A 144,179-nucleotide genomic window follows, 5' to 3' on the forward strand; every position below is an offset into this window, starting at 1 on the left:
GCCCCAGGAGTTTTGTTTATTTTGTTTTACTAGATTATTTGAAAGCAAATCCCAGTCATCATATTGTTCACCTGTAACTACTCCAACATTTATCTCTAACACCTGAGGACTTTTTTGTAGAGGTAAAATAAAAATAACATAAAATTTGCTATTTCAACCATTTTTAAGCGTACGGTTCAGTGGCATTAAGTACATTCACATTGTCGTGCAACCATCACCACTATCCATCTCTAGAATCTTTTCATCTTCCCCAATTGCAACTCTGTACCCATTAAACAATAACTCCCTATTCCCCCTTTCCCTAGTCCATGGCCACAACAGGTCTGCTTTCTGTCTCTATGGATTCACTACTCTAGGTGCCTAGTATAAGTAGAATCATACAACATTTGTCCCATTGTGTGTCTGGCTTATTTCACTCAGCATAACGTCTTCACGATTGATCCATGTTGTAGCATGAAACACCTGAGGACTTCTCTTCTGTGGCAAAACCCAATATCATTTTCATCCTTAAAAAAATTAATATGATATTATTATGATAAGTTTTCTTCCATTTAACAGTGCCTTCTCACCCAAAACCTCACATTTTTGTGTCATTCATTTGTTAGAGAAACGGAGTCATTTGTCCTGTAGAATTGCCCACATTAGATTTGGCTGGCTGTATTCTCGCTCCTGGGAAACATTCAACATACTCCTCCCCCCATTATTTCCTGAAAATTGTTGGGTAGATCTAGAGGCTTGACCACGCTATTGTGCAATTTTTTGGCAAGAAGACTTCATGGGGAGTGTGACATACACCATATTGTGCCATTCAGAGGCCAGTAACGTCTGACTGTCCTACTTTCAGTGATGTTCAGATTGCTCAGGTGATGTCACCCCGATCTCTCCATCCACCTCCTGCGTGATAGAATTTCAACACTGAGAGAAGCCAGACTGAGTTTACGACCCCTTGCCCAGCTGCTCTCATCTGTTCAAAGGAAGAAACAGGACCAAAGAAGTTTAATGATGTGTTCAACATTATTTGTGTGTCAACCAGTATTTATCAAGCTTCCACTCCTGGGAGAACCCAAGGCTCTTTCCACATAAAGTTTCACTGCTCTTCCCTTGCTTCCACGTGGTTAAGTTCTTAAAGAACTTGGTAGGCTATGAAAACTGCCTAAAGTAGACTATAAGACCCAGAAGGGAAGAGATATTATCTACTTATTTTCCACTGACCCCCCTGCACAGAGCATAGTTCCCGGCACAAAGCAGGGGGCTAATAACTACTTGTTATATAAAAGAAAGAAAGAATGGGTGAATGAAATGAATGACTAATTAACTTCACTAAAAGATGCATGAACTTTTGGGGCACTTTTCCAAACATGTGTCTCCTCATCTCCTTTACATACATACATTTTCGTAAAAGAAAGCCCAAATAGTTCTTCTTAGATTCTGTCCATGATTCCACCTCACTGTGAATTTTAGACATTTGTAAAGAGCAGTGTAATCCTTTGCCAAGCGCCTTTTCTGGGAGATCTCATGAGGAGTCAAGGACTGGCTTTGATTTTCCCCAAGGGCTTTGAAGTTTCTTACCTGGACGCTCTGTTGCCTCTCTACAATTTCCAGAGAGCAGCCAGGGTGAAATTTTTCAAGTGGAATTCTGATCATGTCATTCAGCCACTGAAAACTCTCCAGTGTCCTTGCATTGTGCTTACAATAAAGCCCACACTCCTAGCTGGGATCCCCAAGTTCTTGCCCATCTTAGCTCGCGTCCAGCTCTCTAGCCTCATCTCCTAGCATCTCTTCTCCTACACCGGCCTCCTTTCATTTCCCTGACCCCCAGAACCTGCATTCCATTCCCACCAAGGTCCCTGCATCTGCTTTTTGCTCTGCCTGGTCTGTTTTTCAGCATCTCTTCCTAAGGGTGGTTTGTCTTCATCCTTCAGGCCTCTGATCAACTGCCCTGGGACAACGCTATTCAAAAGGGGCCTCCTCTATCCCATCACCCTGTCAACATATGTAATTATTTATTTGTTCCTCTGTTTATTATCCGTTTTCTCCATCAGAATAGAAGATCCGTGAAGACATATTATTTATCTTATTCACTGCTCTATTTTCAACAACTAGCACAGTGCCTGGTACAGAAAATGAGCTCAGTAACTATTCACTGGGTGAATGAATTAAGGAAAACCTGTAAAAGCTTGTGAATGCAGAATTCCTAAATACTTGCATCAACCTGCTCCCCTACCCTGGTCCTCGCGCCAGTACACAGCCAAACCTTTTGACACACCATAGTTCACTCAGCTTGGTCCCAGACTCTAGGAAAGGTTGAAAGAACCCTAATTTACTGAAATCACACATCCAATTTCTTTCACGTTAGGCCTCCTCCCACCTTGGGCCCCAGGGTCTAACTCCCAAGGTTGTGGCTTGTTCCTGGACCTAAATATCTACATTATTTCTCTGGTCATACGTAGACTGCTTTGTTCTCCCTCTGCCTTATTCTTGTCCACTCTCCTCTCACCCTATGAGTTTAAGTCCTGGTCCTTATCCAAGTCCCTGTGCTGGGGCCATGCTGCTGCTGACTTGGTAGATCTACCCCCATAGCTCCGATCAAAGCCTTTTCCATTTCCCTTCTCCTGACCTGTCCCAAAGCAGCCAATACCCGCATGTTAGGTGCTGTTACACCAAGAGCAAACAAACTTGGCTCGCCCCTCCTCTGTGGAAGGCAGAAGGGTGTCCCCAAGATCTTGAAAAGAAAGAGGAAGTGGATCTGTTTCTCTCATAAACACTTAGAGTAAAAAGAAATGTCAGCATTTTAGATTTGAACTATTAAGTTGAACCACATGAAATTCCCAGTATGCCACCTACCAAAAATAGAAGGTTCATACCACTCAACCTAAACATTTCCCGGCCTGCCTCTCCCACTCGGGCATGGCACGCAAAGTGATTGTCAGCTGTTTTGGACTAATTTGCAGTGAAGACAATATGTACCATAATTAAAGGATGAAGTCTGGGACCAAACAACTCTATGGAGGAGGAAGCCTTCCCAACACCTCGGCCACTGCTTAGGACACTTCAGCCCAAGGATTAGAAGGGACTATTGGTCCTTCATTCACTCCCTCAGTACACATGCATTCAAGTCCTACTGCATGCTTGGCATTATGCCTATAATCTAATATTTATCTTTACACTTGATGTTTAATCCCAGGCTTGTTCTTCTTTTCTAGGAAGGCCTTTGTGTTAGAAACAGCTCTGGTTTAGAGTCAGAAAAACCATGGTTCAGCTCCCAGGTCTGTTCTTAATTAGCTGTATGACCATGAAGGAAGTTGCAGACTCTGAGTCTCAGTCTCTTCATTGATAAAATGGATATAAAAAGTAACCACACTTTCATACTTTCAGGATGTAATAAGTTGATCCATATGGCAAGTGCATTCACCATGGGCATGTTCCCTTCACTTCTCCTTTTTTCATAAAACCTTTATCTATTCTCAAGTTTATTCATAATAGCTATGGCCTCTTTTGTTCAAGTTGGAGCGGACACTTAAATTAAGCAGGAGAAAAGTCTAGGGTAAGGTTCATAGACACCAGGTTAAGAATCCCCGATGTATGATTAGATACTTCAATACCCAGTGGATGACTTTGACCCCAAATGATCAATGTTGCTGTTAGCTTTCCTGTTCTATTTTTGGATGTTTTATAAACATACCTGTATCAAAGAGCAATATCAGAGTTTGGCTATCACACTGAACTTTGCTGCTGCCCAAAGCCCTCAGCCAATGTGACCATTGGTCATGACTAATTTTTGGCAAGGCTACAAGGAGGAGTCAACCCTGTATAACTTGAGAAGACTTTTTGGAAGACAATTTGACTGTCCATATTAAAAACCCAGAAATGTATATAACTTGTACTCTAGAAATTCACCATTAAGAATATCTGGTGAGAAAGTCATTTGTTAGATGTTTGTTTATAAAAACTGTGGGGGGGAATCCCTCAATATCCAACCAGAAGTTTAATTAAATCAAGTATGGCTACTCATAAAATGGAATACAACTAAGCCGTTAGAAATCTCATGATGAAATGAGAAATGTAATCTTTATTCACTTAGCAATCTAAGTGAATAAACTTGACTATAAAACAGTACAGTACTATGCTTATCTTATTTTCCTAAATACACCAAAAGTTTAACAGGGGTTACATCTGCATGGAGGGATTATTGGTGATTTTTATCATCCTCTATGCTTTTCTATATTTTCCAAATTTTCTGCAATCTATATAAAGTATTTATAATGCTTTCAAAATTAGAAGGTGGGGCTAAGGATGCATCTTTTTGTTTCTAAGTAGTTAATTTAAAAACAACTCTTTAAACAGTACTCCACTACAGGGGAACAAAGCAGAGAACAGGGACAAATGGCCACTGTTACATCATGGTTATGAAATAGTTAAAGTTCAACCTTGTTGCTGTTTCCCTGTTCTGTGTTGGTACATGTTTAAAGGATGTGGTTGTGAGTTTTCCAGGCTACATATAAAAAATTGCCTTGGCCAGTTGCATTCAACTCAGTGAATAACACAATGGAATGTCAGCACAGCAAGAAATCTTAGAAATCAATTCGTTTTACTCCCTTTCTTAGAGGAGGCATCCAAGCTCAGAGGAGCCAAGTGACTCGTCTTAGGCTGCAGAGCTAGTCATGTCCTTATATATATGGCACTATGTAGCAAGTACACTGGGGTTCATATGATGAATGGGGAAAGATTATCACAGATTAGGAGGACCCTTCACAAAACTATCCTTTTGGAACAAGGTGGGGTATAAAAAACAGTAACAAGACAAGACGAAAACTGTGTTCGCCAGCATTCCACTTGAGGAGAGCTCAGTGTTTGTTTCAAGGAATGTTGTGATAAGCTTGCTTGGACCAGAAGCTGAGGCTTTGGGGCCATGAAATGGTTGGTGCCAAGGCTTCGGGGGGCGGGGGGGGGGGCATTGGGGGGGACAGAACTTCTCTGCGTAAGAGGAGAGCATTGTATTTGTTCCTTAAAAAGGGAAAGATGGGGAAAAAGGAGAAAGGAGAAATATTGGTCATGAAATGTTGGTGAGCAGATGGTTTTTTGTGAGGTCCATGAGATAGCTGAGTTCTGTATCCAAGTTCTGGCAACCAGTAGGCTGACTTACCCCAACTCATGCCAGGTTTCCTGGGACATTCCCAGCTTTAGCAGTGACAGTCCCATGTCCCAGAAACCCCTCGGTCCTGGGCAAACCAGGGTAGTTAATCACCCTAGGGCAACATGTGCAGTTATGGGAGTGGGAGACCTCATCTGACATCTAGGTTACAAAACAATTTTTAAAAGTCCAAGAGACTGTCAAATTTTGCAAAACGTTGTCAAATTTTGCAACAGGTTAAATGAGCAAAATGGGAAGAAAACATCTCTTCCCACATCCAAAGAATCTATAATTTTTCAAAAGCCACTTTCTAGGCTACAACAATGCTTTAAATTATTTATGAATGGGAGAAGCTTAGTTAGAAAGCTTCTCTCTTGCCATTTTTGTGCCCAAAGACCAGGAATTAAATTCCTGCTGTGCCAATTGTGCAACTTACCAGACCTCTGTGATATATGTAGAAATTGTCTCTGCTGTAAATAAAATGAAACTTTCATGCATTAAATGGAGCTATAATTGTCGTATTACTTCAAAGTACCAAGGATTAAATGAGCTCATGTGTGTAACAATGACTTTGAAATCATTAGTTTCTCTGGCTTTTTCTGGTTAGGGCTGTAGTTTGCATTGCTATCCCATGTTTAGATCCTCTGCAAATACACTACCATTGAAGGCAGAAGAAAGATGGATACAAAAGTTCAACATCACAGTGCTTGGCCAGGAGCTGTTCCTAAGACCATAGAAGCTGCCACATTTTCCTTTCCTAGGCTTTCCCACTTTTTCTTTCTTAGTCTCTCTAAATCTCTGTGACTCCTGAGTGAGGATTTGGGGAGCCACACCCATGCTTCTCCTGCTTTGGAGGAGAACCTGTACCTTGGAGGAAGAGTCAGGCCAGGTGGAAACAGATGTCCCTTCCTCCTGGTCATTCCATAAAGGCCCTCAGAGCTCAGCACAGTTCTCATAATAGCCTTTCTTATGGTATCTTTGTGGTCATGATGGTAAGATGGACTAAGGAGGAGGTGATGGAAAGATGTGAGCTGAACAATAATACTGTCCATTGAACTACTAAGTAGGAGTTAAGAGGACCTGGTTCTAGTGGGTAGAGAATGATGGTTCTTAACCCAGGATGAGCTTCAGAATCACTTTGGAAATTTGTTAAAAACAGAGATGCCAGGGTATCCATTACAGATTTCATCAATCTGTAGGTCAGCTATGGTCTGAACGTTTGTGTGCCCCTCAAATTTATATGTTGAAATCCCAACCCCTCAGGTAATGGTATTAGGAAGTGGGGCCTTTCAGAGGTGATTAGGTTATGAGGGTGGTGCTCTCATGAATGGGACTAATGCCCCCACCTTGGCCAGCCCAGTGGCATAGTGGTTAAGTTCGCACTCTCCACTATGGTGGTCCAGGGTGCAAAGGTTCAGATCCCTGTCACAGACCTACACACTGCTCATCAAGCTGTGCTGTGGTGGCATCCCACATACAAAATAGAGAAAGATTGGCACAGATGTTAGCTCAGGGCCAATCTTCCTCACTAAAACAAAAAAAATGCCCCAAAGAGAGCCATTGCCCTTTCTGCCATGTGAGGAGATAATGAGAAGTCTGCAGCCTGGAAGAGGTCCCTTACCCAACCGTGCTGGCACCCTGATCTTGGACTTCCAACCCCGAGACAGTGAGGAATAAATTTCTGCTGTTTATAAGCTACCTAGTCTGTGGTATTTTGTTATAGCAGCCCAAACAGACTAAGACAACGTTTATATTTTTAACAGGAACCTGTATATTTAATTTCCTCCTCAGGTAATTCCAACGTATAGCCTTGGTTGAGAACCTTGAGTATAGTGTATGTGTGGCACAATGGGTCTCAGACTGGGTGGTTTTGAGGCAAGTGGAATACAGACTGCACTTTGAGAAAGGCTGCTGCAATGATTAAGAGCACAGGGTCTAGAGTCAGGAAGACCTGGGCTGGGATTCTAGCTCTGCCCCTATGTGATCAGACAAATTACTTAATCTCAGTTCTCACTTTTCTTAAGCATAAACTAGGAATGAAAATAGGATCTTCTTGTTAGATGAAAGAAGAGAGTGTTAATGAAATGTTTAGAAGAACAGAACAAGGAACACAATAAATAGTAAAAAATGGTCATTACTCTACTTCTAATTAGTCAATTAATGCTCTATGACCCTCAAGATCCTCGTCCATAGAATAGAGTGCTCTCAAGATCATCTCCAAGGTGCCTCTCTTTTCCAACTCTCTGATTGCGTAGACTGTAAAACAGGCATTGGCAAACTTTTTCTCTAAAGGAACAAGTAGTGAATATTTTAGTCTTTGAAGGCCATAATGCCTCTGTTGTGACTACTAGACTCTGCCATTATAATATGAAAGCAGCCATAGTTAATACATAAATGAACAAGTGTGACTCTGTTTCAATAAAATTTTGTAATAAAAACAGATGATGGGCTAGATTTGGCCCCAGGCTGTAGTTTGTAGAACTGTGGTATAAAGGATAAAAGGAGAAGGTACGTTCTCTGCGCTCTGTGCTAGTCAGAAAACTGCAGGAGTGTGTCTTCTTGCAGGCACTACACTTTTAGAATACATCAAGGCACAGAGAGGTTACATGATATGCTTGTGGTAGCTTATATTTTTCAAACACAGCCATAACAATACCTCTCATTACACATGCTTTTTTGTACAATGAGACTTTGACAGTCTTCTCATCAAGAGGTAGGATCCATGTTTCCCATCTTTAACTCGGGACAAAATTATGACTATGGCACAAGTGGCACTATGTGACTTTGAGACAGGGTCATAAAAGGTGATCTGGTTACCACCTAGTTCTCTTGGGACACTTGCCTTTGTAACCTGGACATTATGCTGTGAAGAAGCCTAAGTAACCCCATAGAGAGGTTCACATTGAGAGCAACTGATAGTCAGCACCAAATTGCCAGTCATGTGAATAAGCCATTTGGAAGTGGATTGTCCAATGCTAGATGAGCCACCCCAACTGGGAGGAGCAGAGATGAAACATTCCTACAGAGCACTGCACAGCTTGAAGATTCATGGACCAAATAAATAATTGGTTTTACTCTAAGCCGTAAATTTGGAGTGTTATGTTACAGAGCAACAGATAAAGAAAGCTTGGTACTGAGAATGGGAAAAAAATGTAAAATACATGGCATTGGCTTTGGAATTGGACAGTTGAAAGAAATATAAAGGGTCTTGAAGAGAGTGTTAGTGAAAGCCTAAAGGGCCTCAAGGAGGTGTCAGAAAGAAAAATGAATAAAATATTGTTTTGAAGCTAAAGGAAAGAGTTTCCACATAATGCAGTGGCAGGAAATTTGACAAGTCAGCCCCCCGGGACAGCACAGCCAATAGGAAATGTACCTAATGAATATGATGATTTCACCAAAGAGATTTCCAAGAACACTGGGAGAACTGCTTTGCATTTTCTCACTACCTATGATAAAATGTGCGAAGAGAGAGATGAGCTAAAGAACAAATGTTACAAATGAGCTAGGACTTGTAGGGTTTGAAAATAAAACTGTGTCTCATTCCTAGCCTCTCCAAAATTTTCAAATCTGTAAATGGCTTCAAGGCAAATGTAATCAAATATGACTATAAATCCCTTTGTTAAGACTTCAGAAATATTTAATGTGGTGCCTCAGACACCCTTTCAGATAAAAGGATTTCTAAGGTTATGAGGGGCATATATCACAGATTCTCTTTGTGAAATAATAGGGCTTCCAAGAATCTTAAGGGTGATGTCCTTTAGGAGACTCACAGCGAGCCGAAGACTAACAGCCTGTCTCCAATAGGTTTGCGGGTATAACTTTTGTCTAATGGGTAAACTTCAATATGATCCATAGAAAATCCACAAAGTTTTTAAGATAATTTCTCTGGTGAAAACAATTTGAATTAAAAGGGACAGAGACTATACAAAATTTAAAAAGACTTTGGACTGAGATGCTGACTAAGAAAATTACTCAGCTACAAACATGGGCTACAGTTTATGGAAGACAAAGGACAATTTAGAAGATAGAACCAAGAGTCAGAGGGCAGAACCAAGAGCTATGGAGAACCATTCCCGGAGAATAAGATAAGCCCTAATGAAGGAACTAACAATATGTGTCTTGCTGGATTCCAGAGTTATTATGGCCCCAAACAGTTATGTGTTTCTTATTTTCTCTCCCTTTGAATGGAAATGTCTATGAAGTTATTCAATGCCCGTCCCAAATTATATGTTGGGTGTGAAGAGAGCAGATAACTTGCCTCTTTAGTCACAGGTCTTCAGAGTGGTACTCAAAAGGCTGTACCCAATGCCAAAATAGGATGAGACTTGAAGGTCTGGGAGAGAGGTATGAGTATATTTTGCATAAAGGATGAATGTGAATTATTGTGGCCAGAGGGTAGATTGTAGAAGATTGTACTTTCTAAAAATAGTCATAACAATAGATCCAATCTCACATGCTCTTCTTACAATGTAGCATTGACACCTCTCTATCAAAATATGATGCTCTGTGACTTCTGAGGCTTGGTCATAAAAGATGACACTGCTTCAGCCTAGTTATCTTGAAATGCTCATCCTTGGAATCCAGACAACATGCCATGAGAAAGCCCAAGCTTCCTTGTGGAGAAGTCCATGTTGAAATTGACAGTCATGCAAGTGAACCATCTTGAAAGTGAATTTTCCAAGCTTCGATGAGCCACCCCAGCTGATTGTCGTGTAGAGCAAAGACGAGCTATCCCCACTGAACCCTACCCAAATTGCAGATTTGTGCTATAAATCAATGATTATTGGTTTTTAAGCCATTAAGTTTGGGGGTGGTTTGCCACAAAGCAATAGATAACTGGAACATTTAGCGAACGGTGAAGCTCACAGTCAACACAGGCATTGTAACTCTGGAGTCCATGTTTGCAGTTGACACAGAGTCCTGCACTGCCCAGAACCCACTTCAGGACTGAAAGGCATATTCATTCAAAGCATGGGAGTATTGCCCAGCAACAGCTCTCAGGCCTCTACAGTAATTGCCCTTGGCTGAAAAGAGCCACCTTGCCCAAGATCCTGACTCTCTCCAGGGGCAGCCTGCATTTGAAATCTGGTTGATGCAGGGATATAAAAGCTCAGCCTCCTTACCCCAACTTGGGCCAACTCTGAAGGGCTACCCCAGCTTCATAACTCTCTGTGAGGTCAGCTAAGGCCTGGTTGTTGCTGCACCAGAGCCCAACTTCTCTGTTTTCCCAAACCACTTCTTTCACTTCCTCCACACGTGCTTGATCCTGAGAGACCTTCCCCAAAAGTTCCTGCACGCAAACCTCCTTTTCAGAATCTTCCTCTTGGGGAGCCCAAACTGCAACGCTATTCTTAACCATCATTAAAATAGTAAGCATAGAATGAGATGGCTACAAAGGTGGTAGGTTGGAGGTATTCAAGCAGAGGCACTTGATGGGAATAGGGTAGAGAGAAGTTAGTCTATGTAAACAACTTTTATTGAATGTCTACTGCATGGGAATATAAAGATAGGAGATTGTCTTTATCTGGAAAAGTCTATCACTAATAAAGGGTATAGATGAGGAAACATAAAATTACAATACAATATAATAAGTACTTGATGAGAAGGATTCTAGCAGGGCCATGGAAACCCAGAGGGTCAGGAAAGATGCCTCTGAGCTTTGAAATATAGGAGAACATAAGCAGCATATAGGTATCCACAGGCACTGCTGAAAATACACAAGGATGGGATACGGTAAGTGATGTAGCTAGAAAAGTTGGAATGGGCTGGACCAGGAAAGGCTTTGAGTACACTGGTTAGTGGAATAATTTTCCTTTATGGGAAAATAGAGTTCCACTGAACCGTTTCAAGAAATGGACCATCAGTTATATCCACATTCTAGAAAGATCGCTATGGCCGCATTTTGGAAGATGATTTAAAAAGTGGCAAGACTGGAGACAGGGAGAGCATTTAGGGTTTGCTGCTGTAATGATCCAGATCAGAAATTATGATCTTTTTAATTATTATTCAGTGGTGACGACTAAGAGAAATGAAAATTCTGTACCTCTCCCCCAACTGCCTGCCAAAGATTAAACCATCTAATCTGGGCAGTTTATGCTAAATGTGGCTGCCTGTACGGATTAAATTGAGCAATTAGCTGATTAATCCTCTCCTCCACAGAGAGGCTGAGAAAGCAGAAGAAACAGCAGCAGTTCACCAGTTTCATAAAGGCAAATTAGTTCCTCTAACCCCTGACACTCCAGAAAAAGCACCAATTCCTCAAAATGAAGATATATGTTAGACATTTCTGTGACACGCCACTGCCTGGCCAAACGTTGAGAAATTCTGGGTACCCCTAAGGCGTGGCTTCCCTTCTCAAGAATGTCATGACCACTCCAAGGACTTTTCTCAAGGATGAGAACATTTCTGCTGGCAATGTATTATCAGGAATATCTAGTCCAGCTTGAGCCAGAACTTTTTTGTCGTTTGCACTTGCCTTAAAAACATTCATCAGCCATCATTTTCTTGGTTCACAGGAAAGCAGAGACCTGTGAAAACTTCGACAATCTTGGAGGAGGTCACTTTCATGATTGGCTTGGGATGGAATAACCCACTAGGGCATCTAAGAGCTCCAGAAGATTGCTAGAATCCTTTGAAATTCAGTTCCCTTGAGATTAGAAGGTGGGAATGGAGGTAGGGAAAGTAGTTTCTATTTCGTTGTATTAACTACAATCTACACACACAACTACTCCAATTCACTTAAAATTTTAATTTCTTAAAATAGGTTTACATGAACATATTAAAAAATTAGACAGTACAACAGATTACAGTAAAAAAAAAAATTCCCTTTCACCGTGTCTGTCTTTTATGCCATTCCAAATTTCCATGCCAGAGTAATCATTGTTTTCCATTTCTTCTATATCCTCCCAGTGATAGTCTACGCATTTGTAAGTATATATACATTTATATTTACACATATAGTAGCATAATGTTCAAACCATTATGCATCTTACTTTTTTTTAACTTAATAATATATGCCGGAGATCTTTCTGTATCAGTACAGATAGAATCTTCTTATTTATTTAGCAGCCACATAGGATTCCAGTATATGGTTGTGCCATGATTTATTTAACCAGTCTCCTACTGATAGACAAGATTGTGTCCAAAATTTTGCTACTACAAATAATTCTGCAGTGACCATCCGTGTGTGTATTTGTGCATACGTGTGCATTTGTCAAGTGCATAAATTTATAGAAGTAGAATTACTGCATGGAAGAGTATATGCGTTTAAAATTTTGAAAGATACTGCCAAATCGCTCTTAGCTTTGCTGTTGATGCCCCACTGTATCCCTTCGTCGGTTGCTCATGGCTTCCGCCCATAAGCACCTGCTCCTCTCTGCCTGAGGCATTTCCCTGGCTGTAAGCATGTGCTTTGTTCACCCACAGGGTAGGCCAGAAATGCTGGGGAGTGAACATACTCAAGAGCAGTCCTCAGTCAATGACAAATAGGAGTCAATGTATAAACGCCCCACTTTCTTCCTTTGGCAGAAGACAACTCTACAGTCTGCCAGAGGTTCCCAGTGGAACTGAGCCTCAGCCCTCCACATGGTAACCCTTTCATTAATGTACCCTTTTATTGACTTCCTTCCATTTCCTTTCTCACTTCCCCACTTCCTTACCAGTACTACACAGGATCACCTCCCAAATACGCTGCTTGCCTTCAATCTTTGTCTCAGGGTTGACTTCTGAGGAAACTCAATTAAAAGGTACCTTCCCCAAAAGGTGTAATAATTTGCACTTCCACCAGCAATGTCTGTTCCCCATCCCCACCTCAATTCTATCCCCACCACAACTCACCATCAGTTTTATTGTCTTGTCATTCATTTATTCATTTGTTCATTCATTCAAGAGAGATTTGTGAGCATTTTCTGTGTGTCAGGCAGCTTGCTGGCCCCTGTATACTACACAGAGCACTGGAGATCAGACACACCGTCTCTATTTCTTGTGCTCTTCCTTTAAGTTGACACCTAAACTTCTTTTAAGAAAATTAAGTCCAATATCATTCCACAGTTGGAGCAAAAGCATTTAAAATGCATAATCTTGACTAAAGCAACACACAAGTAAGAGATTCCAACAATCTGTAATGAGCAGCAACAAGACTGGTTATCCCATCCTTGCCCAAGCTTGCTAAGTGATGGGGCTGAAGAGAATAGGAGATGTCAGACCCTTTAAGTAGGTCAAGGGGACCTGAGACAGAGGATCTTCTTCAGGGATTCACGTGTTGATCTAGACGAGGGTCTGATCCAGGACAGAAAGAAACTGTGCACCGAGCAACTTTGTCATGAGGCTGCAAATGCTCTGCTTTCATGATTTATGGACATGTTTTTGTTTTTCAGACTGCCTGTTTTCATAGTAAAGAGCTTTATTCCCGGAGCATTAATTAATGGAGATATTATTGTTCTTAAGAGAACAAGAAGGAAAGTCACCCCTATCCTGGATAAACGCCACAGTCTGCCTTCTCAGCTCCTAAGCCAGGCCTGCCAAGCTTTGACGGGAAGTAGTCCCTCCGTTCTATAATCACCAACTCCAACCATAGCTGGGCCCTTGATGCTCTGAATAAAACTTGTACTTGCCCGTAGTTGACTTTCTCCCATTCATTCCAGCAGCTATTTCAAACTTTCTCCTTCCTCTTTAAACCCCCTGCTCTTCTACTTTTTCCCTTGCTCTAAGCACGTGAACCTGTTTTCTATTTTAATAAAAAAAACTGGGCAATCCAAACACGGGCTCCTCCATCCACAAACCTCTCCACATCTGCCTCCATCCCCTACTCTCCATTACTGGCCTTTCTTCCTGAGGACCTCACCTACTTCCTCTGGTCCCCTCCACCTCATTACTCTACAGCTCACCTCACATACCCTCTGTATCTTCAGCATCTCAAGTCTTCATGAAAGCCCTTTGTCTTCAGCAAATACACATGCCCAAATTTCTCCCATCTTTAAAAAAAAATGCTTTCCTGTCACTCCCTCTAGCTGGCTCCCTCTCTCATTTCTTTGATAATTTAATGCCTTGAAAGAGTTGTCTATCCACACTGACTTCACTTCTCCTCCCAGTCATTCCTAACTCCCTGCATCTTCTTCCACCCAACACAACACAGATACTGTTCTCCCTTTCTACATTTTCAAGCCCAATAAACCCTTTTCAAATCTCACCTTACTCAAAATCTCTATAGCAGTGGTTCTCAAAGGCTGTCCCTATAACAGCAAAAAAAGAATCACCTGGGAATTTGTTAGAGACTTAAATTCGTGGGCCCTACCCAAGACTGACTGAATTAGAAATGCTAGGACGGAGCCCAGAAGTTTATATTCTTGCAAGGCCTCTAGATGACACACTCTGAGTCTGAGTTCTATACTGCTAACCTCTCCTCTTCCTTTTTGAAATTCTTTCTTCATTTGGTTTTTGTGAACTAGATATTGCAGGTTCTTCTTTTGCATTTTGAGCTTTTGAGTCTCCTTCCATTCACCCATAAACATGGTTATTCCTGGTGTTCTATTCTCACACTATCTTCTGTCCATGTGATGTCATCGATTCACAACACTTCGGTTACAACCTTTATTAGTCAGGACTCTTGGTTATAAATGGCAAAAAATGCAATTCAATTTAAGCAAAGTTAAACAAAAGATAGAATTTATTGGCTCATGTAACATGCTTGTCTTGATCCAGGATCTCAAATAATGTCATCGGGATTTGGTCTCATTCTCTTTGTCTTTCAGCTCTGATTCCATCTGAGCCGGCTTTGTTTCGAGTCCAGGTTCCCCTATGTGGTCCCTTGAAGCTCCAAAAGTACATGCTCACAGTTCCAGGGCCATACTGGTTTATGGGCCCTTCCTAAACCAATCATTGTCACCAAGAAAGTAGAATATGACGACTTTCTTTTATTTTTTGTTCAACTATTATATTTTTATTTTTTATTACAGTAACATTGGTTTATAACATTATATCAATTTCAGGTGTACATCACTATATTCTGATTCTTGTGTAGATTACATCATGTTCACTACCCAAATGATGACTTTCTTAAGCCTGAGTCCCCTCACCATCCCTGGAGGTAGGAATGAGGTCAATCTTAACGAAACTCACACTCATTTATTTAACATACATTAAGTACCTACTCTGTGCCAAGTACTGCTCTTGGTTCTGAGAATGAAACAGTAAAAAACAAAGTCCCTCGGCTCATGGAGCTTATATTCCAGAGGGAGATATGGGCTATAGACAAATAAACAGACTAATATAAACACAGGAGGATAAAGGGATAGAGAATAATGAGGCTGCTGAGTCGGGGGGACAGGGGTAATTTCCCAGAGAATATCAAGATGTTGTTAACATAAGGATTAATGAATTCTAGGTGGGTAAAAACAATAGATACAATTCCCAGGTATATCTCTTTAACAATCATATCCAATTGCCTATTGACTCTGTCACTTAAGGAAATTGAAATGTCCCAAACTGAAATTAGATTCCCTATTTTTAACTTCAATTTTCTTTGAATTGATTTTTCTTTTTAAGTGAATGGGTTTTTTTAAATAATAGGAGTATCTTCTCTCCACCTCCTCATATTAGAGATAATAAATAACAAAGGTAGTGAAATGGAAGCCAGAGAATAGGAATGGAAAGAAGCTATAAAGACTCTTTTTGAGAAGTCTGAGGTAGGGAGCTTGTTGAAGGATGGTCAGGGTGAAAAGAAATGACCTTCATAAGAAGTCCTTCATATCCTCCAATGAAGTACTCTGGACAAAATCTTAAATTTAGAAGTACTTCATTTGTCCATTGTCTCTAGCTTCTATCTGATGGTTCATGATACTAGCAAAGCTGATTATCTAATTGCACAAGACAAGTTTCACTCACCAAATCACATAAATTCTGCCTCCTAAATGTTTCTGGAAAGTATTCTCTGACCTATATCCCTGTGACCACTTCTCTAGTCCATGGACCATCATCTCTTTTCTGACTCTCTCATCTAAACTCTACCCAGTCTTCTTGCTTGTAGTCTTGTCCCTTCCCCCAATATTCTCCACATTATTTCTGGAAAGGTCTTGGATTTCCAGCTAGTGTTGAAGGTTGACTTGATGTTCGTGGTCAAAAATCTAAAGTGAGGCCACTCAGCCTGATTATGTGTTTTCTTCAGCCACATTCAGCTGCCCAGATGAAGACATGGAGTTGAGAAAGATTCATAGTTGGGATTTTGCCTGGCAGATACGATGGGAGGAAGGATGGACAAGGTATATATACACAAGGGGTTGGGTTAAAGTGATGAGTCATGGAATCTCAGTTGGGTAAAGAGGGAAGCAACGGCATGAGGGGATAATAGGCAGGGAAATATGGTAGAATCAAAGGATTGGAGATCCCAATGGGGGCAAAGAATGGTTCGAGAAAGAATACTAAAAGGAGTGAGCAGAAAAGACAGAAGATGCTGTGCAGGGAGTGGGATACTTGAAGATTTTGGGGGTAATTCTTTTTTTTTTCTTTTCTTTCCTGAGAACATGTTTATCCAGCATATTCTGAAATCAATGAAAATGAATTGAATTTGATTCATGCTTCAGCATTGGGATTTTTGTGTGATAATACATATTTCGTAACCTAAGTAAGGAAAAAAAGCCACAAATGAGAATAAGGACGTGAACCCTGGACTCTTGGATTAAAAAATCTGATGCTCTATCAGTTGAGCTATCTAGGCTATAGGCAACTCAGTTAACAACATCTAGGATGTGAGCATAGGGAGTGATAGCTGAGGTAGAATAGAGGAACAGATGATTGGATGAGAGGTGGTCAAGGAGTTCAAAGGCCAGGTTGTTAGTTGGACTGTCCATATGGATGCTGAAGTCCTCAAAAATGTTGACAAGAACAATGGTGGAAAGAAAGGCAATGATCGAAACAACAAATCTTCAATGAATGAAGGGAAATGAGCAGGAAGACAATGGGTAGCAACAAGATGGGAGAGACGGTGGCACATTCAGATCGCTTGTGCTCCAAAGGACCTGGAAGCAGAGAAGCTTAGGGAAGAAAGAGAAAACATCAGAAAGTAGTTATAGGGAATAAGGAGGACACCTATCCATCATCTTCAGACTTTACATGAAATATGACACGAAAAAAGAAAACAGTCCCAAGAGAAGCCTGGAAAAAGTTACTCTCCTTGAGAGGGAGATCGGTTTTGGCTTACAGCAAAAAGGGGAAGCAAAAGAAGATGGAGAAATGGGGGATTTTGCTGATGACATGTTATGAGTTCCAGAGGGCACAGTAGAGGAGTTTGTGGAAGGGATATAGAAGATTAAATCATATTAAGGGATGTGCAGAGCAGTATAGAGAGTTCCCATGATGAGATGTGACCTGGAATGTAAAGAGGGATCAAAAGCAGGATGGGGTTAATCCATGTGATCTTTTACAAGGAAGTTAGTAACCAGCTCTCACTGTGGCCTCTTTTCTGAGACTAGTCTCTGAAGCAGTTTTTAGTGATGAGGTGGGAAGTGTTAGAAAGCAACGTGATCTTGCTAAAAAACAGAAGCTCCGTTAGACTTTTATGGAACCCCAAAGCAATTTCTATTAAGCTCTGTGTAAACTGCAACCTTTCCAGGAACTCTCTATATTTTTAAAGGAGGCTATTTTCCTTAAGTAGATGGAGGAAAGGGATTTTGAGCCTCTGCATCTTGTCTCCTCTGACCCACCTTTCTATACGCTCCTACTGCACCTCAGCTAATAGCCTAGAGAATTACTATGGTAGAACAAAGATTACAGTTGCAACTCTCCCTTCATCAAATCACCAAAAGCAGATAAATGCTAATATTTGATATCATCTTTCTCTAAATTACAGTTGGTAAATATGACAGAAAGATCAACATGACTATTTGTGGTTTGAATGAAATTTCAGATTCTGAAATTCTCTTGGATAGCTGTTTAGGTTGAATATTTAGATTTGGCTTCCAATGTGGATTAATGACAGCGATGGTAAATTTTATAGTAGGCGATAATTTCTAAGGGCTTTGCACTCATTCACATTAGCTGGCCTACTTCTCAAGGCTTAAATAAATTTGGGAATACTCAAATCAGTTTGAAACAGGTCACCTTGCCCTTGACCTGACTTTTCCACCAAGGAGAGGCCATCAGGAAACTCTGTATGCAGATAACACAAAATAGATTCCAAATTGAAGAATTTTATAGCTTAGTGGTTTACTAAATATATACACACATCCTCATACTAATAACATCTACTCTATTAGCATTTTTTGTGTGCTCAATCTGTGAAGTAGGTATTGATAGCCCAATTTTATAGGTGAGTGGTTTGCCGGAGAATGAGTAACTTGTCAAGGTCATACAACTGTTCGGAGTACTTTTGGGATTTAAATCTATGTCTTGTCTTAACTTGTATGACACTTATTTGGGGGGAGAGTTATTTACTCTTCCCAACACAATGCTTCTGTCTCCCTAGCTGGACCATCCTGAAGCTTGGCTTATCTACCTGAAAATCTATTTATAAACCGTTTTTTCTCTTAGTGGTGCCTCTATTTTCTGAGGCACACAAACCTAGACAACATGCCCAACAAAGGGTCCAAGATGCCATCCCATTTATCACTTGCCTCTTCTACAAAGTGCCACCTGAGTGAACATATGTAGCAAAAATACACATTTTTTTCTCTCTTGTTCTCTTTCCAAGTTAGGATCACTGTACCTCATTATTCTGTACATTATCCATCATCAGATATCTCTTTCTCCATTTCAGTGAGATATCAAATGAACAGGCAGTTGGACCTGAGATGGCTTCTAAGGTCCCTTCCAATTCTAAAATTCCATGAGTCTATCAATACTGTGTTTCTGATTCTTGTCTTGAAACATGGTACATTAAGCACTAGCAGCAGATATATACTTTTATTGCCCCCCTTTATTTCCAAGCCAAAATATGAATAGTAATTACTTTAAACGTTGGGTTTGCATTTCTGTAGTGTCTTCTATGATATCAAGTAATAAGGTTTGATCAGGAAAAGGGAAGATGGTCATGGGTTTCTGTATATGCCATCCCAGTTTCTAAGTACTCAGTACTAAGATGAAAAGATGACGCTGAGTGGCTTGTCTTTGAGGCTGAGGATAGGTGTGTACTTATCAAGTGGTTCATGTTCTTCATCTAGATGTCTACAAATTGACTGTTTTAGAAACTGTCCTGGAAATTCACCAGTTGAGCTTTGTCTACTTTAGTTTCTGGTTTTCCATGATTTTTCTCAAATAGCTGTCCATTTACATCTAACACAATCTTGGTGAGGTTCTATTAGATAAATTAAACTATTCCCTGCCAATAGACTAAAATTATCATAGTTGTAATTCAGTTATATAAGCAGCAGTATATAATTCACCAGTGATTTGTCTTCTAAATGTTCATTGACTCCAAGAAATCAGAGCTGCATGAAGAAACTGAGGCCTTGGGACGTTAACCTACTTCCTAGGCTATTGGCTATGAACTCACACTACAATACATAAGTCCTTACATTTATCCCAATTTTCTTTTTACTGTACCGACTTTTCTTTTTCTTTTTGATGAGGAAGATTTGCCCTGAGCTAAAATCTGTACCAATCTTCCTCTAGTTTGTATGTGGGTCGCTCCCACAGCATGGCCACCAATGAGTGGTGTAGGCCCATGCCCAGGAACTGAACTCAGGCTGCCGAAGCAGAGTGCACCGAACTTAACCTCTAGTCCAAGGGGCTGGCCCTACGGTACCTACTTTGAAGAGGTGCTTTCTTTTTTTCCTAAAGAAAATACTTTATTTCTATCCAGTTGCAATCAGACCTTTAGAAATCCTTGGCACTGATAAATTGCGATTTCTTCTGCTTCCCATAGCAATAATTTTTTAAATCAAGTGGAAAAAAGTTCAACAAAATAATGTTTGTGGTAAAAGGAAGGAGAGAAATGAGGTGGCAGCTAGATGGGGAAGGAGAATCAAGATGGGAGAAGGGCCAGCATATTTATGTGCGGATGAGAATGATGCAGGAGAGAGAACTGAGAACACAGGAGAGGGGAAAAATTTCTGAAGTGAGGTCCCTGAAGAGGCAAAGGGGATGCAAGTGGCAGTTGGCCTCAACTAGGAGCATGGACTTTTATGGCTACTAATAGGAAACAAAACAATATACATGGTGACAAAAAATGGGTGGGTAAGTGAATACTATGGGAGGAGCTTGCAGAAAGTCTAACTACGTCTACTTCTTTGATGAAACAAGAAGTAAAGTCTTCAACTAAGAGTGAAGATGATGGTGGAAGTGGTAGAGAATTTGGGAGAGAAGAGATCTGAAACAGCCATCTACAAGGGCAGGTGAGTGAAGAGCCAAGGGAAATGGAGTGTGATTGCCAGGCAAGGTTAAGGGCCCATTCTTCCCTCTCTGCCCACCATAGCAATAAAGACATAACAATAATCACATAATTTAGCAATTGATCACATGTTCAATTTAACACTCCATGGTTATATCATCTTTAATTCTTTTATGCTTAGCATCTCTTAAACAAGATAGCAAGCTCCTCAAGGTCATAGATCATGTCTTGTATTTCTTTATGTCCCTACAGTGCCTTCCAAAGGAGCTGGGTGCATAGCAGAGGTTCCATGAATACTCACTGCATTCAATCAGAACCATAACTGCTACCTCTCTAGAATCCAACGCTGTCCTGGTGGGGCAGAGCTCACAAGCCTGATGCCAACACAAGAAGAGAATGTGGTTCAGGATGGCTGATTTTGAGCTCCTGGGACTTTTTGGCTTGGAGATTTTGGCTTGGGGGTCATGGTCAGGAGGGCACCAACTGAGATGCAAATATCCACACAGGAGAGTCATCTGTTCCATGTAGACATCAGACTTCAGAGGTTGCTTTGGAAGACTTACTTGCGTTCGTTATAATGTCGCCAGGCAGGCATGACAAAATGTTATCTGGCCCATGGCAAATACAGCAAAACCTTTATCTCTACCTTTTAGACGGGTTAACTGAGATTTATTCTTAGTCCATTTGCTTTCTCATTTTTCGAGAACATTTGGATATTTGTTTCCTACCTCTGTGCTTTCAATTCATAGAAACTACAATTTCGAATAAGAACATTTGATTCAGCTTGTAGTACTAAGCTCATTCTGTCAGCTAAGTGGTTTGAGGCAACTTGAGATTTTAGTTTTTATTATTACTTCTTTAAACCATGATTACTATAACAGGTATTTTTACATGTTCAATTTTTTATAAGATCTACCTCTAGATTCTTATGTTTCTAATCTTATTTCAACTTTAAATTATCTACCGTCTCTTGAGTCCAGCCTATTTTCTACCTAAATTTAAAAAAAATTACTCTGGGTTCATGTTGTTTAGTGAAAGCCCATAGTTAGTGCCCACAGCAGAGTTTCCCCTTGTGTTTCTAGGAGGCCTCTTTTCAAAGTGGGTCAGTGCCGTAATTAATTAATCCACGTACTGGGTAGAAAAACATAGACAAAATAATATAGGTTGTATTTCTACTTCTTAGCATGTTGCCATTATGCTTAATACCTATTTCATGAATGAATGAATAAATATATGAATGAACATCTACATGCATACATAAATGCATACAAGAGGAGAAGACAAAGGGACATGGAGTTCACAGGGATGAGTCATCACTTCTAGGTGGTGCAGGGGTGGGGGTAAGGCAGAGATGGCAGGCACATTGAAGGAGGACAAGTGGAAAATGTGCTGGAATTTTCAGCCAAAAGGGCTAGGGTTGAGGTGGGGGTGAAGATACTCCAGCAGGAGCTAAAGGTACAAGCAGGACAAAGCATGTCTGGAGTGTAGTAAGTCATCCAATACGGCCAGAGAGACAGAAGGAGTTGTGTAATATGAGGTACGCTTATTTGCAAAGATCAGTTCAGGTGGAATTGCAAAGGGCTTGGGAGTTGCGTTGATTCCATAAGAACTTCGACAAAAAAGCCGGTGTGATTCAATACATTACCCTCCAGCATATGAACATGTGAAACAGACATCTATAGTGAAAAAGTCTAAACAGATTTTAAGAGGACTCATGAGAAGTTGCTTAGAACTAATTCCTTTTGGAGGAGATTTTGAAATGTAAGCAATGCAACAAATAAAAGCTTCTTTTTCTGATCATGCAGGACACTGAACGGTCTGATTTTTCAAAGGTCAGTTACTCGGTGATGCAGTTGAGCTGATCTACATCTGCATTCACTTTCCATGCCCCTAGACCTTTCCAGCGAAGGCTGTTGGACAGTAGAAATAAGCATGGCGCTGTGAGGCAGAACTGGGACAGAAAGCTCTCAGATGAAAAAGTCCCATTGTATTGCCTTCACTTGTTCTTTCTTTCCTTTTTCTCTTTCTTTCTTCCCACTGCTTTTCACTTGTTTGTTTTGCTTTGCACACACACACTTACTTAACTGGGACTATGGGATTTAGCATTATAATTCCAAACATATCAGATTTCAAGTGTGTCTCTGTCTCAATTACTAAAATCAGACTTCCTGAGCAAAGAGAAAGCCTCCACTTTGCTCCCAGCGAATGATTGGGCTGTAATGAACATCTGGAATGTATACTCGGCTTCTTTACATGATTACTGATAGACCCAATCCCGTTGCGTTCTTTCAAGACTATAAAAACGTGTTAACATGGTTACATCACACACTTCAGCTGGTTTGTATAAGGCATGATTTTGCCACATGACATTTATGTAAGAAAGTAAATAATAGTCCCATTCAAAGTGATGCTGTAGCTCAGAGCACTCATGTCAGCCTAGCCCTGGCATTTCCTGCCCATTTTCTGGACTTAACCAAATTGCTTGACACTGAGCTGTGTAAACTTACTCTCCAGGCAGCATAGTCTAGTAGTTTGAAGAGAATGAAGTTTTCTATAATTTGAGGTGACCCCCAGCTTCAGTGTGGGTGGTTGGACTGCCCCAACTGATGAGTTGCGTCTTCCAGACATGTGTTTCAGGCTTTCCCTTCACAAAGAAAATCCCTCTTATGTAGGATAACACAGCCCTGGGTTTGGCATGCTAGGGACATGGTTGCCACTGAAATTTTTCAAAAGGGCTCGATGAAGATCCTGTGGAATTGTTATTTATAAACCGCAAAAGTGTAAATTTATCACCACTGGTGCTAAACGCTGATAATCGCAATTGTCTGGTTATTCCTGGCTACACTTAATGTCTGTTCCTGGTTCTTCTCTCCCACTGAAAAGATTCCCTTCATTCCCCACGAGCACTGGGTTTTACGTTTTGTCTGTTTTGTGTTTGGGTCCTAAGAGTTGATCAGGTTTGGGTCACAAGAGTCCCTTGCCCCACTGAGGCTGTCCATGGGAGCAACACTTGGCAAATTGTCTGTGGTTTGAAAACATTTGCTTTATCTGCAAAATCCACAAAAGTGAGTGGGTCGGAAAAGTCCAGATGTTGGAAGATTTGACCTAGATAACCTCTTGGGAAAAACAGAGCCTTCACTTAGCAGCCCCATCTTCTCTCCAAACTTTGCAAATGCTACAATTGCCTCTGGATGTCTCCTGATTTCCAAAGGCACAGAGTAAACTCAACATTGTTGGCAACTTGCAGAGAAGCCAGCCATCCAGGATGTGGGACTGCCACCTTGATGGGAACCCAAGCTGGGAAGGAGCCTGCCATTGATCGGTGGTACTCTAGCCCTGGTAAGATCCAGATCTGAAGTTACCATCTTCCTTGGAAAGAATCAAAGATGTAAATCTAGAGAACAGTTGATTAAAGGGAAGTAGTTCAGTTAGTATTCATTAGCCAGGGAAAGAAGGGGGATAAAAAAGATCATAAAGAATAGCTGGGAGCAAAAGGCCAAAGTACCGATCAGTGAGTATACAACCTGGACAAACCATTCTGCCTTGAAATGCAGGAAAGTTAGCAAGACTTTAGGAAATGTCCCTAAACCATCACAAACTCCATTTGGGACTTGCCAGACAGGAAAAGCAACAGCTTTCTGGGAACCCCCAAGCTGCACAGATTCTAAGGCAGATTGAGAGGGATTTGCTATGTTATCTATCCCATGACAACTTGTGGATGCTTCCCGAACTCTAGGAAGTATAGACACCAGAGATTGAGTTTGCCTTAGCTTCTAGGACTCTAAGAAGTACAGCATAAACTGTCATTAAGTGGGTAATGTTAAGGCCTTTATGTTTCATCAGAACAAAGTTAATCTAAATCAGAGTGGGATTTGGTAGATGGATGTTCGGCAGTGTGAGTTGCTTTATTGCAGTTCCCACATCTAAAGTTCAAGTAAGACTATGCCCCAGAAAACCTACCCTCTGTTCCCGCAGCTGATAGAGTATAGGTATAAGTGGTTTCCCATCAGGGGCAGCCTTTGCCTGTTCTTCCGGCTTGGACTCTTGTACCTCTTGCTTCTAGAGAATAATTGTCTATCTCTGCTTGCTTGAATTAATTCTATTTCTGGTTGGTTGTTTTGTTTTATTAGAGGTGACAGAATGCAGTGCGAAATCTGTAGGGACTTGTTTTCTCCTCTCTGTATTCTGAGGCAGTAGCTCAGACTGGAAGTGGTGCAAATGAAGACCAGTAAACATAATCTTTCATTGTTAGTTTCTCCTAAAATGCTCCAAATATGGCTGTAACCAGACTCCATCCTAAGTGTTCACCTCTGAACTTTTCAGCCTGGCTATTTTGAAAATGGCTAATACAATTATTCTAAACTTGTGTTCAGCACTATCCCTTTATTGAGCACCAATGAAAGGGCAACATTGTACTGTGGTGAATGTGGGGGTTATACAACAAAATATTGAAAGAGATCATCCCTCAAATAAAGATGTGTAAGCCATGTATTACACCAATTGTGTATCATACCAACCTGAATTTGAATCCTAGCTCTGTAATTTACCAGCCATGGGAGATGAGGCAAATCATTTAACTTCTCCTAACTCATTTTTCTCTTCATTCATCCAAGAAATATTTTTGAGAAGCTGATATGTCCAAGAACTGCATCAGGCACTTTGAAATGAAAGTAGTAGTGGAGTATCTATTTCATTGAGGTGTATGAGAATTAAGTGGGATAATTAAAATAATATGAAATAAGGAATTGAAAATAAAAGATACTCAATAATGCTAGTGGTTGTTATCATTATTCAACAAATATTTATTGAGAGTCTATTAAAAACAAAGCACTGTGCTGGGGCTAGGGATGTGCTGGTGAACAATAACAGGTGATGAAGAAGTCATGATGGGCCGTAGCAAGGGAGGAGGCCACTGAGGAAGGGACTGTTTTGAATGGCAGGAGAGAGACTTAGATGTGAACAAGGGACTCTCAGTAGGTGTGAAACACATGAACATGGCATTTGAGGAAGATGCTCCTAGTAACCAGAATTAGTTACATTGCCATGAGGGAAGACTGGTGAGAAGCTCGTGCAATAATCCAGGAACTCATCGATCCAATCTAGAACAACGCTGGGCCAATTGAGAGCAAGAGGCTGAACTTTAAAGGAAAGTGGAAGAATGAGGGTGAGGTTTGGTGAGTGAACACATACAGAGGTCATAGAAACGAGCCAAGACCAAGACAAGAATCACAGAGAATCAAAAGCTCTCAAGAATAAAGAAGTAAAACTGAGTCACTAAATACACAGACACACAGGCACATGCTACATATTCAGTCAATACTAAGGACAGATAGCGCCTATCAATGATGTTTCTAATAACTGTTTTGTGAGACTATTCCTGACTATAAAAGCAATATATGCTGAATATAAAAAATAATAATAATGGAAAATGCAGAAAAGTATTAAGAAGAAAGTTAAAAACACTTGTCATGCTGCTATTCAAAGGGTCATGGCCCCCATAAGGCAGGCATAGAGTCAGTTTCTGGGGACAGAATCATGTGGGAAAACTCCCTCTCTATTTTGCCAAAGAGTAGGACATCATTTCACCCCAACATCACCATAGGCCTACAACTTCTCTCCATTGGTCTAAACAGCAATTTTTTAAATAAGAGAATGAACACACTTCTTATTATCTAGAGAAACTAAACACATATGTTTATGTGTGTTTGGCTGTATGTGTTTGAGTGCTATGAGCATGTGTGTGTGTGTGTGTGTGTGTGTGTTATATGCACACCCGTTCTCCTTAGTGATGGGCAAAACAAAACACTTTATTTTCTTGTCATCAATGAGCAGTATCTTTGTAAAATATCAATGACATAGCCAAGGCAAGTGCCTTGTGACTTCCTTTTGGCAATGATCAGGGAACAGTAAGTGCAGAAGCCAAAGGTTTAAAAAAGATGTATGGGAGAAAAAGTTAGAATTGGGAAATTCAATCCACTAACTTGAGATTTCTTTTCTCCAACTGGGAGAAGACTGTCGTTATTGTTCAGTTTTAGTGAGGGAGGACCAATGATTGTACCTTCTGAGAACCACCAGTGTGGTGGTTAATTATACTTGACTAAGCCACGATTCCCAGATAGTTGGTCAAACATTATTCTAGATGTTTCTATGAAGGTATTTTTTAGGTGAGATTAACATTTAAATCAATAGACTTTGAGGAAAGCAGATTATCTTCCATAAGGTGAGTGGGCCTCATCTAGTCAGTCAAAGGTCTTAATAGAAAAAGACTGTCCTCCTTGGAAGAAGAGGGAATTCTCCCAGCAGGTGACCTTTGGAGTCAAACTGCAACTCTTCCCTGAGTCTCCAGTCTGCAGCCTACCCTAAAGATTTTGGCCTTGCTAAACCTCTACAATTGCACGAGCCAATTCCTTAAAACAAATCTCTAGGTAGGTAGGTAGGTAGAGACAGATAGATAGATGGATGGATGGATGGATGGATGGATGGATGGTTGGATAGATAGATAGATAGATAGATGACTAGATCCTGTTGGCTCTGTTTTCTGGAGAACCTCGACTAATAAAACTGGCTTTAAATATTTATTTTGAGCTCTGAAAGAAATTGAAGACTCACCAAGATGTTGTGACAAAGAGCAGTGTGTTGTAGGTACATCTGAGTGTCTGCAAAATGTCCATGGAACATCTTCACTCCATGCTCAAGGGTCTGTGCTGGACAAAGGATGAGGTACAGTCTCCAAGGGTATGTGCTTACCAGAGGGATCATTACCATAGATTCTGTGTCTCCTCTTCCATTGGTTACTCAAACTTCTGTGTATGCAGAGAACCCTAACAGGAAGCAGTCTGAAATGTTCCCCTGCAGCCATCTTTAAGTACAAGATTGAGGCTGGAGGCTGTGTGCCCCGCTCTCAAAGAGCACATTAAGAACTTCCATAATTGACCCACGTGAAGAGTGGCATGCTCTGATGAACCAGTTTTTCTAGGAAGTTCAGGGCTCACCAGAAACAAGACCTTTTTGCCTCAACTCTTATTGTGGAAAATCTTTATCAAGTGTAATCAATTTGTTTTTCCATTAAAATCTACCTATCAGAATATAAACCCTACGATTAAATCTTTCAAAATGGAGTCTCTGGCAAGAGCATTGGGTGATCAATCTACACCTCAGTTCTTCTTACCCAGGCCTGCTCAGATTGACCTAGGTTACAATGTAACCCAGGACCGTTGTTCCATATTTACCTTGAGGCACTAGGCCATTCCCAGAGTTAATCACAGATTCAGTTACATACAAATCTTTGTAAACAGAGGGATCAGGAGGGATTTAAGACTGCTTTCCAGGCTTTCAGCTATATGAAGGCTACTGATGGGGAGAAGAGAAGAAAGGGCCTCTACGGTGCTGCAGTCTGAGAGTATGGTTACAGCCTCATCATCCACATCACCCCAACCCTGGGAACCACCTCATTCTTACATAACCTTATCCATGCTGTTCCCTCTGCCTGGAATAGCCTTCACTGTTTTTTTCCATTGTGGAGATGAACTCATGCCTCAAGACTTAACTCAAATATTATTCACTCCACCAGCCTTTTTCAACATGTCCAAACTCTATGAAAGGCTGGAACAAAAAATGAGTGTGAGCCTAAAGTGCCTCTAAATTATCAAGAAACAAAATTAATACAATTATATGATGGCATTTTTTATATGCAGTGTCTTTGCTCCCTGCTTTTTCATGATGGTTATGTCCTTTTATTCCCTAACACATGACATGTTATACTGCAGTAATTCCCAAACACCAGGCATTCAAACATCAATCATATATTTTCTGTCATAACAGTTGACCACTTGTAATATTTTTTATTTACTTTAAAAATATTTTGTCTTAAATTGATTTTTTAAGACTTAGATACATATATTTTAAAACTAGGCTTTAAAATATCTATTTCAGAAACAGCATCCCTTGCCCTAAGTAGAAGTTATTCCTAAAAATAAATACCATACAAACACAACAGTATTATTAAATTCTGGACAAAACCACTGCCTGCAAAGACTTTGGGCTTGAGATCCATTTCCTTTTTGTTGAAAAGGAAGATTAGCAAAGATTAGAGAGGTGTTGAAGACAGACTAGCACCCACCAGAGACTTCCTCCTCACTAAATTCAGGATGGAAGGAGAACTGAAAATTGAACCATGTGCACACTTACGTGATTCTTAAATGTCCTGTCTTTGACCATCAGTGTCATGGGCCACATTTTGAACAATGATGCAATAGAAAGAGTGCAGAACAGACAGAGAACGTGGATTTGAGTTTCATTTGCCAGCACCTAAATTTGTTTCTTAAGTGACTTTTCTATCCACCTGCCCTCCTCATTTTTCTTATTTATAAAATGAGGAAGTTGGTCATTTCATTCTCAAAGTTTATCTTTTTTATATTTCGTATTTTTTCAATTATTTTAGTGACATCATAATGGCTTAAAACATTGTGTAATTTCAGGTGTACATTGTTATTTATCAGTTTCTGTATAGACTGCATCAGGCTCACCACCAATAGTCTAATTTTTATCCATCACCATACATGTGTGCCCCTTTACCCCTTTTGCCCACTCCCAACCCCCTTCCCCCTGGTAACCACTAATCTGTTCTCTTTGTCCATGTGTTTGTTTACCTTCCGTATATGAGTGAAATCATATGGGGTTTTCTCTCTCTGTCTGGCTTATTTCACTTAACATCATACCCTCAAGGTCCATCCATGTTGTTGCAAATGGGACAATTTTGTCTTTGTTACGGCTGAGTAGTATTCCCTTGTGTGTGTGTGTGTGTGTGTGTGTATATATATATATATATATATACACCACATCTTCTTTATCCATTCATCAGTCAATGGGTACTTGGGTTGCTTCCATGTCTTAGCTATTGTGAATAATGCTGCAATGAACACAGGGGTGCATAAACCTCTTCGAATTGTTGACTTCAAGTTCTTTACGCAAATACCCAGTAGTGAGATAGCTGAGTTGTATAGTATTTCTATTTTAAATTTTTTGAGAAATCTCCATACTGTTTTCCATAGTGGCTGTACCACTTTGCATTCCCACCAGCAGTGTATGAGGGTTCCCTTTTCTCCACATCCTCTCCAACAGTTGTTATTTCTTGCCTTTCTAATAATAGTCATTCTCACAGGTGTAAGGTGGTATCTTGTTGTAGTTTTGATTTGCATTTCCCTAATAATTAGTCATGTTGAACATCTTTTCATGTGCCTATTGGCTATCTGTATATCTTCTATGGAAAAATGTCTGTTCATATCCTCTGCTCATTTTTTATTGGGTTGTTTGGTTTTTTGTTGTTGAGTTGTATGAGTTCTTTATATGTTTTGCAGATTAATTCCTTGTCACATATATGGTTTGCAAACACTTTCTCCCATTTGGTGGATTGTCTTTTCGTTTTGTTCATGGTTTCCTTTGCCTTGCAGAAGTTTTTTAGTCTAAAGTCCCACTTGTTTATTTTTCTTTTGTTTCCTTTGCCTGAGTAGACATGGTATTCAAAAAGATCCTTCTAAGACCAATATCAAAGAGTGTACTGCCTATATTTTCTTCTAGGAGTTTTATGGTTTGGGGTCTTAGATTCAAGTCTTTAATCCATTTTGAGTTAATTTTTGTGTATGGTGCAAGATAATGGTCTACTTTCATTCTCAAAGTTTATTACCTTTTTTATGTCAAATATTTTACCTTTATCATTATTTATTTTCCAGACCTTCATTCACTCAACAAAATGTTTTGAGCCCACACCAGGAGTTAGTATTGCGAATACAGCCACAAAGACATCCATGCCCTCACGACGTTTATGATCTTTCTTTCTCCTCTTACCACTCTTCCCCTTTTTAAAACTAGTGAATCAAATACCTGGCTTGCGTATTTCAAAAGGATTCATAGAACTAAAGATAGGTGCAGCTTAAAGTATATTTGAATTCAGTTTTTCAAAACGCCTTGCTCCTTCCGACGCCTCACACACATCAACGGTTGAGATTGCGGTGGCAGTTTCCCCGCAGCCCACTAGAGGGCGCGCACATTTTTCGATTCCAGAAGAAAGCGCGCCTGTGGTACTCCCCTGAAGTTTGGAATTCGTGTCTCCTTTCCCCACTTTCTATTCAACTTGGGGCAATTGTGGTGAGCCCTCAGCTTCTGTAACTTCCCCAAGCTCTCCTCGCCCCATGCAGTGACTCCTCGTCTGCCATTACGATGAATTCTTTTGCTCCCAAAACCACAACAGTTTTGCTTCTGACTGTTCTCAGTATTTGCCCTTTTGACATTTTAGAAGAAATAAGATCCAAGTTTGATGTCGAAAAGAAAGCATTGATTTCTTTAGTGAGAGGATTTTTTCTCCCTGTTATTGTTTTCCTTAGCTGTGGGGAAAATGCTCCTCTAAGGATTTAGAGCAACTCCTCTGAGCTAAAGAAGATATTTCTGAGGAATAACAGAGCTCCTTCTGAGCAGATCTTTTGGAGCTGACGTTAGTCCCCTTGTTCAGCAGCATGTTGTATTTTTGAGGTTCGGCCTTTTCCTGAGTTTCACATTTCAAATTGACAAGCTGTTGATCTCAAACATCAGAGAATAGACTCCCAGACCTTCCCTCCCTACACACCATGATCCAAGAGACATGTCCAACAGTTTCCTCAAGTTCTTGGCCTGGTGGGTGGCCTGAGAACCTTAGATCTCACCCTTTATTTGCTTCCAAAGTCCCCTTACCTCCTAATATCCATTCTGAGCTTTCCTTGGGAGTCAGCAAAACATTAATAAAATAAATTGTAAATATGCCCTACTGCACGTGGATATTAAATAACTTTTTGGATGAGCTCCTCTGCAGTTGACACAGGGAAGACTGGGAACACGGATTGAGCAAAAAGAGTGCAAACTGGGCCTTGCCCACCCCTTCTGTGAATCTCAATCAGCCTGCTCTTGAAGGAGATGAACTTTTTTTTTTTTAAAGAAAGGTGTCAGGAGCCTTCTGAGGCTGCAGCTTTATGCAAATATGCTACTCAAGAAGACGGCTGTAGGGGAGAGTTATTTATATCCCGTAGGCATTATACATGCAAAAGGTGAAACTGTGAATCTCTGAATTTCCAGGAGTGGATGTTCTCATGATGAGCGCATCCTTGCAGTTAGCTATTTTGGTGGCACACATATCTAACTATCAGATTGTTCCAGGCAGCAGATGACATAGTTATTCAGTAATTTTAGAATGACCTAGTATGTTTCTCTCCAATGGGACTTCATGACTTGGGGATCAGATTTACTGCCTCCTTGAACTCTCTAGTTTAGGTGCATTCATTTCTTTTTCTCCTAAACAGGTACAGCACTCAGTCATTAAAAGGTAATTATGGGGCACATTTATTGCCCTTTGCTTTCGTATTGACACCTGGAATTAGCAAAGAGAATGGCCATTTCTCTAGGAATTATTGCCCTGCTCTGTTGCTGGCTCACCCTACCTAGAAATATAGACTATTCTCCACATCGAAATATACAATAATCACTTCAGGAAATTGCTTTCCCTATTGGAAACTGAGAGCTCACATCGGAATGTTTCCACAGCACAGCTGATGATAATTACGACTCCCTGAAATTTCAGTTTTCTTTGATTGTGACATAAAAACTGGGACATAAATTAAAACCCAATTATCCTTTAAGGGTAATTGGGGTTATAAAACCAAGAGACTGTGAGTCAGTGTGTCGATATCGCAGGTCACAGTGTCTGATGGAATAGTATGTGCTCTGTCTCCCAAACCAGCCTTTCACATGAAATGGTTGAGGATAAGGTGATTTGTGCACAGTAGGTGCCAAGAGTGGACATCAGACTGGGTTACAGCCTTGGAGAAATGCAGGGACCTTCTAGGACATCCTGGAATGATTAAAATATGCTAAAACTGTGGTGGGAAAGTCCCAGCCTTCACCTTCAAAGGTACCCAGCGGTGGAGCGAGGCACTTAGCATCAAGACTCCAGCCAGTATCTGACCCTGCATGCTTGAAAATTACAGTTCTTTCTACCTGGGAGATAGATGGAGCTCTTTGGTTCAATACAATGTATATCATCAAAGCCCACGAGAGGAGGATGGACTTTGTTTTCCACAAGGGCATGATCCACGAAAGCTGCAGAAAAACAAGATTTTTGGTAAATCAAGTCACAGGAGCATGAAGGGGAGCTTGTTAAAGGAAGCCTTAGATTATTCCTTAAGTACAGGGATTGCGTCCCCAACTGCTGATGCCTACTGGGCCACCTCTTGATGATGCATATTTGTATGGTCTTCAGGTCAATTGTATCCACTGGAACTTCCCAACCTTGTACCCCAAAGCCTCACATGATACATCTCTCGTCCCTCATTCTAGATTTTCAAAAGGATTTCACTTCCTTGTCTTTGTAGAGAATTTGTCACTCCCTCTCAGTGTGCACTGGTCATATTTTTAAAAGAGCACATACTCACCACTTGACAATGACATTTTCCCCTGTCTCTGCCACTCAGCTAAAGGCCCCTATGGGACTTTGATCATGCTGCCTGTAGTGTGGCACATAGTAGGCACTCATTAAATGGTGCAGAAAATGTGCACCATTGAAATGGCATAACTCTCGATTGCTACCCTTTATTTCTAGAAGGTAAAAACTGCCACAAGTTACTAACCACACACACTTGACCATACTCAACCCCCTTTCAAAACTAATCAGGCTTTCCTTTGAGGGCACTCACCTCTGCAAACAACTTTCTGGCCACAGGACAACATAAAGATCCAGATGAGGGTTTCCAGTAGACCTCTGCTTTCAGTTGATGTGTCAGTGTCATCGAATCCCCTGAGAATCACCAGGGAGATATGCAAGGTCCAGGTAATTCCCACCATCCCCGGGCAACCATGCCTGGATGGACATCTAGGGAACATGGTATGTCTGATCTGGGCTTTTGCAACCTTGTTTCACAATCCACTTTCTTATCTACTACCTCGAAACCAAAGAGAAATTGGTACAAACTGTATCAACAAAAGATCAGAAGTTGATTCTCAATGGCAAAGGCAAGTATACATTATAAATAGCGAAACAGCTGGCTTGGACCATGTCGCTGGCCACTCATCCAGTTGAGGGATTTGAATGACATCATAACCCTTGAGAGGGTATTGCTAGCCAGCTGGTGTTATTTAGAATACACAAAAATTGGAGAAAGAAAATTCACTCACACACATACACACACACACACACACACACACACACACACAGGTTCAGGTTATGCAGAGAAATATGAACAACAGGAAAATAATTTGCCCCTCAGGTGCCCTTCCCTTGGGGAGTGATAGGCAGCCTAGTAGAGGAAGGAAGAAAAAGATTTTATTTTATTTTTTCAGTTGGCTTTACAGCTCAGCAAAGTTTTTGCCCTGTATCGGGCAAAAAGCATGAGACAGAGTCGGAAAGGGAGCCAATTGCAATGCTGCCTGCCCCTTTTCTAGGTTCTAGGAAATGAGATCATTCCCCTCGCTTGGCAACTAGGACAAGGGGTCACCCCAGGGCTACCTTCCAAGCTAGTTTACCCCAGTCATTTCAGGGTTAAAATTGTAAGGTTTGCTTGAGATGGTCTCTTCTTCATTTCTTTCTTTTTTCATTTTGCATTTGCTCTAAAATATAAAATTGCTTGCCCATTCTCCATGTATATTCCTTTAGTACTGGTAAGGTGTATTCGCAGATGTGTGCGTCTTCATGGCCAGTAGAAAGTTAATCAGAGAACGGATCCTTATTTTCTGTGGCAGCATCAGTATTTTAATGTCTGCTAACCCTGTCACTAACACACATTCTTTTAAGGGAAAAAAATGCTTCTGTGCTCTAGTTTTAAAATGCAAAGGTATGATGTTATTTGTCACCATGCCCAAAAAAGTCCTTACTCGATAACTTTGCCAGAAGAGGGAGAGAGAGAGAAGGCAAATGTTCCCCCAGCTGTTTCCTGTCTACAGTGTCTGTGTTTTGTAGATAAATGTGAGGATTTTCTCTAAATCCCTCTTCTGTTTGCTAAATCTCACTGTCACTGCTAAATTCAGAGCAGATAGAGCCTGCGCAATGGAATAAAGTCCTCAAAATTGAAATGTGACATTGCTCTCAACATCTCCCATCTCTCTGGATTTCTTTTTGCCTCATTATTCCTGCTAACCAATTCATTTCCAGACTTTGCACTTCAGAAGCAATGGGAAAAATCAGCAGTCTTCCAACCCAATTATTTAAGTGCTGCTTTTGTGATTTCTTGAAGGTAAATATTTCTTACTCTTTGAAGTCATTGGGGAATTTTCTTTAAATTGTGTACTGTTTGCTTCTGCCTAGAAATGTTATTCACTTTAGAATTTTCATTGTTTCGGAGCTGGGAGTTATTTATAAATTGCTGAATATGCAATTCTGTGGGATCTGAGAAAATAGCTCCGGGAGATGGATGCCTTTGCACAGATATCTATATGAGTAGAAACTATTGCAAGGTACTTATGCTAAATCCTCCACTTCTGCAGGGCTTCAGTGGTGTCATTAGAGAAGATTCCTTTAAATCCTGTCTACTATATGGTTAAGGGCTATAGAGCACGGCTATGAACTTTTGGATTTTTTTTGTGTGCAGGTGCAGAATTTTTTTTAAGACCATGTTCATGTGTGTATGAGTGTGTGTGTACGTATGTGTGTGTGTGTAACTTGTCAGGACTTTGTTACAAGGCATGCCACCTATGAAGAGTTTCATTTTAGAGATATTAAAGCTTTCAAATATGATCTTTGGAGCTAAGGTCCCGGAACTCTCTGCACTTATGCCCAGAGAGTCAAAGTTAGAGTGAAGTTTAATTTGCTCTTACGAGAAAGAACTTGACAACTCTTGCTGACCTTGCATATTCATATAATTTAAACAAATGCATACTGGCTATGGAAAGCGGAAACTTTCCAGCAACTGCTTGTCCAAGTTTTATCTTTTGAAGAGGACTTGCATAGGCAAAGTTTGGACTTGGGGTTTTGTGTTGTAAAACTCTGATTTTATACTCGGTGTTGGAAAGTCTCTTTAGGTAAATTTGGCTGCCGTTGTCAATGCACCGACTTCTCGTTTCCAATCACTGGCTCTAGATCAAGTTTCCATTCTCAGCAAAATTATATCCTTCAAGACTTGTGTTTTTCCAATTTGCAAGCACTTTTAAGCCGCTGTCACTGGCTCCCTGATGCAATTGCCTGAGGGTTCAATTCATTCGGTGCTTTCAAATACTCACCACTAGGACTTTTCTTAGTCAATAAGTGGCTTAGGAGTTAAGGATACATCCTTGTCAGGCACCTGATTCTGCTGCCCTTGAGATGCTAAGACACAGGCTGGCTACCTTGCTTTTAAAAGGAATGAAGTTAATAGACATATATACGAGGTGGTCTGACAGCTGGGGGTTTTGTCTCCCTGCTGAGATGATCAGAAACGAGGCTGTGGAGTGTTACTTCTGCATTAATTACAAGTTTAGAAAATTGTCTCCCAATGAACCTTTCATGCTGTGTATGCTGAACTTTTCAGAAGTAGAGCTAGCAATAAGTTGTTACCTTTTCCTGTACTCGGAGCAGGAAGTGGTTTGAGGGAGCTGCTGGTCTTTCAAACGTAATTCAGTGAGTGGAGGTGTCCTGCCCAGGGGCAGAACTCACAAGTGATTTGTACTCTGAGTCTCAAGACATTTCCAAGTGCTTGAGTCAGAGGGAATCGGGTGAGGGAGAGGACTGGAGCTTGGGTCACTGTGCGACGCGGCCACAATAAGCACACAATGGAAATTGGTGGCTTGATTGGGGGGAAAAGATTGACTCAAATCCCAGCTGTGCAATTTGTTCATTGTTTGAATGGACAAAAGGCAGTTTACCCAGGCTCATAGTATACCTGCCTGGGTGTCCAAATGTAACTAGATGCTTTCACAAACCCCACCCACAAAGCAGCACATGTTTTTAAGTCCTCAGTTTTCAATTCACATCAGCCTCATAATACCCACCCTGACCTGCTGTAAAAGATCTGGAACAAACAAAAATGGTTACACCTACAGTGAGTATTTTCTTATGACTATTGCCCTCAAATTTTGCCGGGCATTTTCATTGTAGCCCAGACATCTGGAATCAATTGATATTCCATTTATTTAAGATAAAAAGAAAAGTCTTTTAAATTTTGAATTTGGGAATGATTTTTGAGAAAGAGGGCTCTACTTTTTTTTTTCTTTTTTCTCTTCTCCTTCTGGGTCTTCCTCCCTTTCTCTCTAGTATATCTTTCCTTTCTCTCTTTTCATTTCTTTTGTATTTGGCAAAATAAAAGGCCAAGGAAATGATGAACATATGGGGCCACTTGTTTCAAACTTTTAACTCCTAAGCAAGTTCGTTCTTGTTTTCTTTTTGGGAACATAATGTGATCAATTCTCTGGTTCTCTGTGGGTGTGCTGGACTGTTCCCTGAACTAAAGGAAAACGCACTAGAGGTTCTGTCTTGTCCTAGAACTATAAGTGCTGATATTTATCTGACAACATAACTCAGCATAAGAAGAAAAAGAAAAATCTGTAAGAAATAAATCTTAAGTTCTCAAATGCTAGGGATTTGTATGTATTGCTGGGCTTAAATGGGTTATACAGAAAGAACTGTTAAAAATACAGATTTGACATCTAATGAAATTCTCAATTCACTAAGACTATAAGTTGAGTACTTTTTCCCCTGGATTTCACAAGAACTGAAGAACTCAGAGGCATCTACAATTGCAGGTGCTTGACCTTCAGCTTTACTATAAAGTCAACAAGGAAGGGAGGGGTGGAGAAATAGAGTTGGTAGAATAATATACATTCTAGAACTGGCCCATTGCCTGAGTGTGGGCTATATTCTGTAAGATCAATTATGAGTTTGCTCTTTTGAAAAGAGCAATGAAATCCAGTTGGTTTGGATTTGTTGAGTTTTCCACTGGAAATATTGAAGGGGAAAACCTCTACTAATTATTTTATAACTAAGAAAACTGAGGATTGGATGATAACTTGTTTCTAGCAGTCCCACTGGCTTTGGCTACATGGAGGTGGCCTTCCATGTAGAGCTCCTATTGAGAAAATGGAAGAAATGTTCAGTTGAGTTTTCACCTCCTCTTCTGTTTTATGTCCATTATTTATGATGATTTGCAAATAGAGGGCGCTTTTCATCTTCAACTGTTTTACAAGCATTAAGCAAATTGGTATGTTGTGTTAATGAGAATCAGGGGTTTATATTTTTTCCCAATTGTTGAACTAAAGGTCTGGCCACAAAAATGGAAATCTTAATTAAAATGATAGAGCAAACTTGGCCACTGATGTAGAGCCATTAAGTTGAGAGTTCATGGAGGGCAAGAAGGCTGGTCAGAATAAAAGAATTGAGTCCATTTCTCCAAAAGTGATGGGGTGAAATGGACCTATCACTACTGTGATATTCAAAAAAGGCTCTTTTGATAATGATAGTTTCCGGTGTAACCCCATGACCCTGTTGGTAGGATTTCTCTATCAACATCCTCTTGGTGACTCTTCCAGTGCCACTGAAAGTAAATGCATCTGAGAGAGTTGAAGCTACTCACCTTGGGAGGCTTCCTGGAAGAAATCTTTGTGTCACAAGTAGCAATATGGAAAAACTTAATGATCACCTTAGCGTTGTTTCTACTACAGAGAGTAAGGATGGAGACTTGAGCCACAGGAATCCTGCTTCTGGCCGGGCTGCCATTTGGCTGTCTATCATTGGCTAAGTCAAGCCAACCAGGGGTCCCTCAATATATTTTGCTATAAAATGGATTCAGTGACACATAAGTCCCTCCAAGAGATGAAGTCAGAATTCCTATGACTAAAAAAGAAGACTTTTTTCAGGTTTTGAGCCCAGTGCCCTGTTCACAGAAGGCACTCTATACATATGTGTTGATTTGATATTGAGCTTGACACAAGCGACTTTAGAATGCAGAAGGAGTAGGGTTTACTTAGCGTGAGCCAATTTCATTCTTAAATCTTCACATTTTTCCTGTCTCTGTTTTTTCACTTCCACATGTGGTTGTATTAACTACTGTTCTCCCCCAGGTAAGAAATCTCTCTCTTTGTCTCTCTGTCTCTCTCTGTTCCTCTCTCTGTCTCTCAGTCTGTCTCTCTAAGTGAAAAAAAAGTTATAACACTATATAGTATTTTCCTAAGTCCATTTTTAGCCATAGTAAATTCTCTTTAATCAGTAGTTGGGGAATGATGTTCTGGTTAATTTAATATTCTGGTCAATAATGAATGCACATGCCATCTGGGGATGGACAATCTTTGGAGAATTTAAATTAATAAAACATATTTGGTCCCAAATCTGAACTGAGCACAATTTAACCTTTGATCATTCAAAAGGTTTACCAGGATCTCTGAGGGGTGTGGGATCCCACTGCAATAATAGCATCTTTCATTTACATAGTGAATGTTTCTAGGTATCTTGTCTCAGTGAATCGTAATAGGAACCCATAAAGAAGGGGTTCAGGGAGGACTTCCCCAAGGTTCCACAGTAGCAAGGGCATTCAAAACAGGTTGATGATGCCAAGACGGGCTCAGTCCACACCACCCTGCGGTCACTCATGCACTCTGTTGCTCTTCTCTGAAGCATAGTTTTGATTCATGACAGTAATGGAATGCCGGGGTAAATGCACCCTTGCCTCACCCCCACCCTCCCCTTTCAAGGACCAAGGAGGAAACAAGACCTTCCTTCTGTTTTTTCGGCAGGTAAAGATGCACATCATGTCCTCCTCACATCTCTTCTACCTGGCCCTGTGCTTGCTCACCTTCACCAGCTCTGCCACGGCTGGACCGGAGACACTCTGCGGGGCTGAGCTGGTGGACGCTCTTCAGTTCGTGTGTGGAGACAGGGGCTTTTATTTCAGTAAGTAGCCCTCCCTCTCACTGCTCTGTGGATTTACAACCGCAGGGAGTGTGTGAATAACTGAATAACTGCCCGTGGCTGGCAGCCATCCTCAGCCTCCGAGATTCCTCACCTTAAAGTAAGCCTAGTGTTTCAGCGGGGCTGTGGCAGGTTTTGCAGATTTAGGATGGAATTTTCCTCCTTAGCAGTTTGTCTTTTAACGACTTTCTGCTGAGCTGTCCTGCAACTATTATACTCTACCTTCACTATTCCATTCCTTTCGGTGAAAAGATGGGACAAGCGACCCTGGGGGATTGAGGGTTTTGTTTTCGAGATCTGTGGGTGCAAATATAAACACATGGAAACATGTAGGCCTGTTTTAAGTGCTAGGTAATTTGGACTAAAATAGTAAGGTGGACTTGGAAAAAGAATGAAGGGGGCACATCCCAGATGTCTCCATGCCATATGAAATCACCAGGAAAAGACAGAAGGTGAACTTCGCTCCAAGGCACATTTGCAAATACACAGGCTGTCTCTAAATGCAAACTGGAATGCCATATTAATTTGCCCTCTGTGCAAACTGACCTTGATTTTTTTGTTATTGCCTTCCTTTGACGTAGCTCTTCTCTGGGGCTCTCTGGTGATATCTCCATCTGGAAAAGGGTTTCTGACAAGTGCAGGGTCACTTCTCCCAGAGTAGGTCTCAGGAGATTAAGAAGTCGACAGTCAATAACAAGTAGACAGCCAAGTCAACGCTTGCAAATAACAAACCCAAACAAAAGTCAGTGCTGCCTGAGGGAACTGATCCCTTCAAGAGTCTACCTCAGAGGCACCAGTCTCATTGTATATTACAGGACAGTGAAAGATTTAAAGCCAGATGCTCATTCTATATAATTCTTTGGAATTTTAGAGAGGTCCAGGAAACTGACGCTCAGGTCCTCTGTGTGCATGAATCATTCTTAGAGGTTCATACCGCTCAAGTGGAGACAGCTTACCTCAGTCACCCACTAAGCTTTGAATAGCTCCTGTGATGACTCACACACTTCAGGTCTCTCTCATCTTCTTCCCAGGTGGGGTGTGTGTGTGTGTGTGTGTCACTGGGGGGAGGAGCCTGTGTATAGCAGTCTGGGATGGGTAGAGGGAACGGGAAGAAGAGGCTTATAAGTGGACTGATGATCTGGACTCATTGTAGATTTGGTGACAAATAGCCTGTAAACAACTAGTGACAGAGAATGAGAAGTGCTTCCTACTATTTGAATGGGCAGATTCTCACTCTTTGTTTCCAGCCAATGCTTTAATTGAGTGAATTCATTTCTTTTTCTGGTAATAAAGCAAGTCTATCCAGTTCTCTGTTCAGTGCAGATGAATGAGTTCATCGGGTGAGCGCTTTTCAAATAGCAGACTGGTTTTAACTTTAAAATATCTCATGGAAGGCATATGTCACATCAACATCACCCAACAATGGGTTGTCATTATTCTCTACTTTGCTGCTCCTGATCTATGTTTTAAAAAATGAATAAGTGGTTCTCACGTATTATGCTCAAGAGGAATTTATTTTTTGCCTTGGTAATCCATTTGTGCGATTTCCTTTGATCCGCTTCACTAGGTGATTGCCAATCCCACAAGTATCTTCTGTTGTGTGCCGTGTTGAATTGTGATGTTCAGCACGACATGCTCCAGGAGTTCTATGCACAGTGCATGGAGACTAGATCCTTCTACGCCTGTGATGTTTGCGTTAGATGACAAAAAATGAGAATGGAAAGAAATGATTTGGTACCAAGTAAACATACGATACTTATGCATATTCACATAGATACTTAAGAGTATTGGACAACAACAATGGAAACTAGTTTCAAAATAGTGAAAAGTTTCTTTCATTCTGTTACTCTAATGATCAAGTTTTAGAAAAGTTTTTTTATTCTATTTTAATAACTTGAAAGGGGAAGGTTGTATACAGCAACTCTTGATTAGAGTATGACTTTGAATAGAAAGTGGCTTTACAAATTATGTATTATTATTGTCAGTATTGTCATTGAGAGTCTATGTTCCGTCAGTTCTGCCTTGTAGAATTCTGTGACTCAGGTAAACTCTTTGTCTGACATAGATCCTTGTGCACAAAAGTATTATTATTAACTTTGTAGTCAACGGGACAATCCTTTTTGCCCAAGAGAAGTTAGCCCCTTTAAAGTCTTTAAATCAAAACACTAATGGAGCATATGCTATGTGTAAGACACTGTACTAGGCATGAATGAGATGCCTAGAAATGAATGAGAGATTGACTTTACCTTCAAGGCACTCACAGTCTAGTTGGGAGGTAAAAAAAAGAAATATGCACATAAGTATTATCAAGTGTCATAGGAGAAAAATAATCATGGGAGAATAGATGATAGTCCTTTATGCCTTTCCTGAATACTTTGTCCCTTATTTAAAATCACCTAACTAGGATCTACCTTCTCAATGGGCTCCTTGATGCCACAGGCCATGTTTAATTACCATTGAATCGCAGCATCTGCTCAATATCTGGCTGATATAGTAAAGTCTCATATTTGATTGTTGAACTGTTGGGACTGAATTGAATTGAATCCAAGCGAATAGAATGGAATTACTCATTTGGGATCTCAGTCTTTAGAATCACCAAGAATTAGGTTTGTCAGGTACTTTGGACAATTCTTCTCGCCTCATATTTACCCAGCTATTTGATAAAACTATTTTTCCTTTTTTCAATTGAATATAATGTATGCTAACAATGACTTAGAAGCTGCATTTTGGTCATCCCTAAGCTACACTGATGGTCTGTTTTGTGTCTGAGCCAATTATTCTTATAGGCATTAACTGTTGTCAACAAATTTCATTGAGTTTCCTTTTTGTCCCCTGAGATTTACTGTGTGTGGAGAAGTCAGCTTGAAGCATTTACAGTCTTTGAAATATTTTTTACAGGAAAGCAGTCTATCCCTTGTCAATTGACTCTTATTATTGTTTTTACCCTTATTTTCAAAGTTTTCTTGAGGCTGTGCCTTTTATTTTAAGCTGCTTCAAATCATGGATTTTCTTTTAATAGTGGAAGGCAGTTTCTGATCTTAGTTTGAAATTCAAACATCTAAAAGCAAATTGCCTCCATATATCTTTTTCATTGAGGCATAATGTTTAACAAGGAGAGGTTTTTCAACCCTATTAGAGACAAAACCGTTCTGAATAAAATTGTTTTGGAATGCTTATTTTGTGTAGATTGACTCAGTGTTGTGGATGAGCTCATATTTCTCTACAAGCCCAAGGTCCACTAGAGCACAGTGGAAGCAGCCTTCCAGATTATCTGTTTTGTGAACGTCTTCCCGGAATAAGTGGAGCAGTTCCTCTATAATTAATGCAGCTTCCCCAGACATTTTATGAAACGAAAGTTCCAATGAAAAGCTAATTACTGCTTCTTCCCTATGCATCATAGTAAGAGAGCATATCAACCAGTCTTGCGCACTCATAATCCTTTGAGAAAAATTGTAGTATAATGGAGGTAGCATAAAGGCAAAGAGCTAGCTATTATCTTACCAGATTGATGGAGCCCTCATGTAAAGTGACTTGTGATAACCTTGTTTTGCATGAAACAGCAAGAGGAAAAGAACTTCAAGTGAAACAGGAGAAGTTAAGCTTGCCGTAGATATAATTTTTGACAGCTATGGCGATTAACCATTTTCACGTGCACTTCAGGGGCTTGTGGAATTTCCCTCCTTGGAGATACTTCAAAAATTGATAGACAACCAACCATCTTGGATGGTTTCAATTAAGAGCAACCAAAAGAAAGCAAGTTTCTGGGGTCCTTTTTAGTTTTAAGAGCCTATAAACAGTCCTTTAAATAAACTGTATATGCTTTACCTCGGCAGTCTGGGAAAAAGGAGAAGTAAATCAATTAGAAATGAAAGTTGGATACCCTTTTGGCTATTTCAGATTTATAGCTTTTGTAAAACATACTTCCAATGCATAGTTATTAAGAACAGGTCTGAATAAACGAATGGCATTCTTCCTGTGTTAAACCATACTGTTTCACAGAGTTCAAGGGAAACTTTGCAATGAATTTCATTGTTATTGATTGCAACAACCTTCCTAGATCTAGGTTATTATTATTAACTTAAGCTTTTTTCATCTGAAATAGAGTGCTCAGAAAACTGCTCCCAGACCTGTCATTCATTAGCTATATGACTTAGGCAGGCATTTAAACTTCCTGGGCCGAAATGTCCTTGTCTATAAAACAAGGAGATTTTGTTAAAGTAAATGACCTTTTCTAACTTTAACAGACTCGTAGTCTAGGTTGTAATTAACAAGGATTTTGTGCTATTCAAGAAAGGAGAACCTTGGATTTAAGTAGTGACCAAAGAACTATAATCTTCTTTATCTTCTATACATAGTTTCTGTTCGTCCCCAAAGATAGGAGATTACACCTACTTAAAGAAAGAGGATCCAGCTTCTTTTTTGTTTCAAGCTGCGTTTCAACCCCTCAGGGATGGAATCGAAGCTCAGGCATGACCAAATACACTCGGGTCATCTGGCCAAAGGAGCACATGCCTCATGAAAACAGATTGCCACTTTTGTTTGCTAGGAAGGAGCAGCTTACAGTTCTCATCTTGGCATTTTCTCACTCTCTGGAACGTAAGGACGAGTAGGTCAGTTTTTACTAAATTAGAGGAGACAAATAAGAATCTATAAACTTCTAAACCTTGACCAAAAGCTTTTTTGCAGTCTATTGATACTCCCTTCCGAATTATACAATTTGGGGCACTCAAAGATACACTCACCCACAATTAGCATTGCTTTGAGTGGGGCTGGATTTGAGCTGCACCATTTGCATTCCTTGGTTTGGTACCTTGTAGCCTACCAGCCATGCATTTGTACGACAGCTGGTCAAAGTTAGGTACAGTCACTGGCTGTGGAAAAGCTTTTCTTTCTGAAACTAATTGGCATATGTGGGGTTTGACCTTATGGCCCTTACTTCATTAGCACCCCTAAGCTAATAGACCACAGGTATTCTTAAAGAAAAACAGTGAGTTTTACTATCAACCCTAAGTACCTGCTGCTACTCTTTAAATATGCCCAAGAAGACAAAGGGACCACTAAGAAAGTAATAGTTTCTATGCAAAATTAGAAAATAATTTTTTTTGACATTCTAATGGTCTTCAAGACCATCTCCTTCCTCTCTGATGGAGAATTATAAGAAGCAGGAGAGTGAACGGTTCAAGACCAAGAGCATGGTCTCTATTGCCAGGAATCCAGGGTTTGAATCCCAACTCAGCAACTTACTTGGGGGTGACTTTGAGCAAGTTACTTAATCTGTTTGTTCCTCAATTTCCTTATCTGTAAAATGAGACTTGCCTCATGGGACTGAGGTTAGAATTAAACGGGTTGATATATCAGAACATATTAACTTAGAATACTGCCTGGCATGTAGTAAGCACCATACACGTTAGCTACTATACTTACCTATTCTCATTTGGGATCAGTCGCAGAGTCCATTGCAAACATTGAGGTATGTGAACAGCCCAATTAGTTATATACTCATTTTCTCCCCTTATGGGTAGCTGATAAAACCTGTTATTAGTAGTAATAGTTACGTAGTAATATCGGTAACAGGAAGAACGTCTAATGTTTGACTAGTATATTTACTTTTTCAAAATCCAGTTATATCAGCTGTCTTATTTTGTCTTTACCCCAGTCTTGGAAGGCAATCATTATTGCTTCATTGGACAAATGAGAAATATGAGACACTGAGATTTTGTGACTTACCTCACTGGATGGATCCAGAACCAAAGTCAAGGTCTCTTATCTCCGAGAAGCATGTTCATCTGGCCATTCACATTGTTTAGAGGCACAAAGCATTGTAGCTTAGCCAAAATCCCTGTCCTCTTCTGAGAGATAAGAAGCAGGAACCCCAAGGTGACTCTGCTGATTCTGAACATTCCTTTGAAACGAGGCACGAGGGAGATATCCATGTAATGACCCTACATTTTACCTTCTAGAAAAATTTGGGAAATACTAATACAATTTCCTCAGGGTGAACAAGAAAAGTCTTCTCTGATTAGAGCTGCTGCTGTTCAAGAGTGTTCACAGACTGAAATCTTGGACTCCAATCAGACAGAGCACTGTAGCTCACCTGTGAGCACCCGGATATGCAGTATGATCTGAGGAAGGCCCTCCTCTGGCCAACTTCAAGTTAACTTCTTCCCCTGCCAGCAAACCTCAAGTGTTTCATTTCTTGCAGCTGTTAGTTCTGTTGGTTTTTCTCAAAGACCTACTGAAGAAGGGCTGTTTATTTGGACCCAGGATCTTTCTCTGGGTGCTATGAGAGAGGTAGTAAAGGAGAGTTGGTCACAAGGCACCATAATTCAGATAGTGAACCAGGAAGAGAGTTCCCCAGCTTGACCATGAAGGGAGCAGTGGGAACAGCCAGGGGTTTGGATGCAAGGCTCCACCTGTGCTGGTATTACTCAACTAGTTGTTTGAAGACCACTAGTATTGGAATGTCTTGTGTCTTCAGTGGCTGGTAGGTTTGACATTTTGGCTCCAAGAGTTTTGGCATTCTTCACATTCTCTGAGCCTCCATATACACTGTCCAGACATCATGTACCATGCCAGCATTCCTCAGGGCCTCTGTTAAGAGCCGACCTCATCCTTCTAGCAGGCTTCCCTCTGATCTCACAGCCCACACCAAAGAATCAGACACACTGAAAACAGGCACAAGATCTCTTCCAAGGAGATTTCTTATTGTTCTCAATAACAGGCTACAAAGCCTTTGCTCTTTTATGCGGCCAGACGTCTCTGACAACCGTGGTGGCAAAAAATTGTTTTTGCACTGAGCTGCTGCCCTGGCAGAGTTCCATCCTACACCTCTCCGTGAAATATCAGCAAGCTCTTACATCACAAAGAATTACTTTGGGTTGCCTGGAAAGTTCAAATCCCCAGGCCTTATTAGCTGTTAGACTAAGGAGATGACAACACAGCATTCTGTTTGTCTCTATCTATAGGCAAGATCATGTTTAAAACATAGCAAAGAGCTGTTATTTGACATGCAATTCCTTAACTGCAGTAAGCTGTATGCCTATTTAATGCACTGTTTAGTCTCACATTGGCTAAAGCCACTTAAAGAAGCACTTGGCAAGCTCTGGCTTTTCATTCTTGGCATAGCTGCCCCTCTTACTTTTTCACTGAACCTTAAATACCAAGAAAAACCCTTCACTTTACATCTGGCGTATTGCTTTATGGAATTGCCCAGAACTTTTGCACGTGGCCCTCTGCATTTGTCCGAAGGTAATTAAGGGCTCTGCAATATTTGATCAGCAGCAGCATGGACACAAAGAGAAATTGTGCAACCAGCAGCGACCACACAGTCTTTTAAATTAAAACCTTTTGCATTAACTGTTCAGGCGTTCTGTAGGAATAAGGATTTCCATGCAAAAAAAAAAAAAAAAAAGGCATGCTGAAGCACCCAAGAACCTGATTACTGATTAAATATACATCTTTCTAATATCCCCCTTAAAACTACCTAATTGTTCAAAGGAAGTAAAATTGAAGATTGCTACTAGCTTGGAAGCCCTTGAAAAATAATCTGGCCAAACACCAAGAACGAAACTCAGAAAGAAATGACGTGTTTAAGGTCACAGAGCTAATTAGTGGCAGAGGGAGAAGACACTGTTGATTCTGTTTTCTGAACTGGGCCTTTCTCACTTACCTGGTAAACTTAAATGGCCAGGAGTGGTCTCCAATCAAACTGGTTCAAATGAACATAGAGCTTGGTGGCTCTTTTATTACATTAAACTCACCTGAGACTTAACACTTTTGTTCCCTTGCTGGAGAAATTTGCACAAACTGAAATGATTCTCTGCTGTTTCCTATACAGTACACAAAGCCTTCAGATGTGCTTCAGGCATTCCAAGTCCACTTAAGGTCACAATTTAGACTATTATTGTATATTATATTATTCTGACTCTTTGGTCAATCTCTCCAATGTCAACTTGGGTAGAAACGCTTTGGAATGACTTAGCAAAGCTGTGCTCCTGGAAAATCTGAAACAGGCTGACGAGTTCTTGGATCAGCTTTTTTTCTGGAGATTTCTCTGACGGCCCCAAGCCAAAAGAAATTTACACCTGATTTTTTTGCAGATTTCCAAGCAAACACTCTGTGAATCTCTCTGGACTTTGTTCTTTCATCCGTGATCTTAATGAGGTACTAGAAAGGCTGTCGGAGGGGTCTTTTTAAACTTTGAAAATTTGTTATTCATAGTCAATTCTGTGAATATTGCTGGGAAGATGGTACTCCTGCCGTGCCATTTACCCTGATGAAATGGGTCTTTCATCAGAGGCAAGTGATTAAGAAAGTCTGCGCTGTGCCAACTCACTTGCAGCCAGCTCCTGCTTATCTACGAAACTGGGGAAAGGAGCACCAAGAGTTACGATTCTGGATGAAAGTGACTTGGGGACACCACAGATTTCAGCCTCCTCACTCCTCCTTCCTCCCTGCCCCCAGCCTCAGCCCCTTTGTGAGATCCAGCAGCATGCTTTTAAATCCGACTTCACTCGCCCTCACCTCCCCCAGCAGTGCCACTGGCAGCGGGATTTCTCAACCTCTTCACTTGCCCTCACCTCCCCCGGCAGTGCCACTAGCAGTGGTATTTCTCAACCTCAGCACTATTGACATTTTAAGCCAGATAATTTTTTATGGGGGGAGAGGAGCTATCCTGTGCATTATAGAATGTTTAGCACGATACTAGGCTTCTACCCTCTACATGCCAGTAGTCCCATCCTTCTAGTCATGACAATCAAAAGTGTCTCCAGACATGGCCAAATGTCCTCTTGGGAGGGGACAAAATCACCCTTAGTTGAGAACTACTGAACTAGAGAAGTGTCTAGAAGAAAGGCAACTAGAGAGATGGGAAAGCCATGAATGAAAGTAACACACAAACTAATTATCAGTCACTAGTTAATCAGGAGTCTATTGTCCATGGCCCAGAATAAGCAAGGACAAGAGTCATTGTGGTTCTGAAAGATCTTTTCCAAAAGTATAAAGCTCTTCCTATAGGCTATAGAAAAGGTATTTGCAGGGCCTCCCTTTTGTCTTGTTGCTATGAAACTCATTTATTTTAGTAACAGCAGGAGGGGAAGGCAGAAATGGTATAGAGCAAAACTGTGCACTTAGTTTGATTGTGACCACCTGGAGCAAGTGAAAAAGAAGCTGGTTATCTTTGACCTCAATATTTGTGGCCATTCCCTTCTTGGTCATATCATAAATAAGATCTCAATTCCTCACAAGTGAAAACACCTGGTTCAGAGGTAGTTTTTTCTACCACAATTTTTCTCCTCCTTTCTTATGTCTTTCCTATCTGAGTATCAGCACAGTCATTTTATTGCCCATAAATAGCCCCACCAGAAAGCAGAAAGAGGTCAATGAAGTATTATTTGGAAATCAGAAGTTCCACTTTTGGGCCTCACCCAGCTCTCTTAATAGTTCTATGACCTTGGAGAAGTCACTTAATATCCTTGGGTTTCATAGTCCCCATTAGTAAAATGGGAATAAAAATATTATACCTCAGAGTTGTTTTGAGGTTCAGCTACAGAAGTGTTTTGGAAACAATGGGCCATCCATATATGTCACTATTAATTAATTGAATTGAATACTTTGCGTTGTCCCTCTAATCATCACCCACAAATGTGTTCACTGGTTGGACTTCAACCATTCATGATGCTGAACCATTAATTCAATGGTTCTGCAATAATTATAATCAAGAAAAGATAACTTGGCAGTGTATCTTCTCAAGCTTATTAATTAAAAAGAAAAGCATGTTGGTATCTCCTACTCACATGTCACTTTGCATTTAAACCACCCAAGAGTTGATCAATGAATCTTCAGAATGCTCACTCAGTATTACTGTTTGTATCTTCATTGGAGGAAGCAGAAAAAAAGATGGAACCTATCACTTTACCACACTGAGCCTGCTTAAAGAGTTTGTCTCCACAAGGTGGTTATGTATTCACTGAGGTATCACATGTAGGCAAAAGATTTCCATTCTCCCAAGTCAGCTATTGGTTATTTCTGCTTAGCCTCAAGAAGCAGTGTTCAGCAGAGGGAATGTACTCACTAATCAGAAAAGTATCTTTGTGCTCTCAGGTTGCCCATCTAAACTGCTTCCTTATCACAGCCTGATTTAAGGGAATTGAATTTTTTTATTTCAGCATTACATTAATGAAATCAAACTTGTGAGTTTCATCACCATATGGACCAGTGACCCTTAGATTCTTCTATCCCAGAGGCTTCACATCCAACAGCTCCCAATGACACAACATTTGACGTAGCAAGGGCACTTTTGAATCACACACATACCAGTTACTGCTGCCATGGATTTTTATCCTCTCTATTTTGAGCTCTTTCAGAAAAACAGAGACTAAGTTTTAAAAGTTTTTTCTGTCCTCCGCAGCATCAGTCTTGGCCACTTAATAAAACTCCTTGACTTGATGTTGAAAAAGCCTTTCCAAAAGCTATTGCCTTCTACTAATCCCCAGAATATACCCCATGACTTTCCATTTGCTACTGCCACCATTGTGGGTCTGAGATTGAAGGTATAGAAGAAAAAAGTCTGTTTGAGGTATCACAACTTGGGGCCCCTTCACTGTTGCCCAAGGAGAATTTCTCCTAGATCCAGAGTAAGCCAACTATAGTCGACAGGTAGTTTTCAAGGGTATCATAGGAGCCTTCACAAATAGATTCCACCTATGCAAATGGTTTTGAGAACGGAATCTCGACTCAATTCCTCTCTCTTATTTCATCTGAGGTATTCACACTAAAAGGAGCAGTGGTAGTCAAGGGAAGGTAGGTAACAAAGTACATCCCTGACAAATTATCCCCAAGGTAGGCACAACAGCTGGAGCATCAGCCCTCAGAGAACACTACAAGTAATTTCTATTTGCCAATTGAAGAATTGATGAGCTAGAAAGAACCATATAGAGCAAGATGGTCTTCTGCTCTCACTTCCCAGATGAGGGATGCAAGATCCAGAAAAAATATGATGTGCATGAGGTTGCAGAGCATGCTGGTGGGGAAGCCAGGACTGCAATTCAGTCACTTCGCTCTTACTCTAGAGCTCTTTGCACAGCTGGAGACTTGAAACTTAACCTTGATAAATTCATGTGCAGGTAGCACTGGCGATCGTAGTCCTTAAACTCAGAGTGAACTGCTATGTCATACTCTTCCAGTGTAATGCATCAGAATAGTCTTTGAAAATTCAAGCCTTTACTCATTCATAAACACTTTCTTCTAATTTCTACTACCCATTGAATAACATCAAGTCTCTATCTCAAGTCTGATCAACTTGACTGTAGGTCTGCGGATCTTCATAGACCCCAGTAGTCTGATGGAGACAAATAAATAAATAAATAGCTAATTCCTTTCTGGGAATCATTTTGATTTGAAGTCATGTCAGCTGGTTGACTAATTTATGCATTTCGTATTGCTTCTTAACTCAGAAGCTACCCCAAACAAAAGGTATTGTTGATGCATTATTTCTGTCCCCACACATTCCTGACTTGCTAGTCTTCCATGAAGGTCTTCCATGAAGAAGCTTAAATTTTCCTACGTATTTTGAGTTTTATGTTTCTTTCCATTAAAGTTTCCAGCCGTTCATAGACATATTTAGTTTGGCAGAAGGTAGTGGTGACTCATGGAATGAAGAAATTTGAAAGCAAAGCTACTGAAAATGGATCTAATTTCTTTTTTGGGTAATTTGGGAGTGAGTGATTGATAATTTGTCTAATTTTTCCTGGTTTCATCATCTGCCATACTGCCAAATATTTGTTCCATATGGATGCTTTGTGATTCCTGAAACATATAACAAATTTCAGCTGCAACTATATCTAATATGGTCAAAGGGTAAGACTATTGTTGGCTCATTTTCTCATTGTTTTTGGCTGGGCACCCTCAATCAATGGCTATTGAGTGAAAAAACAGGATCATATTGAAACCATTTTCAGCATGTTCCTTTCTATGGATCCAACCATTTCACTGTGAGTTTGTCAAGCACAGCAAATGTTCCCTATTAAAGGGGTGATTATGTTTTCGGCATAGACGAGACTGCCAGTTAATTGCATTCACCTTACAATTTCACTCTCTCAATTTGGTGTAGAGATGTTTTTGGCTCTCCAAAGATTCCTTCTTTTCTGCTGATTCTTGCCTCCCACTATGGAACAGATATTTGAGGATAGATTCTGAGAAGACCAATGACACACTCATACAACAGGCATCATTTCAGGCTTACCTTAAGATAGACAGTCTGTGGGCCCTGAGTCATACGAATCATAAGACTTGTAAAAGGTATTAGTGCCACAAATCTGGCTGGCATTTCTGTAGATTACTAGTGCTTTGCATGCAATTATGGAAATCTCCCTTACCAGAGAAGCCAGACGAGGGTTCAGCAATATTGCAACAAAAACACCATGATGTACAAGCTAAAGACACACTAGAACTTAATTCTGGCTGGTTCTGATGTGTCTTAAAGTCTCTGATCTCTTAGTGTTTTAAAGTCATTCAGCAGCTGATTGGTTTCAATCGATGTAAATAATTTTGATGCCCTGCCCGATAAAAAAACAGCAATAATAAAGAGCAGAAGAGTCTATCTCTTCAAAGAAACCAGACTTTATTGAAGGACATGGAAAGTGTTTTGTGGCAAGAAACAATCTCTTGTTTATAAGGGAAAACTTCATTTGATTAACAAATATTCTAAGGGGGACACGTCAATGTCCCATAGTAAAAATATAGTTTAGTGTATGAAGACAGATTAGAGCATTACTACTCAAAGCACCCTGAAAGCTTGTTAGAAATGCAGAATCAAGGACCCTACTCCCAACTAATTAAAACAAAATCTGCATTTTAACTAGATACCCAGGGGATTTGTATACACATTAAGTTTTGTGATGCCCTGATCTAGGGAATCCCAGGAACTAACTTGGTGACTCTCCTGTGTTAAGAGAGAGAACACAAAATAGTTAGAGCTGAACTTTCTCTGAAGATTTGAAAAATGTTGTTGGGGCCAAACCTGCTTCTGGTCGTTAACAAAATATATGCTGATTCAATTGTATCAAGTCTCCATTCTCTCAAGTTGGTGGAGCCTTTCCTCAGAGGAAGTATAGAACTGCTCTAAGGATAACCCCATGGCCTGACCTTCTGTGAACTGGAAATTGGAACTCCTAATTGCTGTGGCTGCAATTTCCAAACCCATCACCGGGGCCAGGAACTGAGATCCAGTTCTTAAGATCTTGCCAGTTTCTTTTTCAATAGTTACATTTTTCAAGAACAGCCAAGCAAGAGTCCTTAAAAAAAAAAAAATTTCTAATTGCATTGAGTGGACAAATGTGTGTTTTACTCATATCAAATTGCTTCCTTTGTCATGCTCAGCCAGGTTCTAATACTATTCTCGTGACTATGACTTGATTAGTTCCATTAGAGTCCCCACAGGGATTTAAGAGAAAAGTGGGTTTCTGTCACCTATTGAAAGGTGCAGGGTAAACTTTAAAACTGCTTTCCAAAGAGACAGCTGTCTCCCCAGTTGAAAGCCTTCAGTAGACCCATTCTGGAACTTGGCAGGTTCCCCAGCCTGAGTTCATTATTGATGGTCTAGGTATCCAAAGGATGTGGCTTCTTCAAAAAGACTTTATCCCACAGCAGGCAGGTAAAAGTGTAAGAGGGCCAGTTTGTAAGTTCTGTTCCTTGAATGATGCTGGGAAAAGGGAGGGCTCTGAATTTGGGCATTAGGAAATCTAGGATTTACTCAGAGCTCTACTACTGAATATCTTGGTAAATTTGGTGACTAGTCCCATAGGTCTCAAAATCTGTTTCCATTGGAACACTGATATTAAGATGATCCTTGGTTCACTTCTTTCTGAAATGGGATCATTGTGATCTCTTTTCACAACTTTCCAAGGGAAAGAAATAAGTCATAGGTTTATGTGTTTTCACATATATTGTTTTTAACTTTAAGTACCTGCCACCTCTTAATTGTATTCAACTCTAGGATAAGGTGGTATTGCACTCAGCTCACAATTATATGTTTAATTTGTTTAGAGTAAATCCACAGCATTTTAGTACAACAATATTCCTGACTCCTTGGCACTGTACCCGTTGAAAGAATGTTGACAAGATAATTTTTAAGACCTTTTCCAGAACTAACATTTACTATTGTTTTGTGGAAATCTCTAAAATCCTTTAAGAAATCCGACTGGATATGGAGCTTGTTGTATGTTTCTTTATTGGCATTCTTCTTTCATTACTTTTGCTCAGTGCTTTAGTAAAATTATAGCACTAACCAGTTTAGTTCTGGCATCATCAGCTGAGTACCTGCTCTGTGCTAAGCAATACCCAAGGGAGAATGAAGCCATGCCTTCAAAGAGGTTTTCCAATAGTGTATGAGGACCCATTAAATATCAATCACACAACCCCAAGCTTGAGAATATACAAATATTTCTGCCCTATGTTATTCCAGTGCACACCATTCATTGACTGCATTCTAGTTAGCAAAACACTAATGATGAAAGGAATGAGTCAAACACAGCCCCTACCCTCATGGAGTTAATACTCTGGAGCAGATGTCATAAAATGGTACCAGACCCTACTCCCACGCTACTGAATCTAGCCCAGAGACATGTTTTGTTTAGTCGACTCACTACATATTTTTTTTAATTTTGGTATTATAAAAATCAAGAGATTTTAAACAAAAACAAAGATGAACAGCTTCTTTTGAAAAAGACAGGTGATCTAGCATTGCTGGCTGGCATTGCTGAGTGGCAGCTACTGGCTGGAGCCTTTTAGGTGGGGCATGTGCCCCTCCAGCTCCCCACAGTGCCTTACAGGCTTGCTTTATTCATCTATATACCCATCTTCCCTTAGCATGGCCTTGACCCATGCCACCCCTGCCCCAGATATGCAAGATCTCTTTGGATATTAACCATACACCTTTCTGTTGTGTTCAATTCAACACTCATTTATTGCCTTTATACTATCACCCAGGCACTAGGCTAGCCACTGCTGATTCAGGTGAATAAGACACAGACCTTTAAGGAACTCTGCACCTCTCCTCAAACATAGCAAGGGTGCAGCTCAGGTAGAACGTAAACGACAATCAAGTCCTTCTGGTGAAGGAAGAACTCAAATCCAAAAAACTGAACATTCAATAATTTAGAGATCATCAAAAGGATATTTCTTCAAGAGCATGTGGAGTTTTTGGCCAGTGACCTTTAAAGCAAGAAAGGCCAGATTCCCAGCCAACGCAATGGACAAGTTATGCAATCACTCAGAGTGTTTAGGACAGTGGAGACCATCAAACTCAACTCTTCAGACAAAACGAGTTGTAGCATTGTAGTTTGTTTTGCACCAAGATCCAGAACAGCTGTTACCAATTCACTGGAAGATTACACATGTGTCCCTTCTTCCATTCCCATCACTATTTAGGTCCTCCTCATCACTCACCAAAACTATTGCAACAGCCTCCTCAATGATCACTCTGTGTCCAACACTGCTTGACACCGGCCATCCCGCCCATGAGATTAATCTTTCTAAAGCATAGTTCTAATCACTTTATCCCTTTTCTAAACAATTTCCAGTGACCATCCGTGGCTAAGTAAATTGAATCCAAACTCCCCAATTTGACAGTAAGGCATTTTATATAAGGCCTCTAACTCACTTTCCAGTTGTATTTCCTAATGTTTCCCTACAACAAAGCTCACAAACTGGCAGTCTGTAAGTTGTATCCAATTTTCAGAAGTGTTTTGTTTGGCTAATATGGTGTTTTTATAAAACTTTGAATTATCTGTCAATATTTACTAAACGACTCTTCCTCTAGATTGTCACATGCTTTCTGCTTTACCCAAATCCTCACCACTCTCTATTACCTTACTCTGGCTCGCTTCACTCCTTTCTATGACTTGCTTGGTCCTGATGGGCATTTGAGTTACAAATGCTGCCTACATGTTCCAACATCCAACCTAGATGACTTACTACCATGTGTTTTATTTCCCTGGACTTTCCTTCTGTTCTTCTCTCAAAATTCACCTCCTCTGTAAAATCTTCTACGAGATGTCAACTCTCTTTCCTCTGAACAGCAATAGCATTACTCTTACAATACTTATAATCTAGCCTATATTGTGTTTTTTTGGTGAAAGTTCATGCTTTATACCATCTGGTTGACTATAAGCTCCTCGAAGGTGAGGGCTGCTTTATTATCTCTGTAAGATCCCACATACTCCCTTATACAGTCAATGTCCACATGGAATTAATTAAGTCATCCATTTTTCTTTGGCCTTCCAGGCCTAGATTAACTGTGTGTGCTCATAACAAGGCAGTAACTTATTTGAAATGCAGACATGGCTGAGTCGGAAGGCCCCCGTGGAGTTTTAGGCATTTTCAAGTAGGGAATGAGAAATGCTGTATCTAGAGGAAACTACTGAGGGAATTTAGGTAAACAGAACATGATCCTTTTTGTTGGAAGCTAGCTGTGATCTTCAGATTAAATCTCTTTTGCATGTCTCACAAGGAGAATCGGCAAACCCTTTAGTATGCTCAACTCGTGTCAGAATTACAGGAGTCAATCCATTCCTGGGGCCCCAGCCAGCACTAGGTAGAGCACAAACACCCTGCAAAAAATGAAACAGAAAGCGCTCTGCACACTGCATTCAGAAGTGTCCATTTCTAAAGTTATTGAATGCCCAGAAAGGAGCTCTCATTCCTGTTTGCCCTGGCAGAAGGGCTGTCAACAAGTTACAAGGTTATAAAGTCAAAACTCACTGGCTCCAGAAATGGATCCAACTTAATAGATTTTGACCAAAATGACCAGTTATAAAATATGGACTAAAAAGAAGCAAGTCACTCTTCTAAAATGTAATTCAATTCAGCAATGTTTTATGGATTCTTATGTACCAGGATAGTGCTGGAAATCAGGAGAAAGCTAAACTAATAAAGCCAGTGGAGACAACTAATACTAATAAACACCTATGATGTTCTCAAAATGTGACGTAAAAGCCTGCCTTAAGGTTACCTTCAATCTGGTTAAGAATGCAACCCTGACCCATATGTAGGAATTCTCATCAAAGTAAACTGATGGCATTAAAATATATCATAATATATAAAAATGGCATTCTTTTTTTCTATCCTTTCTGGACATGGAAGATCTCAAAACATGTTTATTGAATTTCCAAAAGAATACCAAGAATTTTCATTCTTCTTTCCTATTTACAGTCTTGTGAGGTTTTCAGTTGATGTTTAAAAGTAAGGCAGAATTTGTCACCTTCATGCACCTTCTGTCTCCCTGGGTCATTGACCTAGGCAGAGGTATGGATGTGCTCTGTCACCTGAGAGAGGCCAGAAATACTGTGTGAACAGGCTGCTTTGACTTTGACTTGATGGAAAGCTCATGAAAGAATCCCTCCTTTTCTGAAGTTGCCAGGCCAATCTGTCCACCTCAAGTTCAAGGACACATCCAAATCCTACCTGGAGTCATGAGCTTCCCCTCCCATCTAACCTTCTGTATCCTCAGTCCAGATGGGAACCAATGCAGACAACATGAGCATCATTGGTTCATTTTCTTTCAGCACAAGAGTTCCTCAAAACAGAGATTTTTCCAAATTAAACAGAAATCTAACTGTGAGTGTCAGGGTATATTTGATTAACATTTATTTTCTCACCAAAGAGACAATGTTAGGAATCAGAAGGAGCTCTGAATATGAGGTGAGGAGACCTGAACATCCTAAGGAGAGTCGGCTTTGCTGGTTATAATCTGGGTGCCTTTGGGCAATTCTCTTGCTTGTAAAATGAGTACAGTCAGCCCTGCCCTGCCTCCCAAATGGGGTCTTTGTGACTATCAGGTGAGATAATACCTGTGGAGTCCTCACAAAATTCCAGGGAATCAAGGTCAGCTACAGGTTTCTCGAGATAATTTGAATGAGGTGCTGTTCAAATTGAAGGAGTGCTAGGCCACGGTATATTCTGAAGTTGCAAGTGGGTTAGCCAAGATGACATTCATGCATCTTCCTCTAGAGATTGGAGACTGCCATTCCTTTTTGGGTCGTGTATGCATTCTGTGGACTGGAATTACAAGGGCAAAAGTAGGAGTGGCTGTATTATTGGTCAGTGCTTCTCGCATTCCACCATCCCGTGAGTAGGGATAAGAGGTTAATTAAATACATCTCTCGGGCAACAGAAATGATCAAGGCTGTCCCCGGAACACAGTTGCTTCAAAAAGTAGGCTTTTGTTTCAGGGAAAATCTCCCACAGAGAAACATGGAACACCAAAGAGAACTATAAATAGGACTATCATTTATGTCAATTATAAATAGATTTGTTCCCTTTTGATTAGAAGATTAATGCTAGCTGAAAGCCTGCAGTTGAACAAAAATGAGGGAAAAACTCCTGACAAAATATTATTACATGCTAACAGTTAGATTTGATACCTTTTCCTTCCTGAGGTATTTTCTCTGATTTTCCCTAAATGAAGACTTTCTTCTCATTTGAGTTTAAAATTCAGTTTTTAGCCTTTGAGTTACATTTGTTCATGCTTCGTCACCTCCTCAGAATCTCTTCTTACCTTCTAGATTAGAACACACACACACACCTTTCTTTAAATGGAAATATTGAATAAACAATATCAGTGTTAAGAATTCCACAGGGGCAAAATTTTCTCCTCAGGCGCTCTCAAGATGGTCACCATGCCCTATTACAAAAGTTCTCCTTTTCACGAAGGAGATTCTTTACTAAAATACGATATACGTGCGAATCCTTAGCAAAAACTTAACAGCAAACATCGTGACCAAAAGGATTAAGTTAACAGTCAGTAGAGAAGGCCACATCCCATAGGCTGTTGCTACTGAGCACTTGTCAGATAGGCTGCCATTTTCCTTTCATTCCGGAGGGAGCATTTTCCAGAGGGTTCCCAACTCTTTATGTCTAGTTAGCCAACTCCTTGTCCTCTGCTCGCGTTCATGACTCATCTTTTCCCAGGGCCAGGGAGAGAAATGGCAGCTTCCCATCCAAGCTGTCTGCTAGGTTCATCCTGGGACGAGGTTTGCGGATGGAGCAGCAGGGTGCCTCCGTCCTGTACCAGGCACAATGGAATGCATGTCTCCCACCCGCAAGGATGAGGGGATGAAAAATCTAACCTGAGCCTACTCACCTTGCCTCATGGAGGCTCTTGATTTCAGCCACCCCAGATTCAGCATTCAGAAAGAGGCTGTAGGTAGAGGAAATTGCGAGGAGAGCAGATGCCATGAGCAGAGACCCTTCTGGGAAATTCCTCCCACACTTTAAATGCCCTATTCTGGTTTCACTGTAGGGTATTTTAAAACAAACTTAGCTTGTTGACTGGAAATTCACTGCCTCACTCGAGATTCAGGGGAGATTTCTGGAAAAACACTAATCAGGGATTTGGAAAGCATGGGTCCCAACACATAAAGAAATATACTGAATATTTTTAAAGATATAAAATTCTTAGAACCGTTGGACAGGTTTCTGTGTGTGACCGCTCTCTTCCAAATGGCATTGCTCAACAGCCCAGCTCCCATCAGAAGGCTGACATCATGCTGTTGTGCAACTCACAGCCATTGCAATGTCACTTTGCTAACTGCACTTGCTGTGCATTCAACTACTGAGAAGCTGAGTGGCTTTAGGTTTTGAGTCAGAAGTTCTGAGCAGGAAGATCATTCCCGTGAAACCTGAGCCCTTGGTTCTTCTAAAAAGTCAAAATACATTTGGATCTTGCAAATCGAGAATGTCAGAGCCAATATTTTTCTCTTTAATCAAAACCCAGGAATGGCACAGTGGGTGGCTGGGGCCATGTCCTCCCTTCCTCTCATTCCCTTCCCCCACACACCCAGCCAAGACTCTCCAGGCTTCAGAGAGCTGAATGGAAAAGGAGCTCTGAGCCTTGTGTGTTCAGTCCTAAACCTCTCTGCCAAGCACTGCATGATGGTGGACTCAGACACAGTGGGATGTGGAAAATGAGCCTGAGATCATCAATTTGTTCCCAGACTGATAGGTAAACAGAAAATAGGAAAGGCTTCTTCCCACTCATCTTTGCATTCCCGGTCCAATATTTGGGGTTCTGTCCAATAGCCAGACTCTACATCCAATGTTGGCCTCTGACTCAGTTGACCCATTGATGGGGAATTTTCCATCCAGTTGGATCATTCCTCTGGCTCAATCTATGAAACAATTTTCAAAATTGAGGAGATGAGATCCTTTTCCATTCTTAAATAAGCTGGCCCAGCTTTATCTTGTTCCTTCTATGTTGCTGTCATCTTTCAGGGTAACCTGGGAATAGCAGAAAGATGAATCTGCCCTTCTCCCTGGTTCATGCACTCCCCTCTAGTGAGAAGGAAGGGAAACCGCAGATCTCAAGAATCACACCAGTGGGTTGGTAATAGCCTTGATTAGTGTTTCAGAAAGGGAGCTACCAAACACTTGCCACAATGCCTATGAAATGGAATGAGGGTCCTCACATTTGTCTGGAAGTCACATCTGGTATTTAAGACAGGTCTTGAATAGATAGGATTTTGATAGATAGAGAAATTCTGGGCTGAGAAACCAACTTAGTGGAAAACCACATAGACAGCAGAGTATCAGACATGTTTGCAGGTGCATGAGCCATGCGGCCAGTTATTTCGGTAATATGCTAGCGGAGAGTAGCGCAAGACAAGCCCAAAAAGATAGGTTAGAGCAACATTTATATTAAAGAATAATACTAGCTAGCACTTTCTGAGCACTTATTGTATGCATGGTACTGTTCAAGGCACTGATATGTACTAACTCTTTTAATCTTCACAACAAACCTGTGAAGTGGGTACTATGGTTATCTTCACTTTACAAGTGAGACCACTGAGGCACTGAGAAACACATAACGTGCCTAAAGGCACATAGCTTCTAAGTGGGACTAAACCAGGATTTAACTCAGGCAGCCGACCCTAGCACCCACAGTACCTGGTAGCCTTTAGCATACTGCCCGTAACATGCCTCTTTTCTTTGCTTTTTTGTCCATCTCCTCTTCCCTAGCTGGGGAAATACTGGGTAATCTCTAAGGCCAAGTTCATATATTCCTTCCTTAGTAAGGCCTCTTCCAACTCCATCGCCAAGAATTTATCTTTCTTTACTCCAGCCTCCTCTGTATTTGTACCTATAGTAATTTTTCCAATCTTACTTATATTAGAGTTAAGTATATGTTCATTTGTGAATATCTTCAGGCCAGAATTGACATCATATTCCCCCTTATATCCTCTGATTCTCGGAAAGTGTTTTGCATGTATCAAGTGCTCAATTTACATTGCCTGAATTGAATTGAATATCAGAGTCCACTGGTTGAGGCCCGAAGAAATGTCCCCTAATCCCACCACCCCATTTAAGATCATCTTTCCAAATTCAAACCAAAAAGCTAAGACATCTTGAGCCCCACAGGGAACTCTCTCACTCCTGAAAACCTAGAAGCCATAAAAAAAAAATGTTTGGGAAAACATAGTGTGGACAATCCCAGGCTACAGACCAAGAACACCATTCCAGGTTTAGCCCTGCTTGGCTGCAAAAGAATGCTAATGGTAACAGTGCTTCTAAAGGCAAAAACACGGCCACATGTGGATGGAGTATCTCACCAAGGGCTGTGGGGTTCCAGGATTTCTGAGAACGCTCCCTTTATCCTAATAAAGTTCTCAGCTTCTCGACCCCCAAATCCCAACTCCCTGTGGGAGACTCAAAAACACCCAATTTAATTAAAACCTCTTTTTTTCACATTGAAGTCACAAGTTTTCACAGGGTGCAACGTGTTGTTCAACCCAGCAATTTTCAGGCTAGACTGCTCAGCAAGGCAGGTGCTGTTTTCTTTTTAGGGCCCATGTCCTTAAATTGCTTTCTGCTTAGATATCTCCGAGGGCCAAATTGCTCTGGCAGATCCAGCCCAAGCTCTCCCTCTTTCACCCAGCTCTTTTCTGGCCTGGAAGATTTCTTTCTTCCATGGATGAGGTTAGCCAACAGGAAGAGAATGTCTTATCCTTTTTAAAAAGTATACACTTAATGTTTATCGTTCATTACCTCCAAGCTCGGAGAGTCAATAACAACAGTAAGCACAGCACTATGCCTTCTGGAAGAATGTCAAACACGCATGTGGAATGGCCTATAATTGTCTAATTGGCAAGACCAACATTACACAGATTGAGAATTATAGACCTGCAAAGTTGAGTTCTAAAATGTGATCGGTAAGTGCCCAGATATTTACTGAGCATCTATTATATGCCACACTCTGTAGCAGGTGTTGGAGATAAAGTGCTGAACCAAACTGACAGGCTTCCTGCCTTAGGTGTTTAGAGTTTAGCCAGAAAGATACAGATGACCAGTGCTAAAGGAGAAAAAAGAATGGTGAGACCCTTGTTTCCTGGAATCATCTGGGAGGAGAACCATATAGTACATTCCCCAAGTTTTCTTTCCTTCCCCACTGTTGGAACATCTAACCAATCTCCCATCTTCTTCTTTTCACTTTTTCTTCTTCTTACTGCCCTCTACAGCATGCATTGTTGCACACCCACTGTTACAGCCACTGGTTGTAGATTTCTTGTGGCAAGGAAGACTCTCTGTTAGGTTCAATTTGGGCTCTTGGTCTTCCTCTTCTTTCCAGCCAACCAAGGGAGGCAACTTAAATGGTGTGACTTATTGGCTTCCATCTGGGGTTAGACTCATTGTTCTCTGTTTTCCTACACATATCAGGACATCCCAGGTACACTGGAGTCTCTTGTGCTGGGAAGGTCCATAATTCCTGAGGTGTTAAGAAAAGGAAACCATAAAATGTCCATGGACCTATATCTTGGCACCTTGATCTCAAGCTTCTGGAAGCACTGGCTTCATGGAAATTTATTACCCACTCTGTGTAAGCCAACAAAATAGAGAATGGTAAAAAAATATTAGGTAGTTCTCAAATTACTTGAGAAATACTCAAATGCTCTGTGGAGGGGACCTTGAAATCAAGTCCACGAGGAAGTCACAGATTTTAATACAACATCATTGATGAGCTCAATCTTGATCTAGAAGCCAACTAGTCTACCTACAAGAGTTCTGGGAATAGACTAGCTAGACTAGTTGTGGGGAACCATTGATGAAATTCCAGATATGAAACTGCGACTCGCTTGATATGGTATTAGAATGTACATTTTGACGTTTGCTTATTTTCTCACCAGTAGCCTTTCTGATTTCCCAAAATCTTTTTCCTTGCTCTCTTCTGACACTATCAGACTAACCTTCTATAATAAGATCATCTGAAGCCTCTTTCGAGGCTGAACCTCTGTATCTCTAGCTCCCAAATCCTGCAATTAACAGAGGTTTAGGAGAAATGACCCAAGACCCTTCTTCTGAAAACCTACCCAAGGTGTTATTGGAGTCTTATTAGAAGTGGAAAGAATGAATCAAAATTAGATGCATTGATACATGGACAGAATATTGATAAACAGTAGGTAGATCTTGAGAAAATGAAATTTAAAATAGCAAGAGAACTTGTTCAAGAGCATGAAATGAGTTTGAAAGAAAGAATACACAAATGTGTCCTTTATCTGTATTTGCCAATATAGAGTATTAATCATAATCTCCAATTAAATGGTGCATGGCCTTGAAACAGGGGGTGAAAAGAGATTGAGAAGTCCAGAAAAGCAGGATTTTATCAGGTCTATTTTAGTCCTAGAGCTATCAGGAGTCCATTTTTCTCCAAGTGGAGCACTGCCTGGTGGCTGTGTTTCCGTTCATGGCAGAAAGCTTGCTGGGGCCATCAGAGCAAGAGAGACTTCACAAAGAAAGGCAGAAAGCAGCGCCAAGAGGCAAATACGGTTCCTGTCACAGCCAAAATAATTCACTTAGCTCTTTGTGCTACTCTCTTACTCTTTGTAATGGACTGATCTCTAGGAGACCTGTATATAAGTAAGGAGATTTTTGGCTTTCAGCAGCAAATGACTGAACTGGGCAAGAAAAGCAGGAAATTTAGCGAGGGAAAGAAAGAGTGATAGGGGGATAACATAAAAGCCCTGGAAAAGAATGCTCCCCTTTCTACCGTGTGAAAATCCACACCTGTAAAACAGATATACTCTGGATGGATTTTCTCAGTTCAGAAGAATCCATCACTTTACTAAAACACGTTTTAAGTCTTCATCTCATGACTTCACGCTCACCATGGTTGAGTACTGCCTTTTGGACACACTCTCTGTTTACTCTACTGGAAGAGATTGAAAAGAAGAATCCATAACATAGGGTCCCTTGGAGGTCTCTGTGCCTACCCATATTTGTGCTTCACTTCTGCCAAGTGGATATAATATGACAAGACTTAGAAACCCTAGGTAGACCAGAGAGTAAGAGTTTCTGTCAAGAATAAAGGTAGGAGAACCGTGGAATTATAGAGTTGGGTAAGACCTTCAATCTCATAAAATCCCTCTGCTGAGAAAGCATTCCCTTCTTCAACATCCTGACAGAAGGCCTCTGCTGCAATCCCCCCAGTGGTAGGGACAACAGTGGGAGAACAACTCTACTGCGTCCCTAGTTCTGCAAACAGAAAAGCACAGCAATGGGGTGCTATGCCAATCCATAAGATGGCCATCTCTCTCGTATGTAGGGTTCACCCCTCCATGACTCAGCAGGGTTCCTTCTCTGAACCTTCCTTGTACCTTGTACCTTTTGCCTGCTCAGGCATTTAACCTTATTCTGCTTTGTATTATGGTTATTTTGGGGTTGTCTCATCCCCCTGCTGGGTCATAAACTCCTTGAAGGCTAGGACTTTTCCTTACCCAACTATTTCCACATACTCCACAATTTAGAACAGTGCCTTAAAAATGGCAGGTAACCAGTAGTTTTGTTTGCTTTTCAAAGTGTCTTATTTTTAAATTGAATTGCAGCTTAGTTCTGCAGGAAGACTATCTAGATTAGAAATTACTTGTCACCAGAGATTTAAATTTCCTTAATATTTCCTTAATATTTAATCCATAGAAAGTATGCCTGACACATAGTAGATAGGAAATAAATGTGTTGAATGAATTTATGTGTGAATAAATCAATGAATGACTGCTCCTGGAGAGTGCTCCCTTTTTCCCCTGTGAAACTGAGGCAATATTGAAAGAATGCTTTATTCATTTGACCCTAACTCTCCTGTTTCAGTCTAATATTGCTGATACAAAGGTGTCATCATCACTGGTAATCTAATACTGATGTAACCTGAACTTTTGCTCTACATAATCATGGATCTGGGTGAATTTCCTAGAAGAGAACAGTCCCTGAACTAAACTGTTAAGTAAAGAAAATATAAGCTAGGCCTCTTCCATATTGTCAAGAGCAAGGGAGGCCCTTACCCTGCTATGTCCCTTCCATCTTGGCCTCTCACCCCCCCAAAGCACACCTACCAAGGCCTACCACAGAATTGTAGGCACCCCAAGCTTGCCTTTGTGCCTCCTCCCGATCCATTCACACACTCTAGGGGATCTGTTACCTTCCTTCCCAGAAGCTCTATATAAATATATCCTAATCCAGTGGAACAAAGCTGTAATAGGGTCATCTGAGGCACTAGTAACCAGCCAGTGACCTTCAATGAACTTTGTTCATTCAAGAAGTGGTTATCACTAAGATACTCTACAAGTAACAGAGTTCCGGGATTACATTGGCTTAAACAACCTGGAAGTTTATTTCTCTCTCATGTAGAAGTCCCAAGATACATACTTCAGGGCTGCTAAACTATCTGCTGAATAGCAGCTCTGTCCCACAAATCCTCAAGTGATCTAGGCTCCTTCTAGCTTTCTACTTCACCATCCTTATATTGTGGCCCCCATCTATATGGCCCAAGATAGCTGCTGGAGAATCTTGCAGCAACATTCCAGCCAGCAGGAAGATTTTTAAAAAGCAAGGATGCATGCTGGTTGTCTTTTAAGGAAGGATCCCAGAAGCTGTCATGTGACACTTTTACTTATTTTCCATTGTCTAGAATTTGAGCAAATGGCCACCCATAGCTGCAAGGGAGGCTAGGAAATATAGTCAGCTGAAAATTAGTGTTTCCATTATTATGGGAAGAGGGAGAATGGATATTGGGCAATGAGTAGGAATCCTTGCCAGAAGGACTATCCTAGAGCACTTTAAATTATATCACTTAGGTGTTCACCTATGCTCTATAAAATCAAAGGTTGATCTGCATCAGCCAGATCCAGATGCCAGTCCTGACAGTATCACTTGATGAGCTGTGTGATCTCTGAACCATTTCCTAAGCTATCAAAAACAGGAATAATACCTCCCTCTTAGGCTCCTGTAGAATGATGTGAGATGACTGGGGATGCCCAGCATAATGCCTGGCACATAGTAGATGCTCAGCCAACATTTATTATTACTATTACTATTATTATCATTCTGCCTGAAGCTAAGACTGGCTCTGATCCAGGCTTTATACCAATTTGGGCATGAAAACATTAACAAAGCTCCTGGTGGCCATGTTTCTTGAACAATTTCACACCATAGCCATTAGCCAGATGCGTTAGCACAAATGAGTGGCTGCTCCACTCCAGTTGTCACTCTTCACTCCTGAAACTGCAATCCTCTGTCAACTGCCCCCTTTGCTCTAGCTCAGCTAAAAGGTGAATCAAAGGTAGGAAGAAGCCAGAGGCAGGAGAGTCATGAGTGCCTGGGATTTTGCAGGAGCAGCAGGAATGGGCAATAAGAGGAAGACCTGAGAGTTATGGTAAAGGAAGACTTAATGCAATGTGTTGCCTGCCTGGATAAAGGGAAAAAGAGAATGTGTTTATCCTTAGCTGCCCTTTCTTTTGTTGGTTGGTGTCTTTGTTGGATGGTGTCGAACAAGACAAAGGCAATTAATAAACTTCTTAGCACTGTAAGAGATGACAATTAGGATTAACAGAGCTCATTAAGAAGCCTACAATGATGGAGGGGGATAGTGGGCTTTTCAGAATGCAAAAGGCATTCATTTTTCACTTCACTCTGTTTATCAAGACAGGCAAACCAATGCGGGAAGTCACTCTGGAAAAGGGTAAAGAAAAATATACCTCTTTTGGTACTGCCCACTATGCCATATCAAGTAAATGGGTCAAGAGGTATACTTGGCTTTATTTTCCATTATTTCATTCTGAAATCCTCTCAGATGATGCTCTAAGATGCAGTAAGCTCTTCTTATTGACTTCTGTCTAGGCATGAGGTTTCTTCTCAAGTTGAGAAGCACTGTAGTAGAATGATTTAGTGTTCAGGCAAACTTGAGTTTGAATTCTGGCTTGGCCACTTAATATGTCAGTGATCTTGACACAAATTAATAAACTTTCCTAAGGCTCAATAGTTTCAACTGTAAGATGAGGATAAGAATGCTGTCCATCTCATAGGATTGTTGTAAGAATTAAATGAGAGAAAGTATGTATAAGTCAGATGTCCCCAGGTTTTCCAGTCTCCTTGGCTCACGCTTTTGTCCCATATCTACTTTAAATGGCTTATGACCCCTTTACACATTCCATGGGAAGTCTATGCACTGCCCATAAGCTCTGAAGATTTGGCACACTATGCTTGTCCCAAGTTAGTCCACTTCACCGTTTGCTTCCCAATTACTTTCCACTCCAGTTGTCACTCTTCACTCCTGAAACTGCAATCCTCTGTCAACTGCCCCCTTTGCTCTAGCTCAGCTAAAAGGTGAATCAAAGGTAGGAAGAAGCCAGAGGCAGGAGAGTCATGAGTGCCTGGGATTTTGCAGGAGCAGCAGGAATGGGCAATAAGAGGAAGACCTGAGAGTTATGGTAAAGGAAGACTTGATGCAATGTGTTGCCTGCCTGGATAAAGGGAAAAAGGAATAGAATGTAGTCAAAGATATTTGTAAGATTTTGAGTCTAGATAAGCAAGAGGATGATGGTGCAGATATGGGTGAGTCCAGAGGAGAATTTGACTTTGGTTGACTTTAATTATTAGCAAAGACACTGACTTTGGTTTTAGAGATACTGAATCACAATGCAGCATTCTAAGATAATTCCTATGGCTCATTAATAGTGCTGGTCCGAAGCTCAGACCATCCAGAGAGAGGGCATCCCAAAGAAACAGGTTTGGACATTTCCTTGTACAGGTGATAATGGAAGCATGGCCTTCCTCCACCCCAATATTAAAATTTTAAGTTATTTTTTAAATAAAAAGAAAGAAAAGAATATTGCAATTTTGGAGTCTCAAAAGGACTGAGCATTATCCAGTTACATCACAATGATATCCCAAAAATCTCATTCCTTTAGCCCAGCAACTGAGTTTCTATCCATTAATATTTTTGTAACTAAAATTTAGAATCATAGAATCATAACATATTGCAGTTGGAATACGCCTTAAAATGTTCCTGCTCCAAATGCCTCACTTACACATAGGGAAATTGACCTGCTAGAGAGTAAAGGTGACCTGTCCTTGCTGATTCAAGCTGAATAATGCTGCCAAGCATCTATAACCTACTAGTAAAATTTCTGTTCTTCCTTGCTTATTTTTTACCTGCAGTTCAGCTACCAAAGATATGTTTTTCGATATTCCAGCTGCATTAAAAATGTTCTTTCTAACTGAAGTACAAACATAGGTGAGGAGACAGGATGGAATAAGGAGCCGGAAGGCCTGGATTTTGATTCCTGGAGGTATCAATTGTCTCTGGATCCACATCTTCCAATCCCACACAAGATGGAGAGCAGCGCCATCCCAGTATTTGGGGAGGCCCATCAGGACAAGAGCTGGTCTCTCTCTGTGGGGGCTGGAGAAGGGAAGCAGCTGAAGCAACACTATCAGTTTCCTTCCCCTTCAGAAGAGAACAATCGAGCTCCTCCCAGGGGAAGCCATTTGGATTTTGACAGTGTGGGGTCTGTCTTATGACGGGAATGGAAGATTACTGTAGAATGGGGGTGCTTAGTGGCCGTGATTCTGAAAACAGAATCAAAGATGGAAGGAAAGCCAAGAGGTCCTTAGGTCCAGTCCCCTGCCTCTATCTAAGCCTTCCAAGGCAGATGGTTGTCATCCCACATTTAAAGATCTCCAAGGCAGCTTCCCACAGAGCCCTGGGTCGGCATGTTTCCCCCTTACAATCAAGAAATTCTTCCCGATGTTTAAGTGGAAACACTAACAATGTAGCACGAGGCTGTTTACCCTTATCCAGTCCTCAGTGGAGATGAGAATGAGTACTCTGTGTAATAATAACCCTTCTTATACCTGGTGGTGGTGATTAAGTCTCCTCTTAGCCCTTTCTTTTGAGGGCTAAACCTTAACTCCATTTTCCACCTAGTTAATCTTTTTTTTTTGCTCCTATATGGATCCTTTCCAGCTTCTCCAAATGAGTCTTAAAATAGGAGGATGAAATCTGAGTTCCCACTCTAATTAAAACCTCAGCAATGCCAAGTTTTGAGGAAAGATTACTCTCTAGGCTTTCATTTCATAATTCTCGACATATGCTTGCCTCATATTACAATCTTGTTGTAATACTTTCTTGCTCACTCGGGCCATGGTTATTTTACTGGAGTACTTGTCTCTGTGACTTGGAGCCCATTTTTGTTCATTTAAAACATCTTCCTGCTTTTAATGACCATCCCCCTTTCTAAATTGTTAAAGGTCGCTTTAAATTCTAATCCTACCTCCTAGTGTTTGAAGATCTTTTCCTGGCTTAGTGCAATCTGAAAAATATTCTGGTCTATTATTTTAGTCAATGATAAAGGAATCTGAATTTATATCAATCCTATAAGGGTCTGAATATCACTCATTTCTCCCAATATCCTCAAGCATGGTTTGAGCACGAAAAGCAATACAGACAATCCCTCTCCATTCATTTATTCAACAAACGTCTTTTTGAGCAGCCATGATAGGCACTGGAGATACAGCAATAAGCAAATCACAGTTTCTCTACCCATTCAGTAATGTGTCTATACAATGTATGTTAAAAATGTACTCATTAAGCACTTACTCTCTGCAGACCTGTGGTGGGTGTTGGGGCCACAGCAGTGAACAGGACATACAGTATAAGGCTCTTGCCTTCATGGATCTCACATTCCAATGGGAGGTGGGAAAAGTACAAGTCAACCGATAAATAAACAGGACCATGTCCAACCTTGATAAATGCTGTGAAAGAAACAATGGAATGATAGATGGCAGGATGATGGCTATCTTAGGTGAGGCAGACAGGAGAGATCTCCCCAAGGAGGGGGCTCTGAAGATCTTATAGCTCAGCAGGGTTCTGCTGTTCTGAGCCAATCCCCTTTAGCAAACCAACTTTCCTCATGGTTTCTTCTCCCAGACCTAGAACTAACTTTTGTTGGGATGTTACTGGCTGATGATGCACTGTTGCTTAGTTAATTATTTACATTTACAAAGGACTCTTTCATATTCTGTAATCAAAAGAAGTGATAAACGGAAGGAATTTCAGGATACAAGAGCCTTAGTTCCTCAGGAAGTCAATAGACATTCCAAGAAAACATGGGTCCAGTGGTCCATTAAGTCTGGGGATAGTGGACTTCAGTACGATCAAATAGATTTCTTCATTGCAGAACTTCCCACAATTTTGAATAGGCTGGTGAGCTTTAAGGTTCTCCAAAATGGGACAGTGTTTACAGCTACTTCCTAAGCTTTTTGCATGGAACTTCTTGAAGAACACTGTGTAGTGAAGGCTGGGCTGAAGAGAAATCTTGCACCCTTTGATGTCTTTTGACATTGATTTAGCATTTGGGATATGATTCTAAGTCACAAGCAGCCAGTGTGCAGGCCAGCCCTGGATATTTCTGAAAGGTATAATAGAAACAAGACTAGCTTGTCTCCCAGCTTAGACCTGTACTTTTCCGGTTTCCTCAGACCATGGAGCCTTTTGAGAATCTTTTGAGTGTCTGAGTTTCCTCTTTCCAGGAAAATCCACAAACATACATATGGCGCATCAGGCAGAGGGTTCACAGGTTTCCCACCCAAACTCAGCATGGACTGGAGGATTTCTAAGGACCTGTCCAGTGCTAAAGTTGTGATAAGTTTCTGCTCACAGTTCACGTTGACCTCTTGGTCCCTGTTTCTGATTAGCCTATGGGTTTCTTGTAATTGGGAGGAGTGTTCTACCTCCTCCCAAGCTTCCCTCAGCCCTGGGGGAGTGCTCAGTACATAAGGAGTGCTCGTAAGAATCCCGGTGCCTGCTGCAGCCTCCCCACAGCGTCCTGTGGTGGCTGCTGCCTGAGAAACAGCCAGGGAGGGTGGGGAGACCCCTCAACACAGAAGTACCAGCCAACGCTGGGTATACCCAGTTCGCTTCCCAATTAGTGAATGAGGTCATTTTCCCTCTGATCTTTTCCAGAAATAGATCAGTGAAGAAGGCGTGTGCTGAAATGACCTAGTGAGGGAACGGGAAGGAAGTGACTAGAAAGGGAATCATTAAAAACCCAACTTCTTCTTTAAAGGGAAATGGAAACAGGGACCTGGAGGAAGGTTATAATTGCCAAGCCAGCAGTGGCCCCTGCTTTCCTCTCTGTGCTCCCAATATGGATTTCCTGCCTGCGGGGCACCATTTGATTTAAAGCTGGGAGCCTCACACAGTCTCATGAGAAAGGCTCGGAAAAGAAATAGAACAACGTTTGCCCTCTTCCTGCCACTTCTGGATGGAAGCCGTTAGATTAATTAACCCTGTTTCCTCAACAGGATTGATCCTGATGCTTGCTTGAGAAATTTTGATTGTATGTAGCCTGACTGACAAATAAATTATGATTTTTCTTTTTGCAAAATTGAATGTCCTCAGGTTATATAACCACCTCAGTTCTATAGGCAATCATCAGTGGTGTATTTCCCTTTCGCTCTCCTTTGTCATGAGTTTTGAATGATCTATGAAAGGATGTTTTGATGATGTGGTCCTGAATATGCACCAAAAACCCACCCCACCTGTTGGCTTCTCTGCCTTGCCCTGGGAAGTCATAAAGGGTGAAGACATAGAAAAGGTAGATTTGGGTCCTCGGGAAGTCTGTTTTCTGAACTAAGTTTTACAATTGAGCAGATTGGCTTGAATACCCGCCTGACAATTTTGAAAGCCTAAAAATAAATTGAACCTGGTACTTAGAAAAGGCGGCTTTCAATATGAGAGGACGTCCCTGTGTTTCTAGCTTTTCACTTGGCTGGGGAACTTGTTAAGGCTCTAATTTCCTTCCCAGTGACCTGGCTTGTTGTCTTCAGGTGCTAGCTGGATGTCAGAATGACACAGATCATGCAAATAAAAAATGCAGGGAAGGGAAAAAGGTCAACATGTGTTTCTCATTTCAGTTTAGTTTCTTACTTTGAAGGGTTATGATTTTTGTTTTCCTTTTTGCAATGAAACTGGTTCGGCTACTAGACTAACATATGGATACCTTTATTAGGCAATTATCAAAAGAGATATGAAGACTTTCTGGAATTTTTAAAGTGTAAGAGGGCTTTCCCAGGACTCCAGTCCTCGTTGGCCTTTTCCTCCTTGCTAGCGCTCTCTCCTTCACCATATGTTATGCGCGCATGTTGGAAGTCTAGAGCACGCAGAGGCATAAGCATCACCTGAGAACCGGTTGGAAGTGCTCTGAGGATGAGGCCCAGCAAAGTTGTTTTAACCAGTCCTCTTGGTGAAGTGCATCGTTGTGTAACCAACCACCTCATGGCGTGTTAGTCACGTTGGGCACTGGCTGCTTCCGGAACCCCCACAGATTTATGAACCTGAAATCCATCCTTTCATGGGGATCAGGAGGACAGGTATGTGGACGGAGAAGTTTTATCATTTGAAGTCAAAGGAACTTCCGAATTCATAAGTCACTTAAACTCTATTTCTCCTCTAAAAAATGGGAATAATTCCATCAGCTTCATAGGGTTGTTGAAATGGCTGAAGGACAAAATGTGTGCGAAAGTCATTTGTGAACTGCCAGGCACTCCCTGCAGTCAGCTCTAGAGTTAGCTATATGGCTCAATCATGCCAAAGAGCATTACGAACGGCACACTCCTGGAGGGCAGGGGCAGATGTCGGGGGGTGGGCCCAGGGACTGTGTCTCCTTTGCCCTTATCTGAATCCTGAACCCTGAGTCCAGGCACGTAACGGCCATTCACTGACTCTTTGCTGAATAATTCTAACTAACATTTGGTGTTTGCTCATTCATTCATCACAAGTACCCCGTGAATGGGTACTATTTGCATTTCCCTTTAAGGATGAGAACTGAGAGGTTAAGTAACTTACCCACAGTCACACAGTTAGAAACGGTGGAGCCAGCATCTGAACTCAGGTAAACTGGCTCTGGAGACTGTGCTCTAACCTCTTCACCACACAGCCTCACAATTAATTCGTTAATAGTGATGCTAAGGATGGTGATGTCAGGTGACATGTCACGAGTGCTTGCTCTGTGCCACTCACTGTTCCAAGCTCTTTATGTTCCTTAACTCACCACAACCTGGTAGAGGTAAATACTATTGTCATCCCCCTTTAGCAAGAGAGGAATTAGAGACACAGAGACTGGTCCTGATGTTGGGTTTCTTCTTTCCAATATGAAAAAACTCTTCATGTTGCGCCTGTGTACTGTTTGTGCTCTCAACTTATCAATTCACTAATCAATGGCCATTTATGAAGTGCCTGGTAGGTGTCCAGTGCTGTGCTTCTTGACACAGAAACTTGAGACACAGCATCTGCCCTTAAGATGCTTCACATCAAGTTGGGGAGATGGGCCAGTCATCATAAAACGGAAAATAAAAGCTAATATATACTCAAGTCTAGTTATGATGCACAAAGCAATCATTTGACAACTTCAGAAAGGTTAGTGGGAATGAAACCCTCAGACAAGAGTTCTCATGGGGGCCTGAAGGAAACTTCTCTTGCTAGATTCAGGCTTCAGTTGCTCTGGACAATTGTCACTGAACTGTTGAGTTCAGCTTCTCTGCCCTACAGTTTCCTTGAAAGTTGTCACAGTAATCAGGGTTATAAAGAAGATAGTGACCTGTTAATACATTTTTGTCTATATTCACTTCTTATCCTCAGCACTAAGAGCAGTGTCTACAACATGATAGGTGCTCAATAAACATTTGTGATTGAATGAGGATAAGCAGAAGAATAATGTGGTGGAAGGAGGGCAAATGTAGTTGGCCAAATTTGGGGCTGGATGGAGAGGCAAATTGTCAGGAAATATCCTCCAGAAGAAGGTCGAGAAACAGCAGATTGGGCAGGAGCCTGGTATTCCAGGGGGGACATGGGTTCAGAAGAAGCATGGGATCAGAGCCTTTGTTAGTTAGAACACAAATTCTCTCACTCCATACAGTGGGATGTGGTGTAATCTTGGCTCCCTGAGTGCCCTCTCTCCCCACCCTAGAGAAGAAATCTCATAGGTACTTGGTGATTTTGAAAGTTGAGAACCAGGGTCTCTTGTCATCAATTTCATTTCCCCTGCTTTTTCTTCTACTTAGCAAACCTTCGTGTGCCAAGCCCAAGTCTTGATTTCTCCCCATGTTTCCTTCAAAGGAAAGTGCACTAGTAATTGAAAACAGAAACTGGTTCTTTTATTCTAATTCATGGGATGTAGGTAAAATTCCTGTTTGTGCTCTACCTTGGCTGTCTCTTTTCTAATCCTTGGAGAAAATCTGGATATAATTCTCTGCTTTGGTCTCTTGGTCTTCTCTTCTGGTCCTTATGCAAAATTGTGGGCTTTCATCAAAATAGGTCTGTCTGATAATATGCTTTGACTCAGTAATTCCATTCCTGAGAATTTTTCTTATAAATGATCTCAGAGGAGAAGAAAGTTACAAGCACAAAGACACTTATTGCTGCATTAGTTAAAATAATGATAAAACTGGAAATAGCCTAAACATTCAGTAACAGGAAAATGGTTAAAAAAATAAATGTTGGCAAATCTACTCAATAAAATATTCTGCAGCTTTAAAATTATAATTATGAAGATTTTGTAACAATATGGAAAATGTTTTCAATATAACGTTAAGTAGAAAAAAAACAATACTACATTAGATTTAGGCTGTAACTGTAGCTATGTCAAAATGATGTGTGCATCTGGATGAGAACTAGAAAAAAATTAGAAAAATGAAGGTAATATGATTTGCTGGGATACCAAGATTATGGATATAATTTCTTTACTTCAATTTCTGCTAAAGTTGTTATAACTTTGTGCAGTTCAAGGCGTTTGGAAACAAGATGGTCTGGCTATGTGACAGAGCTGACTGCCCCTTCTGAAACTGGCATGAATCACAGTGTACTGGGTGAGATGTGAGCATCTAATACCCAGACATGCCCTTCATGGCAGGATTGCACAGACTTCTCTCCCAAGGGCAAAAGCCATGCATGGCATTCCTGCTGGCACTCTCTGGAGTACCTAGTTTAAAACTCTGTCTACTGCATGTGCTCAAACCCTGAGGTTAGTGGGCTGACTTAGATGACCTCAACCATGTCCTTCATGAATATTAGCATTACATGCCTTTGAGAACCCAAGTAACAGTATCACCTTCAGATTTTTTCCTCTCCTGGGAATTCTCCCACTTTCAAGGTGTCCCCTGTTGAGGTGAACTGGCTTTGCAACTTACTAACTGTATGGTTTGGGTCAAGTTACTTAACCTTCCTAAACCTCAGTTTCCTCATATGTACAATGGATATAGTAATAACATCTACTCCATGTAGTTGCTGTAGGATGTAAATGAAATAAGACATGAAAAGTAATATTTGCTATAGTAGCTTAATAAAAGCATTCAACAAAGGGAAGCTTTGGTAGTGTATTACTGCAAAAGTCCCCATTGTTCTAATTGTCAAAGAAAAAGGTTTAAATATAAAATGAACAGAAGAATGAAATGTCCCCTTTCCATCTCAGGAGAAACTTGCGTTTAATGGAAAACTTTCCAACCTCATTTGATGATATCTTTGGGTGTTATTGTAGCTCCTCCTCTCTCACTAGCTCATCAGTATCCCCTAGGTTTGAGTCTTCTTGAGCGTTCTTGCTGGATGGAGGTGTTGTCTGCACTACTGTGTTTAAATTGTGTTTTGGATGTTAACTAAGCATGTTCTGCATAGTAACTCTGACATTTGAATAAATGCATGATTTCAGGCCAGATAAAAAGCTAGGAGAAAGAGACACTGTGGGTGATGCCACAGATGACTATCCTAGAAGGGGCAGATGAGAAGGCTGGGAAGCCAAGAGCCACAGCCAAGGACAAGAAAGGAATTTGGTTTGAAAGAAGAGTATTAGGACATCAACAGCCTGGAAAGAGAGGTCCAGGGTGATTTGTGGCCTGTCGAGTACCAGGAAAAAAGATGTGGCAAAAGAAGGCACAGATATTCTGAAGAATGCAAGGAATTTACGACGGTTCATAGTCCGACTGCGGGAAATGCCTGCCGAGGGCAGATCTCAGTGCACTGTGAGAGTATTGGTCCATAAGAAGATATGAGAAGACTAGGACTTCACAAATGACATTTACCAAAATATGGTCTTGAACCAAAAGCAAAGGAGGAGAAGGGAGTGGAGTATAAGAAGTTGCTTGAGAAGAAAAATAAATTAGAAAGTCTATAGAAGTAGATTAAAATGTTCCTAAAACAACAGCCCCTTTTTCCTATCATTCTTTTCTTTGAAAGTCATCAGCAATGACTTGAACTCACAGTTCAGAAATGAGGATGTGTGTAGCTCCTCCACATTCTCTTACCAGAACCCCTACTACGCAGAGTCAAAAAGCTTCACTTCTCTCCTCCTATCCCTGTTCTACGGAAGCTGCTACAAGATCTTGAGGGTCATTTCTTCTCATCAACCTAAAGGTTTAGATATGCAGTTTTTACCCAAATATGTATCTAATTGACAAAGTGGAGACCATACCCATCAAGAGGTCAATGGATTTTATATTCTCCTCTCTCATAGGTGTCAGAGTCCTGATATAGGGTTACAAGGAAGTAGGTACTTGCTGGAAGGCTAGGAAGAGAGAATGGAGGCTGACCTGTAAAAATACTGTACATCAAAAGAAAGCATTTAGCCCCTGAACTTGGGCCCTCACTTCCTGCTAGATAGGACAGAGCTGATTGTTCCTAAGTACTAGCATAAGCAATGCCTCCATGCAGCCGTCCCAAACCCAGATCTGAGCCAAAGAGAACAGACAGAAGGCAAGCGTTGAGGGAAATAAACTGTCCCATGAGCAGTTATCCTGGCCCAGCATCCCTGCACGAGGCGCCTCCCCAGCTGTGGGACACATTAGGCTTCACACCGCTTGCTCTTAATGAAGCCAACTAATTCTGCAACCATGGTTAGGTTTTGTGATAAATTGGAAAGTGACTTCTGGGGCAACTGTCTCTGGTTCTCAGAAAGGAAATTCATGGAAGTGAGTGATTGGCTTGAAGGCCAAGAGGTCATTGCTTCAGAGTGGGGTCCCAGAGCAGAGTGATGTGGTCATTCACCACATGTTTGAGTATGTGAGAAAAAATAAAAATAAAAGAGTTCAATTTCTCCAGCCAATATCACAAGCTGAAAATATTTTTCTTTGCTGAATTTAGTCAAATAAATAAGAGAATCAGAGAGTTTTCTTGATTGATAAAATATTTGCTAAAAAACATTTAATGAGGTTTAGAGACATAGACGTATGGGTCCCAAGTGAAATAAAGAAGAGAACAGGATTTAGCTTGGAGATAAGCTACAACTTAACCACACCTCTCTCTCTCTCCTTATTCATAGTTCACTTCTTCAATTCAGAAGAATAATATTTGGCAGGGAAGAGGGGGTAGGGAGGGCTGTCGGGAGGAGTGGGATGGCCAAAGGCTGACAGGCGTGGTGATTGCCAGAAGATTACTAAGAAACCTCTTCAGTTGACCTTGAGTTTGCCATAATGTCCAAAGATATACAAAATTCTAACATACAATAATTTGAGGAAAGCACTTAAAGTCTATTGGCCATGTTTAAGAAACCAAATATTAAGGGAAAAGGGAGGAAAATTATAGCAGCAAAATTCTATAGAAAGAAAAGAAATAAAGGATGGTCTGATGAGTTCAGATTGTAGCTGAAAGTTCCTGAAATAATACAGTCACTCTCTAAATGAAACACTCAGCCTCACTTCGCATACCTGAACTTTTGGTGAATAATACCACACCTTGCTTGAGAACTCCTGGTACAGATTTTAAATTTTTAATAATCTTAACGTTAGTTTATTTTACCACAAAACAGGTTGGTACTTGAAAAACCATGTTTATAATGGTCATCTTCTGATTTTGTCCTCTGGGCAGATGTCACCAATGATGACCTGTCTGGAAGCCCATTCATCTCATCAGAGATGAGACAACATGTAGCTGTGGCTGCAATTTTCCAGGGAAAATATGCATCTATCCCCAGTGAAAGAAACTGAATATCACACGGAGGCTTCATACACCATTGACAGACACCAAGGAAACTAGTGAAATAAAATGTTGGCCACGTGGAGCGCTAGGAAGTTCAGCATTCTGGTCAACCACATTAACAACCCTCCTAGGGCTTGTCACTTATTCACTCTTTGAAGATGTAGCTTTGTGAGGAGTAACAATTAAAAGCCATGAGCAGAGATTTCTAGAAAGACTCTTCTCACACTGATTCTCATTTCTAACTACCCACGCAAGGGAGAATCATCCCTCTTCCTCATGCCTCAAAGCCTTCAGGACCCTAGTTTTCAAGTCACACCTGAATTCTGCCTTGAGCTGGCTTCTGCAATCCCCATAGATGATCTTGTCCCTACCCTTTACTAAAATGCACCTCCATATTGGATATTTTCCCCATTTACCTCCATCAGACTCAAAACTGATCCCTGCTTTCCTTAAATTCAGCCTATAAATATTGTTTTCATCTAAAATTAAACATGACAATGAGGGAACTCCTGGTTCTCTCGTCAAACTTCTCTTCATTGCTATATTTCCCTATTATTAAGGAGAAGCACTGATATCCACATATACATTATTGATTAATAATGCTTAGAGTTATATTGTCAGAAGGAGTGGTTGATACTATCTGGGACTTTGGTTGTCTACATGAGAAAACTGAACCTCGAGAATTTGGGTGACTTGTGAGTTTGCACAAAGGATTTGGGGCTGGAATCCAATGTTGTTTTCAATGTAACATATGCCTTCTTTTTATTCCCTCTCTGCGTTTGGCACTGTGCTAGGTGCTATAGAAACACTCCCTGGGAACTTTCAATTCAAGAACAACACTGTTGGCACACCAGCGTGAAAGGGACATCACACACAACCCAACTGCCACTGAAGTGCACACCATGCAGTTATTTATATCATGTAAGACCCTAGCCACCTTCCCCCTCCCCCCCCTCCCCTCCCTGTGTTCAATCTGTCGCTGACTCTGGCTGTTCCTTCTCTGTGATAGTGCCAAGGGCTGTCTCTGCTGCTGTGGAGGCTGCCTTCCAACAGTTCACTCCCTGATGCAGGCCCAGATGCCTCTCCTTACGGGGCCTCCACCTCCCAACACTCTCCCTTCAGACATGCCAGACTGCCCTGGCAGCCATCACCGCTTCACCTGCCATCCTGACCGTGTCACACCCACCCCTGGGAAAATCTCCAGATGTGCTCTGAGCAAAACACAGAGGCCTGAGTAAGGAGACTGACAGGGAGCAGGGCCCCTGAGAACACAGGGCAGGTGCCAAATTGCAAAGAAAAGAGAAATGATAGCCTTTAGAGTGAAACTAAAAATAAAGAGAATGTGTTTTAATACCCCTTAGCTGATTCATCTTTCTGTGGCACCCGAAAGAGGGGCATTACTCTCTATTCATGAGTGCCTTATGTTTTGCCTACAAGGCCTCTCTTCCCACATCTGAAAGGGTAAACTAACAATAACAGTGTAAGTGTAGGAGATAATGCTGGTGGCATGGCTACAATCTCCAGGTTGGAGCCAGACTCACCTTACAATTTCCATCACAGTCTTTCTCAAAAAAATGAGATAACTAAGGTCCACATACGCGATTCCTCAACATAAACACCCTTCTTATTTTTTCTCTTGTCTGTTTTCATCTCACTCAGGCTTGGGTCCAAGATGGAGTAGTGATTAAGCGGGCCTGCTGACACTGTATACTTGATGGCTGGTTATTTTCAAAGTGTGGTTGGCAGGAGAGCGAACCCTAGTTTTCAGTTATTTCAGGGAAGGAATAAGACTCTTAATTCCTAGCCTACCATGAACTCTCATAGCATGAGCTTTGCCCTAAAGCTCATTAGTGAGTAAAATGAATGTCAATGGCTGTCAATAGCAGAAGAGTGGAAGATGTAGAGGGAGGGGAAAAGAAGCGAGGCATGAAGTGGAGAGAGAGGAGAGAAATACATACAGTGGTTGAAAGCAATTGGGAAACCACTTCTGACCATCTACGTTGCCCATACCCATCCCATGCCTTGCAGCATTGTTTTGAAGTAAGTGGATAGATACTATCAGTGAAAAACCAATTATTTTAGCTAGTGGGTTATTTGGGAGAAATCAAAGGTAATGAAAGGTCAAGATAAGCCCATATGACTTTGCCTTGTTTTACTTGATTGAAGGATCCATTTTCACAGAGGGTCTATTCTAGATTTAAACTATTCAAGACAGTCTATAAAACATAACATTTGGATATCCTTTCAGAGGAACAGTTACTCATTTATTTTAATGGAGAACAGTCCTTCTTTATCTAGAAAGGCCATCTTTTTCAACCAAACTTTGGAGAGGATGCATTTTTTAAGAGGAAGAAAGGAAGAGGATACCTGCCCAGCTATGTTAGCCAACTCCACTCCAAATAATAATGATTATAATAACTAACATTTATTTAGAGTTTATTGCATACCAGACATTGTGCTAAACACTTTATGTACATTCTCACTTAATCTTCACAGCAGTCCTGGAAGATACTCTTTTATATATGTCCATTTTACATAAGAGGATCTGACTCTTAGACGATCTGGTACCTTGCCCAAGGTGAACAGTGATTCCAAGTCTGTCTGACTCTAAAACCTGTGCTTTTAACCACTCCATATATTGCCTCCTTCACTGGTATGACAGATGTCACAGGCAGATCATACTCAAACCCTGTAATATGTTCTAAATAATTGAAACTATATAACTAGAAAATGGTAGCTAAGTTATATAGCAGGCCCAACTGAAATAATTCAAACATAAAAATGACCTCTTGGCATTTGATTATCTTTTACCTTAGACGTTGATAAACCAAACTATTCCCTTAGGACAACATTTCTGTCCAGCAAAGCATTTCTCTTGCCAAAGTATAATTTTGTTGGCTACATCTATCTCCCCCAAGCCCTGGAATCAGACCTAAGCTAGTAAATTGTGCTGTCCTGGCAAGACGCTCGTCCTCCAGGGCATTGTATCAGGCTAAAGTAATACATCACACTGCTTCCCACTCTGTCAGCCTGTATCTCCAAAGAGTCCTAAAACAGTAATGTTTCTGCTCTGAATCTCTAGTTTTCTTGCCCCTAGGCCTTGTGCTTTAGCTCTCTGGCCTTGGAGACAGAAGCAGACGGAACAGCACTATTTTCACACCTGCCCTTGAGTTGAGGCTTCCAAAAGAAAGGAGGGTTTGAAGAAAGGGGCAGCTTTATAGAACTCTGCTTCATTCCTTTTAGACCCAGAGATTCACAAACATTGACTTGATTGGGTAACAGGAAGACTTTGGTCTTTTGGGCTGTGGGGATTTAGTAGCTGAGAAAGAGTTGCTGAGTAGTGGGGGTAGTGGCAGGTCAAATTGGGCCATGATTCCTAGAAAAGATGACCTCGTCCAATTGAGAAGTAGTGGGACCAGCAAACACTGGCAATTAAAAATTAACACAGGCCAAAGTGAAATCAATGCCTAAATTTGATAGGTTTTCAAGAAAAGTTTATGACATGCAATTCATAGAAAAGAGGACATTTTCTCAGTGTTCACTTTTACAGATGCCAAAGGTCAATCCCACTTGGAAAGATCCTTCTGCAAAAAAGCATAAATATACTGAGTCCACTAGCAACATATAAGGCAGGCAGTAGGTAAATATTTTAGAAAAACTTCAAAAACAATCCCAATTTCAAAATGTTTGATGATAGCTTTGATACTGGTGGTAAACCACTTCATTCCCTAGTATGTGTTTGAGCATGTGTGTGTACACACCCATGGTATTCTAAGTATGTAATGATGTGGCTAGTTTATAGTAGCGAAAGCTCCTTTCCATATCTTTACTGAGCACATGACTATATATACCTTTATTATTTATATTATTATATATACTATATATTATTATAGTATATATACCTATATTATTTATATATATACCTTTATTATAAATAATTGCTTTAATTCAAGTGTGATTTTCACAGAACTCTTTTCAAAAGTATATTTTTCTTGACTCACTAAAAGGTTTTAAGTTAAATGCAAATCCTACAAATTCAGGAAATAACCATTCAATAGTATCAGTGCATTACATTTTGGGTCTTGATAATGTCTTATCACAATTTTCCTTATATTCGTAATTCACAAAAGGTGTCCAGTTTTCCATATAAAGCCACGAAATGTGTATGAAAGATTGAGAAGTCATTCTCACTTTTCCACAAATGAAAATAACAATTAAAATGCTAAAATGGAGATGACTTTAAGATTACTCCTATTTTATCCAACTTTCCTACTAGTATCCCATGCAAAATTATATCAACTGAATAAATTTTGATTAGATACAGAGGCCCATGGGGCAACGTTGCCCTAAGAAATTAACCACTCTGAGTTAATCTAAATTGTCAACATGTCTAGAAATTTTGGATAAGTAGTTGGTGTAAGAAATCTAATTTTCAAGCTTCTATAGATTTTAACTGTCATATTTGATTGTGTAATTAATTCTCAGTTAATCAAAGTTAAATGCAATTTAGTTTTTATCAGTTAATAATCCCCTTTGTGTTTTCTATCAGACACATAATTGTAAATTTTCCGGAAGTAGCCCTCAAAATCCAACTTGAATTGTCTTACTTCCTTTTTCCTGCTTTCAAAACAGGATCAACTTTAAAAACTCCTCCTGTTAGTAATTTCTAGAAACTAGTTTTATTCCTCAGAACCCAAAGAGTAACAAGTGTATGTCTTAGAACTGGATATTTCCCTACTTGAAAAATGTTTGCATTTTTTTTTAAATACTGATTCTTCAAATCAATGTCTCCTCTTTCCAAAGATAGAGTTAAAATAACTAAAGTAAAGCTTTTTCAATAAACAAGAGGGGAAGTTTCAAAGGAAATTAAAGTTGAGTCCAATGTCCCAACTGCATTTCCAGAAATCTATAAGAAACACAAGCTTTTGCAGCACGAGTAGAGGTAGTACCATTTTAGCAGTGATGAACAACCAGAGCTCTTTGCTTGAGAAGTGATGGCCCCAGTTAAGTCTCAGCGTTACACCTTCTCCTTCAGAGATGGAGGGAAGCTAGTCGCTTGCATCCATGACAAAATGTGAGACTCAGCTAATTGGTGTGGTTTTGATGATGCCACAATTCTGACCAAAACCCTTGTAACTAGCAAGTTTGCCCTGAAGATTATTGAATTACTCCACTGACCATGCATTATTTAAAGGGAAGTGCCATTATTATAGAAGCCAGTTGTTTAACCACTGGAATTCTGTCTGTCGGCCAACTTTCAAGACACAGCAGTACAATATGACTACACATTATGTCTACTCATAGAGGAGTCAAGGTCGTGGTTAGGTGGTGGCAACTTGTCTGCTAAGCAATCTTTGGTCTGCATGCTCTGGAGCAAAATTACTGATAAAACAAATATATAAATATGTAAATTTTCAATATCAACACTTTGTCAGCAAGGAAAATTCTGTGAAATTTTATACATGCTTGTTCACTCTAACAGTTGAGTGAGTACATGGATGCTTCCTAATGCCAGTACAGTAGACTCTGGGACTGTACCTAGTTGTAGAAGGGACTGTCCCAATCACCTGTCTTTTGTTGTAGTACCAAGTAAGGAAAAATATTTCAGCATCTTGAGGAACTCAAATGATAAATAGAAAACAAATTTTCACCTTATAAGTTAGAAACTATTAGAACTCTTTCTTGAAGACAATGTAAGTGTCTTCCAATCACACTGACTATTTGGCCTAGATGTGTTTTCTCCTCCATTTCTTCACTTATTACAGAATCTTTGGAATAGAAAGGACCATAGCAGTCATATACTGTGTTCAATAAAGGAATATGATTCTAGGATCTCTGACAGATGTTCGTACAATCTTTACTTAACTGCTTCTAACAATGAGAAGTTCATTACCTTTAAAAGAACTCTGTCTCATTTTTAACACTTTTGAGTAGAAATCATTAGAAATTTTATTCTTATATTAAGCCAATATTTGTTTCTTCTTTGCCTACCCATTCTGATTCTACCTACTGGAGCAGAATTACAGTGTCTAATGAGAAATTTTTAAAGGCATGGATGCAACCATTCATTCTATCTCATTTAAAAATTAGTCATAATGACAATAGCTGCAATTTAACGGTCATTTTAAAAATCCCTATTTTTCTCACAATTGTTACTGGAACAAATTATTTTACTGCCTTCCTTGTAAGCCACATTGTGTCAGGCTTCTAGTTTTAGCCTGTAGCAACAAGTGTCTTTATTTTGGTTCTGGAAAAAGAAGTAATGTGAGACATCTGAAGATAAAGGGCAAAACTTCGACCCTCCACTGTGGTCTCTCACTTGGTGAGAAATGATTTTTTTGTTAAGTATTTTGTTGTAGAACGAGAAATTAAGCCTATAGGACACTTCAAAGGATGAATTAAACTTTAAAAGGCAATAGGTAGACACTTGTTATATTCATATATTTCCAATGAAGAACAATTAGTCCATTGTAGCCATTATGAATAGACAAAGAAAAACATCTCTCTGGGATTAAAGTAGCCAGCGATAACTGGTAGTTACATTTCTGGGAAAATCCAAGTCTGTATACCACTATTTCAACAGCATTTAAAAAGAAATAGATATAGACGTAAGGTAAACTTTCTTTATGGAACAGTACAGAAAAGTCCTAAATTTCTCTGTTCATAAATTCATTGATCTATGGACTAAAAAAGCACAGCCATTTTATAGCCTGAGCCTATCAAACTCCGAGTTCATCTAAGAAGGGTGACAAACCAGACGTCTGGTGTATGCTGTTTGTTGCTGTACTGATGATTACTTTCTATCCCACAAGAGGAAATAGACCTGTAGTGAGTTTCATGGCTGTTGATAGTCGTCAGGAAGGGAATATGCAATACATACATTTTCTGCCATCCCAAGATAAAGGTTGGTGTCTTCTTTCGGTAGCAGGCAAGTTGCTCCAGAACCTATGGGTCAGAATCAGAAGGAAGATTACTTTAGAGATGCTGGAAATGGAAACGCTAAATAGGTCCTGGAATCACAAAGTCTCTCCATCTCCATCTTCAACCCATAAGCATGAATTTTGAAACTGAGTTAGCCAAGTTTGGAGGTTTCTGGAACCACTTCTACAACCCTACTTCCAAACATCAAATTACCGTTCCATAGTCAACAAACAAATCTCAATTATGTCCCATTAAGAAATTTATAGTTTCAACAAAGAGCACTGGTTACCTGTGTGGACAACAGGGAAAGTTACCTCAAAGTAGGCTGTCACCTTCTCCTTCCTCCCCACACCAGGAGAAAAAACAAAGTGTCTCGTCTACTCTTGACTGGCTGACCCCTTGGGCCTCTTGAAATAGCCACTTAGCAAAAAGTATGTAGAAGTCCTTTGTGGATTACAAAGAACCATGTAATCCCATTTGTGTCTTTCCTCTAATTTATAGTCCCAGGAAAAGAGTATAAAAACAAAAAAACAAAAAACATTGTTTACATTGCCCAAGGGACCAGCCGAGTCTCCGCTTGCCAGGGCCCAGCTGGCGAGGAGAACAGAGTCTTCTGCAATAGTCAATCCTCCAATGGCAAGTGAAAGCACTGCTGAGGCTCTAGTTGGGGCCAGTTGTCCGGTCTCCCAAACCCCTCAACCAGGAGGAGCCCACAGGGTTTACCCACAGGCAAAAGTAGCAGACCCCACCCACAGAGACCACAAATGAATCCTCGCTGAGTTACTACCCTCAGCTGCCCTAAGAATGACAGTAAACCTGCCTCACAGGGAGGAAGCATCTCCAGGCTTTTGTGCCAGGCATCAGGAAAACATTTGGGTTCTTGGAGGATGCCACGAACGGTTGGCCCTTTGAGCAGTGAGGCGGCCAAACTAGTTTGGTAGCAGGCCATGACCATGGGTCTGATCTTCCCCAACGAGAGAGTTCAAAGTATACTTGGAGATTTTGACTTTCAAAACTCCATCCTAAAGAGTGGTGTCATTATTATGCTAACGTAAGACTTTTTATTTAAAATATAGTACTGTCTTCTGGGTCAGGAATTAAGATTGAATATATGTCAGATTGATTAATTGGATTCTTCTGGGTCAATGGTTCACAAATTTTCTTCCATGAAGCCTGAATGTCAGTACAGAAGACCCAGGCCCCCCACCTCCCAAGGGAGGTAAGGGAGATGACAGAAAGCTGAGATCCAGTCCCCCTGCCCTTGCCTGAGCCAGAACAGTTTCACTGTCTGTTTTATATATTGTTGTATAGGCAAGATTTAGTTTAACAAACATTCTACTACAACAAAAAGTTTACAAAGAATTCAGGTACATTTTAAGTTCTTGTAACAAGTTCATGTAAGCTTGTTTTGCCCTCTTTTTTAATTCTAGAGCCAAGAAAAGTACATCCAAATCAAAACAAAACAAAATAAAACCAAACCAAAACTTACTTGCCAAGGAAAGAGGTCTAATTGATTTGTAAATATCAAAATAAATTTGATTTATGGTGTTCCCTCTGGGCAATCAGAATTGCGTGAAAGATGGACATTTAGTCCATCCTGTCTCAGTCTAGTAGCTATTCTACAAGAAAACAGAATTGATTTCTCTGGTCTCTCTGGGTGATAGGAGAGGGAGCCCTATCACATTGGTTTTGTCATCAGTTCCAAGTTCCAGCACCCAAGTTTCTGGGTGCAGTCACTAGTGGGATGCCGTTTCTTCACAAATCATATAAGATCCTGGAAAGGGGTGCTTAGAGGAAGCAAACCCATATTTATTTAGGACCTACAACATGCCAGTAATGTGCTAAGCACTTTTCATATATTATCATGTGTAATCCTCAAGCAATTCTTACAAGGAAGATATTATTAACCCCACTTTACGAATGGGTAAGCTGGGATCCAGAAAGCTTAAATGACATGTCCAGAGTCTTACAACAGGTCTCTTGGCTCTGTGAGTCCCTTGAGCTCTGCAGGAAGTAGATCTGAGTTCGAATCCTGGCTCCACTACCTACTGCATGAATGACCTTGAGCAAGTCATTCTCAACTCTGAGTCTCAGTTTTCACATCAGTAGAATGAGGAGTCCTTTCCAGACTGAAACCTCTTTGATGCTCAATCTGATGTTATAATGGAAGCAGTTAAGCAAAAGAGCAAACATCTGAGCTGTCCTGTGCATAACAACTATGGAGATTTGCTAACAAGATTAAGACAACTTAAGACACAATCTTCTTCTAATTAATATTTCTAGGAACTAAATTGACTTCCCAACTAAGTCAATACATAAGGAAAGGCTAGGATTGGACATAGACAAGATCCTTGACTACAGGTGGCTCAGAACTTGAGGAAAATTAACACAAGTAAAGTGCATGGTGAATGAATGAATGTGGTACAGACCCCAGGAGACACACTGGAATCCAGATGGATCTGTGGGGTCAGGAATTGTTGGAGAAGCTTCAAGAAGAGGTTGAGATGTCTAGGTTGACTAGGTGTGAGGAGAGGAGCGTCTTCAGAGTCTGGGTGGAACCGTGAAGATAACAGATTCCACTCTAAAGCCAGGCTGCTCTGCTTTTGATTTGTACAGACAAGCCCACAGGGTACGGCTCCAGCAGTCGGAGGGCGCCTCAGACAGGCATCGTGGACGAGTGCTGCTTCCGGAGCTGTGATCTGAGGAGGCTGGAGATGTACTGCGCACCCCTCAAGCCTGCCAAGTCGGCCCGCTCCGTCCGTGCCCAGCGCCACACCGATATGCCCAAGGCTCAGAAGGTAAGCCAGCTCAGATGGCATCTGGCCATCCTCAAGAAATCTGTATCTTATGTGAGGGTGGGCCAAACAGAAATTACACCCCATAGTCTCCTGGCTTATAAGTCAAAAAATCTCCATTCTCACCTTGGATGTCCATCCCCTTGGTTACTCCACATTGCAGATTCTCCCTTCCACTGCTCTGGGCGATCTGATAACCAGAAGATGGTGGAGAAGAGTAACTAAACATAGGCTTTGGTATCAGACAAAATTGAAGTTCTAGCCTCACCAACCACCAGCGTAGAGCTCTTGGCCAAATAACGTAACCTATCCAAGCCTTAGTTTCATCAATAAAATTGGGATAATGAGAATATCTACCTCATCAGGTCATCGTAAGTTAATACACACATTATGCTTTTCATGTGCCTGCACAAAGTAACTGTTGGACAAGTGTTAACGTCTGTCATAACTGTAATTAATAACAAAGCATGTAACCTTTCAAGTCCTAATATTCTGCAAAGGTGCAAAGAAAAAATACTCTAAAATGAGAACTGCTTGCAATTCACATACAGTGGCAAATGTAATTAAAGAAAAAAAATTAAAAATAGAAATTTCTGTTTGGCCCTAAGAACACCTAGAAATTTCTAATGATCAAAATCTGCAGGTGTCTTTTACTAAGAGCTAGACTTTAAAGAAACCTTAGAGGTACATATACACCATCAAAAGTACGTATATCATCTCGTGCACATTAGGTAAATTTTTGTTGAATGAGTGAATGAACGAGTGAACAAATGAATATAAATGATTAACTAAAACTTTAGTCATTAAGTAGAAAAAATGAGAACGAAAGAGCAGGTGAAGGAGGAAAAAGAAAGCAATGAAGGATGAGTAAGGAAAGTAAAAGCTCTCATTTAGGTGTCCTTGGAGACTGTGTTGACAAAAAAATAAAAAACACCAACCTGTGGTTTTAATCTTTGAAGCCAAAATGAGCATTGTGCAGACAGCACAAGATGAAAGACCAAGAACAACATGATATCCTTGCTGCTCCCTGGTCCTAAACTGCAGCTGAGACTGGAGGAGGACCAGGGCGCTTAGCAGAGATGTGACCCCAGAGAGCCACCCTGAGTGATGAAAAGGGACTGAGCACAAGCTGGTGCACAAGGGACCCAGTAGCCAGTGGGTGAGTCAGGGAGGAAGCACCACAGAAGTAACTTTTAGGTGAATGTGGCTGGAAGGTGTGCTTGAGGGGGCAAAGGCAGGTTAATTCTTTCTCTTCTCGGGTGACCCAGTACCTCTCGATTTCTAGTTGGGGAGGGGGAGGGGTCAAAGATGAGTCACAGAGTTCTGGAGTGTTGGGGGATCAGAGATGAGTTCTAAAGTTCTGAAATGTTGGGAGATCAGAGACGACTCCCACAGTTCTGGAATGTTGGGTCTTGTAAGTGAGGTCTAGACACCTCTCCAGCACCAATGCTGTCTCCTGCCTCCTATGGAGCCCGGGCATTCCGGGCTGACTCAAAGGCTCTGTCTTCCGAGACACCGAGGGAACCATCTGTTCTCAATGCAATTATTTTTGTGATGTTTACAGTATCAGCCCCCATCTACCACCAAGAAAACGAAGTCTCAGAGGAGAAGGAAAGGTGGGCCAAAGAAACACCAAGGAGGGAAACAGAAGGAGGGGACAGAAGCAAGTCAGCAGATGAAAGGAAAGAAGAAAGAGCAGAGAAGGGAGACTGGAGCTAGAAACTGAACACAGAGGCAAAAAAGGGAAAATGGAGGAGAAAAGGACTAATCAGACAGAGGCAAGGACCATAAGAGAGAAGCAGACAGCAATAAAGAAAAGTGAGAAATGCTATAGAGGAAATGAAGAAAAATAGGCTGGATGGAGCTAGAGAATGTGTGTAACCGAGGAGAAGTAACCTGTTGTAGGAGGTGGCTAATAAACGTGGAGAAAACGGAAAAGAAAAATGTAATGGCCAAGAAAGTCCAAAGAAAGACAGTGACAAGAATGAAAAAAGAATAAAAATCATAAAGGAGGCAAACAAGATACAACATTCCCCTCCCCCAAAAAACAATTAAATAAAAGTAAAAGAATTAAGATAAAAATTGAGGCGTTTATATGCATTTTAAAATTTGTATGAATCTATTACAGAAGAATTGTTCATGTCAATATATGTCCAAAGTTAAATATTAGCCCAAAATTCTCAGCAAGACTGAATTGTGTCAGAGAAGTTCCCAGATTTCCTTTTATGCAGTGTCACTGGAGGCTGCATTTCTTAGTCAAGTCCAGGTTCAGGCCAAAGGGCATCCAGTATTTGCCTAAAGGCTGGGAGGTAACCTACGAGAGGAGGTCATTAAACCTTTTTCTTTTTTTTTTCCTGCACTTTGCAATCAAATATAAAAGATGTATTAGTTTGCTAAGGCTGCCATAACAAAGTACCACAGACTAAGTGGCTTAAAGAACAGAAATTTATTTTCACACACTTCTGGAGGCTGGAAGTCCAAGATCAAGGTGTTGGCGGGGGTGATTCCTTCTGAGAACTGTGAGGGAAGGAAAGATTCCAGGCCTCTCCTCCTTGGCTTGTAATTGGCTTTCTTCACCCGTGTCTTCACATTATCTTCCCTCTGTACATATCTCTGTGCCCAAATTTCCTCTCTTATAAGGACATCAATTATTGGATTAAGACCCACCTCATTTAATTACCTATGTAAAGACCCTGTCTCCAAATACAATCACATTTTGAAGTACTGGGGGTTAGGACTTCAGCATATGAATTTGGGAGGCGGGGAGGGTACACAATTCAGCCCATAATAGAAGACTTCTGATGTCTGACTACTGTCTTCTGATTCCATCTCCTATAAAAGTCTTTCTTTCTGTCTCTCTTTCTCTCCCTCTCTCTTGTACACACATACACACATAAATCTAGATTTTTAGATCTGAAATCCTATGAGTGTTTGCTCCATGGAAGTACTAGGACCATGTTATGTTAGAGCTGAAAAAGACCTCAGAACAGTTAGTTCAGTCCCTTCATTTCAAACATAAGGATACCAAGATCCAGAAATGGGTAAAGACGTGCTTGGATTCTAAGCTGCTCCCCTTCTGGCCAGCATAGCATATAATCCACATGGACTAATAATTCCAAAAGGAAAAGTGGGGCAGAAATGGCCACATGAAGTCTGCCACTAATTTAATATTTTTCCACCAGAAAGAGGGGAGTGAATGAGAACAAGGACGCTGGATTTCCCCAAGAGCAAAGAAAAGCTAAGTAGAATCAAAGAATTTAGGTCTTAGAGATCTCCTTCAGCTGCGTTGATTTAAACAGTAGGGTTAGGGTCTTCATAGATAATAAAGCAAACAGTCTGAAGATCATCCAAATTGTGAATTCTAAGAGCTGAGAGAGGGAGCAAGAGAGAAGTGCTCAGCCAAGCAAATGATGACACTTGAGGTGAGAAGAGGACTAAACCAAGAAGTGAAGCATTTCATCCAAGTAGCCTACTTTGAAAGTGTCATGGTATAAAGGAACCTCCTTTCTGCCTGATCCTTCACACCCCTGCCATGCTTTCTACTTCAGGATCATCCTTCCTCCATGGTTCACTGAAAACCCAGGATATATGATATATGGATACGCCCAAGGCTCAGCCGAGGAGAAAAAGCCCAATTAGAAGCATGTTAAAGCCCCAGATGAGAGCCAAGCCACTGCTGCTATGGTTGCAAAATGGATCCTGGCTTATCAGAGCAGACAAAAGCCAGGCTGGTGCCTGAGCCCATCTGGCCAGTCACCTATTCAAGAGATGCTGAGTCTTCCTGCTAAGACATTCATGCTTTGGGACCAGCCTCAAGCACAAGCCGATGCCTAGTGCAACCATCACCTGAGGGTAGCCCGCAAACAAGGATGGCTCTTCAAGGGATCACAGTTCAGCAGAAGAATTAACAGTTCATGTCTTATGGAAAAGTTCCCTGGAGAATTATCTCTTCCCTCTTTCATTGATGACTGAGTAAAAGTCAATAATAACTCAAGGCTTTGGATAAACTATAATTATACCCAGTGATGAATTTCATTCAAAAAGAAGTAAGGCAAAGACTTTAAAAGAAGAAAAAGCAATAGAACTTTCTAGTTAAAGAGTGTTTAACTATCAGTCTATGGGTTAAAATGCACTTCTCTGTGGAAGTTTTATCAACTCTAAAGCAGTCATGTTGAATGCCTACATGTGATTTCTGAATAATTTAACTAAGTAAACAGGAAGATTCTATTATTGTCTTTCAATCTCCTCCTTTCTAGTGTCAATACTAAGTACCTAGTGATACATGGCATATAATGGGAGATGGATGGATGGATGGATGGATGGACAAATAAATGATATAAGCAGCTGAATAGGGGTAGAAAGACAGATCACAGAAATAAGTAGCACTACTGAGATGAAATGAGTCCTCTCGTCCTTACATAGGATAGTGAGACAAGTACAGAGTGAAAAAAGGAAGGTAAAGGATTGTGCTTATACAAGTCTTGCATGTTTGGAATTTCCTTCTCTGGCCTAAATTGAAATCATTCAAGGACCTACCGCTAAAGGTGGCAACTGGCTGAGTACTTTATGGTGAAAGTTATGTGCCTATTAATCCCCTCAATGTTTTCTTGAAGTAGGCAGAGTATTAATTATCAACTGTTTCTCTTACAGCAAATTGATGATTGTATGTGAAACTAATGGGACTATATAAGAAATCATGATCCTGAAATAAAATTGTTGAAAATATTTTTTATTGAGCATCTACAATGCAAACCTCTGTACTAGGCGTGAAGGAGGAGAATCATAAAGATTGGAGATGCAATAAAACATAGTGGTTAAGAATACAGAAGCTAAATCAGACTGCCTGGGTCCAAATCCTGGCTCTCTCACTTACTAGTTGTGTGGCCTTGGGAAAATCATGTAACTTACCTATGCCTCAGTTTCCTCATCTGCCAAATGGGGGTAATAATTGAATCTACCTCATACAGTTGTTGTGAGGATTTATTGAGATTATATGTGGGTATGTGAGCACATATGTGTACAAATATATAATATAGTGCTTAAAATGATGTCTGGCACATAGTAAGCACTATTAAAGCTTTAGTTAATATTATTTTACTTAGTTGTGAAAATTAGAGCCATCTGAAAAAAAAATAGTTCCCCTCAAATGGCAGTGGGTCTTGTCAAAAACTTCAAGCCCAATTAGCAACACTTTTCAGTGACGTAGTAGTGGGTTCAAGCATATGATGAAAGAAGAGAACTTGATGAGCTAAGACCCCTTCCAATCCAAAGAGCCCCAGCTCTACGAATAATTCCAACTTAACTGAGGCTCAGCTCTCCCAGATGAGGAACCACTAACTTTTATTTCAAAGTCATAGAATGAACTTTCAGAAAACCACCATTTTTTTCCCAACCAGTTAAAATCAAATGTAATATGTGTTTTCATTTCATGGTGCCTGAGGAAAATTTAATTGTAGCATAAACTCCAGCTCTTACTAGTTTTAAGTAAAATTGCCAAAATAAATAAAAATGTGGGATATTTCCGGGCTCACATAGCTTCCGGGATATTTCAGTTTCTAGGGCTGCCTATCCAGTGCCTTTCACAAGCATTTGATCTTCCTTCAAACATCTCTTGAAAACAAACAAAACCTCAGACAGCTTCTAATGTGCATACTGTTAGGATGTAAGGGTGGGAAAGGAGGCAAAGAAATGAGATCCCAAAGAGCTCCTCCCGTTCTCCCTCCGCCATCCCGGGACCAGCGCCCTCCCCCCAACCACCAACGGCTTTCTTAAGTAATAAATTTTGCAATTTCTCAAGTCCATTGGCATCCATGGGGGAAGATGAGGTCTATTCTCTTTACTTGCCTATGTGAAGGGGCTAGCTCTTTGTGCAATATTTATAAGATAACAAGATGCTGACTTTTAATCCTAGGGCAAAATTGATAGTCTGAAGTTAAAACGGAAGCCTTTGGAGCAATGAAAAGATTAGAAGTTTTACATGAAGTAGAATGCCCTTTTATGAGGTTTGGAATATCCACTGTAGAATTCCTCAGGTTGTATGTTCAACTCAATGAATAAAAGCCCAGCTACTGATTCCTTTGAAAATCAGTGACAATATTTATTGACCTAAGCAGACAAGTTCACTTTTAAGGATGGAGGAGGTACGGTTAGAAAAAGTTTTTCATCGGCCACTAAACTTCCAGACCTGCAAGGTCAAAATCAGCTTCTCCATCCTCAAGGGCCTAAGTGAAGTCTGAGCATCTTTCCCTGATGCCCACATACTTGGGGCTCTTCCGTAATGGGACCCCTTTAATGCCTTTAGTGCTATCTCATTTTTATCCAGCAAGCAAAAGAGACGATTTAGAAATGTAGACTTGCATTTAAACTCAAGAAGAGAGAAATGGAAATTAAGAACAGCAGGGAAATTAAGAGAGACATGGAACAACACAGTCTATGAGTCCAGGTCTGGTATTTCTAGACAGCAGCTAAGAAAGTCCTCACGGTACCAGGAACTCAATGTAGCTCCCATGGGCTATTGATCGGTAAGTAACAAGAGCTAGAAAACCATTTGGGGAATTCCCATCTTTATATTATCAAATGATGTGGTTATAGTTTTAAGACCCATTGGTCACGAAACTAACTCTTTTGAAAAAGTAGAGGTTTGATAGAAACAAGATTGGTAAAGGTGCATCCAATTAATTTTAATTCTAAATGCCCTTAGTGATAATTTACAATCTGTAATTAATTATAGCAAATAGTTTAGGGGGTAAGGGGATTATTTTCTCTAATTTTGCTCTGTGTGTGTGTGTGTGCGCGTGCGTGCATATGTGTGTATGCATGTGTTGGTGTAGTTTTGTGTTCTAGCATTGTTGCACCCACTAGGGATTCAGGGTGGATCATTTTCCAAGATTATAGTTAAACAGTTTCCTGGGTTTTCATTTAGTAAAGGGAAATTCTTCTGTGAAAACTAATCACCATTCAGAATAAACTGCATGATTCCTTTATCTTCTCAAAGGCCTAGGTTCTGGTCCTAAATTAAATATTATTCAAGAAATAAAGGGACCACTGCTGAAGGGGCAGAAAGAAGTTGGTTTTCTTTCTATCATATCTTCTAAGGATCCTGGGACTTTAAATCTTCCAAACCAAATTTGCGTTTCGAAAGAACCCAGTAACTTTTCACATAGAACCAATTTGTAACTTCAGAAACTTCCAGGTCTAATTCTTGATCCAAGACATTCAAGAGTCAGGGCATCTAGCTGGTCTTCCTTCCAGCATTTGTTCCCTGCCCCTACTTCTATTAGAGATTGGGATTATTGGCAAAAACCATCAAATGCCTTTTCTGCCACTTTCCCCTTCATTAACCATAAACCTCCAACTTTCTCTATTCACTCTGACATACACTTTTCTTCCCAATGGGTCACATAAAGGAACATACATTTATTTCAGCAGGCACAGGTTGTTGTCACTCTGGAAAAAAGGTGGTAATGGTTTATACTGTTCTCCTTGGCTCCTCTACCTGGCAGGATCATAATTTCTGTAGGAAGCTGGGATTTTAAGAGTGAGACCCATGAAAGGCTGAGCATGATGGCAAAATAGCTCCAAAGTTCCCAATGAGAGATCAAGAAATTTTGCATCAAACCCAAACTGGCCAAATGGCCCAGGTTTCCAAGCTGGGATTCATATGCCAAAAGTTTTTACAAAATTCTGTGTAATATATATAAACATTCATGTGGGGCTTTCTGTCTGGCCAATTCTAAGAGGTCAAGTAATCAAAGACCAACCAGCCCTGCCATCTGTGAAAATATGATGTGCTATTTTCACAGCTGTAGATAACAATTATGGCAAGAAAAAAATTCCAAATGATTAGGAACAAGACCATGGCAGGTTGAGGGTTGGGTAAGGATTCCTAATTAGTTGACAATTGTAGACTTGGAAACATGCAATATTTATGTCATGGTGTGAGTGTGGCACGCTTGAATAGTTCATGAGGCATTGCAGGACTAGAAAATATGGAAAGTATAAATGAATCAATAAATACGTAGCATTATTATTTTTACTCTGTCAGTATTGGTTGACTTAGGCCATTGGATGTTCTGGTTTGTCTCTCTGTAAATAATATTTGTTTCCTTCTTCAAAAGAACACTAAAATGGAAGTATAAGCTCTTTGGGCACAACGCAACAATTCTGATTTTTTAAAACTGTATACACGCATGAATTGTCCTTGCACCATTTTCTGCCTTGGAAAAGCACTGGCTGGCACGCTGTGTGTTTACTTTTACATGCTGAAGCCTCCCGTCAACCTCAGAGTGATGCAAATCACTTTAACTTGTCATAGTGTTATTTTGTTCATCCTAAAAGTTCAGAAGAGCCTTCCAAACTTCCAAAATTTCTCTCAATTCAGTGAGGAGGAAAATTTAGAACACAGCATTTGAATGTTCTGCCCAGATTTGTCACACACACAAAGAATGAGTGAAGGAGGGCAACGCCCTTTCCTACCAATCCTGTGAACTCATCAATATTGCATTGAAATGACACCCCAAGGGAAAAACCCTGGGCCACATGTCACCCCCAAACGTTGTCATGTAATGGCTGCATACATTAGTTTAAGGACTGGAGGGTGAGCAATGGCATTTTGGAAGCTTAAGAGAGAAAAATAAATCCAGTTTTTAGGTAAAAATGTTCTGAATCTTTAGCGCATATCAGTGAAATTGCTAGAATCTGGTGTTTCACTTTTTTAAATACCACAACATTTGAACCTTTCAGCAATTCCAAAATCAACTCCCTCTGGGAAAGATAGTGTGCTTAAACTTTTTTTTTTTATTTAAAAATGTAACACAAACACAAACAGCTAACTAAACAAGCTGCCTATAAAATCAACAGTCGAAGCAGCCCTGAAGACTGAAGCCTTTTACGACATCCGTCAAGACTATTAAAGGCAACATAAATACCTCTTGCCACTGAGGGAAAATATCTTTCCGCATTTTTTTCTTTTCTTTTTTTTCAGGCTTTTAAACCATTTTGGTAGTGATTTCTTACATCACAGGCAGAAATATGTGAAATAGAGTCAGGTGGTCTCCTTGGAAGGTAAGAAAGTTGCTAAGTCAGGATAATCATGGAAGAGTGATGAGACGAAGACAAATTTCCTAATTCCTGGGATTCCTAGGGAGGGACCAATCAGTAGACAGAGCTATACATCTGCTATCCCAGCATTCAAGCGAGCACTGGGTACCCAGTAGGGTACCAGAGAAAGAGCAGCACCCTAGCATGAGCTACACTTTGACAACAGTAACTACAAACAAACAAAAAAGCCATACTAATAGCCAATATTTATTAAGCACATGCCCTGTGCTGAGGGCTACAGGAAATCACCTCATTTAATCTTCACCATTGGCCTGTAGGATAAATAATATAATTATCCCCTTTGTGCAGATTAGACAACTGGGGCTGAGCAAGGCTAAGCGTGTTGCCAAGGTCTTGCTTTAACAAGTGGCCAGACCAGAATCCAAACTCAAGATGGACTCCAGTGTGCTAACGACACAATGGCTCTCTCTCCCGTGTTTCTTCATTGATATTTACTGTACCACAACTCACCAACTGTAAGCTCCAAGACAGGAGAGGGCCCTGTGCTGTCTGCCCTTGTCCAGACCACAGCAGGAAGTAGGTAGCCACGCAAGGCTTGCTGTGGACCTGAGTTCTGTTCCACCACTCCTGCAGGAAATTTAAATCAGTTTAACAAGCTTTTCCTCATTTGCTGCTTTGCTTAAAGCTCTATGCATCTGAAGAGGATAAAGAGGGGAAGGAACCATGCTACCTCCCTCAAGGAGCTTCCTTTGTAGTGGGGAAACAAACCGCACATAATTGACTCTACAGCACATCAGTGCTCTAACAAAGGTAGACCCACAGTGGACTCTGACAGCACAGAAGCCAGAACAGAATGACATTGCTAACAATCATGTCCACAAAATGGATCTAACCCAAGGGCCCTTGAAACAATAGGCTCTCTTGCACACAACTAGGCCAGGTAAATGTATGAGGGTGGTCCCATGCAATCAGAACAACATTATGAGGTGGGTACTCTTATCCCACCCTTTCATTTTACAGAAGAGGAAACTGAGAGAGAACAATGTAGTGATTGTCAAAGTTCACACAATTGCTGTGTGGGGAGCTGGGAGCCAAGCCAGGCATATACACCCAGGTCTTCCAAGAAACAAAGATGAGACTAGGTTAAATGAGCAAGGACTTTATTAGGAGAAATGCCTGTATGAAAGGAAATAGAAGAGGATTGGGGAAGCCTGGACAAACCATCAGAATGCAATGCAAGCCTGACCTCAAGTGAAGGCAAGAGGAAGAGAAGGTTGGGTGAAAGCATCCTGGACTGCCATACAGTCTAAGCAAAGTTCAGTAAAGCCACCGAGGAGTCCTTGAGCCAAAGCTGGCAAATAAAGAAGTCTTGTGTTTCCCAGGAGTGAGTCTGCCTTGGTATCCCTACCCCGCTCAGTACTGGGCTTGGAGGAGGGGCCTGCCCTGGGCCCACCCACTATGGCCAGAGGAGGGGGTCATATTGGAAAAAATGGCCTTTCTACCCTAACCTCATAAAAGATAGGATGAGGTAGTTTCCAGAAGAAAAAAAAAAAAAGAGGCTGGGTAGATCAACATTGCGTCTAGTCTACATATCTCTCACTTTTTGTTAAAGAGGCAGCCACTCCACCAGGGGAACAAGTCTCTCAAAATGTGCACTTTGTCCTTTGGTTTTAAAAGTCACATCCCAAAGTGTTGAGTAGATCACATGACACTCACACTGTTTGGCTCCCGGAGATGAAAGGCTGACCTAACTCTCCTGGAATTTGAACTTGTGATTCCCCAAAGGAAAGAGATATCAAAGGTGATCCTGAGACATTTAAATTGTCCTCCACAATTTCACATCTCTAGGTCAAGCCAGCAAAATAGCTAGAACACATCCTTTTCAACAGGTAAAGAGCTGATGTCTTGGCCATCTTTCCAATCATCCACTGCTCTTTTGTTTCCCCATTTTGCCCTTTTTAGGAGAAGGTCAATGCTGAGTTACTACTTTATGCTGTACAATAGGCTGCTAATGTTCTACGCTGGTCAGTATTTTCCCAGCAGTTTTTATAGGGGGCCAGGCTTTTGCTAGACTTTATGTCATACAATACTTAACTTGTTTGGAGTGGGTGGAGATGGAAACATAGTCTATTGAAAACATCACTGCTTCCTGTCTGAAATTTAAAGAGCCTATTATCATCCTTCCTTTAGATTCTGTCTCTCAGGCAAAAATCTCATAAAGATAGGCAGGGAAAAAAGAAGGGCTTATAATATCTACAGGGTTAGCTTTTGCTCACTGAATACTGTGCTGCTAGACCCCTGTCAATAACCATACAAATGGGACCCAGCTCACACACTCGTGGTAAGGGAGGACACCCACTCTCCTAGTCTAGAATTTTGCCTTACCCTCTAAACCAGCATCTACCACCCTCTGGGATCATGGGCAGCTCATGACATTATCAACTATTGTTATTGGAAAGAGATTTGGACCTGGAAGCACTAGATATTATTTTACTTCTTAAGGGGACAGTACAGCAGAATGGCTGACAAACTCCAAGTCAGAAGGAACTGGTACAAATCCCAACCACGGTCATGTCTTCACAGTAAGAATTTAGGTAGGTGGTTTAGTTTTTCGAAGCTTCTGCTTCCTTAAAGATAAAATGGGCAACACACTAGTATCCACCCGGGAGAGAACTATGAGAATTAAATAAGAAACTGTGTGCAATTAACATACATACTACAGTGCCCAGCACATAATAAATTTCCAAGTCGTGGAATTGTTATTTTATCAAAATAGTAAATTGTTTTATTGTTAGTCCTAGATCAATCAATTTGTTCCTATGTGACCTCAAGCAAGTCACTAAATCTTAATGAACCTCAGATTATAAATGAGACTGGTGCAAATAACATCACCTCACTTGAAATTACTGTGTAAACTGTAAAGTGTCTGCAAATATTAATCAAGATTATTATTATTGCCATTGTTATTAGCACTCAGTGATCTTTTCAATCAGAAAGTTTGCAGATAGCTTTCGTTTGGAAATCTAGGAGCTAGGATAAGAGGCAAGAGATAATGGGAGAATGTGAATGACCCTTTCAGATCGTTTTCCAGCTTCCTAAATATCTGTGTAGCCCGCACTGGTGGCCTAATGGTTAAGAATCGGTGCTGTCACAGCTGCAGGCCAGGGTGCGTTTCTAGTCAGGTAACTACACCATCTGTCTGTCGCTTGTCATCCTATGGTGACTGCGTGTTGCTGTGATGCTGAAAGCTATGCCACTGGGATTTCAAATACCAGCAGGGTCACCCATGGTGGATGGGTTTCAGCAGAGGTTCCAGACTAAGACAGACTAGGAAGAAGGACCTGGCCACTCACTTCAGAAAGAATTGGCCACGAAGACCCTATGAATAGCCGCAGAGCATTGTCTGCTATAGCACTGGAAGGTGGGAGGATGGCACAAAAAGACTGGGCAGGGTTCTGCTCTGCTGTACACAGGGTTGCTAGGAGTTGGAATTGACTTGATGGTACTAACAACAATAAATATATGTGTATGGTATACAATGTGTAATAATGTATGTCATAAAGTGAGCCCTTCTCAAATTTGTTCTCTGATGGGTTGGTTAACCCTTCCTTCAGAGGGATAAATTTCCTCAACCAACCCCAGTGAGCCAGAGGAGAACCAACAGCTTTTTTTAAATAATCTTACCTTCCCTGGTGTCAATAGGAAACAGTATTTACTCACTACTGTTTTCCTTTCAAAAATCTGTCTAGTTGCATACTAGAAACAGTTTCAGCTGGTTTGTTTGTCTTGGACGAGATGTTGAAGTGAAAAGTTTCTGCTTGGCTGAATGTGGGACAGTTTCATAACCCTTCGAGAAGTGCACTGAAGGTGGGTGCCAGCTCCGACAACTGCTCCTGACATGCCTCCACTTGCTGCCCATTGTCAAGGGTGGCCAGTGTAATTAAATTAAGACAATGAGCAAAGCAACAGATGCAACTGAGACCAAATCCCTGAGTGCTTTTGTTTTGTCACTGTCATTGTCTGCAACAAAGAAGTCACGTATGTGAGCCTGGGAAGGGAGCCAAATGCAAACCAGACGACATCCCAGCTGGTTTTGAATGGCCTCCACCGCGAGCGTGTGTTCATGGGAACCATGCTACTTGGAGCAGCGGTGGCTTTACTCCAGTGAGTTTCTGCCCATGGCTTTGCTGCGATGCCGAGACAGACCCAGAAGAAATAGCCAGAGGATCCCTCTGCTCAGACTTCACACTTTACACTTACTGTCTGAGATGAAAGGAAAAGAAGCTCTCTGTTAGGAACAAAGGATAAGATCTATGTTTGACCAATCTAACCTCAATCCTGTTTGCTACAGCCCTCATGAATTTGAAGAGTGAAGCATGGAACATGCCTGAATTTTTGCTTCAGGAAATCTGGGATTAATTTGGCTCAAGAGGAAGACCAGAGATTAAACACCTCATGTGGCTTTCTTCTAATTTGTTACCATTTCATTTGGGCATTATCCAAATTGTTAAAAATCTTTTTCTAAGCTGATAGGCCTCAAACAGAAAAAAAGGTAAAACTCAAATTAGCGTATTTTTAGACCTGTTAGTTAATTTGACTAGTAGTTTGGTAAAGAGCTGGTATCCTTAATAAGAGCTATTTTGTAGTTTGGATGAGCCACATACCATCGGCAGGGTCTACTGAGAATAAACAAAAATGTTTCAAAGAGCATTGGAGACAATAGTGACCCTACTTTGTAACCTTATATGTCTTTCTTCCATTTTTCTGGAGAATTCTTTGAAGAAAGCAGAATGGATGGACCTTGAGGGTATTACACTAAGCAAAATAAGTCAGACAAAGATAAATACCATATGATTTCACTCGTATGTGAAAGATAAACAAACAAACACATAGATACAGAGAACAGATTGGTGGTTACCAGAGTGGAAGGGGGTTGGGAAGGGTGAAAAGAGTAGAGGGGCATGTGTGTATGGTGACAGATGGAAACTAGACTTCTGGTGGTGAACACAATGCAGTCTAAACAGAAGCCAAAATATAATGACGTACACCTGAAATTTACAGAATGTTAAAAACCAAAGGGACCCAAAAAAAAAAAAAAAAATCCAAAAAAAAAAAAAAAAAACAGAGAGCAGAGTAAAATGTAAGGTTAGGAATACAAATTTCTGGTAGCTTAACAGTGGATGCCTTGTACAGCAACAAATGCATGTTAAGTGAACTTGGTGAAAGTTGTATGACATTTAGAGCAAAAGTGCCAGGATTTTAACCAGAGGGCACTTCAAGCTCTCCGATACAAATGCCCAATTTCTTCCCACGAGCTTTTTTTGGTGACCACTGAGCTAGATATTTCAATAAACATTTTTACACCATCATGCCGTCTTCCTTCTATTCAGTCAGTACGGGATATTGACCATCAACTTAACAAAGTCCAAACTAGCTTTTATGAAGAAGTTGGTGATAAACTCTAATGTTCCAGGTAGAGCTGAAAAACTTGTGTAAGAAAAATTACCAAATCCCTCTGGGCCTTAGCCCACAGCTATTATTTCCAGGGATTGGTAGATGATGCCGCCCTGCTTCTCACGCTCTCCAGAGCTCAGGTCTGAGTGATCTCCAGGGTCCCTTACAATGATCTCTAAGCTCCTAACAATAATTGGGTGAGTGGTCATTATGTTTGTCAAAAGGAAGAATGCGGAGATTCTAGCCACCATGGTGAGAAGTCTTGTTTTTGATCTTGATGGAAACAAGTTCTGGGGAAAAGGGACCCTGTGGATCCTTGCACCTCATTCTGTACCGATAATTATCCATTACAACCTCTTATAAGGGCCTCCTAGCTAGAGGTGAAACCATGAGAAGAAGCATCTTATGTTTATACACGCAAATGCCATTTTCTCCTGGATTTTATTTCACGTCTTCGTATTTGTCTAAATAAACTTTGCTATTTAAGTATATTCAAGGATAAAATGATATCTCTAGGAAAAGTATAATGACTTGATTCTGCACGTCATGAGAAGGTCCATTATATTCATTCAATCCTTCATTTATTCATTTGTTCATGTAATTCATTCTCCAGCTATTTATTGAGCACCTGAAATCTCCTGGCACCGTTCTAGACACAGGCTGTACCAGTGAACAGAGACACAAGCTCCCACTGTCATAGGGCTTCTGTGCCAAGCAAAACTCAATATTCTTTGGACAACAGGATTGTTTGTTGTTGAGTGAATGGTAGCACCAAAGCAAGGAACTCGAGGTTTTTAGTCCAGAAGTGGTTACTTTCCAATAGAGATGAAATAACAATGAGAAGAAGAAGAGCCAGTAAATACTAATAATAATTGCTAATACTTATATAGTACTTACCATGTGCCAGACCTATTATAAGTGCTTTTATGTACTAATTCTTCATCCTTAATCTTACAAGGTAGAAACAATTATTATCCTCATTTACGGATGAAGGGGAGACACAAGAGATTGTCAGTTGCACATGTTCACATCATTAGAAAATAGCAGAGCTGGGATTTGAGCCCAGCTCCGTATGTCTGTCATTTTATAGATTCTAAATCAATCACAAAACTTCCCAATCTTCTGCTTCTAAAACCCTACCTCGCTCCAAAGGAGAAAAAGAAAAAAAGGAAATATCTCCTTTTTACAAAAATTAAAAGAGGACAAAATGCAATAAAACAACAGAGGATGATCCCAGAATGTGATGTTTTTTCTCACTAGGAAAAGATGCTACAGGCCAGAAGACCGGATTTTTCAGGATTTCCTTCCTGTCAACGAATCTGCGATAGGAGCAGAAGAATAGAAACACATTTTTGCGTGGTTATAAATCAGTCTGTGGTCCCATGCCACCGGGGGTACATAGAAGTAGCCTGAGTGAGGTTGGGCTAAACTAAAAACTAAAGGCCTGTCCACTTAGATATGTCTTTCTCAGAAAAACCAAGCCCAACTCTCTGTTCGGTTGACTGGTGAAGCATAAGATGTGAAAGGGTAAGATCCAATGTTAGAAATAGATAGGTAGAGTCCATGAAACGTCATCAAATTCATGTCACTTTTTCTCCCTCATTTTTAGGAAGTACATTTGAAGAACGCAAGTAGAGGGAGTGCGGGAAACAAGAACTACAGAATGTAGGAAGACTCTCCTCGAGTGAAGAAGGACGTGCCACCGGCGGGATCCTTTGCTCTGCACGAGTTACCTGTTAGACACCAGAAGACCTACCAAAAAAATAAGTTTGATAACATTTCAAAAGATGGGCATTCCCCCCAATGAAATACACAAGTAAACATTCCAACATTGTCTTTAGGAGTGATTGTTAAAAGCTTTGCACCTTGCAAAAAACGGTCCTGGAGTTGGTAGATTCCTATTGATCTTTTATCAATAATGTTCTATAGAGAAAATATATATATATAGATATCTATATCTATATCTATATATGTATATATATATATATCTTAGTCTCTGCCTCTCAAGAGCCACAAATGCATGGGTGTTGTATAGATCCGGTTGCACTAAATTTGTCTCTGAATCTTGGCTGCTGGAGCCATTCATTCGGCAGCCTTGTCTAAGTGGTTTATTAATTTTTTTTATTTGCACTTCTTTCTACACAACACAGGCGGTTTGTTTTACAGTGTCTGATAACCTTGTTTGTCTGTCCTCGCCCCCCCATCATCTTTATATTTGCTAAATTTGGCCTCCTCAATAGCAGCAGCAAGCAGTCAAGTAGCACACCAATTTTTAACCCACAAGATTCCATCTGTGGCATTTGTACCAAATATAAGTTGGATGCATTTATTTTAGACACAAAACTTTATTTTTCCACATCTTGCTAAAAAAAAAACATGCAAGTAGATGCAACTTTGAGGCCAATCATTTTTAGGCGTATGTTTCAAGCATAGAAAGTCTCAGACTCTGAACAGTTCCTTCAAATGAGTTAGTGTGCACCCTGATTAGCAACTTTTCTCTTTTTATTTTTTCCATATAGAGCACTATGTAAATTTAGCATATCAATAATGCAGGATATATCAAACAGTATGTAAAACTCTGTTTTTTAGTACAATGGTGCTATTTTGTAGTTTGTTATATGAAAGAGTCTGGCCAAAACGGTAAAGGGTGAAAGCAAAACAGAAGAAGCCTGGAGCCAAAGATGACACCGAGGGGAAGGCTACGAAACATCCATCCATTTGGGATAGAGGTAAAGTTCCTGGAATTATGCCTTCCGAGAGCAACTTAAGACACAAAGTCCACCGCCGTCAATTTGATTGGCGAGTCCAGAGAGGGGTGGAAAAAGCAGCGAGCTTTTTCTCGCTGGAGAAACAAACATCTGCCGACTCTGCCACAGACACACCACTGTGTGACCTTGGGCAAGTCACTTCACCTCTCTGTGCCTCAGTTTCCTCATCTGCAAAATGAGGGCAATACACCATCTACCTACCTCACAGGGGTGGTATGAGGATTAAAAAGATAAGCTCCAGATTTTTATCCTGGGTTGCTATGAGGACTTAAGATCAGAGCCCTGGAGTTGTTGCGATGTAAGGAATTCTATAAACAACCCATTCACAGCATAGCTAGAAAATTGATTATCCCAATTCTTCTGACATACCAATTCTTGGCAATGAGACTATCCGACTAACTAGTTGTTAAAAGCTAACAGCGCAATCTCTTTTTAAAATACTTTTCAAAATAAGTTAGAAACATCTGATTTGCAATTTGATTTTGAATTCTGCATTTGGATTTATGAACACAAAGTGAAAGAGAGAAAGGAAAAGAAAAAAGGAGAAAAACAAAAAAGATGTCTACCAGTAAAAGGATGATTATTCTATTTGTTAGCACTCACTGACTCTTCCAGGCAGTTACTAGTAATACAGTAATACTTCTTTTAATATGACAAATGATACTCTATTTATTTTGAAAAACACAGTTATTCCTTCTCTTTAGGCAATCTGAAAAAATAGCCCAAGATTTCAAGTACCGAAATAATAGTTAATACAAGGTCACAAAGTTACTTTCTTCAGTAAATTTTGTTCTTATCCTTGGCTGTACATACATATATATATATATTTTAAATGTTCTTGTTAAAATATGCTTGGCTATAGTTGCTAGTTGAGAGGCAAAAATCTCCTTCACAACTAGAAATTTTCCCTCATGTCTGCTTAGAAGGGTGGCCCCTAGCCCTCTGTGGATGTGTCTTATCCATTCATCTGCAAATCAGTATCAAGAAAATCCAGTGGTGAGGACAGGCCCATGTAGGCCTGGAAAATATTTCCTGTCCACATACCAAGATTTTCTTATTAGAACAATGAATCATCCATCCTTCAGACCTTTTTATCTGCCTTAGAACTTTTTGGTGAAAAGTATGGTTTGATTATTTCATGCAAATTGTATCCCTTTTATTCTTGGAATATGTATATGGAAAACAAAAATAACGTCTTTAGTTTTCATCCCACTGGTACACCTCAAGGTTCAGAGGCCAGAAAAAAAAAAAAGATTTCCTGGATTTCTAAACATGTGACAAAAAGAAGACCTGTTCAATGGGCACCCCTGCTCAGCCGGCAAGTATTTGACCCCTCAGGCCACAGCATTATTGGACATGCGCGCCTCTGGCGTTCTGAGCAGTGTTTTGATCACTATGGACGGATGTAAAAGAAACTATAAGTCATTTTTGCCCTTCATCTGTTTTCTAGACATATGGGTTCTGTGAAATGAGATGCAGGACCCCTCTTCCCAAAATGGCACTTCTGATTTGTATTTCTTGTTCTTAGTGTGTACATTTTAAAATTACTGACTCCCAGCAACACTTTACGTGCAATCTTCTGCAGATGTGTGGGTTTCCAGACATAGATGGATATGGGGATTCTAAGTGTCTATGACTTATTTGATTCACCTAATAATTCTGTCTGCAACCAAAAATGCCCCAGTGAGGAAAGCTTAAATATGCAAAGCCATATTGTCTTTCTTAACTTTTTCCAACACATAATCCTCTCCAACTGTATCATAAATGAACTAATTAAAAATTAGCTAATTATACTAACCCACTCTCTGATTTTCAAGTGAATTAAAGCTAGAAGACAAATTGGTGTAAACTCCACAAGTCAGCTGATCGCTATATACTACTGCAGAACGGCCCAGGATTGGGCGAAGGGAGCACCTAAAATTTCACAACTCAGAAACGTATAAGCTCTGCTTTCGAATTTTCAAATGAGGCAATTTCCAGATATTTATGAAACAGCTATAAATGTTGGTAAGAATAAGCTTTCAACTTAGAGGCTTATTTCCAATTTAATTGACAGTACTGAACACCTAGGTCAAATTTCTGTTCCCACTTCCCCAACAGTAGAATGCTATTATTTGAAAATTTTAAGATGAGGAGGCTCCCCGGAAAAAGTTAATGCATCTTTACATCAGAATCCACTCTTCTAGAGACAGAGAAATCTCTTCCACCACCCACCCTACACACACACACACACACGCACACACACACACAAACACACACTCTCACACACACACACACACACTCATCCTGAGTTCAATGCAACACTGAGAAGAAATCACTTCCTTGGAAAATTTTATTTAAAAAAAAAAAGCTTAGCCTCCCTTGAGAGTCCTTCCCCTCCTTGGAATGTCAGTGTTTGTGTAGATGAAACCATCTCATGCACTGTGGCTCCGGAGTTTCTGTTACTAGTTTATGCACTTGGGAGAGTGCTTCAAATGGAAGATGTAGCACATTTTGCTTTCCCGTTTATTGTTTGGCCAGCTATGCCCAAGTGGTGCTATTGTTTCTTTAAGAAAGTACTTGACTAAAAAAAAGAAAAAAAGAAAAAAAAGAAAGCATAGACATATTTTTTTAAAGTGAAAACAACAATTCTATAGCTAGATGGCTTAGGAAAATAGCATTGGGTCTAGACACCACCACCTTTCAACTTGTGATCACCCACGAGCAGCGCACTGTTCACCAAATTGTGAGTTTGGGAGTGCAGGGGCAGAAGAGGAAACTTTTTTCAAGTTAGAAGGCTCCATTATTTTGTTGGCTCTCAAACTTAGCAAAACTAGCAATATATTATCTGATCTGAACACTTCGATCAAGAGCATAGAGTATAAATGGAGGGGAAAAAAAAGACCTTCCAGGCAAATGGCAGAACTAAAAAGATGATTAAGTTACTTATTGATTTTTTTTTTTTTTTTTTTGAGCTCTCTGCTCTAAAACACAAATTCAGCAAGTGGAGAAAATAAAAACAAAGAGAAAAAACGCATAGATTCACCTGCTAAACATAGCTTCTGCCACATCCCCCTTGAGTAATTCTTTGGCATTTACTGATTTATACAAGATATTCTCCCTTCATCTAGACATCTCAAAGAGCAGTAGCTCTCAGAAAAGCAATCACTGATCTCATTGGGAAGTGTTGGAAGGTATTTCCTTATGAGATGGGGGTTATCTACTGATAAGGAAAGAGAAGAATTTATGAGAAATCGTTGAAAGAGATGGCTAACAATCTGTGAAGACTTTTGTTTTTGTTTTTGTTTTTGGGTTTTTCTTTGTTTTATACTTTATACAGTCTTTATGAATATCTTAATGTTCAAAAATGACTTGGTTCTTTCTTCTTTTTTATATTGGAATGAGGGATGATAAGTTAAACCCACATAGACTCTTTAAAACTATAGGCTAGATAGAAATGTATGTTTGACTTGTTGAAGCTATAATCAGACTATTTAAAATGTTTTTGCTATTTTTAATCTTAAAAGATTGTACTAATTTATTAGAGACAGATCCTGTTTGACTCTTTTCATCAGAAAGAGCATTCCCACTCAAATCACCTGGGCTTTCCCATCAATGGTTTCAAAAGATAAATCTGATTTATGCATCATTATAGCATCATTTATTTTAAATTTTAAAATAAAAGATTTGTGATTCTTTATGCCCCTCTCCTGCAATAATCATAAAGTCCAGAATCTGAAGGGGCAAAACCAAGAGGAAAATGTTGTTGATTCTTCGTTTTTGGTTTGTTTGTTTTGAATGCTAGAGTTTAATCCTACAGTACATATTTGCTTATTGCTATTTTAATATTCTAAGACTTTCCTGTTAGATATTAGAAACTGATACATAGATATCTTTTTTGTGTGATTTCTATTTAAAAAAAGAAAAAGGAGATGAGAAGACTGAAGCTTTAAGTGCGTATGGTACAGGATAAAGATATCAATTTAAATAACTAAGTGCTATCTGGAGCAACACTCTTTTGGGGAAACCTCTCATAAATAAGACAGAGGTCCAGTGAACTTTTGAAACCGTCTTTATTCCTCTCAGTCCTTGTTCACTCAGAATCTGCCTCAAAAGCTTATAGAGGGCTGACCAAGCTGAAACCCTAGGGGTAAAGAGAACTCCTTAAAAACACACATTTCACATGTTCCCTCTTAATTTATGATTACACATTGATCTTAAACATGGTCCCTCTTTCTCCCCACTCTTCAGTTGTCATTAATAAGATCTTTTAAGGAAATATTTTAAAATATTTTTTAATTTAAAACAAGGACACAAAAGTCCAAATCTTGCAGCCCAATTGAAATACAAGCTAAAATGGAGAAAGTTTCTCCTACTTAACCCCTGCTGAATCACCTGTCACCTTCAAAATGACCTTTCACAATCCTTAGAATTGGCCTTTTTTTAATTGCCCAGGCCTACTGTATCTTAAACGTAAACATCACTCATTTTCTTTTGCCCAAAATGCACTGATGTACAAGTAGAAAAAATGAAAACAGAACTCGAAATCCCTTCCAAGCCACCCACTGGCCCCACTCACCCACCCAGAGCAAAGTCACTTCTGTTAATCCCTTAATCTGATTTTGTTTAGATATTTATCTTGTACCTGCTGCTAAACACACTGCAGGAGGGACTCAGAAACCTCAAGCCGTCTACTCACATCTCTTATCTGTGTCTGTGTATCATTAAAATGTGTATTCAAAATATCAAAAACTTTCAAACATTATGCAGCTCATATTCAGTTTACATAAGGGCCCCAAATACCATGTCAGATCTCTTTTTGCTAAGAGAGTTAATGACCTGGGAGAACTGGGATTGCATCCTGTGTTTTACTTCATATGTTTTCATCACATTTCTAGGCCAAGTGTGATCAATAAACTTACAGACACTGAATTAATTTTCCCTGCTACTTTGAAACCAGAAAATAATGATTGGTCATTCGTTATATCTGTCTTAGTTCAAAAGCATATTTTTTGTTAAATTAACTCTGATTGTATTTGAAAGTATTATTCAATTCATTTATGGCAGAGGAATATCAATCTTAATGACTTCTAAAAATGTAACTAACTGAATCATTATCTTACATTTACTGTTTAATAAGCATATTTTGAAAATGTATGGCTAGAGCGTCATAATAAAATGATATATCTTTCTTTAGTAATTACATTAAAATTAATCATATTTGATTAATTAGTTCTTTTGGACAATGTTGGTGTAATGTGTCATTCCTTAAGAATTCTATTGTTCTGTAGCATTTTTATTAATCAAGGTCATTGCAACAAATAAACCTGAAAACTTACCCAGAAAAATAAAACTAACCATACACCAGAATGGAGATATAGAATTTACAGATTATATTTAAAAATAAATATGTTTCAAAGAACTTGTACAAACTATGTAAGAGATGTATGAATTGTACAATATATGCATTAACAATAAAGCAGGTTTAAGTTGCTGCCACTCACTGTAGCCCAACAGTGAGTTATAATCCACGACACAAGGGGTCTGGGAAAAGATTTTCTATCACATAGGGTGCATAATATACCAGTGCCATTTAATACACTCCTATATCAAGAGATTTTATAAGAATGTGATCTCTCAGCATTCAGTTTTTCTTTCAATAAATCTTTCTAATTCTTTATGGAATAGATATTGTGAATATCAAACGCACAGCAGCAATTGTAGAAGCATGAGGTGGAAAGATGACTAATTTTCCTCTTGTTTAAAAGCGTCTCATTCTAGTCTCCTTTTCTTAAGTCCTCCGTGAGCTCTTCGGAAAGTTACCTAAATGTAAAAAGGCTCATGAGCTTTGCACTTGATTTTAAGGACCTAATGATAATAGTAAAGTTTCCTTTATTATTTTCTCACATGTAGCGCTCCACTACTCCCAACTTCACTCCCTCCAAGCTTTGGTGACTCCCCCTAGGACTAACATTCCCCAAGCCTCCTCGTCCTGTTCCTGCTTAGCATCTTGCCTCCTGTGGCCATGAGCTTCTAACTGCATTGCTTTTCTCCATCCTCTACCCTGGTCAATGCTTTTCTCCCTCCGTTCACACCAAGCTAATCTGGGGACCGCCTTTCACTAAAGGTTTTGATGAAATAGGAGGTAATTAAGCACGGGGCAGAAAATGGCTGCCAATATCAAACATCACTGTTACTAAAATCCATTAAGGAATTTCTGGCTGTTTCTGTGCCCCCTGTCATCTTAGGAAGATCCCTTCCTCTCCTCTGCAAATTCTCCCAGGAATTAATTTCTAGCCAACCCTTCATCCTCTCCCTTGGAAAGAACTTTCAAGAAAATTATATTACATTCTTATGAAGGGCAATCTTCCACCAGCCATCACAGCTTCACTCCCGGTGGGGCTGGGAGCAGGGCCAGCTCACCTTTTATTACTGAATATGCCTGAAAGGTATTTTTTCCTAAACAAAAGAGCAATTCTGTTCCTAACAGGAATTCTGTCTTCCTTCAAGGTCGTCTAGGTCAAATTACAGTCTCTTTTTAAAAATGACACTTTTTCCTTCCTGTAAAATCTGGATGAATGATAATTACCACCATCCCAACAATAATGATGGGTAATATTTGCTGAGCACTTAGTATGGGTCATCACTACACCAAGTGGTTTACCTCTGTTATCTCGTTAATCCTTACAAAAATCCTAGGAGTCAAGCACTATTATGAACCCTGTTTTACGGGTAAGGAAATGGAGGTTCAAAGACATGCTTTAACTTTCTAAAAGTCACAGACATGCAGGGTGGGCTTCAATCTTGGTCTGAGGACATCAAAACCTGTGTTTTTCCTACTTCACCATTCATGCCCCAATCCAGACACGAGGACAGTTCCATGTACTGACTGATACGTTCTTGTTCAAATTTGGTTTTACATGCTATAGGCAGAAATATAGTGAATTGTACGTTTGAGTGATGAACTATTTTTGAATTTGATATTATTAAGATAAATAAGTATTTCTGCTCAATAACCAGTGTATCTAACTGAGTGTTCAACCTTCGCCCACCATTCCTCTACTCGTTCACATTGCAATGTCACTTTTTGATGGTCCTTCACATCATGTATGTAACATCCAATGGTAAACCAATCTCAGGATACGTCAGTGAGGAAGGTATGTCTTGGGCCTTTATACAGTCCAGAAGTCAACCATTTCCCAACAAGTAAAGCTGGAAGCCGATCACAAAGAATCTTGCCCAGAGCTCTGGCAACAATACACCTGTTGTTCTCTTGACAGTTTAGCAAAGTCAGTGTGGTCTCAAGGGACATGGTTGAGACAGGGCTTCCACAGGCAAAAATGCGGACTCATAGAGTGAGTTTCATGAGGCCCATGTTCTTATATTCTTGCCCTTCAAAAAGGCCTTAGTCATCTCGCTCTAGAGATTCCCAATAGGTAAGGTGGTAGCACCGGATGGCATTTTGGAATCATGCAGGGACACTTGGGGTTGTCACTCATGATGATTGAGGAGGGTGTTATTGGGATTTATTGGGCAGGGGTTAGGCTCCAGACATTTCACGTAGATGATAAACGTATATACAATCACCTAAGCCTAGAATATAACTCTAATTTATTTATAAACTCAAAGTATTTTCGCATGACTTTCATATAAGCTGAATTTTCCAGGAATGCAATCACCATGTAAATCAAGGAGAAGGTGGCATTTTGTTTGGAACTTTACCAAGTGCTGTCCACTCTTTTAGAAAAAACATCACCAATGACAAGGCTAATTGTACTATTTGACTCTCTCCACTCTCCACCTGTATCAGCCTGCTTGCAGCTGTCGCATATATTTGTTACAAAAGGGAGAGCTTTGGGTCGAACAGGGCTGAACCACTGGGCCATACACACCAATTATCATCCTCCCTGGGGCATAATGGCAGATGGAGGGCACAGCCTCTGCCCTCTTCTCGGTGAGGTATCTTTAAAGTATAAAGTTGAGCTGAATGCTGGTGTCTTCCTCACCTGTTTATGGATAGAGATTAAACCTCTTTGGGATCCAATAAAAGATAATGGTTATGGTTAATACAACATCTGGTTTCTAAATGTTCTTTCCTTCATTCTGTGAGGGGATGAGATGATTTTGAAAAGAATAAAGCAATCACTGAAAACAGAAACAGATGTAAATTGGATTTGAGACAACTGCAGCAGTACATCAGAAATAAAATTTGACCTTGGATTTCAAGTAAGGTAGGAAACGTGGCCTAGAAGGGAGGTTTCTCTTTTTGATGGTTACCACCAGGAAAGTTAAAGATTCAGTAACTGTCCCATAATTTCCTAACTCTACTTTGCTTAGTTAACTCAGTGGCTCCTGCTTAGCCCCCAATCTCCTCCAGAGGGAACAGAGATATCCCTCCAGAGGGAACAGTGGGGAGAATCTCTCTCTCCAAATGGAAATTTGGGTGGGCATCATAATCTTTATTCATGGCAACTTCCTAGTGCTGTGGCCAGATCCATCATTCCACCCCACAAACATAGAACTCTTCTTCCCAGTCTCAAATCTGTAAAAGAGGAGAGAGGGAAAGTGATTGCTTCTCTAGAGAGGGAAGGAGACAATAGTAAGAGAGGCAGAAACTATATCCGAGAGAACGTTCCCTCACATTATATGGCCCAGAGCTTGTAATTCAGCCGCAATTATAGAACCTAAAAGACTCAAAGATAGGTTTAAGCCAAGACCAAAATTCTCTCCTTGTTTTTTCTGCCTCTCTCTGCTTTAAAGGTCTTTTGGAAATGGAGATGTTTCCATCCTCCTCCTAGAGCCCAATACATTCTCTGAGACTCTTAATATTGAAGTCTCTTCTAGTATCTCTAGACCTCATTGCCATAGTAAAAAGTTCAGTGAAATAATTTAACACATATTTATACTAGAATGTGCTGGCTGTTTACCTGTTTGCTCTCATATCCATTTCCCAACATTCCTTCATCTGCTTTGTTTCACAAGGAACTACATTTCCCAGGACTTATGTTCTCCGCTTTCTGAGGAGGTTCGGCTAATAGGAGGCACTAACAAAAGATGGATGGTAGAAGAAAAGAAGCAGCCAGGGTATTTTCCCCTTTTCCTCTCTTTGCCTCAATTAGCATCTTCAGCAGTAATTGCTGTGGTCCCTGCCCCCCAACCCTGAGCAGCATCCTGTCCCCCCAGTGGACCTATACCCATCCAGATGGTTTTTCTCAAATGGGAACACCACCTCCTCTCTGTGTCTTTCTGGTCCTAGGGATGGTAGTGACTTCCTGATGTTGTTAATCTCTGGGTTGACTCCCCCCTCTTCTTTGGCTATTCATCCCTTCCATTACCTGTATTAAATCCCTTCTGTTTAAAATACCTAGAAAGTTTTCTACTTCCCTCATTGGACCTTAAATAATACCCACAGAAATAACATAGCGGTAAGAAGCATGAACACTGAAATCGGGCTGATGTGGGTTTGTGTTGTGGCTCCTACACTTTTAGATGGGGGCTTTGGACAAATTAAAATAACTCCAACAAGGCTCAGTTTCCTCTTTTGTAAATTGGTAATAATGATAATATCTACCTCCTACTGGCATTTCAGAATTAAACATTATCATGCAAGTTCCTAAACTTCCAGATTTCTCAAAATAGTAAAATTTAAAATAAAAGTAGAAATTGGCACAAGGTGGCAAAATCTTTATTTGGCTCAGATAGACATTTAAGGAAAAACTTCAATCGTCACCATTATGTCATTACAAGGAAATTCATGTTAATAACATGCATATAATCTCAGAATAAAGGGTAGTTTCTTAAATTTAATAAATTAAGCTTTATGTAAAACTCATCACATTGTCTTAATTTGTTCTTTTCATCTTTTCAATTTCTCTATGGCTAGATGAAAACACTGGCACAGTCCAGCACTGGTCTGCTCATCAGCTCTTGTTCGGTGTGGTTCCTGACATTTGTATGATTACTTTTGTTATCACTACTTCTATTGCTATTATTAGGAATGAGAGTATTAACTAAGGATCTAAGATATCTAAGGTAGAATTCTCTCCAGGGGCTTTGTCACATGCCTTTCTATGTTCACTCTGATTCATGGCCTAAATTTTTCTGACACTGACCAAATGACCACCTTTTCCCCTAGTCTGACTCTGACTTAGCAAAATCAGATGAAAGTGCTATTTGAATCTAAAAATCCTTGCACAATAAATGCAAATGTAAAATTTCAAGTCTAGCATTTAGTTGCTCTCTTCACCCCGGCCCAGCCTAGGCAGCAGAGCTGCACATTTTCCACATACGTAATGATTTTTAACTACGTTTCAGCTATTTTTTTCACTGTATTATTTACTATATTTTTAACTATTTTCAGGCTACCCCTTTATAATACCAGAATGATTACTCTTGTCAATATAATCAATTCAAAGAAACAAACTAAGTCAGTTGTTTGTCATTGTGCACAAGGTAAACACCAACAGTTTTTCAACCAGTTCTGCTGGATTCATCAGCATATAACTATACTTATTCTGCCTCTTACTTTTTGTCATATTTGTTCCACACCATATTCTTCTAAGTCATCACTGTTACTCTTAGTAATCTATTAAGTGATATTTGATGGTCTAGTCTCTTACTCCTCAGCCTTTTAAATGTTCAATAATGTCAAATAATAGAAATATCCGTGATGTGGCAAATACCGAGTCCCTGAAAGAAAAGCGAACCTATTTTCAAGTCCTTCTTAAGCTGTGAGGATTTATTGTGAATCTTTCGATATGTGGGTAACATTATTCCAAATCCTCTTTGGGGTTGCTCCTGCAGGAAGCAAGGGTGTATCAGTCAACTGGAAAAGCAATTTGAGAATCTCTAGGATTGATTTTGAAAATGCAGTATCCACAGAAACAGACTTCAGATGCTAGCCCAGCAAATGCTGGCAACTCTGTACTTGTGTGGAAGATGTCTTCTGTGGGTTTGTCTAAGGGCTGTTCCATGGACAGCATCACTCTTTGAAACTAGCACATTCTATGCTGTATCCTTGTATGACCATTTCGCAAGAATTCTGAGTGTAGATTTGTATTTCCCAGTAAAAGTATGCGCAAGCTAAAGCAGCCTGATAAGATAAGGAGAGTCTGTCAGGGAAAGGTTTGCTTAGAGTCTTTGGGACACATGCGTACTCTCCAGGGTTTATTTGTACAATATTAGTAAGCCAATTCTCAAAGTCAAACTGATAATACGCCAACACTCACAAGTAGACACTTGCACGTAAGAACCACACGCTCCTGGATCATCACACTGCTTTCTGCTTGAGAAGTAAATGAATGTGGGAAAACAGATGTGGGTAGTTGTAAACATGACAGTTCCACGTGCATTCGGTCAGGATATTGTCTCTGAAAATCTGATCTCTGTCCCATGAGCTGAAGGAGGAAGGTAGACAAAGTTTCTTGAAGAAGCAACCCAGATAACTACTTGGAGCCATTCTTCCAGTAATTTTAATGGATTGCACACAACCACTCACACTTTCTCACTGGGGCTCTTGGGACCCATGCTACACGGGTTAGAGACAAGTAGATAGAATCAAGGGTGAAGTCTGTGAACCACAGAACACAATTTTCCTTTCCATGAAACTAACTGGCCCTTCTTGGGATCAAACCCATGACCTTGGGCTCATTAGCACTCTACTCCAACCATGCCCAAAACAAATACAGGTTGGAAGCCAGAGGAGCTTCAAACCACACATAAGAATGTAATCAACAGAACCACAGGGAAACACATAAAGTAAACACTTTCTATATAGGCAAAAAAGAACAGAAGATTTGGAAACAGCCGACATTCTCTGAATCCCTTAGTCATTCAAAGGCTTACTGGAAATTTCCACTTGGATATCTTCCATCACTTTGACTTCAACCCATTTTCCTCTCTCAGCCCCCACCCCTGAAAGGAATTTACCATTTGGAACTTTCAGTCTACGGAACCATCACTCAGTCAAACAAGTTCAGAACATTGAAGTTGTCCTTAGCAACACATTTGACTATCCAATGCGTGTTTAGTCCAAAACAAAGTCCATTGAAGCCTTTATTCAAGCATCTCTCATATCTCTCCTCCTGCCTGTGCCCCAAAGCATCGCCATAGTCCAAACCTCATGAGCCTCAGTACAGTTACAATAACTGCCTACCAGCCCTCCCCCCTCCAATCCATTTTATATACCAGTCTTAAAATTCTGCTTAGCACACCTTCTCAAAAACTCCAGTGGCTACTCAGTGTCTACTGTTCCAACCTTCTGTCTTACATTTTCCCAATATCTACTACAACTAAACTATTCACATGCATCTCTGCCTCTACATAAGCCCTTCCTTTCCAAATATTCAAAGGCTACCCACCATTTAAGATGCAGCCCACATTCCAATTCTATCTTTCAAGGCTACTTCATACCCTATGGATCTTTCTCTGTTTTGAACTCCTGGACCCCACATTAGCGATACCATTTATTAGGAATCTAATTCTCTACTAATCTATCTTTTAGATTCAAAGACGAAATTTCAAAGACTTAGTATGAAAAAAAGAACATAACATTTTTTTATTGACTACATGTTGGAATGATAATATTTTAGCGTTAAGTAAAATATACTAGAAATTTAATCTACTTCTTTTTACTTTCTTTAATGTGACTACTAAAAGATTTTAAATTATATGTGGCTTACATTTGTGGCTCTCATTACGTTTCTATTGGGCAACACTGACCTAGAAGATCTACCAACCATTCAATAGATATTGAGCACTTACTGCATACCAGGCATGATTCTACTTGATGCCTAACTTCTAGTACTGCCAGTACTTGAACTTCGTGAATCTAAACTAACGCATCCTTTCTCCTCTCAAGCCTATTCTATATTTTGGCTTTCCTACTTCTGTCAATGACTTTGTCCCATCTTTCCAGAGTTAGGAAGTCAGACATTATCTTTTCTCACGGTTCATCTTTTGCCAGGTCTTGTGCAGTTTCCTCTGCGTGACCATCTCTATTTCCTCCCTCCATTCTATTTTCATACCACTGTTATTGACATCTCTCAAAGGACAATTTAATAAGATCTCTGCCTTCATCTCTCCCCATTCCAGTCTAACCTATATGCTGCTGCTATATTTGTATTCCTAATCCACCACACTGATACCAGAATCAAAGAATGGTACAATTGAAGGGACGTTGGGTATCCTTATAAGATCCTTTCAAAATAATGAGATGAGTAGATAAAATTTATAGAGGGAGTACTGCCTGTTTGCCACTGACTATTAAGTACCTCACATGTATAATCACATTTAATCATCCCAACAACCTTATGAGGGAAATATTATTAGTATGCTCATTTTGCCTATGGCAACCCCAAGGTCTAGGGAGGTTAAGTAATATGCCCCAAGGCACAACACTAGTTGTGAGCCCAGGTCTATCCGACCCTAGAGGCCTTGCTCTTAATTTCTATCCTATATTATCAAAGTGACTGGGGAAAGTGCTCATAATCCTGTCCCCTAAAACTTGCTATTCTCTCATAGATTAGTAAATGGCACCACTATTCACCCATGGGCTCAGGTAAAAAACCTGAGTCATTCTTGATGTCTCTGTTTCTCTCACACTCCAAACTGAATCCATCAGTAAATCCTATCAGCTCTTTTATACATATATCCCAAGTCCCATTTCCCACTACCTTCACACTCACATCCTCATCATAAATCCTGTCATTGCTCACTTAAAATTCTGACTTGATGCCTTACTACTACAGTGGGTTGAATTGTGTCTCTAAAAAAGATCTGTTCAATTCCTAAGCCCCTAGTACCTTTGAACGTGACCTTATTGGGAAATAGAGTCTTTGTAGATGTGATTAGTTAGCAATCCACAATGAAATCATTCTGGATCTAGGGTGGGCCCTAAACCCAATGATTGGTCTTATAAGAGAAAGGAGAGGGCGCTTTGGACACAGAGACAAAGATACAGATGAGAGAAGGCCCTGAGAAGATGGAGGCAGAGATTGGAGTTTTGCCGTCACAAACCAGGGAATGCCGGCCTGACCAGAGCTGGACGAGGCAAGGCAACTCTTGCCTAGAGTCCTCAGAGCAGCAAGGCCCTGCCAGCACCTTGATTTTGGACTTCTGACCTCCAGAACGATGAGAAAATAAAATTCCTGTTGTTTAAAGCCACATAATCTGTGGTAATTTTCTGTGGCAGCCCTAATACATGAATAAACTGCCCTTTTGTCTTCCATAGTCTATTCTTAACATAGCAACCAGAGTTGTTCCTTTGACTGCACATCAGACCAAGGCACTCTGGGCTCACAATCTTCCCTCCCGTGGTTTTTCATCACACTGAATAATGTCCAAAGCCCTGCCCATGGCCTTCCAAGCTGGATGTGAACTTGTCTTTAGCTACTCTCAGACTTATTCCTCTTAAGTCCACTCATTCTGCTGCAATCCCTCTGGCCCCTGACTGTTCCTCAAAGGCGAAAGTGCACTCCCACCTTGTAACCTATGCACTTGCTATTTTCTGCCTGGAAGGCTTTTCCCTCCAGCCATTCCCAGGGATCTTCCTTACCTCCTACAGGTCTCTGCTGAAACGGAAGAGAAGCCAACCCTGGCCACCCTACCTAATATAGAATTCCTTGTCCTGGCCTTTCAATCCCCACACCCTGCCCTCCAGCACTTCCCACTGGGCCTATATTATGCATGCACTTATGTATTGGTTTACTCACTGTCAGTTGACCTCACTGATGCGTCCCCAGCACCTACAACAGTCTCTGATACACAACAGGCCATCAATAAAGATTCACAGAATGCATGAATAAATGAATGAACACTTGAGTTGGAGCCTGAGGAAAATTTGGTAGCATAGTGTGATGGGCCAAAGATTATAATTCAGGGTAAAAAAGAATATAAACAATAGCATCAGCAACAATTTCTTCTTTTTTTTTTTTTTTTTTTTGAGGAAGATTAGCCCTGAGCTAACATTTGCTGCCAATCCTCCTCTTTTTGCTGAGGAAGACTGGCCCTGAGCAAACATCTCAACCGTGCCCGTCTTCCTCTATTTTATGTGGGACGCCTGCCACAGCATGGCTTGACAAGCAGAGCGTAGGTCCACACTTCGGATCCGAACCGATGATCCCTGGGCCACTACAGCAGAACATGTGAACTTAACCACTGCACCACTGGGCCGGCCCCAGCAACCATTTCTTGAGGGATTTTTATGTGCCAGGCATCACATGAAGGGCTTTAAATATCTTATCTCCATTACTCCCCAAAACAACTCTATTAGGTAATCACGATTACCTATTCTGTAAAATGAGCTTAGAAAAGTAAAGTGGCTTTAATATACATAATAGAAAAAAGTATCCAGAATCCATACATAATTCCTATAAATCAACATAAAAATACAAACAACTCAGTAGAAAAATGGGCAAAGATATGAACAGAGAATTTGTGGAAGTAAACATACAAATGGCTGATAGTCATATGGAAAAAAGGGCTAACTCCCACTTATAATCAGAAAAATATAAAATTAAGCCACAATGAAATAGAATTTTTTTACTCAGAATATTGGGAAAATTTTAAAGTTTGGTAATATCAAGTATTGACTAGGGTGTGGGGAAAAAAGTATTCTCATATCCAGCTCGTGGAGGAATACTCTGGTTCATCGGAGGCACATGGGCCGTAATTATTAAAATTTAAAATGCCTATATCCCATGACCCATCAATTCTACTTCCAACCCAGAGAAGCCCTCACAAGTGTGTACATGGAGGGAAGAACAAGGATATTCGTTGCAGTATTGTTTGTTAGGACAAAATCCTATAAATAACATCAATGTCCACAGTAGGTGGAATGGTTAAATAACTGTGAATGCATTCATGGTAAGGAACAGTATGAAGCAGTTAAAAAGAATGAGGTAGATCTCTATAAACTGTGTGATTAGATTCCCAAGGCATATTATTAAGTGAAAAAAGCAAGATTTAGAATGATTTCTATACTAATATATGATATATGCAATAGCAAACAAAACAATACATTTTCTATGGAATTGATAGATATCTTAGTCTGTTCAAGTTGCTTTAACAAAATGCCACAGACAGGGTGGCTTATAAACAACTGAAATTTATTTCCCAGAGTTCTGGAGGCTAGAAGTTTGAGATCAGGGTGCCAGCGTGGTTGAGTGATGGATCTCTTCTGGGTTGCAGGGTTCTTCTTGAGTTCTCACATGGCAGAAGGGAGTAGGGAGCTCTGTGGAGTTTCTTTTATAAGACCACTAATCCCATCCATGAGGGCTCCTTCTTCATGACCTAAGCACCTCCCAAAGGCCCTACCTTTTAATACCATCACATTGATGATTAGGATTTCAATATAAGAATTTGGGGCAGGCACAAACATTCAGACCATAGCAATAGATACAGATAAATAGATAGATAGATAGATAGATAGATAGATAAAGGGAGGGAAGGAGAGAGGGAGGGAGGGAAAAAGAGAAGGAAGGAGGGAGGGAAGAAGAAAAGAAGATCATTTAGAGCAAGGGAATGGATAGGAACACCTAAGGAGAGAGTGTGAGAGAGAAGAGTGGAGGGCCCAGGACTAAACTCAGAGGAACTCCATTACTCAGAGTTTGGGTAAAGGAAGGGGGTTCTGAGAAGTTGCAGCCGTAAAGGTAGGAAGAGAACCAGAACATTATGGTGCCACTGAGTCAGGACTACAAAGTGTTACAAGGAGACAGTCAATATTCCACTACACTGAAAGATGATAAAATGTTTAGTAAGTTACTTTTGCAACATGGAAGACATTGGTGGCTTTTCTTGAATGGTTTTGGTGCATTAGAGAGATTGAACACCAAATTGAAGACAAAGTGAAGAATGAATGAGAGGTGAGGAAATGAAGAAAAAGGTATAAAAAACTTTTGACCAAGGAGAGGTCAGAGACATAGAGGGTTGTGGGTCCAAAGGTTAATTTAAATGGAAGATACTGGAGAAGGTATGTATGCTCATGGAAATGATCCAGTAAAAAGGTAAAGATTAAAGATGAAAAAGAGAGAAAGAGGAAAACTTGAAGAACAAAGTCCTTGAGAAAACAAGAAGGGATAAAGTCCAGATCATTGCAGAAAAAAATGGTCTTTGATAGGAGAAAGGGTACTTTAATGATAACAGGAGGGAAGAAGAAAAAGAGGGGTGGAGCTGCAGGTTAGTTTATAAACTTGGTAACAAAAAAAGGAGGGTGTGCCTATCTGATGATATCTACATTCTCCATGAAGTAGGATCCAAGGCCACTATTAAAAATGAGGGCAATGTAGGGGCAGGGGAGGTAGAAGTTTGAGGTGGAAGTAAAAGATATAAAATATATTCATTGCTGTGGGTAGGAGGACAATCTTAGAAGAGACATGTATTAACAGAGAACGTCTGTTTGAGGTTGAGGATTACAAATATATAGTGATGCTAATGAGACCATTTGTCTCTGTGGCAGTAGGTTGAATGGACTAGAGAGAAAGGTCAAGGTCTTTTTTATTTTAACCTTCAGTAAACTCTTTGTAGTCAATCAAACAGTGTGCATTCTATCTGGCATTTATTTTTTAAGGTCAAAAAATTATTTGGGGAGTATTGTTTGGTGTTGCTTCGTTAAAACTGTTCTGGAAGATTCTCCGTCACTTAAATGAGCAGTATTCTTTTTATTTTTACTAATGAACTGAGAAACAATATGTATAAAAGGGTTATCTTTGACTCGTCTCTCTCCTTCATTCCTGTAGCCACCTGTAGCCATCAAGCCCTCCCATTCTGCATTGTAGATCCTTCTTCAATGTGTCCTCTTGTCCTACAACCACCATTATCACTCTAGCCCTGAACATCAGTGGGGCCAAAGCTAGCTGCACATACAAATGCTCAGAGCTCTACCCAAACTGGTTCAGAACTTCTGGAAATTGGGACTGTAAACTCTCTATTTTGACAAGTTCCTCGAGAGATACTTTTTCAGTCAACATCTGTCCACATTTGGAACACACTCTACCATATGCAAGGTATACTTTGGTCTTTCTTGACTCTGGAAAGAAGCACCCCCAACCCCACCCCACAGAGAAACAAAACTGAGGAAGTGAAATAGGGTTCCCATTTCTGAACCAATAAATTATCCTCAGAGATGACTGCTTGAGTCTAAAGTACACAAAGCCATTTTGTGTGTAAGAATTAATGTTTGTGGAATGAATAAATGAATGGATAACAGTTGGGCCCAAGGAGGAGGTGAAGGGACACTGCATTCACTAGTAGTCTATAAAGCTGGACAAGACCTTTGCACATTCTGTGCTGAAGAGCTGCCAGCGAGAAGAATCGCCCAAGGCCAAGGAAACATTGTGAAAGAGGAAAACTTAAAGAGCAGTATGGAAGTTTGGAAGGAGCCACATATGAAATGAAATGTCATTTATTCTTTTCTAATCACAACTCAGTGTAATGAAGAGATTTGGCAGGGAGGGGCCCCTGGTTGGAAGAAAGATGCTCTATTAACCAAAGAAGCCAGTGGAGATTATGTAGCCGAATAAACCATATCGGCCTTCTCTAATTTACCAGCTGTTTCCTTTCTGTTGAATGGAAATAGAAAAATTAAACTTTCTAAACTCAATATGAAAATAATTCCTTCAGACTCTAGAGAGCATGATCAGGGTCTTACAAGAGAAAGTATTTAGCGATGACTTTATAATGCATCTCCAGAACACAGATTCAAAGGACCAGACATGGAATGTTCATCAGGCTTTCTAATGACATTCACAGAGTTATTTTTATGCTTAATCAAATGAGTCTCAGACAGCTTTTGAATATGGAAAGGATGATACACAAATGTTTGTGCCAAATTCTGGTTATGCACTTTGCTTAAAAATTGACTTGGACCAGCTAAAATTTTGGCTGAAGGGTTTTCTTGGTGAGAACAGTAAAATAGGTGGACATTTCATCCGAGCTGGGGAAGCTGTCACTTCACTTTGGGTCTCAGGGTTGTGAAAGGTCAGCTAGGTGACAAAGTGACAAATTCTCTTTACACTATTTAACAGGATTTTAGAGATTACATGTTGAAGTAGGCAATTTCCATTACCATTTCCTGGATGGGGAATGCACTGAAATCTTCTACTAAAAGGATAATAAATGACTCAAAATATAAAAAATGAAAGCATTTTCCCTTCATTTGCTTTTCCCTTAAAAATACAAATTCGTCATATAATTTAGAACTAAAAAAGACATAAGAAAGTATTAATTCAAAACATTTGTTTTGCAAATGAAGAGAAGCTGTCAGGTTTAGTTCAAAATTAGAGCACCTAAGAGTTGATTGGGTTTATGATAGCACTGCCAATTTAGTATGACTGAGAACCCTGCTTTGATCTTCCATATATGCGCCAGAAATAAGACCAGAGCTCCTCAGAAAACACCCCATGAATGGACAGTGGTCATATTTCCTCAAAGTCCCAGTCTTCATATTTTTCCCACAATGTGCTGGTTTCTAGGAAATACCTGGTGGAACAAAGCAAAAAGGGAAGGGAGACCCCAGCAAAATCTTATAAAAACTACTAATTCATGTGAAGAGAAAAAAAATCATTTTTTCCTTGGCTAAAGTAATTTGGTTTGGCTTTCCACATGACCCAAATTCACCAGATAATTACCAGTTCTATGTTTCTTTTCGTGCCGTTTTGGTCTGGCCTTTGAATTCTGAGTGTACCCACAGTCCAAGGGATTAACTGAAAATTTCCCCTGACATTATTAAACCCATAGCCCATGCATTGTACGGCTTGCTGCAGGACCCCAGATTGCCAGGACTAGGACTATGCTCAGAAGATTGGCCCCGGCCCCCAGATCAGATAAAGGGAAAGGGGTCATTGGAAGAGGCTAGTTGGGGTTGCAAACTCCCTGAGGGCAGGGATATGTCTGTCTTATAAGTCACTTTATCCTCAGCACTTGCACAGTGCCTGGCAGGCACATGGAAGGAGCTCTATAAATATTTCTTGAAAATATATACAGATGAATGAATAGATAATCAATTGACCAACCCCATAAAGGTGAGATAGCGAAAATGTAATTTCTCTTGGTTTTTGTAAAAAACTGTCAGAGTTTGTCAGCTCTGTACCATACAGACACACACACATACACAAATTTGCCCTGGTGTGGCTGAACACGGACAGTTAGAACAACCGTAGCTAACAATGATTGAATTCTACTAAGTACCAGGCATCGTTCTAAGTCCTTCATGTGTATTAACTCATTTAATCACTGCAAACCTATGTGGCAGATATTGTGATATGTCATCTGACAGACAAGGAAGCCAAGAGTTTTGTATACTTCCTCAAAGCTTCCCAGCTAATAAGAGGAGAGAACCAGGATATAAGGCAGTCAGCCTGGCTCCAGAGACCACTCTCTTAATCACTATGCTCTAACTCCTAAAATTAAAATTACACCTAAGTAATGAACATGGTTGGTGCACCCAATACGAGTACTAGGGGCTTCCCCTTCACATATCCATCCATCTTCTGGGGACTGTGCCTGTGTTTCACAGCATTTATTATTGTCCTGGACCGTGAAAAAGAGAAATAGCCAAACAGGTAGCTTCTATGGAGCTGAACAAAATCTTGGGACATCGTGGGGTATTACTTCTGCTGACATTCCATGGGTGACATGCAGGAAGCTATTGACAGAAGGTCCTCAAAAGAAAAGGATGAGAGAAACAGCTAACACGGCCCTCCCCTAAAGGGTAATGCATAGTCTGCAAGGCACACCGTTCCCTCTCTGCTCACCAGGCCCCCTCCATGTGGTGCCCTCAGGTCTGGCCTGCTCAGCCCACCGCTTCTCCTCTCCCTCATCAGACCAGGCGACCACCACCTGCTTGCCCAGAAATGGGACGCAGTAACCTGGTTCTTTCCCTAGTCTCCTTTTCACCTAATCTTATGTCATAGATTCTACAGTCTGCTTCCTAAAGGACCCTCCCTTTGGATTCTCAAGGGCCCTTTCCTCTCTCAACAAAACCCAGCTCTTACAAATCAAAAGCTTCGGCATTCAAATCCACACTTCTCTTGTGGGCTGCAAGAACCTATTTTATTAGTTTCTTCCTTTTTGCCTTCTTGATCTAACACTCCTAGCATCCTAAAAGCATCACAGATGCCTCTGGCTGAACAGGGAAGAAATGCTGAAAGATAAAGAGAGATTAGTACTTCAAAAACAAAAACCCAAACCTCCCTTTCATGCCAGTCAACGATGGGCCACTCAGTTTAAGAAATCAGCAAATCTTAATAATCCACCTCATTAAAGTGTTTTGTTTCTTGTTTTTTTTTTTAATTTCGCCTCCTCCCCAACCCTGTGGAAGCAATTCTTAGACATGGCTTCCTTTGCTCCAGAGTGGAAAGGAGCTCTGGGCCTTAGCTTTGGTCCTAAGTCTGCCATTAACTTACTGCAAAGCTTGGGTTGGCTGTTTCCCTGCACTGGGTGATGTGTCCCAATTGCACAATCTATGGAACACTCATTTCATCCATTGTTTACGAGGCAATTATTGCCAGCCAGACCTCTCTGGGAAGGTGTACATGCATTGCCTCTCTCGACCTCACAAGAATCCTGAGAGCAAGGAAGATATTTTTATGCCCATTTTACAGATAAGTCAGCTGAGACATCATCCAGGTGTAGTGATAAATCCAGGGTTCAAACCCAGGCTTTTTGGATTCTGAAACCCTTTTTACTTTACAACGATAGTATTTAGATTAGTTGTGTGTGTGTGTGTCTTACTACAAAGCTGCTATCATAGGGGAAACATTAGTGGGCAAATACGAAGTTTGAAACACATCCATGCAGAGTACTGGCAAGGGAATACCCAATACTTAGTCACCCCAGTCAAGCGACAGAGCCACGGGGGTATTCTGGTCCAAGAAGATACGGGCAGCAAATGTGAGTGAACAAGCAAATTCCCTTTGGTTGACCAATCTGGGTTGATTACGTTGTTGGGACAATTTCTCACCCTGCTAAGGAGAGACCAGAGTTGCAAAATCTTGAAAAAGGGCAAGGCAGAGACCACAAGCATTCTGGCAAAATTCTGATCTGCAGTGGCCTCTCCCACTGACTTATTTCTGCTAAATGATAAGGATCCCAGGCAGGCTGTCTGGGCAGGAAACTCCAGTGCCTAGGGAGGGAGCCGAGTTGGGAAACGGACAATGAACCATATGCAGACTCTCGTAGCCCTGACGCAGCAAAACACTCTCTGCTCTGGATGGCAAAGTTGTTTTCCCACTGTGCGCGTGGGAGAGAGATGACGCATTCTGTGACAGTAACTGCGAACAGGTGGGGGGAAAAACAAGGGTCACTTCCAAGAGGTCTGTTAAAACTTTCCCTTTTCAAAGTCTGAGGAAATAATAATGTGGCTGCCCAAGTGAAAATCTATCTGTTGCTACGCGTTCAGTGTACACCTTGCTTATCCATTCAAAAGTCTCAATTAAAATCACAGCTGTTATTTGTGTGTTGGATTCAGACACTCTCCCATGGCCGTGGCAAAGGAACAAAGGAAAATACCGAAAATACCCTTGTTGGTTGTTACACCTGCAGCTGGGATGAATGGGGGTTGATGTCAGCTGCATTCACATTGTATCTGGAATAATAATAATGCCTTTCATTTGCAGAGAGCTTTACAGTTTTTGAAGTCCTTTTATGTGCATTTCATGCATTCATTAAAATTAAATATGGTGCCTCCCTTACAGAAAACAATACAAAAGGATACTTTTTAAAAATCAGCTTCTGCAGCATGTAGAGGACCAAATGTTTCTGAATGTTTAAGTATATTCATCACATAGTCATAGTACCCCAAGAATTTACAATTAATGAATTTCTTCTTCATGATAACAATAGTAACAAACACACACACAAAGCATATTTTCTCTTTTCAGTAGGGTTGTCTATCTTTTTTGCTTCTTGATTTACAGGAGTCCCTTATAAATTCTTTTTTTTTTTTTTAACTTGGAGAAGGGGTGGGATGATGGATAGTCTCGACCGCCGACTGCAGCACAGGAATAATGAATTGGACAGTTCATAGTTGTTTTTAGCTTCCTTGTTAGTGCCATAGAGTGGATTCCAATGCCTAATGACCCTGTGGACAGCAGAAGGGAACCACGCGCCATCCTCTCACCATCCAGTGCTATGTCAGACAATGCTCTGCCGCTATTCATAGGGTCTGCATGGCCAATTTTTTCAGAAGTGGGTGACCAGGTCCTTCTTCCTAGTCTTGGTCTAGAAGTTCCACTGAAACCCGTCCACCATGGGTGACCCTGCTGGTATTTGAAATACTGGTGGCATAGCTTACAACATCGCAGCAACTTGCAGTCTCCACAGTATGATAACCAACAGATGGGTGGTGTGGTTCCCTGACCAGGAAATGACCCCAGGCTGTGATGGTGAGAAAGTTGAATCTTAACCACTATACCACCAGGGCTGGCTTATACTTTTTTTTAAGTTGAGCTCAAATTGGTTTATAACATTGTGTAAATTTCAGGTGTACACATTATATTTTGGTTTCTGTATACGTTTTTTTTTTTTCTGATGAGGAAGATTGGCCCTAAGCTAACATCTTTTGCCAATCTTCCTATTTTTGCTTGAGGAAGATTGTCACTGAGCTAACATCTGTACCAATCTTCCTCTGTTTTGCACATGGGATGCTGCCAGAGCATGGCGTGATGAGTAGTCCATCAACTCATCCATGCCCAGGTCCACGCCCAGGATCCAAACCAGTGAACCCTGGGCTACTGAAGAGGAGCATGTGAACTTAACCACTGTACCGCCAGGCGGCCCCTGTATATCTTCTTGGTATGAGTTCTTTTTCAGATACATAATCGTGACTACCTTCTAATTGCTTATTGAGTCTGTGATTCATATGCTATTTGTTGAACATTAGAGTTAGCAAACTTGCTAGTGATTCTTTAGCCCAATCTCTTCATTCGCAGATGGGGAAACTGGGCCCAGAGAGAATTCACAGTGCTATTTAGTGATAAAATTAAGATTTGAACTCAGGTCTTCGACTTTTTCTCCTGGGTCAAAGCTAATATTCTGCACTGGTAAATTCTTAAGTTGTGGTAGTCATAGGATGCGATATAGTCATACAATTCACACATAGCAGTTAAAAATAGAAACAACCTAAAAACATATGAAACAACATGGATAAATCTCAGACGTAATGTTAACTGAAAAAGTCGGAAGTAACATGTTATATACTTTGTGATTCCATTCATATAAGTTCAAAACTAGGCAAAACCAATCAATGGTGGTAGAAATTAGGTGCTGTTTATCGCGAGGGGCTAGTGGCTGGAAGACGGCATGAGGGAGCTTCCCCCGGTGTTGAAATGTTCTATATCATGATGTGGGAGGTAGTTGCATGAATGGATACATATGTAAAAATTCATCAAGCTGTACATTTAAGATTTGTGCATTTTACTGTATGTAAGTTATACATCAGCAGAAGGCAAAGAAAATCAAAGCAAAGACTTAATTATTTCTTATTAACTTGATGGATATTGAGCAAAAGAGAATAATTCTGGCCCTCAAATGATTTTTAATCTGAATTATTGTTTGGCTGACTTTCACTATTACACAAACCACAAAGTTGCCAAACCTCTGCTTCTTTGAATAGTCTGGCTCTTCCTTGCACAAGCTGTGGGTTGGGATGCTTGACCTTCAAAGTCACTCCCAGGTCCAAATTTCTGGGATTTTTTGAAAAAGAGATGCCAAAATATATGAAATCTTTGAGTGGGAAGGGACATAAGAGGTTGTCTGGTTCTTGTCTGTTATTTTGTTGGAGAAAAGCTTGGAGAATGGAAACGACTTGTCCAAGGTTGTCCAATAGTAACTCAGTGCAGCTCTGCAGACTTCATCTCAACCCAGTTCAACAAATAACCCTTGAGTGCCTGCTGTGTGCCAGGCACTGAGTCAGACACTACATTGGATTCCCAGGTTCCATAAAGCCACAGCCAAAGGCACTGTTGTGTTGCTTTGTGAGAGAAGCAGTGAGCTCATTTCCCATCTCTTAGTGTGAAAGCACCAGCAGGCAAGGTCAGAAGTCTTAAAAATAAAGCAAGACAAAGGTCAAGGCCCCAAAGTAACGTAACCACAGAACATCCCTTCCTGCGCTGAACCACAGAAACATCAGAGTCTCTCCTTGTCCCAGGGTAGTGGTTCTGAGACTCTAAATCATGAGAATGGCAAGCTATAATTCTAGAATCTACCATATGAAAATTCTGATCATGTGGCCTAAAATTATGTGAACCTGAAATTCCTTATTTTGTAAATTTGTACTTCCTTTCTGGTGAAACTTATATTTTTAAGCAAAGTACTTTTCTTCTTCAGTTGACTTAGTAAAAATGAGGGACTAACTGCTGTAGGCTTCTTACAAAGTGGTCGTAGGAACCAAGCATGATGAATGTAAAATTTACCGCTCAAAGCACGCAAAACATAAGAATTCACCATTGTGACAACAGCTTAGGATAGTAGACACAGGCTCAGAGAGAAAGTCAGAAGACATGGATCTGTCTTAATTTGACCAATGACTGGCTGTGCAACCCTCTCCTCTCTGGGTAGTCACTTCTACTCTCTGAGCCTCTACTTCTTCATTTACTAATTGAAGGGGTTGAACCAAAGAATCACCCACATTTTTCTCAGCTCTAAGATTCAACAAAGGTTGTGACACATGGGCTCATTAAAAAACTTCTGAGTCTGGTGTGCTTTGCTGGTGGTTCTTGGGAGCATTATGGGTGGTGAAGATGCAGAGGGTTAAAGAAGAGGAGAAAGGATGGAGAAGATAGAAGAGGGAAAGGAGAGAAAATTGAGGAGGCTATAAGTGGGAGAAACTTCATTGAGGTCTGCATGATTAGCCTTCAGGTGGCTCCTGAACTGGACTTCTTACTTCCTTTCCTTTCCCTTCACACCTGTACCCATGAAATATCTGATTCTATCTTGACCAGGTTGGGCCATGAAGGTCTCAGGACCTCAGCCTGGGGGGGTGGCTGACTGTTTTCCTGTACTTTCCCTTCACTTTTCACCTCTCCCTCTTCTATGTCATTGTGGTCCGTCCAAAAACCTCTCCTCTTTGCTTCAAAGGAACCGTAATCCACACCACACATTTCCTCCTATTCATGAACCTTAGGGACTTGGTTGAAGGTTATATTTCTAACCTCTGAGCCTAATGGAGACTATGTGAATGTGCAACCCCTCCCCACCACCACTACCAATCTCCCTGCAGTCTTGCCTCCTTGAAGCTTGGCATGGCCCAGAATTCACCTGGGGTACAGATGAGGATTTTTCAACAGTGGGCATAGGATAGGTACCCAATGCATCTCTGAAGAAAGTAACAGGAATACTCAGTGCCCAGTTAACAGGAAAGAATAGTTATCCTGAGGGCATAGCTGAGCCACTTCCTGCAGGCAAGCTCCCAGGAGAGCATCTACCCTCGACCCCCCAACACAAAGGGTATACAAACCAGATTGATTCTTATTTCCTAACACCACCATTTAAAGAGACCTAAATGGAAATGTGAGTTTGTAGGAGCCACTTTCCCATTCTCTCTCCATCACCTCCAAAATCAGAACCAAACTCCCCAACCTGGTGTGGAAAACCCTTCATGAACTTCTTACATCTCCATCCTAATTTGTAGCAGCTCTCCAAGTGCCTGCTTCGCCTTCTTGAGTCTGACACTCTTTTTCTATGGTTCTCAAGTTTCATGCAGTGGTTCTCCACATTAGAATCACCAGGGGAGCTTTAAAAATCCAGATGCCCAGGCCACACCCCAGACCCATTAAATGAGACTCTCTGAGAGTGAGACTCAGGCATTGATATTTTGTAAAACCCCCCTGGTGATTATAATGTACCAAAGTAGAGAACCACTACTTTAATTGGCTTAAGAACGATCTAGGAGGTTGTTAAGAATAAAGATTGCTTAGGTCCCACCCCTGAGATCCTAAATCAGTATGTATGAGGTGGGGGCCTTGAAATATGCATTTTCAATAGGCTCCCCAGGGAACTATGGCCTTCATAAGACAGGCTCCCCAGATGGCCTGAGGACCACAGCTGAAAAAAACGCTGCTCTTGGTCCACCAGATTACTCAGTCCAGGTTGCCCGAGTTCAGTAAGCACTCACTCTCCTTGGCTTTGATTTGGCTTTGCTCTCTGCCTGGAATGCCCTCCCCTCCCCCTGACCTCTGAGGGAACTTTGGGTCACCTTCCAAATGTAAATGCTTCTCTGTGACTTTTCCTGACCCTTCCCAAGAGGAATTAATCACTCCAGGTCTGAGTTTCCGTAGCACTTTGTACATGCTTCTGCTAAAGCATTTATCACACGGTGTTATGGCTGTTTCTTTATGTGTCTGTCACACCCTTTAAACTATGAGTATTTTCCTTTTTTCATCTTGCCAGCACCTAACACAGTGCCTGGGATGTAGCTCAAGTCAGTAAATGTTTATTGAATTTAATGAAGTTTTTGTGGAGTTGGTCATCATATTCGATATCCATCCATCTGTGTGTGGCAAAACTACAGATGCCGGGATAGGGCACAGGAAAGATCCTAGTGCCAGAGAGGTAGGTTGACCCTAACAAGAGGGGATAGGAGAACTGCCAGCCCCTGGACTAGGGCTGGGGCATGACTCCTCCAACACAGAGGGCACGCTGAACAGTTCACGTTTGTTTCCTGACACCAGCAGGGACAAGGAAAATACATAGGACGGTAACTGAAAGTTAGAAATAGATATGAAGCAGAAGTCCATGGATATGGATGGTGATCGTTAGAATTACTAGGGCATTTATTGTTTAAATTAAAATAACACAGACTCCCAAACCGAAGCCTAGACTTACAATCAAAATCTTCATAAAACATGCTGAGAATCTGAAAGTTTAACAAGAGCCCCAAGTGATCCTTATGATCAGCCAGATTTATGAAACACCTGGCTAAGAAACTTCAGGAAATGCTGAGAATGGGTAGAAAAAGTTTTCAACGCAAAGGAAAGCCAGCATCCGCAGGCACCTAATGACCTTCCCTAGTGGCACTAAGTCCATATCTGATAGGGAGTGACGGAAGTTTGGGGAACAATGGCCAAGGGTAATCTCTGGATCCCAGCAGGCCAAGTCTGACTTTTAGAGAACCCTAAGAGTGAGCTGCACCAGCTGAGAGGCAGCTCTTTCTAGCTATCCTACCTCCATGAAACCTGAAGCTTGACAAAGCTGAGTACAAGGTGACCAACACTGTGGAGAGAGGAACCGGAAGTTGAGAAAGGTTATAGAAATGAAGCTAGCACTGACAGAGTGGGTGGAAAAATAAATCGGAACACAAGCAAAGGTCCACCTTATCTCCCCCAAACTACAAGAATGTTTCATGTTTCAAATTCTGGGAAAGGAGGATGATGTGATGGTGTCATCAGAGTGAGCCAAACTGCAATGTTTCAGGACACGGTCTCCCAGAATGCCCTCACTTCTGACACTCACAGCAAGTTTGGGGGATTCTGGAAGCATCACAGGTTTGATCATTCATTAGAAATGTTCATAGAACTCAAGAAAGCTATCATATACATGGTCATGATTTGTTACAGGGAAAGGATTAGAACCAACAAAAGGAAAATTCACACAGGACAAAGTTCAGGAGGAATCCAAATGCAAAGCTTCTACTCTCCTCAGGATGCATTAACCTCCCAGCATCAATGTATGACAATACGAACAGAGTATTGCCAAGATGGGAAACTCAGCTTCAGTGTCCAGAATTTTTACTGGGGCTTCATTACATAGGTATGATTGACTGATTGATTGTCCACATTATTGAACTGAGTCTCCAGTGGCACTTCTTCTTCCTCAGAGGTGGGGTTGGGAGAGGCCTGAGGATGACAGGGTGCCTGGTCTTTGCCATACTTGAAATGGAGTTAATGCTTGCAGAATCAAAACTGGATTTTCTGTGGAGCTGTAGGACCCTCACCCATCTTGCATAGTCGTGGGATCAATACAAGAACAGATTAGAACTAGTATAGCTTTACTGGAAGTTTGGAATAGAGGTAAAGATATTCAAATATACACACATCATGACTCGCCTAAATTTCAATAAAACCCTCCAATAGGAATCAATCAAAAATCTACCAATCAGGGCCAGCCTGATAATGTAGTAGTTAAGTTCATACGCTCCACTTCGGCAGCCTAGGGTTCACCAGTTCGGATCCTGGGCTCAGACCTACACACCCCTCATCAAGCCATGGTGAGGCAGCATCCCACATAGAAGAACTAGAATGACCTACAACTAGGATATACAACTATGCACTGGGGCTTTGGGGAGAAAAAAAAGAGGAAGATTGGCAACAGATGTTAGCTCAGGGCCAATCTTCCTCACCAAAAAGCATACCAAAAAACAAAATCTATCAATCAATTGCTTTTTGTTGAAAAGAGTACTTACGATGTGCCCAGTACTGCCCAATATGTTAAGCCACTATTTGGGGGAATATTTTAGAAACATGAGATACAATCAAGGATCCCAGAAGTTACAAGCTAGTTGAGAAAGATAATAAAGACAAATGAAATAGTCAGAGGTTTTTTAACAGCATGCAGTAGAGTATGTCAAACTCTCCAAGACTGATGATCATTGACAGGAGAAGTATGTTGGTGATGGGAATGTTTGAACTGATAGCCATGTGGAGGCAGAAAAGAGTTTGAAACCCTGCTGGAATAGACTGTCTAACAGTGTATATTTAATGGCTTAAGTGTGAGTTAAAAACTCTGTATGTGAAGTGAGCTCAAAGGGAAACCCAGTGAGGCTTGGAAGAGCAGTAGGTGTTTCTGGACAAATCTGGAAGCAGAAAGACAGTTTGGACAGAACAAGTGGAATATGAAGCCCACTTCAACTGTCTGATGGACAGTCAAGAGTTAACTCGATACTACATCGATTTCACCAGAGCTGGCCGTCTAAGTAGCAGTGTATATATTCTGATAGTGAAAGTAACGAGCAAAAGCTTCAGAATAGCTTCAAAAACATACACAGAAGCAAATGGCACATGAATCAGGATGCCAGGTAATAACAAAGATATAAGACCCTTTCCTACCATCTTTATGAAGCAGCTACCTGATAATCAAGATATACTACCTGGAGAAGAAAATGTTAAAAAAACACAGAAGTTAGTAGTTTGCTGGAAAAGGAAATGAGGATACTCAGAAGGCAGGTTTGGAGGTAGTTACTGAAGAATAGGGGTCAACATAATGCTTTCTCAGAGCAGAACAAGCCATTGGTACAATTCTGAATGGCAGACAAACTTGAAAAAAAGCAAAAATCCCTGAGCAATTTCAGAGACTCTCTAAAACATCTTCTACTTTATGCCTTATTAAGCTATCTCAACTTTGAGAGGTCCAAACATCTCATCTCATCTCCAAGGCTTCCCATGATCTGTTAATAAATCTTACCTCTGCCGTGAATTCATTAATTAAATTTCTTATTCAACAAACGTTCGAGCACCTCCACTATTTTGGGTTCTATGGGTACTATAGTAAACAAAGTCTCTGTCCTCATGGAGATTATATTCCATTGCAGAGGGATGGACAGTAAACACATGTGTGCCTAATATCTAATATGCAATACAGTTATTAGTTCTATGATGGAAACTAAAGCACAGTTAAGGTGGGAGTGAGAGAGAATGGGGTAGTTCTGTTTCTATAGGGTGAGTGAGGAAAGTTTCACTGATAAGGAGTACTTGAGCAGAGATCCAAAGGAAGTGAGAGTTGAAGCCATGTGGATATCTAGGGGGAAAGCATTCCAGGTTGGGGGAACAGCTAGTATAAATCCTTAGGGCTAGAAGGAACTTCACCTACAGGCTTAAACATGGCAGGCAATGGGGTAAGTGGAATGAAACGAAGTGAGAAAGATACACAGAGTGAAACTAATCAGTATGCATGGAACTATAGTGGTGAATACATGTCACTATATCTTTATTCAAACCCATAAAATGTACACCAAGAGTGAACCCTAAAGCAAACCATGGTCTTTGGGTGATGTCACTGGAGGTTCATCAATTGTAACAAATGTACCACTCTAATGTGGGATGTCGATAATGGGGGAGGCTATGCATGTGGGGGTATGGAGTATGTGGGAAATCTCTGCACCTTCCTATCAATTTTGCTGTGAACCTAAAATTGCTCTAAAAAAATTGTTTACCTAAAAAAAAAAAAAAGAAAGAAAGATATGCAGTGGCCAGCTCACATAGGTTTTTGTAAACCAGAATAAACTTTGGATTTTTATTCTGGTTGCAAAAGAAAATCTTTGGAGGGTTCCCTTTATGTTCTTGCAAACACAGATGTTCCCTACTCTTTTCATGTCTACTCTCAAACCTTGACTTCTCTGGTAAGGAGACCATAGCAAATATTTACTATTTCCATCACCAAGTACTCACCCTACGTTCCCTTTACTTTCTCTTCAAATGGCTAGTGTTCCTACTGTGGAGTGACCCAAAACTTTATTCCTGGGGGCTCTGGGCTTTCAGTGCTTCCTGCCTGCAGAGAATTGCTATAGTCTTCCCCTAACTTATGACCGATCAGGGAAATCCTAGGAGGTTCCTCTGGATTTCATTCATATTCCTCTCTGACTCCACTGTATACCAGAATGTGTATCAGAAACCTTTGATAACCAGGATCAGTCACCCCAGCCAATCCTATGGCCTATATTTTTCTGGCCCAGTGATAAAAGGAGCCTGCAATGGCAGAATGGCAGTCTCTGTTGTTTCTTCTGGTGGAAGCATTTCTCCTCCAAATACGAAAGCTCCTATACAAGTATTGCCCAGAATCATGGGTATAATATTAAATTTAATTTTGAGAAGTGGCACTCTCATTTCCTCACTTTGGTTCCTGGATCCATGGTTTCTGCAAGGGCCTGCATCATAAATCAAACACAGGTAGATATAAGTCTCACCTCTAAGGTAGCACTCCGACCTTTCAAGATGTTGACTTCAATTTAGCACCATAACTGATGCTTACTTCAGTCATTCCACTGTTTTATAAAGCCAACTGCTTCCAGGACAAAGAGATTATGATAAGACCATGAGTGTCCATGGCCAACAGCCCATTAGCTCCCTATCCTAAAATGTGAGTTTCTTGGTGAGAAACAATATTGAGTGGGACCCTGTGATAGTGAACAAGGCATTCAGAACATCTACAGATGATGGCTTTGACACAAGCACGGAGGGAGGAGAAGCAAATCCAAATCCAAATAGCATCTATTTCAGCAAGGACATATTGCTCCTCCCTCCACAGAGGAAGGAGTCAAATGCAATGAACCTGCCACTTGAATGACTGGTTTCCTTGGAGTGGTATCAGTTAGAAAGATCAGGGTCGGTCACTAGAGTTGGCAAGTTGGTGATACTAAGAAAGCCTTGGTGAAGGGAAGTTCACATGACTGAGCCAGTATATCAGTGTCTACACCATGGCCACTTAACTAATGAGCCCACTGAGCACCATTGGCACAGCTGAGGGCACAGACCCACTGGCATTCAAAGGGCAGATCATATGGGTCACCTAATTATTGCAGGCCCTTTTGGTGAATATTTACATGGAACTCAGATATTGCGGACCCATTTTGAGATCACATCAGATTAAAGTGTACGTAGGCACACCTAAATGTATGGCTTTGTGCATCAGAAAATACTGTTCATGGTTCCAATTTCTATATCTAGTATTTACTTATAAGGATCAAAAACAAATTTTTAATAACTTACCAAAACAAATGATATTGACTAGGTCATAAAATCTCTAGGAAAGCCAGTGAACCAAGCTCAGATGCTATTCATTCAGGAATCACATTCAAAATCATGCTACAGAACCTGGTTGATGAAGACACCACCGCCATCAACACTAACCCTGGATGATCCCCGCCCCCATCACTGGACATTGCTGACAGCCCTGCAGCCATTGCTGTCCCTAGAAATTGGATGTAGCTTCTGATCCTTTAATGGATCCGTGTCATCCTTGATGTGCTGCATCCCTAGCTTGTTTTTGTGTCTGTGTTTATTTATTTGATTTAAAGGCATATCTTCAGCAGCAAAGTCTAGAGGAATAACATAGAGTTTATAACATAAACCAAAGAAAAGGGGAAAAGCGATGAGGAACTAAGAGCAGTTTTTTGACTCCAAAAGAAATGTTTAAGCAATAGGTGGGAGGACAAGGACAATCTCAAGAAGCTTGACTGGTGTTTATATAAAGTAGGTCACTAAGAAATGGCAAGTGCTCTGTCTCCTTCATTGGGTCAAAAGCCCAAACAAGTAAGTGAAACCCAGGATATGTTCAGGGAAACCTGAGAGCTAGCTGAAGGAACTATTGCCTAGTTTCCCAGCGTGTGGCCTGGGAGACTGAAACCTCACATGAGAGACTTAAGTCCAACGTGAAGGTAAAACAGCAGTGACTGAGGCAAGTGGAGCAGTGAGAGTCTAGTGAGGAAAACAGAAGCCACCCTAGGCATTTCAAACAGAAACAAGTTAATATAGGGAATTGGTTACACGAGCGATGAAAGAGCTAAAAAGACAAACGAAGGATGGTGAGGCAACTCACATACTAGCAAGAACAGAAAGCCACCACCCCCGCTAGGTCAGAAGGGACAAGGGGAGGATGTGGCATTACCAGAGCCAGAAACTGAAGCCATGTGGTGAGAGTTAGAACTGCAGCAGAGGCCACTCCACAGGAGCTGAGAACACAGAGGATGGGGCTGACTAACAGACCTGAACTTGCATAAACAAACAAACAAACAAAAGCAGCTAGTGCTGGAGGCCTCATGTGAAACAAAAAGAGAAAGAAATATTCTGGTTCATCCTGCCCTCCAGTCTTCCACCAGTACATCCCATTGGCCAAACCTACTTGAAAACCAGTTGACAAGGGAACCTGGGAAATGTAGTTCTCTGCACTGCAAATGACACAAGCTCTTCAAGGAGTCTACCAGAAAGCTCAGAAGTCCACATGGTACAAATTGTTGAGCTTGACCCTCTGAATCAAGCAGCCTTCAGCACCAATACTGCAGGCCTAGAGAGATCACAGACAGACTGGGGATGCTCAGCCTCTCCCAGGCCTTATGGCTGGAAGATGAGTCATCACTACAGTCACACCTGTGTGATGCCTAGTGATTATTTTATAACCCATGGCTGAAACAGCAATGCAATGCTGATGCAACCATGAGGTGACCATGCTGGGTTCTGAGGCGATCTGGTTGAGGATCAGAGAAGCACCTAAATGTGTCTCCTATTAGGATTTGTAGCTTCCTGAGAAGCTACACTCCACAGACGTCCCATCTGATATCATTCCTAGCTTTGCTGAGACCTGTTTCCTTTAAGTTGACCTCAGTAAAGTCCAATTCACATAAAAAGTATGTGTACTGGTACCCATTTTCATCAGTTCTCATACCTAGTCCTCTGTTGGACTCATGGAAGAGTTAGTGGTTTAACCCTTCAGGCAGCCAGAATACCAAAAATAAGTCTGCAGCTGGGGGATGAAAGCAACAGTAGAGTGTCCATTGTTCACACTCGTTTGGCTGTTTAGGAGATAGCTTGTCTCTTTGGAGCGGTCTCTGAGATCTTCACGCAAAGCTGGCTTGCTTTTTTCTAGGGCAAGATCCCCCAAGATTTCTGGGGCAAAGAAGACATACTAGATGCCAGGCATTCTGAGAGAAGAAAGGAAACACTTATTGGAAGACTTCTGTATCCCCAGATCCAGCCTTGGTACTTTTCAAATGAACCATGTCATCAGTTCATACAACAGCCTCTGCGCTAGCGGTGGCACTCCATTTCATAGACAAGGAAACTGAAGCTCAGAGAAGTAAGGCAATTTCCTCAGGACATATAACTACTGAGTGGAGAACCAGAGTTTGAGGTAACAGCACCCAAAACCATCCTCCAGCAAACATTTAAGAAGGCCTCTTCAGAAGAAAAGAGGCAAGTCAAGGGATTCTTGGGGTCTAGTTACCCAAACTGGGACATCAAAGTCCCTTAAGACTAAATCAGATCTGGTTCAATTGGGATTCATAACGATTGCAAGGGAAAAATTGGTAGGGATTCATGACACTGACTTGGCAGAGGATTCTGGAGCCTTCTCTAGCATTAATTGTTTTCCAAACTCTTCCTATACCTGCTTTGGATTGTCAATGACCCCCTAATGTATTGACAAATAAAAATGGCAAGCAATAGCATATATTGGAGAATATGAGGAAGCCATTCGGTATAAACCTAATTTGGCCTGACCTTGTCTTTCCAAAATGGCCTGACCAAGGCCGTTGAGCATGCATTGCATATCTGCTTTAGAGATTCCCTATGGCAAGAACAAAGGCCCTTGAGATAAAGGCTCAACTTCCCTCCCCTTCCCAACGTTGGCATTCCCTTAAGGATTAAGCATCTTTCCTTAGGCTAGGAACTGATTGCTGCGCTCACCTGTGACCACCCAGCTCCAGACAATAGACTTGCCTCCTGCTACGCCCGCTGAGATAGCAGACCTACTACCTGCTGTGTCCATCAAGCACTGTGCCGACAGGGCAATCTTGTGACTATTGTGGGAGGGACATTTCAATCATATGTGAAACGTCATGTATGGGGGTATATAACCACTCTGTACACCTCACTTCTTTGGTGCCCTTTCTTCCTTTGGGAAGAAAGGCCCCGGGCCATGGTCCTCAGATTTCAGCTCAGAATAAACTCTCCCAAATTTTCATTTATAGATTGGTTATGGATTATTTTCATCGACAGTATCCTAAACAATGGAAATGTTATAGTGAATTGCACAATGCCATCACATGGAGGCAACCTACTTAGTGGGATGAACTATCAATCAGAGTTCCCTCTTACTCACCTAATCTGGGGATTAGGGGAAAGAAAAGAAGACCCTGCCCCCATTTGCTCCTGCTTTCCAGCTCAGGATAGCTCTCCTGCCCCTTCTCTCCACCCCCACTCACATTGGACTCAGCGTCTGGAGTCATCTCCCTTACATGGTATCCATTGGGCACCAACACGGGTCAAGGCACTTCACCACCTGTGAGGGAATTATAGGGTCTCAGTTTCCAGAATTGAAGTCAAAAGCTATGCTGCTGGTAAGCTCAGCTCAAGTTCAGTGCTTCCCGCTCAATAAAAGAATGCTTTTAAAGTATGAGTCAAGCCCTTCCTGTCATGGCATGCCCCATTGGTATATTGACCTTCCTGCCAGGCCTTCCCGGCAGTCTCCTGGCTTAGGCACTCAGATTCTCTCTCCTTTCATACAGGTTGTCCTATTTCCACCTTCTAGCCCCAAGTTAAGCTATTGTCTTATGAGAAGTGATGCGGGTCGGTGAGCCAAGAAGTCGAAAGAAAGATTTCTTGGACTCTCAAGGTCTGGCAGTAGTGCTCTTTTATTTAGAGAATAGTGTGGAATAGCATGGGGACAGGACCCATGGGCCGTCAGAGCTTCTGCGTGGGGGCAGGAGGAGCCGCTGCTGTCGCTTCTGCTGCTGCTGCTGCCCCGATACTGCTGCAAACATGGGTGGAGAGTAAGGCTAAATTTAAGGCATAGGTATGTGAGTTATCTCTTTACAAGACAAAAAAATTTAAAATGGTACCAGTGCCGGTAGGGTCCGGCCATTGGGTGGTCCCATAACTTTTAGATAAGAATCAAACCGGATTGAGTGAATGGCAGAAGCCATCGCTTAAATATTATCCTCAGCCAAAGACAAAGGAGGATTTGGGTGGGGGGGGGGGGGTCAGTTACATGAGGTTGCCAGACTGTAAACAATTTAAGTTCTTGCCTTCCCCATTAAGAGTTTCCAGAGATAAGGCCATCCCCCCTTCCTTCACAAATGCAAATATCTCCCATCAAAGAGCAAGCAAATTCCAGTCCTCGGAGTCTGCTTCTCCTCTGCAGTTTTAAAATTAACTAGCCTAAAATCCTCATCAAGAAGGGTTAGAGCAGGGATAAAGGGAGGGGGGAAGGAGGGGCAGGCCTTGCTCTTTGGGTCCCTAGAGAAGCCGGGTCTTTCCTGTTATCTATCTTCTCCCTCCAGCCCATAACCTAGGTCCTTTTAGAGGATGTCCTTTTTCCTGTCTCTGGATTAAACAAACTGGGATCCTCTCTGGCTTTTGGTCCTGAGGGCTTTGACTGCAGCCCTGCCTTTATTCTGTATCCTCTCTGACCACCTCCCCCTTCCTGCCTCAGCTTTTCTCCCCTCCCCTACCCCCAGGCTGGCTTTTCCTGCCCTCTGCTCCTTTCAGTTCCCTGATCTCTCAGGCTATTGTCCCAGGAACTCAACCATCCCTCCCCCATCAGCATCTTTTCTACAAAGAACCTTGTCATTACCTGCTCACATCTGACACAGGACCTGGCCTTTTCCCCCACCCTAGACAATGCCATTTTCCTTGCACAATCCTGCTTGCAGCTTAACAATCCACATCTGTGTTTCAAAGCAATAGTCATTGATCCCAACCACACTAATAAAATACCTTAAGACTGCACTTAACAAAAAATTTTTAGCCAATGATGACTACATTTTCAGGAGACAACACATTCTTTCCTAGAGAAAGTACTGGCAAATATTCACAGCAAATCAGAAATACTCCTGCAAATATGTGCATATGAAATGTTTTGGTATAATGTTAAAGTCAGTAAGTGTCTAACAAGAAGTTTTTTCCTCCTCCCTCTTCAGTGTCTCTAGAAGATCTTAACACATTTACCATCAAAAACCTCCATAATCTCCTGGGGAAATTTCCCTGACATATTCCTGATCTTACTTAGTATACACATGGGCAAGTCTATTAGAAGGAAAATTTATATTTTCCAGTGTTAAAAGTCAAAATATACATATATATATATGATGTGGATTAAGGCTGCCCCAGCTAGAGAAGCCCAAGGTGACCTGGCCTACATGCCAAACTATATGACCCAGTGGACTTTTTTTATGGTATGAATTAGGACCACCCCAGGGAGAGAAGCCCAGGGCATCCTCACCTACATGCCGATCTATATGGCTAGATTCGTATCTAAAGTTATATGACCGCACAATAACCAGACCCCATCTGCACTGAAATCATTTAATGACTTTTTACATCATCTTTTCTTTTTTCCCGTAAAAATAAGTCACGTACCCATGCCTTATAAAATTAGCCCTAACCCTCAACTCGGGGCAGCAGCAGGAGCTCTGACTGCCCGTGGGTCCTGTCCCCACGCACCAGCTCTGCCTGCCCATGGGTCCTGTCCCCATGCCAGCGGGGGCAGCAGAAGTGGCGGCAGCAGAAGCTCTGACTGCCCATGGGTCCTGTCCCCATGCTATTCCACACTATTCTCTAAATAAAAGAGCACTACTGCCAGATCTTGAGAGTCTAAGAAATCTTTCTTTCGACTCCTCGGCTCACCGACCCCGCATCATATATACTTCAGAATGAGAAAAAAGCAAGCAACTACAAAGTCAAGTAGGATTCTGGAACAACTTCAAGAAATGATGGAGAAGGACAAACAGGAGATAGCTGCGGCAGAATAAATTGATTTTTTGTCGATGGATTTCTTGCTGTGCCAGAGAAACTCTGCTAGCATCAGTTCCTACATGCACCACATAACTCAAACCACAAGTAAAGCTCCTCTGAGGAAAGTTAGGGACCAGAAAGCAAGGTATTTCTTGGAAGCATAGCGTTTTAGAGCTGGAAGAAACTTTAAAGATCAGTTATCCAAACAATTAGACCATAAAAAGATAGGCTCCATAAAGTCAATCTCAAATGCTCCTAAATAAGAGAATGATAGCTAATGTTTATTTTTAAATTATTATTGTAAAAAGAATACAATGTGAGATCTACCCTATTAACAAATGTTTAAGTGTGCAATGTATTATTGTTGACTATAGGGACAACGTTGTACAGCAGATCCTAGAGCTTATTCTTCTTGCTTGACTGAAACTTTATACCCGTTGATTAGCAACTCAGAGAGATTAAGTATCTCATTCAAGTCTTTACAGGTAGAAAGCAGCAGGGCCAGGATTCAAATGAGGGCAGCTTGATTGCATGGATCTCCTAACCTCTATGCTATCTAATCATCACGAGGATCTGGTCAATTCAAATCTGTGATAAAACCACTCAGAAAATGAAAGCAGATACATTTAGGAAGGACTTCTTGGGTTTCTGCTTTCTAGATGGACGGTGCTTACCTTAGTTAGAATAATCCAGCCTGTGCTACAGTGACAAACAATCCCCAAATCTCAATGTCATATAACTACAAATTATATTTCTCACTCATGCTATATGGATCAGAAGTGAATTTGGCTTCACATTATCCTCACTCAGGACTTGGGCTGGCGGAGCCTCCCCTTCTGGAATGCTGTTGGTTACTATAGCTGGAGGATGGGAAGTTGGCAACTTACACACTGGCTCTAAGGCCTGAAGGTGATACTCATCAATTATGCTCACATTTCATTGGCCAAAGCAAGTTACGTGGCCACACCTAGTTTCAAGGATTTGGGGAAATACAGCCTAACTATGAGCATTGCTTGTTAATATGTGATATGGCGCAAGAGTTTTGCCAAAGGGGGAAGCCTAGAAATATTGTTGAATAGTGCCCATGACAAGCACAGTACCAAATCCATGAAATGGCCCTGTGAGCTCACTTGACTCTGTTGGTGTCGATAAGCCCGAA

At 40.8% G+C, this 144,179-nt stretch overlaps 1 protein-coding gene across 5 annotated transcripts; it reads left to right on the forward strand.

Annotated features, from left to right (window-relative positions):
- The first annotated feature begins 34,454 nt into the window (after positions 1-34,454).
- On the forward strand, positions 34,455-110,073 carry IGF1 (insulin like growth factor 1). Of its 5 annotated transcripts, XM_046646564.1 has the most exons (5): positions 34,455-34,696; positions 39,159-39,315; positions 87,149-87,330; positions 88,892-88,943; positions 103,451-110,073. In XM_046646564.1, exons 1-5 carry the CDS (start codon positions 34,634-34,636, stop codon positions 103,474-103,476), a joined length of 480 nt encoding a protein of 159 aa, XP_046502520.1. In that variant the 5' UTR covers positions 34,455-34,633; the 3' UTR covers positions 103,477-110,073. The 5 variants fall into 5 exon arrangements, with proteins under 5 accessions (XP_046502520.1, XP_046502521.1, XP_046502518.1 ...); XM_046646565.1 differs by lacking the exon at positions 88,892-88,943; XM_046646562.1 differs by lacking the exon at positions 103,451-110,073 and having other exon boundaries at positions 88,892-91,908.
- Positions 110,074-144,179: the final 34,106 nt, after the last annotated feature.

The sequence above is a fragment of the Equus quagga genome, chromosome 19, assembly GCF_021613505.1.
Source record: "Equus quagga isolate Etosha38 chromosome 19, UCLA_HA_Equagga_1.0, whole genome shotgun sequence".
Taxonomy (NCBI): domain Eukaryota; kingdom Metazoa; phylum Chordata; class Mammalia; order Perissodactyla; family Equidae; genus Equus; species Equus quagga.

Excerpts from the sequence above, each read along its gene's own strand:
- IGF1 (XM_046646562.1), top strand. The coding sequence starts at position 34,634 with ATGGGAAAAATCAGCAGTCTTCCAACCCAATTATTTAAGTGCTGCTTT. Across the intron at positions 34,697-39,158 it reads GCTTTTGTGATTTCTTGAAG|GTAAAGATGCACATCATGTC; the intron begins GTAAATATTTCT and ends TTTTTTCGGCAG. Across the intron at positions 87,331-88,891 it reads ATATGCCCAAGGCTCAGAAG|TATCAGCCCCCATCTACCAC; the intron begins GTAAGCCAGCTC and ends TGATGTTTACAG.